Source organism: Coccinella septempunctata, chromosome 7 (genome assembly GCF_907165205.1).
Source record: "Coccinella septempunctata chromosome 7, icCocSept1.1, whole genome shotgun sequence".
NCBI lineage: Eukaryota > Metazoa > Arthropoda > Insecta > Coleoptera > Coccinellidae > Coccinella > Coccinella septempunctata.
Window position 1 is genome coordinate 33,325,676 of NC_058195.1, and position 112,266 is coordinate 33,437,941.

The 112,266-nt window shown below is 37.5% G+C and overlaps 6 protein-coding genes and 2 long non-coding RNA genes across 9 annotated transcripts; 6 read left to right on the forward strand and 2 right to left on the reverse strand.

The window, feature by feature from the left end:
• The first annotated feature begins 27,190 nt into the window (after positions 1 to 27,190).
• Positions 27,191 to 28,168, forward strand: LOC123317857. Its single transcript, XM_044904468.1, has one exon. It carries the CDS (start codon positions 27,338 to 27,340, stop codon positions 28,166 to 28,168), a length of 831 nt encoding a protein of 276 aa, XP_044760403.1. The 5' UTR covers positions 27,191 to 27,337.
• Positions 28,169 to 34,019: 5,851 nt separating this feature from the next.
• LOC123317605 lies at positions 34,020 to 37,609 on the forward strand. 2 transcript variants are annotated; one of them, XR_006538204.1, is made up of 10 exons: positions 34,020 to 34,162; positions 34,233 to 34,317; positions 34,404 to 34,765; positions 34,824 to 34,925; positions 34,980 to 35,303; positions 35,364 to 35,925; positions 35,982 to 36,122; positions 36,185 to 36,716; positions 36,773 to 37,008; positions 37,065 to 37,609. XR_006538204.1 is itself a non-coding variant. In XM_044904207.1 (9 exons), the coding sequence occupies exons 2-9, from the start codon at positions 34,295 to 34,297 to the stop codon at positions 36,938 to 36,940; spliced, it is 2,214 nt and encodes a 737-aa protein (XP_044760142.1). In that variant the 5' UTR covers positions 34,020 to 34,162; positions 34,233 to 34,294; the 3' UTR covers positions 36,941 to 37,609. The 2 variants fall into 2 exon arrangements, 1 of the variants encoding a protein (XP_044760142.1); XM_044904207.1 differs by having other exon boundaries at positions 36,773 to 37,609.
• Positions 37,610 to 43,559: 5,950 nt separating this feature from the next.
• LOC123317935 lies at positions 43,560 to 44,605 on the forward strand. The gene is made up of 3 exons (XR_006538224.1): positions 43,560 to 43,614; positions 43,688 to 43,925; positions 44,159 to 44,605. It is a non-coding gene; the product is annotated as an uncharacterized LOC123317935 (long non-coding RNA).
• Positions 44,606 to 74,098: 29,493 nt separating this feature from the next.
• Positions 74,099 to 75,918, forward strand: LOC123317858 (MFS-type transporter clz9-like). Its single transcript, XM_044904469.1, has 2 exons — positions 74,099 to 74,375; positions 74,576 to 75,918. Exon 2 carries the CDS (start codon positions 74,587 to 74,589, stop codon positions 75,916 to 75,918), a length of 1,332 nt encoding a protein of 443 aa, XP_044760404.1. The 5' UTR covers positions 74,099 to 74,375; positions 74,576 to 74,586.
• Positions 75,919 to 81,250: 5,332 nt separating this feature from the next.
• LOC123317859 lies at positions 81,251 to 84,517 on the forward strand. Its single transcript, XM_044904470.1, has 4 exons — positions 81,251 to 83,123; positions 83,501 to 83,770; positions 83,856 to 84,063; positions 84,429 to 84,517. The coding sequence occupies exons 1-4, from the start codon at positions 82,461 to 82,463 to the stop codon at positions 84,515 to 84,517; spliced, it is 1,230 nt and encodes a 409-aa protein (XP_044760405.1). The 5' UTR covers positions 81,251 to 82,460.
• A 3,586-nt stretch (positions 84,518 to 88,103) lies between these two features.
• On the reverse strand, positions 88,104 to 89,326 carry LOC123317931. The gene is made up of 2 exons (XR_006538223.1): positions 88,947 to 89,326; positions 88,104 to 88,630 (listed from the first exon to the last, which is right to left on the reverse strand). It is a non-coding gene; the product is annotated as an uncharacterized LOC123317931 (long non-coding RNA).
• Positions 89,327 to 91,425: 2,099 nt separating this feature from the next.
• Positions 91,426 to 92,729, forward strand: LOC123317860. Its single transcript, XM_044904471.1, has one exon. It carries the CDS (start codon positions 91,563 to 91,565, stop codon positions 92,727 to 92,729), a length of 1,167 nt encoding a protein of 388 aa, XP_044760406.1. The 5' UTR covers positions 91,426 to 91,562.
• A 17,858-nt stretch (positions 92,730 to 110,587) lies between these two features.
• Positions 110,588 to 111,493, reverse strand: LOC123317862 (craniofacial development protein 2-like). The gene has a single exon (XM_044904473.1). It carries the CDS (start codon positions 111,491 to 111,493, stop codon positions 110,588 to 110,590), a length of 906 nt encoding a protein of 301 aa, XP_044760408.1.
• Positions 111,494 to 112,266: the final 773 nt, after the last annotated feature.

Below are 112,266 nucleotides of genomic sequence, written 5' to 3' on the forward strand. Positions count from 1 at the left end.
TTCGTCTGATGAAGGAGTCTGATATAGACTCCGAAACGTTACAAAGAATTATAATTTCAACGTTATTTATTTTGAGTTCATTGTCAGGCAACAATTTTTATTTTTTTTCTAGTTAATTTGCTCCTGACAAATTATGCAACAATTTACGCAGGAGCAAATCGTTGATTTCATTTTTAATTGATTTTGTTTCAGAGATTGGGAGTGAAAACCCTAAAAAGTTCATGAAGAGATGCAAAATCCTCCCAGAATAAATTTCAATCGATATATGATGTACTTTGTCGAAAGCTTTGGACGAATCCGTGTAAACAGCGTCCACTTGCGACACCCCGATCCATATTTTCGGATATGTAATTGATGTATGGCGACCGATTAGTGAGAACCGATCTGCCCCTGAAAAAAACCATGCTGCATGGTGCTTATTTTCGATTTCAGTGAACGAAATAGGTAGTCAGTTATAATAGATTCGAGCAAATGTTTATATGAAACGCTTTCTGTTCCCCCTAATGACGCTTAGTCATTAGAGAAGGAAGTGAGAATTCGTCAGCAGTAGGCGAAGCTAACTTTAAAGTAAGTGGGCCAATTAAATATGAAGCGGTCCAGTTTATCGAATAATTCATCACCTGTAATAATCTCATTCCCGCACTGGGCGATTGCAGTCCTCTCCTTTCTCATGGCATTCCCTATTGTTCAAATACCTTCTCCGTTCCTATCGCAACGGAGGTTATCTCTGAGTGTTATGAGTGAAAAAAAAAAAAAGGATCAAGGGACGAATGTTTGGAATTATTAATTGTCATAAGTTCGAGTGTCAGAAAAGCCTAATCTATTTTTGAACCTCCTGAATTTGGTGTTTTAATCCAATACAATAAAATTATGTTTCCAACTTGCTCACTGGATGCATTTATGTCCGGCGTAAAATTTTCCTAATCTCTATTGATAGCCAAACGCCTCATCATCTAATTAGTGACGAGCATGAATGGATTAAACAGATTCTCACTGTCCCTATTCGACTCGCCAAACCCGAGGTACCCGAGGACCTGGTAGCTCGCTACCTTGCACACACCGACCTGACCTAGACATGTCTTAGGGTGGTCGGGGAGCTTGGCTTAATCGTCTGGCTCGATAGAGAAGATATACTCTATAAAATTCCCCAATCCCAAGGTGTGGAGGTTGCCGACGGGATGCATGGCCGAGGGGAGCTCGGTCCCTAGACTTCCTTACCACGCGGCACCTGGCGCACCGCGTGGGACATATAGCCTTCCCTGCCGTATGGGGTCACTGCGGTAGGGTGACCTTTATTTACGCCCGACTCGTGGGACCTAGTATGGATAATCTCGAAAAACTAAATCTAAGAAAGGGTGGGGAGAAAAAGAGGAGGAGGGTGGAACCTCCAGGAACGCCGGAGCGTCAGATCAGCTCTGGGAGCTCGCGCGCGGAAGAGGATGGTGCCGAGGGCGCTGCTAGTGGTGCTTGCACCGCCGGTGGTGTCGGAAGCACCACAGAAAGGATGAGGCTGATCACGGCGGGCCTGAGGGACTTCGTCCTTCAGGACTCCAACCGGGTCAGTAAAGTCGCGGCTGGGTTCATACTCGGTGCTCTCGCCGAGTATGAAAGCATAGTTGTAGAGCAGGCGAAGGAAATCGAGCGACTGAAAGGTCGCATCGAAGAGAGAGAGAGCTGGGCTCAGCGAGTTGCGGTTGGTGGAGCCGCGACGAGCCCAAAGAGCGTGAGAGGGGCGCCTGCGGCAAGCAGGCCCCAGAATGAAAGGAAGCAAGAACGAAGCTACGCCATTGTCGTCAAAGACGTCAGTGGCAAGCTTGATAGTGAAGGCGTAAAAAGGAAAGTTTTAGCTGAGGTGGGCACTCAGTCGGACGTGCGGGTAACCGCCGTCCGTAAGTGTAAGAATGAGGGCGGTATAGTCATTGAGACTAGAACCGCGAGTGAGTTGGAAAGTCTCTCCAAATGCGAGGGCTTTCAAAGGCTCAAGTTGTCTGTGGAGAGGCCTAGGAAACTAGGCCACAGGTTGATTGTGTTCGACGTTCCGTCGAACATGAGTGAGGCGGAGCTCATCAATGAGCTCCACAGAAAGAACGGTGCTGGTATGGATGCTGCCTCCTTCAGAGACAGCGTACGTGTCAAGAGCCGGGGTAAAAGTGGCGAGTTCGGTAACGCGGTGCTTGAAGTACCCGCGAGAGTGAAAGAGGAGTGGCTACGGGAGCGGAGGGTATACCTTCGCTTCCAAGCCCTCAGAGTAAGAGAGCTCAACATAGTTGAGCGCTGCCATCGGTGCCTGGATTTCGGGCACCTTGTCAGAGATTGTAAAGTAAAGAAGGATGTGTGCCGCAAGTGCGGCACCGAGGGGCACGTCATCAAGGACTGCAAGAAGACGGATGACTGCAGAATATGTAGGGCGAAAGGGAAACCTGGTGCGGGACACAGCACTTCTAGTGCCAAGTGTCCCGAATACCAGCTTCGGCTGAAAAGGCTGAAGGCACGAATGGAGGAGTAAATGGCGGGGACCATTAAACTCCTGCAGCTGAATGGGCAAAGATGCTACGGCGTCATGAGCGAAATAGGCGAATGCATGCAGCGTGAAAGGGTGAGCATATGTCTGCTGCAGGAGCCCTACTTGAGACATGGGTTGGTGCATGGGTTTCCCAGTGCCATGAGAATATTTGTATCGGGTTCCGGGGGCGCTGCCATTGTGGTCAATGACCCTGGTGGTGACGTCATACCGGTGCCTGGAATAGGTGACGAAGGAATATGTGTTTGGTTCAGGAACGCATGTTTCGAAGGATACTTGGTATCAGTCTATTGCCAATACAGTATGAGAGTTGAGCCATACTTAGGATATATAGAGAGAGTGCTGGAAACGACTGGGAACAATCCGGTCCTATTTGGACTGGATGCGAATGCGACATCCACCTTGTGGTACAGCAAGGGGATGAGTGTGTATGGGGAAAAAGTCGAAAGGGGACGGGCGATAGAAGAGTTTGTCAATGAAAAAGAGCTCCTGGTAGTGAACCAGTGGTCTGAATGGTACACCTATAGCGGTGCTACAGGGGAGTCAGATATTGATCTGACTCTGATGAATGACAAGCTGGATGAGCAGTACACGCACGACTGGTGCGTGGTGCCGAGCTGGAGCATCAGCGACCATAATGGTGTGCTGATAACTCTCGCAAGGAGGCTGCGGGTGCAAGATACGCATGAATTGGAGAATAAGTGGCGAATAAAAGGAACTGACTGGGGAAGATATAGACTTCTCATTAGGGCGGAGGCTGAAGGACTTGGTTTCGACCAGTTCGACGGTCTTTGCTCTGGTGAGAAAGTGCGATTAATAGAAGGCTGGATCACGAGTGTGAACGAAAGAATGTTGCAGAGACCTAGGCGAGCCACTGGCAGGAATGCCTGGTGGACGCCAGATCTCCAGAGGCGAAAGCAACAAGTGAGAAGGGCGAGAGTGGCATATCAGAAAGCTAGGAAGGGCGAAAGACCGAGCGATAGAGAGAAGGCGGAGTACATCCGCCTTCGGCGATTGTATAAGAGAGAGATTCTTGTAACCAAGAATCTCGATTGGCAGCAATTCGTTGAGAGAGAAGGAAACACCGACCCTTGGGGGAAGGTGTATAAGATATGCATGGGAAAGAGGCGAAAGACAGAGATATGCAGTGTGAAAGTGGGCACACTCGTGACAAAGACATGGAAAGAGACCGCGGAAGCCCTGCTTGACGGGTTCTTCCCCAGTCAGAGGGAGCATGGGGAAAGGAGCGAAAGACAGGAAAGAGTATATGAAACCCGGGAGCTCAGCATGGATGAAGTAGACAGGGCGGTGCGACTGCAAAGATCTGGGAAGTCCCCAGGTCTGGATGGCATATATCCTGAGATGGTAAAGAATGTTTGGGCGAGCATACCTGAGTTCGTGCTATCTATGTATAGCACGATAATGAAAGAGGGGGTCTTCCCGCGGGGCTGGAGGGTGGCGTCGGTCGTGGTCCTGCTGAAATCCCCGGATAAGCCGAGGATGGAGGTGGGGTCATATCGGCCGATTTGCTTGCTCTCTGTCCTGGGAAAGATCCTGGAAAGAATAATGGTAAATAGACTGAGAGAGAAAATGGGGAGCTTGTCTGGGAGGCAGTTTGGTTTTACCAGTGGTAAATCGACTGTCGACGCTTGGATGGAGCTCGAAAGGATAGTGAACGAGTCGCAAGACAAGTATGTACTGGGCGTATTTGTAGATTTCAAGGGGGCCTTTGACCACCTTGATTGGAAGTATATCCTGGACCGACTGAACGAAAAAGAATGCGAGGAAATGGCATTATGGGAAAGTTACTTCTCTGATAGAGAAGTAAGACTGATTGGCAAGCATGAAAGGGTTGTAAGGAAAGTCTCAAGAGGGTGTCCCCAGGGGTCGGTCGCCGGCCCCGAAATGTGGAACGTCAGTTTGGATGAACTCCTGGTGGAGTACGAAAGGGAAGAATGCGAGGTAGTCGCGTATGCGGACGACGTGCTCCTCGTGCTGAAAGGGAGTAGCCGCCTCCAATTGGAGGAGAGGGCAACTCATTTCTTGAGTCGGCTGAGTGCATGGGCTGACAAGGCAGGCGTAAGCGTGTCGGAGCGGAAGACAGTCTGTATGCTGTTGAAAGGTAGGTTGGCCCCTAGTAGGCCGCCTAACGTACGACTGAACGGAAAGAATGTCAGGTACGTGAGAGGTACTAAGTACCTCGGAATATATGTTGAGGAAGGGTTCAGATTTTCTGGCCATTTCTCAGAAGTGAGAGGGAAGCTAGTCAGTCTAACTGGCTGCTTAAGGCGTGTACTCAAGAGAGACTGGGGATTGCAAAGGCAGGCCTTGCGCGTGTTATATGGCGGCATGTTTCAGGCATGCGCCATGTATGGTGCGCAGGTCTGGTATAAATCTATGGCGAATGTGGTAGCCCGAGACGGGCTGAACAGATGACAGAGGGTAGTGGTGAGCGCATGCTTGCGAGTATGCAGAACGGTGTCCACCGAAGCCATGTGTGTCTTGATGGGTGTCCTTCCATGGGACCTAGTGGCTGTTAAGATGGGTGTCGAGTACAAGCTTAAGAAAAGCTTGGCTCTGAATGAGATCGACAGGAAGTATGTTGATGAAAGGGGCAATGGTCTCATGGAGAGAATAAATGTTCTAAGAACAATGCTGAGGAACGAATGGCAGAGCAGATGGGACCAAAGTACGAAAGGGAGGACTACATACAGGTTTATACCTGATGTGTCCTACGTTGAAAGCACAGAGTGGTTTGATCCGTCCTGGTGGTTGGGATACATCCTCACAGGACATGGGAGTTTGAATGAATTCCTCTACAAGAGGAATCTCAGCGAGAGCGACAGATGTACATGTGGGGAGGTTGAATCATGGTCGCATGTGCTATTCGACTGTGTCGAATATGCGGAAGAAAGGAGGGTAATTCTGGAGGGAATGACGAGGGGAATGAACGTGGGTAGTGATGTGGGCTGGTTAATCCAGACGAAAGAAAGGTACGAATGCATGGAGAGCTTCTCCAGGGCTGCATTCGACAAAAGGCGTTTCCTAAGAATAGACTCATTGAGGGGTTTCTCCCCCGGAAACATAGAGGGAGCCGATTGATTTATCCCCCTGAGGGGATATGTGGTGCAGGGCGGTAACTTATGGTAGAAAGGTATGATCCATCCGGCCGCTGGGGCGGTGGGTCGGAGCACTGGCCTGGTGGCTGGGGACGTACTGATTCCATGCTGTTACCGACGGGCTTGGTAAACCCGCACAGGCTGCCCTAACCTGCCTCAGCAAGGCATGGATTCTCAAGGTCCTAAATTGCAAGGGGATACGTCCCCGTAGCATGTCCCACGAGCGACGCGGTAGCTCGTACTACGGGGGGGCGGAGCCCGCGGGATGGTGCTCCTGGCGACAGGGGTCCACCCGTCCGCCCCATTGGGTCTGGACTCGTAGGGGCAGTGGTTGAAAGCCTGCATGCTGGGCTAGAGAAGGACTGTCTTTCTCGTCGTGTGAGTTGCGTCTCCAACTCGGGAACTAGCCTGGCATAGCTAGTAGAGGCTTGGATAGGGCCTCCCCCTGCCAGTGGGGGCGTAGGACTTGAGATCTGAAGCCGTACTGGCAGCATAGCGACTTCGATGATAACACCTTAGCCGCATGCGCGCTGATTTGGCGTATCCAAATCCCTCGCCCAAGGGGGCCGTGGCCATAAACCTTCGGGTCGGTGGGTCACGTAAAGCACTTTGTTGTTGTTGTCCCTATTCGATCCCCCCCCCTTGGTTAGTACCTTGTCGCGGTGGGGGGGCATGTGAAAGCATGAGGAATTCTAATCTTGATCAGTGTTCGGGCACGCGATGACTATGCCGAAGCCATCAAGGATCAGCTGGAGGCGGATGAATCCTAAGCTGGAACCACATACGCAAGTATGGTACGGTTAACCTGGAGGATGATGTAGACCAAGCTGATGCTAAGTGCCTTTGCACAACACGGTTGAGCCGGAGGATGCAATGGTGGATCACTAAAACTAACCAATTAAATGTCCATGATGAGTACAACACCAAAAAATCACCCCTCCACGACTCTCGGATGCGTGGAACCGGTCGGGACTGCGAGTGGTAAAGCAGGCCGCACCCGATCGTCATCCAATGACTGTGGGACACGCCCGGTAGAAATCCAGGCCGGCGTGTCTTGTGCTACTGGATCCAATACCCCAGAACATCTACCGCCCGTTTCTGTTCCTCCAGAAAAAAGGATACAAAACGTCGAGGGCCTCACAGCCTGCGACGTACGTGCCAGCCTGGAGGAATACCTCCATGACCCTAACCACAAGGTCAACAAATCGCAGGCAGCTTTCGTCCTCCGACGATTCGCTGAGCTGGAGGCGTTGTACCTTGAGGCTCTCCGTCAAAACTCCTTTCTGCAGGGCGCGCTTCACGAGCGCAGCCGACTAGAGAAGGCTCTCGCCAACTCTGGTCCACCTCGCGGTGCACTTCGAAAGAAATGTACTGCAGCCACTGCTCTGAGTCCGGGCACGACCACCGAAGCTGCCCCAACAAAACTTCAGCCCCATCCTGCATCAATTGTAAGCTGAAAAAGTTTACCGACATCGGCCACACGGCCAATAGCAACCTCTGTCAAGTTTACTTACGTCAAGTGGGGGACTTCAGGTCGAGGATAGACTCCTCGATTCCGAAGTAAATTCAATCTCCGCATTGTTCAGTTCAACGCGCAGCGATCTTCAACGGTCGCTGCCGAAATCTCAAATTTAGCCCGCTCGAAGAAAATCAACATATTCTGTATCCAAGAACCATACCACGCCTTCAGCGAGGTAAGAGGTCTTGGCTTATTCACCCGCACCATCAATTTTAATGTAAACACCCCCTCTTTTATCAGCACCTTTAACCCCACACTAAACATCCTCCAGCTCAATCACTTTTGTGACCCTCACATCTCAGTTGCATGTATCAACTCCGATAACATGCAACTATACCTTATCAACGTCTACTGCCAGTTCAGCTCTAGCATCGAACCCTTCCTCACCCGCCTGGACGAAATCATAACCCAACTACACCCTTCCAGCAAGATCCTCGTCACCCTCGACGCCAACTCAAAGTCCCCGCTCTGGTTCCCCTCTTCAAGAGACCAGCGTGGTTTCCAGTTGGAAGACTTCATCGACCAACACAACCTCATCATCCTCAACGAACCCGACAACCCGCCCACCTTTTCCTCCTCGAACGGTGAATCAAACATAGATGTCACCCTCGCCCATGCATCCCTCATATCTTCCATCTCCGGATGGTCTGACAAGGACGATTGGTCTATCAGCGATCACCGTCCAATCCTAATCGAACTAACCAACCCTTCCATCCCAAACATCTCCCGCATCGACGCGAACCTGCCCAGATTCCTTCCGAGGAATGCCGACTGGGAGGTATTCGACGTCGAACTTGAATCCCGCCTACAAAACATCCCTCTCGATCCCCAAACCGAGCCAGACCTCAACTCCCTAGTTAACTCCATCACCAGAGCGATTTTCCAGACCGCTCGAACCTCCATCCCAACATCTATCCGTGCCACCTGTGGCATAGGATGGTGGACCCCGCAACTCTCCTTCCCCAAGTCTAGCTTGAACCGTAAAATGAAAAAGCTTAGGCAAACCCGTCGTCGAGGTGACGCTCAACCCATCCTTGACGCACTATCTTCAGACGTCAAATCTTCCTTGAACCACTACGTGTCATCCATCCGCCAAGCTAAGTACGAAAACTGGCAGCGGTTCGTCAGAACCGAAGCCGAGCGCACTCCGTGGTCGGCCGCCTATAAAATGGTGACCGATCGCATTTCTGCTCCCACTGTCCGTTCTTCTGTGAAGACTCCTCAAGGTCTACACACGAAGACTTGGCATGACTCCGTAGAGGTTCTTCTAAACCGTCTCATCCCTTCAGACGACTGCAGTGAAGACATTCCCGTCCAAGCTGCAGTTCGGTCACAAAGCCTTGAGGACTCTGGTCCTCCACCCTCCTCACCCAGTCCGTTCGAAATGGAAGAGCTGGAAACAGCTATCCGGGACACGAAATCCAACTGTGCCCCCGGTCCTGACTCCTTGTCAGGCTTCATTTTGAAAAGGGTCTGGCAAACCCACCCAGACTCCCTCCTTTCCATCTACAATTCCTGTCTCCGTCTGGGGGTGTTTCCGGAGGCTTGGAAGAGGGGCAGAATCTGCCTTCTCTTAAAGTCAAAGGATAAACCGCTGGACGACCCCAAATCATACCGACCCATCTGCCTCCTGAATGAGATGGGCAAAATCCTTGAACGTCTCATTCACAACCGCATCAAACCCATATACTCCTTCTCCGGCCAAGAATCCCCACACCAATATGGCTTCCGTCCCGGCAAATCCACCGAAGACGCAGTCAACCAGGTGGTGAGTTTCGTCAGGAACTCATCACAGCCATACGTGGCAGGACTGTTCGTCGACATCGAAGGAGCATTCGACAATATGTGGTGGCCGGCAGTTATCCGCAGACTTCGCTCTGCCCTGCCGGACTCTGCAAACTCTGGAATGGATGCTGCCTCCTTCAGAGGCAGCGTACGTGTCAGAAACCGGGGCAAGAGTGGCGAATGTGGGAACGCGGTACTTGAAGTACCCGCAAAGGTGAAAGAGGAGTGGCTGCGGGAGCGGAGGGTTTACCTTCGCTTCCAGGCCCTCAGAGTGAGAGAGCTCAACATAGTTGAGCGCTGCCATCGGTGCCTGGATTTCGGGCACCTTGTCAGAGATTGCAAGTTGAAGAAGGATGTGTGCCGCAAGTGCGGCACCGAGGGGGACGTTATCAAAGACTGCAAGAAGACGGATGATTGCAGAATATGTCGGGCGAAAGGAAAACCTGGTGCGGGACACAGCACTACTAGTGCCAAGTGTCCCGAATACCAGCTTCGGCTGAAAAGGCTGAAGGCGAGAATGGAGGAGTAAATGGCGGGGACCATTAAACTCCTGCAGCTGAGTGGGCAAAGATGCTACGGCGTCATGAGTGAAATAGGCGAATGCATGCAGCATTATTTGGGAGATTTAATTTTTTTCTTATAGGTTCTTGAAAAAAACTTGTTTTTTCGAAAATTTTTCCATCAGCAACTCGACCGTTACTTCCAACATCCACAGAAATAAATTCATATCTTGCATCTACTATTGCCATAAGAACAATGCTGCAGTACCCCTTATACTTAAAATGGTAAGATCCACTCTTCGCCACTCTTGCCATCTATGGCACCACTACAGTTTGGAATGTTCCAAAACGTTTCGAGATCTTCGGACACAGCCTTCCACTTCTCTTTGGTATGTGGTAACTGAATTTTATTTCTAGGATGAAATAGCTTTGAAAAATGAAAATTCAGAATTTACACAAGAGTCTTCATCTGTAGACAGAGAGTGAGATGTCAGGTTTGAGTACAAAATACAATTCGAAACGAGAAAAATCGAAGGAAAGGAAAAAAAAGATTTATATTGGAAGGCCATGGAAACCTTAACAACAGAGGAGGCAGAGTCCGATTATTTTGCTATGGCAATAGCTACCAAATTGAGAAAAATGAACAGTACCTACTCAAAGTATTTATTTTTTTGTGAAAATTTGATAAATTCGGCCTTTTATAATATAATAATATATAATAATTAGGCCAACTCAATGAAAATTTTGAGATTCGTGAAAAAAAAGCATCATCACAACCATATGCGGAGACGAAAACTGAAAAAACGACGACTTGCTCTAATAACGCCGTGGTTTCTCCGGCTTATGAGTTCCCAAGTTCTTCAAAGTGATTTATTGAACTTTATTAACGCGACACCATACTGAACGGACACGCGTTGGACAACGATTTGCGAATGCTGAAACTGGTCCATTCTAAAATTTGGACGTCTCTGATTTTCCCGCACGAACGCGGTATTCCCTTCAGGAACTCCCTGAAGCAGTTGATGTCAGTTCATCTGAACAAAGCAATTCTGACATCCAATCATGGACATAGTCCATATAAGGATGCTCTGAGTTGTTTGGAGCTGATAATGGTGAAATCACAACTGTACTACGCTCAGAGACGTCTCACAATTTAAGAAGAGACCAGTTCGCAACATCGTGTCCAACCAAAAAGTTTCGTGATCATCGATGAAGAATCTCATTCTGGATTATGTATATACAACACAACATGTGATATAAATCTACAATTTTTATGTATATATTTTAATATTTAATATGATCTCAGTATGGATCACCGTCCACTATTTGTATATAATTGTAAATATCTTCTCATTGAATTGTATAATTCTAAATATCTAAGTTCCAATTATGGCTGCGGTGTCAACGTATAAATTATTTCATGAATAATAATAGAAGTTCTTATCAATTTTTTTCTTTTATTACTCAATAGCATACGAAATAGCATGGAAGTCCATGCAGACTAGTTTTGAGATGAATGGCTTAAAAGTTGTATATCACTAAATAATTTAAAAGTGACTTCTTTATTTATTATTATTCTTATGTAAGCATATGCTTACATACAAACCTTTTAAAATCTAATGAAGTCACTTTTGAATTAATTGGTGATAAACAACTTCTGAGCCACTTATCTCAAAACTATGCTGAATGGACTTGGTTCACTTAAGCTATGAACCTCCCATTTGATGTTCAAAAATTATCAAACTACGAAAAGAAAACTTAGTGTATTTCAAGGAAGAAAAAAATGGAAACTACAAAAAAAGTTATATTTTGAATGATATCACTCTAGACTTATCATGAAGTTCCGTTGGTAAAGGACCAATATCCTTTTGCATCTACTTATTTACGGCAGGGCTATAAGTCTGGTGATTGTTATAGAATTCAGTAGATCAAAGATCTACACAACACTTTATCAAAATAGTTTCAGAATAAGTGATCTATTCACAAATGATGGTAGTAGTGATGAAGCTTATAGTTCTAAGGATTTATCCTTTCTGTAGTGGCCTATATGATTTTTTTTGTGGTGAAGACTTTTATTTATTCATTTATGACTGTTTTGAATATGTCGTTTCGTTTTAATTGTTCAGAATTTTAATTTTGTGTCTCTTTCACATAAATGGCTGCTATCAGGAAAGTATTATGTCATACGAGTATGTATAAAGCCCATTTTTCTATGCATAAATTTCTTTGGCCTTATTACTTACCAACATTTTTGAATATGCTCCTTTTTATTATATAAATTATTCATTTTTTTGTTGTTTTATCTGTTGAAGCAATTCTACAATTCATTGTTCATATTACACTGTGTGATGTGGCAGATTTTGCTCCGTCACAAAAGAAAATTTTTTCACCGATATTTGCTTAATGACGCCTGACAACCGAAATATTTTCGGAGAACAGCGTAATACTGTCATAGGAGGTGCACCGATAACTGTGTCTATATAATTATATTTTTTACGATGAAAATTCCGTTTTTGAAAACACAAACTTTATATTGGATGTTTACAACGATGACTAGAGACTACTCTATGTAATGAGACAAGTTAAGTAACTGATTGACTTCGGAATTAATCCTCCTCTTGCATCCTGAATGAATCGATATTCATAGCATTGGCTTATCTCAAAAGAGATAAGCACTATTGCGTAATATTAATATTCTATCGCTATATATGTAGATTCAAATAAGTAACAAACAAAAGTCTAATTCAAGTTGATACGAGTTAGGATTATGTAATTCCTCTCCACCTTGGGTAAAGGTATCTGCCAAATGAGTAGCTTTTCAATTAAAATGATTATTAAAATATTTAGAAACTGAAAATGCAATTATTATTAAAATTATCGATATTAATATAATTAGAAATGTATGATTATTATTTTGGAAACTTTTTGTGTTTAGGTACCATCTTGGGTAAAACGACGAATTTTTCTTCTTTGATAACTGCAGTTAGGGAAATTTCTTTTTGTCCATTACTGACGACACAATTTGTGAGTATAATAGCGATTGTAGGAACAAAATGCCATTTCGTTCGATGAGGGCATTCTTCCTTAATTTTTGTGTTTTCCACTGAGAGGACGTGGGAACCATTTTTCCTCTCGTACAATTTTCGAAGTGGGTTTTCAAGATATTTTCCATACATACTGGAAGCTTGGATAATGAGTCTTGATCGCAGAGGAAATCATCTTCGACTGGATGCCATTCACTTGTTGACCATTTCAATGTCTCTTCTTGTGAGAGCAAATAAGGATAGGTAAAGGAAAGGGTAAGATTGTTTTGAGGCAAATAGTAAAATTTATGTAAATCAAAACTACTTCATAAATCGTTGGAATTGATATCAGAAAAAAAAAAAGATCTTGTCTTTGAAAATATTTTTGTTATGACACAATTGATAATAATCTTTGATGTGATGCATTGAAATAATAGTGACATTTTCGACTAATTCTACGAATTTTGTATACGGTAGAATAGATTCATGTAAGAGATGTAATCTGACAAAACTAACTGCTGTTTGAATTTCATCTAATGTATTCTTAATGTCCTTGATTTCAAATGTCATGTGATGCATTTGTTGAACATCCCTCAATGCTGGTACAATTTGTAATAATTTATAATAAGATTATCATTCAATTTTTTAAATTTATCATTAAATTTATTTTTAAGGTCATTTACGATAGTTGCGATCTGTTTTTGATTCTTCATGAGTGTCTTCTCATTTTTCTCTATGCTATTAAAATAAGTTCTATAAAGTTCTTCATCATCAGAATCTAATGTTCCAAATAGTATTTTCGAAATCTTGCCACCAATGTTAATTAATCCTCGTAATTAATACTCGTAATTAGCTGTCGCTGCAAAACCAACTGTTGATGCTTCAATTTCTATTTGATATTTAAAAATTATGTATGTCGCCATAGTAAAATGGCGCCGAACTCGTGCTGTTCAAGAGCATGCAAAATCTATCTGTGCAAGAACTGTTATAAATTGTACCAGGATAGTTGTCTCAAAAAGGTGAAAAACATCATTTACCTCAACGAAACATGGGTGCTGTGCTGTCATGAAAACTGCACCGGGCAAACAGCCTATGCAGGAAACGATGGTGAGGTGATTTCTAAACTTGAAATGGAAGTTAAATACTTGAAGGAACTATTGGAGGAAAAGCTAATAAAAACAAAGTGTTAACCCTAAATAATTCATTACTGTTAGATAAAATCCAAACCATACAAAAAAATTCCAATAACAATGGTAACAAAATCGACAATATATTACCACAACAACAAATGCACCCCACAGAACATTATCAATCAACAGACGTTTGGAAGTAAACAGTTCTATGAACTACACGAAGAAGTATTTACATTTATTGGTAGATCATTTCACTCGATTTGCTTTCATACACACTTCAAAAAATCAGAATAGCTTAGATTTCATACGTTTATTGGAAAAAGTGTCAAAACATAAAATAGATCTATTGCTCACAGATCAATATAGCGGTATCAATTCGACAGAGTTTAAGAATTATCTCACGAAGAGGCGTATTGAAATCGTATTCACAGCGGTTAATTGTCCTTTCTCAAATGGCTTGAACGAAAGGTTAAATCAAACTCTGGTGGATCGTATTCGATGTAAAATGAATGAGGAAAAAAAAAAGAGAGCCTGGTCAACCATAGCTGAAGAATGTCTAGATGAATATAATAATACTGTACATACAGTAACCAGATTTTCTCCCGAGTATTCGTTATTTGGAATAGATAGTCCCAAAATACCTGAAGAATTACGAAAAGGAAGAAACTTGGAGACTGACAGATCTATAGCTTCACAGAATTTTATTAAATATCATAACAAAAATAAAACAAGAATTGATAAAAATAGAAAATTGGCTAGGTTTAAAGAAGGAGACTTTGTCTATATAGAAAATAGCAATAAATTGAACAGAAAAAAGTTGGATGAGATTCGTTGTGATCCTTATCGTATTCGAAGAATAATTTCTGATTCTGTTGTTGAAATAGACTGTTATCATAAAAAGCTAGAATCCAATTTGAATCATGTCACAAAATTATTACCTTGTAGCCTTGATGTTTTTTCAGAAACAATTTAAATTTCAAATCGTTACTTTAGGAGGGGATATGTAAAATAATTTGGAATTATTTTTCTGATGATTTTATTGATGTTCTATGATTAAAGATGTTGGGTTGATTGTTCTGTAATTTAGAACTCATGTGTCATAGTTAATGACAAGATATAGATTAGAAGATATTAAAATATATTGGCTTGTTGTTTCGATTCTTATAGGTAAGATTATTGTTTTATTACTGTATACTTCCAGAAAATTAATAAAACTCTTATAGAGCATCGATACAAGCCTTTATTATATAACAGAGGAAAGAAAATTATAAAAATAAAAGGATGAAAATCATTTGTTCTGAATTCTGAAAATAATGGTAGTAAAACTTTTTCATCAGAAGTTTGCTTTCTAAAACAAGCAGTTTATATAGTCGATTCTTCGAAAATATTCTTAGGGAAATGATTTTATGCAAATTTGGGATCTATTAAACAAACTGAACATCCGCTTTCAATTAATAATTTACACTTTGGATTTGAGAATTCAATATACGGTAATTGGTTAGAGTGATCTGAAGAATTATTTAGGTCAATGGCTCTTCTTGAGGCGTTTCGTGATAATTTTCATTACTAGTATAACAACCAGGATCTTTAGAAGTAGATTGTACATGCGTTAATTCTTCAAACGTAAAATTAGGTTTTGGATTTTCATTTACGAATTTTCTTTGAGGATTCATATCATATTGTGAGGAATAATTTGGACGTTTTTGAGGATGATTTCTGCTTTGAATAGACATTCTTTCTGGTGGATTATTATTTCGATAATTAGGATTTGGTCTGAAAACATTTTGATTATCATTTCTATTATATCGATTTCCAAATACTTGCTGATTAGTCGGATAATTAAATTTCACTGGACATTGATTGAAATGTATTGGTTGCGAAGGAAATTGCGTATTTCTTTGATTATTTGAATTAAAATGATTGAAATTATTTGCTGGACAATTAAAATGTGTATAATTCATTTTTCGATTATTTTGGTTGAAATTATAATATTAGAAAAGTTATTCTTATGAATTGGTTGAGGCTTATTCCGCCTGCTTCTATCAAGTAATTCTTATTGTTCTAAATTAGAAATATAATTTTTTGCAGCATTCACAGTATCATCAAAACTACAGTCGTAATTCATAAATAATTAAATACGTTCTCAATTCGGAGGGTGAATTTGAAATTAAGACTGTTTTGCAAATTTTTAGAATATTTGATTTATAAAGTAATTTTTCTTGATCAGTCATTGGATCTGCATCTATTCGATAATTAATTCGTATTTTTAAAGCAATTATGCGTTCTATAAAGTTCAATATTTATTGAACTTTATCGTGAGGCTTTTTATTCAAAAATTGTAACTGTTGGATTAATACGTCTAGGTTGATACGATCTCTGAATTAAGTATAGAGAAATTGTTTGAGAAGTTCCCAATTGTTAGGAATATCGGAAGTTAATACTTCAGCACGCGCTCTATCAAATAATTTCGATTTTAAAACAGCAAAGCGATAATTTTTAACAATTTGGTTCTCATTAGCGAACATCCTTGATTAATCTTCAGCATTTTGAATAAACGAATGCAACTCATTTTCTATACCTGAAAATTGAGGTAATAGCATGCCAAATTTTTCTCCGATAGACCAATCTATTCTTTCCGTAGCCATTTTAAATTTATTGACTTTTTTATTCTTTTTGTAGGAATAATGCTTGATTGAAGTATTCTTGAGATTTCGTTATTTTAAATAATTATTCAATATTAAAAATTCACGTTATTATCGGTTTTTTTGAAAGACACCTAGAAAAAACTCTTCGTAATCGGTTTCAATAAAGAAAAACCTAGGAAAAACTTTGAATATCGGTTTTTTATAAGAAACCTAGAAAAAACTTTGGTACCGGTTTTACGCTCAAAACTGGGAAAAAGAATGATAACTTTGGGCCAGGTTATTAGACTGGGGGAAAAAAATTCAGGACTTGCTCACCACGTTGTATTCCTCAAAGTTGTCCTTTGAAGTCGTCGAAGGGCGCTACTCGATCAATCGGACTTCTACGGGGTTTCACCTTGTTCTTTGGTTGTGCTGGACAGTTGAAACTGACAATTCGTGGATGCTCTGGATTCTTGTCTTTTCACAATGGCACAATTCCAGATTTTCTGCTTTTCACACAAATTGGCATAATCCCAAACCCAGGGCCGTCGCTAGGGGGTAGGCAGGCGCCTAGGGCGCTAGGATTCAGGGGCGGCATTTTGAGCTTAGTGAAGAAAAAATCAACTTATGAACCGAATGAAAATAAATGCAATTCAGTAAGCAACAAGAGGAATATACAGAAATTTATCTAGACAGGGACTCACTGGTGAACGCAATATGCAGGGGCAATAAAATATCCATCAAAGGTGCCGCATTCGCATTCTTTTCATGAATATCCCAGACAGCCTGTACGTTCCGCACTGTTTGTGTTGGCCACTTCCCTTTTTTAAGAGTTATTTATGTTGTAACTTATCAAAGTTTTCGGCTTCGCTTTGATAAATATTGCCGACTACTGTTGGGTTTTTGGGGCGGCTTCTTTCACATTTCGGACATTATTTTCATTTTTAATTCTCCAATCAGTATTCAGAAAGTTGATTTCGGGGTGGAGTGTGTAAAGTCGCGTCCACACTATGCCGAACGACATCATTCGACCCGAGTCGAGCGGAAAAGTCGAAAGAGTCTGGACGTGTGTCGAATCGAATCGAATCATCCAAAAGTCGAATCGAATCATGTCGCTTCCAACCCGAATCAGCGCGGTCCCGCTCAAAGGAAGTCGAATCGAATGAAGTCAAAATTCATAGTGTGGACGTGTCGGATGGGATTCAGATCAGTCGACACCTTGATGAAGACGATCTTTGAAGAATTAGTGGTCTAAATCCCAATGAATTAATAAACAACCAAGTACAACATCGCCCTGAAATAATTTTTCATAGTCAAAATCGTTCGATAACCCTCATCCGTGGTTATTTGAGAGTGATCTGCAATGTCCAGAACACCTATTTGGAAAAAAAAACCTTAATTTGGGGGGTTTGCTAACACCATTGTGAGCCGTTCCTATACTCTAAGTTGAGCTCGTTGACTTCATCAAGGAGAAGATCCTCCATGTTCCTCCATGATCCCCATATTCACCATTAACTGTGGTTTTTATCCAGATAGAAACCACAGTTATGAATCCCTTTTGAATGAGTTTGAGTTCGCTTCGCTTAGAAAGGTCCGTGAAATGATTATAAAATCGTACACGATTCAGATATAATCAATGGCTCTGCTCTCGTCACTGCAATTCAGTGTTCCTCGTTTAGCTTCTAGATCAAACACAACATTTCATATTGAGGTACCTAATTCCTAACATCACTTTTTCTGTCCATTAACAACAATGTTATAACAATCTAAGGACGAAGGCGAATTGGCTACTTCAATTCAGATCGTAACACTTGTCGATATTCATATCGTCGGGTGGTATGCATCTGAATTTATCCTTATTATTTTATTAATTGCCTCCCCGTTTAGGCGTGATCATTTTTCATTATTCTAAGGAATGTTGACATTTTTTCTTTCATTATCTTCATTTCAGGAAATCCTGGAACCACGCGTTGGTAATTTTTGTTTTGTTTTGTTTCTAAGACTTCCTTATTTTTTGTCTGCTTCATCATCGTCGATGTATTATTTGTAATTTTTTTGTATTATTGTATACACCTGTAATTGGGTCTCGGTCTGTTGGATGTATTTCTGTATAAATAAATAAATAAAACGAAGAAAAACTATTTCTCTCGACATTTCTTGATACTACATGGGTCTCGCCCAAAATCTACGAGGACATGGGCGTCGCTGACAACCTGCAACTGCGATTATTACTGCAATAGCTGCTGCCAAAAAAGGATAATCATTCATTTTGTTTTCCAAAATCCAACTCCTACACATTCAGTGCTCGAAAACACCTGAGTCGAACCGTTCTTCATCATTCGAGACGTCTACACTGCAAAACCAGTCTGGACGCCGTGTCGAATCGAACGTAGCGAACCGAATGTGTCGCCCCGTGTAGGTCGAATGATGTCGTTCGGCATAGTGTGGACGCGACTTAAGACTTGAGAAAGTATTTTATTTCCATATTCATATTAAGTATTAGTACGTTTGCAGAGCAAGAAGAAACATTTTTTTTAAGGTCTAGAGACGTTTGAGGTGCGCTTTAATAAATGCATCCCATTGAGAGGAGAATATGTTGAGTAGTAAAATATTTTGACATTGAAATTTTGTTTGGTTCCTATAGTAGGCTAAGAAGTTTTCAATAAATCCTCGTTTATATTCGGTGAAACATCTCAATATCGTTCTCACAAAAAATTTTAAGCTCACAAATTAATAAGAAGGAATCTGGAATTTCTAATAGTGAACTGATGTGAACCAGGTTTCTTTCTGAGGCAACATTTGGCAACAGAAACAGCATCACATAATGTTGACTTCTAATCAGAAAATAGATCATAAGATTTCATGTCACATAATAAAAAAATTGTTTTAACAAAAGAGGGACGATATTATGAAGGTGTGGCAATGTAACGACTGAAGTAAGACCGTGGCAATGGAACGTGTCAGCAGCTTAGACAATCTCTATGGTCAGCAGGAAATATGGCTGAAGGAGATTTGGGGTTTTTCTAGTTGTTATAGTGATGGTTTTTGAGATTCACATATCAGTGTGCTAAGACGTATTATTAACTCATATTTGGAGTATAGCACAGAAGGTATCAACATTTCTTGAAGATTTTTCGTCCACAAAGAAATGCCCACTATCTTCCAATGAGGAAACAATTTGTGCAGAATATATCGCCGAAATGGGAGGAGAAATCAGTGCGGATCACTCGAGAGCTACAACTTCAAATTCACAAATGGAACCTGATTGTGAACCATCTCCCTTCTAAAGCAGTTTTTCAGATCATGACCAAGATAGGCATTCTAGAAAACGACCACGTTAAAATCTACTGGGACTTCACCATCATAACTGATCAAAGAGTCGGCCACAACAGACGAGACAAAAAGAAAAAAACGGCCCTCATTATGGATTTTGCAGGACCATAAGATTACAACATGCAGAAAACATACGCTGAGAAGATCTCAAAATATGAAATGCTCTCAAGACAAATGAGGGACATGTGGCACCTCAGATAGGTTAAAATCATACATCTGATCATCAGCGCGAACGGTCTCGTCCACAAGAAAACAATACAACACCTGAAAGAACTGTATCTGCCACCCAGCACCACCATGTGGATGCAAAAAGCGGTGATACTGGGCCCCGTGAACATCGTAAGGCAGGTTGTCTTTCCAAATTGACACACGAGGGTTGATATATTACAGTAAGGGGTAAGGGATTTCGACCAATGAATAATTTAGTTTTCACTCTTTATTCATTTACCAAGCTTTCGGAAACAAATTTTCTTCTTCTTGAGGGCTCCTAAAATACAACAATTTCATCAAACGTACAATATACAATCTCACAAAGGCATACTGAATCTGAGATTTTCTCTTCTTCGTCAGTAAGACAATGACTCATATTAAATTCTACCACTAACACTATTATTACACATTTTAAAACGAAATAAATTTCAATTTTCGTCGAATCAAGAGTGACATGTGAGAAGGTTATATATTTATATCAGGGATGTCCAAGCAGTCATAAGAGAGATATGGAAGCATTTAAAAGGTCATGCGGTAATAACGTCAGGCGCTAAAAACGTTACGACGCATGCGTATTTCCATTTTCAGAAAAGCGGGCGGTATTAACGTTACCGTATGCCGTAATTTACGGGTGGATAACGTTGAACGTTATCGTAATTTACGTTGTTTTCTTGCCTTGCGCAGTCTTATTCAGCCATTACAAAATGGGTTGGAGCACAGAGCAGAAAAAAAATTTGAAGAAAACTTCAAAATTTTTCGTCAAAAAGGAGGGGGCGCCCGTGTTTGTATATTTAAATGCTCGCACGAATATTTTGAAGTCTATTTGAAGCGAGGTGTGATTTTGAAAGGTTGCCTTTTCCTTGAAATCTGAGTGTTTTTGTAAGTTTTGGTGTTTTGTTAAATTAGGTTTCCAAAAATGTCTAGTAACGAAGTGCCGCAACGATTTTCGTCTGACGACGATTTGGCTCTGCTAAGAGAGTTCTTAAATAACAATCCGCTCAAGGATGCTGAGAAGTGGGAAACCATTCAGAAAAACGTTTTTGAAATAACGGGAAAAAATTTCAAAGTAAGAACATTAAAAGACCATGTCTTTTTATTATTATGGATGTGGAAACAAAAAGTCAAAAGAGGTGAGTACTGTTGGATATTAGTAAAAACAGATCCTTTAAAAACCAAAATCATGGACAAATATAACGAGCTGATATCTATAACGCACCTATATCCACCTCACATAATATGAAAAATAACTGAAAAAGTCCACAATTACAAACTGCTTTCACCACGAAACAAAGAGCACTTAGCACGACATCTTATGGTATGTATCCTGATGTGCAACATAGAAATGATAGAGACCATAGAAAACATAGAGGAACTAGATAGCATGATGAGCGGAAAGAAAAGGCTTAGATCTGACTCACCTGAAGAGAAAGTGAAGAGGGTTCCAAAGAAAGATGAAGGTCCTGTCCCCTCAACATCTGGAGAACAGTCGACACCATCTTCAGGCTCTTCCGGGATCACTAGGCTGTCAGAAGATAAAATGGAGATGGAAACAGATATTGATCCCGATGATAGAAAGAGGTTCAGGTTCTCTGTTCTCAGGTACTTAATGTCACCCGAACTAGAAATTAACAAGTATTCGAGACAATGGAAAATAAACCCACCCAGCACCAAATGGGACTTACATAAATGAAGCGGTTGCCTTGTGGACAACAGATTACATGGAATCCTCCAATGAGAAATATACAATAGAGGAACTGTAGGAGCCTGAAAAGAAGCCTCCAAAACTGAAAACAATAACTCCAAAAGCACTAGAGGAACACCTGAGCACGCTGAGAGAGCCAGAAAGAGAGAAGGCCATAACATACAAAGGAAAGATTCTCCCAGAAAGGTGACTGAACAACTTTAAAAACACTGAAAGGACAGACATGGGAATGGTAGACATAGTAATGGAAGAAATAGCTTCACAGGTTTCCCTTATTACAGAGACATTCAACACGATGAACACTGATAAACCTCTCTGGCCCCAGATATTGAATGAAGTAGTGCGATACTGGGGCGAGAACAGAGACCTAACATCCTTTAATTTCTTAAGAAAAACCGAGAGATCAACACCCCTTATTTCGAGCGCATTAGGAGTCCATATGAAAATAATGTGTCATGACCCTGAAGCAGAGGACCTCAAGCAAAAGTAATTTCAAGAGATAGCCCCCCGATACTATCATATCTAGTTTGATGAGGTACTAAGAAGGCTCAACTCAGATAGTCGCTACTTACCGCATGTCCCATATGTAAACCTCCTAGATTCACCACAGCCAACACACGTGATCGCTCAAATAGCAGAGGAAGGAACCACACTAATGATAGAAAGAATTCTCGAATCTAACTCTGCCATCCACTCCCAAAAGCTAACAAACCTCTACTCTAGGATAGGCGGTGCTTATTCCCCAGGAATAACGGAGACAAACCGTGACCGATCAAACGTTGCCATATTCCCTATTTACGCACTACTGTCTGATACCAACAAAGAAGAGGAGTCAATCAGAATAATACATGGAATATGTTTGCGAGGGCCTATGCATGCCAAATCTCCAACAGAAAGAATAGCAATCCTCACCATTGAATTAATTGCAAAAAGCCCTGAGTCCAAAGAATTCCTAAATCCGACAAAATGGGGCGTAAGGATGAGTATTATAGCCTCTCCTCTCAAATGCCAACCTCACCTACTCGCGGTGCACCCTGTTCTTACGAACGAGGCTCTGGCGACCGAACATGAGCGGTATAACTCTGTTTCCCACAGTTACCTAGGCTAAACATCAGCTTGAGCAGGAAATGGCTCTATGCGTTGCTCAAGTTACGTCTCAGACCTTGTCGTCTCAGGATACCTGTGCCACAAGATATCCGGAGGTAAAATACCCTCCCATTCGGATCTCCGGGGGAGGGTGCCTGAGCGAGTGAATCATCGAACACACACCAATGAAAAGCACATAGCTTTTGGAACGTCAGAACCTTGCTAGACAACCCGAAGGCCGACCGACCAGAGAGGCGTACTACTCTAATCGATAGGGAACTGCAACGAACATCCATTGCAATAGTTGCCTTAAGCAAGACACGCTTCTCGGACGAAGGTAACTTGGTAGAACAAGCGTATACTTTTTTCTGGAAAGGCTTGCCGGAAGGCGAAATCAGACAACATGGCGTAGGCTTTGCCATTAGAAACGACCTGGCCGCCAAACTTACCGAAAATCCAGTTGGTATCTCAGAACGTTTAATGACCCTACGCTTTCCTGCAGCGAATAACACGTTTGTGAACATCATTGCAGTATACGCACCCACATTGAACTCCTCTGACAACTTAGAGGATACTTTCTACGAAACACTCGTTGCTACATTAAGTAAAATCCCCAAACGGGAACGAATTATTCTCCTTGGAGACTTCAACGCCAGAGTGGGCAGATGTCAAGACTCAGAAGTATGGCCAGGAATAATAGGGAAACACGGCACAGACAGCATTAATTTGAATGGAGAACGTCTGCTGTCTCTTTGTGAAGAACACAATCTGTGTATAACGAACACCTATTTTATTACGAGACCCAATTCAAGGGGGAACTGGCGCCACCCGCGCTCAGGGCATTGGCATACCCTCGTCTATGTGATCGTGAGAAGAAAAGATCTGAAAGAGGTGTTGGTCACTAAACCCAGAGCAGATCTGGAGTGCTGGACTGATCATAGGCTGGTAATCTCGAGAATGAAAATCTCAATGCTCCCAAAATATCAACGCAAGCCAAAGTATCTAAGAGAGCGCCTTCAAATCTCCAAACTACAAAACCCTTCTACAAAGGACAGATTCACAGCTGCCGTCAAAGTAATCCTAACACCACCGGATCATAACGACGACATTGAGACTCATTGGCTTCGCTTCAAGTCATTTCTTACAAATACAGCGAAAGAAATACTGGGCACAAAACGCTCTCGAAAATCCCCAGACTGGTTTGCCGACAGCGAAACTCATATCGCACCTCTTTTGGACGGAAACCACAAAGCGATGAAAACCGCAATTAACAAGCCTGGCGATGTAGCAGCCCAAAAGAGTTTTATAAACATAAAACGCGGGGTCCGTCAAGAAATAAAAAAAATCAAGGATAGCTGGTGGAAAGAAAAAGCAAGGGAAATACAAGCTTACGCCGATAACCAAGACGTTTTTTCGAAGCTATAAAAACTGTTAACGGTCCAAGCAGAAAAGCGAGCTTTCCTATAAGAGATGCTCATGGAGCTATTCTAACTGATGATAAAAAAATTCTCGAAAGATGGAAGGAGCATTATTCACAGGTCTTGAATCAAAATAACGACTCGGATTTATCCATCTTAGACCTGCTCCCCGCGTATAGCCCGATGACATCGCTTGATGACGAAATCTCAATGACGGAAATCATAAGTGCGATTAAAAATATGAAAAATGATAAGTCACCTGGTCTAGACAGCATTCCAGCGGAGATATTCAAAGCCTTGGATGAAGATATTGTCAATAGTCTCCTAACACTATTCCGCAAGATCTGGGAACAGGGAGATATGGCGCCAGACTTCAGAGACGCTTTAGTTATCAACCTCTATAAGAACAAAGGCGACACGTCGAATTGCAACAATTACAGGGGCATATCGTTGCTGAGTGTAGCCGGTAAAATTCTCTCGAAGATTATGGCTAATAGTCTGGTTCCACTCTTAGAAAAGCTATTACCTGAATCCCAGTGCCGCTTTCGACCAAATCGAGGTACGGTGGACCTAATTTTTACACTGCGACAGCTACAAGTGAAGGCCCGTGAAATACAATCAAGGATTTATACAGCCTTCATTTAAGTAAGGCATTCGACTCGGTGAATCGGAGAGCGCTATGGAAAATCATGGAACGTCTTGGAGTACCCGAAAAATTCCTAGCAGTGTGTAAAAGCCTTCATACCAACAAAACCGCTAGAATACAGCATAATGGCTCCACAACCGACCCTTTCTCAACCAACTCCGGAATAAAACAAGGCTGCGTATTAGCGCCTTCACTGTTCAATATTTTCGCCATAGCTGTATCGATAATTGCAGACATGAGTATGCCCGTAAGAGGTGTTGGGATAAGATTCAGATTTGACGGAGGCCTGTTTAAACTGAAGCGCCTCAGAGCAAAAACCTGTACCAAGTTTATCACTGAACTTCAATATGCAGACTTATCACTTATCGCTAGCAGCTCGGAGGATCTACAGATAATGTTGGACACCTATAAACATATATACGAAGCTTTAGGCCTTAGCCTCAATATCGACAAAACCAAAATCCTGGTTAGTCCGCCAGAAAGCCTTCCAACAGATATCAGCCTGGAGAATGAAACTCTAGAACAGGTCGAGCAGTTCAAATACTTGGGAAGCTTCATAAATACTAGAACTAATATAGACACAGAAATACAAAACCGTATCAATACGGCATCACGGGCATTTCGGAAGCTAAAGGACAGAGTGTTTCAAAATCACGACCTCAATCTGAAGACCAAGACAGCTGTTTACAAAGCAGTGGTCCTCCCAACGCTTCTTTACAGAAGCGAAAGCTGGACGCCCTACAGGCGACATATTAAACAGCTTGAACAAACGCAACAACGCCATCTAAGACAGATAATGCACATCAGATGGTTCCACAAAGTTTCGAATGCAGAAGTCTGGCAGCGCGCGAGTTGTACAACAATTGAGACTCAAGTAACGAGGGCCCGACTCAGATGGAGCGGCCACATTCTGAGGATGCAAGACACAAGACTCCCCAAAATAGCTCTATATGGCGAATTCACTGAGGGAGCCCGGAAACCAGTATAAGCGGTTTAAGGATACACTACATCAATCCCTAAAATTAGTTAATGCCAATCATAACTGGGAACAACTAGCGTTAGACAGGTCACAGTGGAGGTCTTTGGTACACAGTTACAATGGAGAATCGAGAAGGATACAGCGGCGGCCAGATCTGGTTGGTGACTATCCATGCCCTGAGTGTGGAAGGATCTGCAGGTCAAGGTTGGGTCTCTTTAGTCACAGGAGGGCACACAGTCGCAACTAGTCCTAAGAAATTACAAGTCTGTTCGCATTTTTTTTTTCGTCTTTTGACTTATTCCCGGTAACGGGATACAGCAATGGATGGATGGATTAGACTTTCACAAGTAGCCGTATCATTATTGTTTGAATGTTCAATTGATATCGTCGATGCAATGCCAAAACCGCGAATGTGCAAATTTGCCGTTTTTCACCTATATGCACAAACAGCGACGTTAGACTCGGGGGCATTCAATGCCAAAAGCGCGAATGTCCACTGAAATGCATAACCCTAATGTGACTTGATCGTACTTTCGCGAGAGTGAGGACTTAGTGTTCGTTCCAGTGCATAAACGACGAATGTGCCACATTCGCGATTTCAGAGTATCGAGTTAGTGCTTATTCTAGTGCATAATCAACGAATGTACCACATTCGCGATATCAGACTGTGGAGTTGGTGTCGTTCCATCGCAAAGACAACGAATGTGCCACATTCGCGAACTCAGAGTTTGGTTTTAGTGTTTGTTCCAGTGCATAAACAACGAATGTGCCACATTCGCGAACTCAGAGGTTGGTTTTAGTGTTTGTTCCAGTGCATAAACAACGAATGTGCCACATTCGCGTTTGCAGCTTATGATTGTTTGTTAGTACTGCTGAAACATTCGTGAAGGTAGTGAATTTATCTGAGCAATAAGCATGAACTCCCGAACTCTAAGAATGATGGAACTTGTCCGGAAAAATAGTGTTAAAGGTAAAACATAATATAATACAAAAACAATTATCTTACATTACATTTTTTCTTTCAGATAATTCTAATGAAAATGAGCTCGCAAAATGCACTATTGTCGAATCAGGATTACACCAAGAAGTTCCATTCGCTCTAATCGAATATACTAATTCGGAATTAGCGATTGAACCATCAATTTTGTCCGAAGTCCTAAATCCCGAAGTTCTTCCCTCAGTATCTGGTACTAATGTTTTAGAGGATCTAGACTACTCCAGTTCATCATCACTTGACTATGAACCCTCATCGTCTTATGACGACTCATCCTCAGAAGATATTGAGAACTATAATAATAATAATATGAAGCATTCCGATAAAAACCGCGAGCAACATAAAGAGGAATCCCTGAAGGAAGTAAAAGTTTCTAAGAAAAGGAAGAGAAATGAAAACCTCTGGAAGAAAAATATAAGGAAAGATAGAAGGCTTCGAGGTGAGTCCTACATTGCACATCGTGGTGTAGAGAAACCTGCACGTCCAATTCTACCAACCCCATGTCTCACAAAACCTAAGCATAAGTGCATAACTTTAGTGAATGAACAAAATAGACTTCAAAATCTATACGGATTTCCGTAAGATGAATAATATTGAGGATCAACGGGTATTTTTGCAGAGCCATATAGAGCAGAAGCAGAAAAATCGCACGACTCGAAATATTGAGAATTCTCGAAAAAAATACACATGCGTTTATACTTTAACCGTTGATGAGACAAAACGTGTAGTTTGTAGAGAATTCTTCATGGCTACTTTGAACGTGACAGATGCATTCATGCGATCTGCTTTGAAAAAGCGTTCCTCCATAGGAATACAAGAGAAAGATAAACGCGGAAAACACACCCCAGCGAATAAATTAACTGACAATATGGATGCATTAATACGCGAACATATTTTATCTTTTCCGTCAGTGGAGTCACATTATTGTAGGGCTTCAAGCACAAAAAAATACCTTGACTCATGTCTTAATGTGTCGATTATGTATAGGATGTACAAAGATATGTGCAGTACTAAGAAATTAAAGCCGGTTTCTTCAGAAAAATACCGACAAATATTCAATGAATACAATTTAGGTTTTTTCAAACCCAAAAAAGATCAGTGTAAAAAATGTCTTGCCCGGAACCAGATGACTGAGAATGAGAAGAATGCTAATCAAGATGAATTCAACAAGCATTTGGAAAGAAAAAATGCAGCCAGAAAAGCACGCGATGAAGATAAAATGGTAGCAAAAGGTGATTCCAAAATATTAGCCTTCAACTTTGATCTACAAGCTGTATTGACTACGCCAAAAGGATCAGCAGGTCAAATTTTCTATCTGAGGAAGCTAGCTGTCTATAACTTAACGGTCTACAATTTGGGTAATCAGAATGTAAAGTGTTATCTTTGGGATGAGACGCAAGGAAAAAGGGGAGCAAACGAAATCTCATCGTGCATGAACGATTTCGTTATGTCCCATACTGAGATCACGCATGTGCGTATGATGTCTGACGGATGCGGTGGGCAGCAGAAAAATTCTTTTTTTTTCTGCTACGTTAATGCAGCTTCTAGAGAACCATCCTTCCCTACAGATAATTGATCATCGCTTCTTTGAAACAGGACACACTGAAATGGAGTGCGACTCCATCCATTCCAAAATAGAGCAAAAATCCAAATTTGTGCCCGTTTATACTCCCGAAGGTTGGGCACAAGTTATCCGGGATGCTCGCATAAAACCAGAACCGTTTAATGTCAAGAACATGATGTTCGATGAATTTTATGACTTCAAAGAATTTGCGACCAATTCTCTGAGTTTCAGTGGAGTTCCTTGGAGAAAAGTTTGTTGTCTCAGATACTTGAAGGAGCAACCAACGAGTTTATTTTACAAGACTGACTTCGCTGAGGAGTTTCACGTCGTCGATTGTAATAAAACCGTGAAGAGTCGAGGACGTCACAAAAAACTACTTTTAAAAAGAGCCTATAATTCTCCTCTACACATTAGTGAAGCAAAATGGAATGATTTAAAGAAAATGTGCCAAGATCTTACTATCCCCAGAGTGTACCATAGTTTCTATAGCTCATTGAAAAAGAGTAATACTGAACGAGATAGATTACCACAACCAGATGCTGATGAAGATACAGATAATGACTCAAATTGAAGCAAGTGCAGTTATTTGGCATGTACCTAGTTATTTTTTCAGTATTTTTTCCAACAGAAATGTATAACTTTTATTTTAGAAGAGATATCTCCTTTTATTTTTGTAAAGAACTGTTTATATCAATATATTCATTTTCACGAAAAGTGATTATTGATTTTATTTCCAAAACTGAAACGAACGAATGTGCAATAAGAAAAAAAATCATCATTCATTTTGAATCTTAGTACTCAAATAATACAGTGTATCATCTGCTATTGCTATATGTATGAACGAAATTGGTTTAGAATTATTTGTGATTTTATAGTACTCCTCTGAATATTCAAACGCCTTTATCTCGTTACTATAATTTTTCACATTCGCGGTTTTGGCATTGCATCGACGATATTAGATTAATGAGAGAGATATTGGTTTTATAGATTTTCAATTATGTATAAGTTACTATATCAAACGATTTTTTTAGTTTTGATTATCAAAATAATGGTTTATTAGTAGACTACAAACAAAATATACTTGAAAATATGACCCTATTAATTCTCTTAATTTTGTTATTAAAATTGTATAATGAATGTAAAGAAAAGCGTTATAATCGCGAAGCTTTTCTTAAATATTATATTCGTGTTACCTGGAATGGCCAAACTGACACTTTAAAATAAATTTTGAAGTTTTTTCGAAGCGTCATAATAAATAGTTTCAGAAGGTTGAATTAGAGGCTTTAAATGTTGTTTCCCTTTATTGTTTCAGGTTTGTTATATTGTGAGTTTTGATATTGTTAATAAAGATACCCTTTATTGTTTCAGAGAAACGCAATTGAGTCTCTATTCATTATATGAATATTATAGTTCTGGCGTGGCAGAAGTATATTCTGAGAGAGACCAACTCCTGCAGGAGACTGCAGATATCTGCAAAGAAAGTGAAGCCACGTTGTTGGCGAAGAGAGAACAGCCTTTACCCAAGAAGAAGCAAATTGCTGAATTGGAAAAAAAGGCCAGAGATAGTTGCCTCAGTTCCTTACAAACAGGGGATAATTTAATTCATTGTGGTGAACGAAGTCAGCCTGACCATGATTATATTACCCTAACTGATGTTATGAGGGAACCATTTATGGATACATCAGGTATTTAATAATATTCAAATTTTTATTATAAGATTATTATACATAAATCGTCATTTCTAGTATTGCATTTGGAGGAGCCATTATTTGAAGTATGTGTGGATGCAAACTCCAAAGAAGGCCCTGAAATGTCTAAGGAACTGCCACTTCCTGCTCATGAAAGTGAAAAGGAGAATAAAGAAGCTGGAGGGAACACGGTCAAGAAAAGGATACTAGGTATGTATAAAAAGCACTAGAATTTTTTGCTTTGATAAAAATTAAGTTTAGCAAAATATTGATTCAACAAAGTTTAATGGGAATTTGGAATAATTTGTGTTTTAGGACCAGCAAGAAGAAGAAACAACCGAAGTTCTTCTCTTAGCAAAAAATGCCCTAGATTATTTGTCCCATAAAGAAGACAAAGACAGAGCGATACGGGTTAGAGAGCTGGAGCTACAGGAGAGGTAGCTGCAACTTTATGAGAGAAAACTTGCCCTGGATGAAAAGCGGTTTGAATTAGAGTCATTCGAGAGGAAGAATCTCATCGAAATGGCAAAAGAAAGAAACTCGCAAGATGTTTCAGATAGGGAGCATTACCTAAAAATTAGAGAATCCCAACAAAATTTTATAAAATCCTTAATGGAGAAACTCCAAAGGGATAAAGATGGAGATTAAATAGTGGTTTATACTTTCAATTAGAAGAATTAAAAGATTCAGTTGAAATAAATGAAGTGTTTAATGAATAATCATAATCCTATATATTCCTCAAGCACTGGTTGATTCACATTGAAATATTGAGCTGTTTGAGAACCGTAAATACATGTAGGACAGTTAATTAATACGGTTAACTAACGGTTACTGTGAATTTTGTATAAACCCCGTACATCCTTTATTGTCTCAGAAGGAATCAAAGTGACCGCTATTGATTATTTTCTTTCTTTAATGCCTGATAGTCTGACTGAATATAATTAATTTGAATATTCTTTAATTCATTAATTTCACTTTGTTGAGTTTGAATTACTGATCACCGTGACAAGTTAATTATTGCATTTCTGTTTTCCTCATTTTTGAACTGGGTCATCAGCTGTATATATTTTTTGACTTGGAAATAACTGTATGGTTCACTGTAATTTAGATTATTGTAATAAATGCGGTTTTAAAGAACTTGTTATCGCTACCACCTTAGATAACCCCCGAACTCTGTCTCCGACTAGTAGGTTCCTGGGTGGGTTTGCTATTTCTCCCTATTGAAAGAATAGCTGGCGCTCGAGATTGAACCCTTTTGCGAACTAAACCCGTTACAAAATTGGCCTTATTGTCACAAGAAGTTCTGATTGAGTTTTTCGGAAGACCGGTTATTCAATTTAACAGGTAATTTCACAAAATGAAGCAGAAAAACAGGTATAACATTAGCAGATTGAGAACACAAAAGAGGGATAAATACGTAACGCAGCAAAAATGGTTCAAGAACCTTACACCAATGACCATTCCTGATGAAGTCAAAACCATGTTATCGTTGGGTCCCAAATTCAATATCTCCACGAACACAAGGGAGATTTCTATAAATAGAGTTGCTGACATTGGGAATATATTGGATGGGACACCCTTAGAGAGAAAAGACTTACTACGAGCACAGGCAACTAGCATTGTGACCAACCATCTGCAGAAATTCAGAGACCAAACCAACATTGTAGACCTTATGTATAAAAGAACAAAAAATTCTCTAAAAACAAACAGCAATCTAAAAGTGCTGAACAGTGAAAAAGGCTCAGTGACTGTTGTTATGGAAAAAGAATACTACTTGGAAAAGATGAATAATCTTATAGCATCAAGCAGATTTAAACAGATAACACGTGATCCAACACAGACATTACAGAACAAGAGTAATAAAATTGTGACAGAACTGGAAAAGATGGGAAGTATTGATAACATTCAGGGCAAAGCGTTAAGAAGATATAACTCAGTGGCACCACGTATATATGGAAATCCAAAATTACACAAACCAGATATACCGTTAAGACCTATTGTGTCGAGCATCCAAGGACCAACATCAAATTTGTCTCCATTCATAGCTCAAATTTCGACAAATGCAAATGACCGAATCTGGATTGAGTCCGATATTGGCTGTATGTGATGGACTACCTGTTGGATTCATGCATACCAAAACTACCCTTCATGATACCTTTTATTAAAAAATTTGTGGATGACCTAGTGACAGCAATACCGGACACAGAAAGAGATACTATTCTTAGAATTTTCAATGGTTTCCATCAAAGTTTCGATTCAATGTATGTGTATTCTTCATGACATCAAAACTGCTGCTGACAAATGTCACTGCGCTTTTACATTTATGATGCAATGGAGCAATACAATAGGTACACACGTAAAGCTAGTGTCACATGTATCCGTTTGTACGAAAAAAAGTCGTACGAATTGACATTAAATTTCGTGAATATAAACGGTATGTCACATGCTTCGACGTACAGAGGGAAATACTACAAATCGAAGAAAACCTCAATATTTGGTTTAAACTGACTTTGAACATTCTGTCTTCTATCGATGACTAGATTTGATAAAATAATGGAATATGCCGTGGAAAACCTTACATTCTTAACAGGATCACTCCAACAGAATGAAAAATATACATTATATCGGACAAAAGTTAAAATTACTCAACTTTATACGGCATCGTATGAACCGGCCCATCCACCGGATGATTATTGGCGCCAAAAATGTGGACAAATAAGAGAGCCGTCCGTCATATCATTGTGCCGTCGGATAAACGGATACATATGACCTTAGCTTAAAGAGTAAACTTTCTTGCCTTTATCCGAAAACTACGTTCAGCTCCTCATCTAAGGCAAGTGTATCAAGATATCAACAACAAAAAAATAGTCTTCGAATAATCATTATGAAGTCTTTTTGTATATTTATTGTATATATGTTTAATCATAACAGGGAATTCCTTTCCCTATCGGTAACCGCTCTTCAATTTAAAATTCTATGTATAATTAATGTGAAAAAAAAGGGTGTATTATTATAATGTCTTGACAACATCCATTCATTGTAAACAATGGATGCTTGTTACCAACATAATAACTTAGAATTCGCATTCGAATATCCACAAATATGTCCTCTACATGAATTATTTCAACAGGTCCAGCATCGAAGAAGAAAAGTGGTAAAACTTCCTTTGATGGAGGATATCAGAAAACTGTATGATTATCTCTCCAAGAAGAGAAACCGTGCACTCACCTCTCTAAAAAACAAATTTTCTCGGGATCACTGGTTGGAACTTGCCTCTTCGACACTCATATCCACCCAGCTGTTCAATCGACAACGCGCAGGGGAGGTCGAGCGAATTTCAATTGAGGATTTTAAAGTTTATCAAGGACTTGACAGAAGTGATGAAGAACTTTTACACTCATTTTCTGAGGATAGGAGAGTAAGCAAACCAACGCATACTTAATAAATCAATGCTACCAAATGCATAGTAGCCATGATAACAACAAGGATGTTTATATCATGACCTTCTACTCTTAATAATCAAGAGTAACACTAACAGAAAATCATCATTATGAGATGTTTTAGTGTTTTTAAGCATTTTTGAAAAATTCCGCCTATATAGTATTATACATCATTTTGAAGGAAGAAATAACAGGGTGTTCCATTGAAAAAAATATAGGTGTCGTATGTTCAAAACCATACCCCGAAAAAAAAATTGAAAACTGTAGTGGACTGCTTTTTTTTTCACTATCGACATACCGACTGACTAGTGGACACTCTAGTGGACTCGACCAAAGACCACCAGTAAGAAATGAAATGTTAGAGAGGGTTTTCTGTACTAGCTGTTGAATTGAAAGGGGGATGGCGCAAGCGTTAAGAACCCCGGAAGACGCTCTTTTTCAAGTAGGTACTTGAAATTCCTAATGAAGAGGGGATTCATTAAGCGTCCTTTCTTGAAACGAGCTAAACCGGTTTTTCCTGATAGTTTTTCTCTAGAGTGAATTTTTGAGTAAGACAAATCTTATTTTTTTCTTTATTTTGTTCAGTGAATTCCATAGCATACATTAATTGTCTCCAGATGCCAAATCATATCGACCAATCAGAGTGCAGCGCATCTCCCGCCAAAACATTTCTCTGGTCTGGCCAACTTTTCCCCCGACCGGGTTATTCTCGATCTCGAACGAACTTCTTCATGTAATCGTACCATTAGATCCTCTTAATTTTGATGATACTCTGTTATCTGTGAATGTAATAAGTTCAAAATTTCGCATTTCAGTTTGTTCTTTCATTAAATTTCGAAAACAGCGATTATTATCGCTTATACAGATTGCGAAAGAAGGTAATTAATTAATAATTGCTTTTTGACTATATTAAAATATTTGAACGAGTTTCTGATATTTGCCTTTCAGCCGGTGGTAATATCTATATCAGTTTATCAGCTCTAAAAAGCAGTTTTTATTGCTACGTTTGAATGATCGATATGGATCAAGAAAGGTAAAGTTTATTCATATGGTTCATTCCGATCTGAGTTACAGAATAGGGGTGATTTGATTGTTGTCATCAGCTTGCTATTTTTGTAGTAAACAGCTTCTTTGTCACATATGTGGCAAAAGGTTATCCAGTGTGTCTACATTCAACCGCCATATAAAACAGGTGCACCTGCAAGAGCCACTTACAGGAAAGGACACGAAGAATATTAAATGTCCACTTTGTGAGGATAAACTTAAATTATCATTTGGAAGCCATGACCAGTTAGTGGATCATATAGAAAAAATTCATTTTTTGACTATTATACGATCAACTCTTTATTTTGGAAACAAAGAGGAATTTGAAGCTTGGAGAGCAGTTGACAATAGAAATATAGATTATGCCTTTCAAAGAGGTCAAAAGATCAAAGATGATGAGTACATATACTATAATTGCAATAGGAGTAATACAAGAGGTGAGTATATTTAAGCTGTCTATCTAAGTAACTCAATTATTCAATTACTTCTATTCAGGATATGACAGTAAAAGTAACCAAAGATGTTCAAAAGCAGGAGGAAGCATTAAAATATCAGGATTATGTCCATCTAGAATTTGTGCTAAAATAACTAATTCTGGTAACACTTTTAATAATATAGTTATTGTACTAGTGTTGATTCATTCTATTTAAGGAGTAACAGTGAACTATATTGAAACACATGCTGGCCATGATGATGAACTCCGAGCCAAACATTTATCGAAGGATCAACAGGAAATGCTCGCTGAAAAATTATGTGCTGGTGTTACAAAAGAGAGAATACTTGAGGATGCGAGAATATTAGAGGAAGGGAAGCTCACCAGAATGAATATTTTAACAAGAGGAGATCTCTCATATATCATTCGAAAATTCAATATAAACAAACAACGACATGCAGATGATATGACAGCAACAGCCTTAAAAGTGGAAGAATTGAACTGTCAAGATGAAAACACTGTTTTCTTATTCAAGCAGATAGGTATGTTTTTATACACTAATTTGATTCTGATTTAATACCTGCTTATCATATTTTTATCAGGAGAAAGTCACCCTCAGCTGCAAATTGAAGATTTTGCTATAGCTTTCATGAACAGGACTATGGAAAGAAAGCTGAGGGAATTCCCAAAAATTATTTGTATTGATGGCACTCATGGAACCAACATGAGGAATTTTGAATTGACTATTGTTTTAGTCAAAGATGAGAACAATGTTGGGTTCCCTGTATCCTTTTTGATTTCCAATCGTTTGGATCAGACGATCCAAAACATTTTTTTTAGGTCATTAAGGGAAAGACTTGGAGACTATATAAAATGTGAGTATATTATGACAGACGATGATGCCAAATATTTCAATGCATGGTGCCAAGAAATGGTGAAGGATGAGAAGCCAAGGCGTTTGCTTTGCACGTGGCATGTCATAAAAAACTGGAACATCCAAGGGAGAAATAAAATAAAGAAAATAGAAATCAGAAAAGGAATGAAATACAGAATGAGGCATATATTGAAAGAAACTGACCAAACCAAATTTCTAGAATTGAAAGAAGAGTACTTCAAATATTTGGAAGAAGAATGTGAATATGATTTTTTGAAATATTTACAGAAGTGAGTTGTGATATAAGCAATTTAGGCAACTTTATTCTAATTTCATATTCTTTCAGACACTATTTTCAGAGTATTGAAAGAATAATGATGTGGTCCCATTGCTACAGGATAAATGTTGGTATTAATACTAACATGGCTATTGAGAGCCTAAATAAAGTGATAAAATACAATAAAATGAAGGGAAAGCAGAACCTACGGTAAATATTTGTATATTGATACACTATAATTATGTATATTATTTGGAATATGTGGATTTCAGAATAGAAAAATTATTAGATTTATTAGAAGATCTAGTACAAGATAAAATGTGGAAAAAAATTATTGATTTGGAGAGACCTAACGCCAATTCCTACCAAAGCAGAGTAGGTAGAGAAGCTCATATAAAGGCTGAAAATGAAGTAAAGGACAAAGTGATAGTATTAGATTCTGGTGAGTTTAAAGTTTTCTCGACTTCGGTAAGTGGAAAATTTTATATAGTTAAATATAACGAGATGTGTGACGATGAATGCAGAACCTTGTATTGTGACCAATGCAAAGTATGCATTCATAAGTATCAATGTCAGTGTCCAGAATACACTATCAAAACTGCATTGTGTAAACATATTCATGCAGTTGCTTTGGCCGAAAAGAGGAGCGATTTTGTTGTAGGTCCAGAGAGTGATGAATCTCCATTATGTATAGATGAGCCTTCGACTAGCAGAGTTCGAAATCAAAATGAAGTTGACAATTTTATTGAAGAAATAACAGAATCTCAAAATACTGTTTCCATTGATCCTAGTACCAAGCGTGAGGTAAGTTGGGTAGAAAATTGGTGATGGGAATATCCTGTGCATTAAAATTTTTGTAGACTGTATTGAAAGATACATTCCTGAAATTAAAATCATTGGATGATGAAGAATTTTATAAGATGGTAGAGATTATCAATAAAACTTATAATAGTTCTCAAGCCAAAAAAACCCAAAGAGTAGAAAAAAGGAAAATAGAAAAGCAATTATATTATCCTAACAAAAAGTAGAATATTATGAATGTTGGTGATGGAATATTATTCACATTTATAACTTGCTTTTCGTTTGAATTTAGAAGGTTAATATTAATCCACTGCTGCTTTGTGTTGGTTTTCATTTTCGATTACTTTGTAGATATCACTTAGAGGGTGTGAAGGTGGGGAGGTGGTGGGTCAATATCTACATCTATCATGGATGTCTGATTTGTAGAATATGTGTGCTTCACTTTAGAAATGATAATGCATGAATTTGTCTTTTTAGTGATTGTGAAATATAATTTCATTCATGTAGGTAAATGTGGTTTTATTTTGATTTTGGATTATCTAATTATACTAAAGAAATGTATAAGATTGCTTAATTTATATCCATTCTGAATACATTTTGTTTGTTTGTAGTGTTCACTTGTGTTGCGCACTCAAACTTACTCCGAGTAAGCTCTGATTACTCAAATTTACAAATGTATGTATGTCTTCCTCAGAGTATGCTCTCTGAGCATGGTCATACTCTACTCTTGTAGTAAGTTTGTGAATGCAACCTTGGAGTATAATGCTATTGTACATGCACTGTTGCTTCCCATGAGTTATGCAGATTTCTTTTGTGAAACAAGTAAATGTAATTGACTCGTACTTCTTGGATATTCTATTGTTCATTGTAGAAAATAAAGAATGATAACTTTTTAACCTGGATGTTTCTGTTATTCCCTATGTCCTGCCAATTTCATTTTCAAGAGCATCTTTGAAAAGATTTGAGTGAGAAAATTTGTGTATCTCTTTTTGTAGGCCAATTCTTCAAAGTTTCTGATCAAAAAAATTTAAGAAGCAATTATGAAGTTATATTGCCTACGAGTTCTGTAGAAAAATATCCCTAGAAAGTTAATCCTTATTTTGAATAGACATCAAATTGTCTGATAACATTAGTGATTTTTTTCTAATCTATTTTGAATATGACTTAGATTTATAGTTACGTTTTAGTATTCAAAGCAAACCTTCCTTGAAGTGGATACAATTTTCAATATCTTTTTAATATTAACTAAAATGGCATAATAAATTTAGGTAATTATGAAGTTCCGTATTTTTATTACATTAACCAAATTTTATATCATATTCATCCACATGAGGAACTAACGGAGAAATTTGTACAATACTATACTTTCAATATTATTATTTTCAATCCATGTTTGAATAATATACTTCATATTAATCAGTGGATTACAAAACAGAACACTAATATCAGAGACTCTGACTATGACTTATCACAAGTTGAGCTTTGTAGCAAAGATCTTTCTTTGTAGGTTAAGCTATCAGCTGAAAGCTGTCAATTCATAACACAACATTCGTTTTTCGATTAACACACGTCAATATCGGGTGCATTGCGTAGGGAAAACGACAAACGAGATAGCTTTGCCCTGATTGGCTAGGATTTTGGGATTCTTTGAGAGAATTAACGTATGCTCAGAGAGCGAAGATAAAGTTTTGGCGGGAGATGCGCTGCACTCTGATTGGTCGATATGATTTGGCATCCTGGAGACAATTAATGTATGCTGAATTCCATACGTAAGTTACCACTCATTTCATTATTACCGTTTCTTGTTTTATTAATTTGAAGGTTTTATTGCGAATGTGCGGCTTTGGGTACTTGATGCATCTTATTAGTTTTCATCGTTAAAGTATTTCGTTAATTACTCAAGGGCCAATTCCGTCCGTTTCTATTTTATGTGCTTCACACACAATATAACTCATTTTCTTTAATCTAGATAATAACGTACTTTCTGAGTTTTTCTTTCTTTGAACACGTCATAGGGACGCCAGACGCCATTTTGGACGCTACCCCTTTTTGCTTCCAATTCTATTCCATTTATGATTTGAGCGCTAGTTATTATAATAAACTTGTTCTATGGTGGATGCGCTTATGTTATGTAATATTCATGGTAATGATTTCTTAATTTCTACATATTTTTTGTGCCTATCTTATGAATACTTGTAAATGTCACTGAAGCATTCGATTTCTCATCCTGGAAAAATTTACTCAGTGTGATATTAGTTTCTTTACAAATTTTCAACCAGTGAAATGGAAAGGGTTGAAATATCCGATCATTTAAACTATGGAAAGTTGAATAATGAAGAAAAGTGAAAGATTACGTGAGATTCCTAATTAGAGGTTAACTCTCCAGGGGTGTACCTGTAATAGTCAATAAAGAATGTTTGGCAGCATTACAATTGATTCTCAAATACAGAAATGGGGCTGGTATTCAAGAAAACAACAATTATTTATTTGGATTACCAGGTGGCAACCAGACTCATCTTTTGGCAACAAGGCTGAGCTAATGCTCAGAAATATGCGGCGCAAAAAATACGGAAACACTACGAGATACTATATTAAGGAAGAACATTGCTAAAAAATGTGCTACTATGAATTTGGGCGAAGTTGACTAAAATATATAGCTGATTATTTGGGACATCATGAAAAAATACATATGGACCATTACAGACTACCGAATGTTACGAAGGATATCGTAAGGATGTCCAACATTTTGGAAAAAGCTCAAGGGGGGTCGAGCAGTATGGACGTTCAGAATACCCTTCAATGGATCGAGGAAAACATAGAATATCCTACTGTACATAATATCTTTACCAGTAACAGGTGAGTTTCAAAAGCAAATGAATCTAGTGCAATTCAATCACAAAATATTTTTTAGATAACTATGGAAAAGAAAGTCCTAACATAAATGCAAGTAAGTCTTTCCTCGTTCAATCACATGGATTTCACCTATTGCATAAATGGCCTTATCCCCATTTTGGATATGTATAAACAATTCTTCATTTCTCAAATGGACGTACCCTGTTTTTGCTCATAGTTCATATCAATAAAATACTCTGTGATTTCATTAGGCTTATAAGAAATTTCAAATTCTTAATTATGAGGAAGAAAAAATTTATTGGGAATGGGACACTGATTTCTAATGATTATTTCGTGACAATGCCGACGTTTCGAAACAAATTCGTTTCTTTTTCAAGGCTAAAAATAAATACAAAAATATATTATAAGACATGCAATATGACATAACATGAAAATATATAGAATACTCGAAAAATACTGGCGAGTTATTTCTATAAAACCTCATAGTCTGACTAAAATGTCTAAAACTCTGTTATATTCACTGATTCGATTTTGTTTTTAATTTCGTGGGGATATGGGATCAGTTTCGTTTTTTCCACTGTAGGTAGCGCTGTTTAGAATTTGACAGAGCATTGTCATTTGATATTTGAAAATAATTTCCTACGACGTACGAATATGTTGTATTTATAAGCGATTATTGGTGTGTGAAAATGTATTAGTTTCGAGAAAGGGGTGTACAACATTCATTTATTCAACATGTCGTTCAGTAAGTTCAGTGTTCCATATGGACAATCAAGAGCTACAGCTAAGAATTCGGTGTTGTTGGAATTTGAAGCAGAACCAAATCAGATGAACGAACATTCGGGACCGAAATAGCTCTAAGTTTTATGGAAACTTCAGCAATATTTCAAAGAAACTGCATTGGAAATACGTAATGTGAATTGTGAGCATGTATTGAGAATCAGAAAAACATAAATCTAATCGAGTCTGTTACTTCAAATATTCTTCCTGAGTAGATATAGTGAAAATTTCCTTTCCGTCAACTGAATATATTGGATATTTAACCAATTAACTGTGTTTTATTAAAATCATATTGAATTACCCCCCTCACGAATTCAAGTTGTCCAAGGAAAATTATATTGAAGAAGAACAGTAAATCGTCATTCGAACCCTCATTCGATAGTGTTGAAATATTGACAGATTTGTTTTTACAACGAAAATTGAACTGTAAAGCACAAATATTCTTTAACAGCTAACAAAATGCACCAGTTCAAGTTCATATTTTGAACTCGTTGGACGTTGATCGACATTCGATATCAACGCAAAACAAAATAAAACGAGAGAGTATCATTGGACTTCCTTTGGTAGAACAAGGATAGAACGAAGCAAATGACATGGTGGCGCCGCCACGAAACTGATCCCATATCCCCGATTTTCTGAAATGTTGATGCTTGCAAAAAGTGACAAGTGCACACACCAGTGTTTTAGACATCTTAAGTCTGACATTTGTCAACATTGAGTTCCATGTCATTTTTAGAACACCATTCAACAATATTGTTCAGATCCCGCTGTAATAACAGACAATCCTGTGAGGATTTGATAACCCTAAACAACTTTAAATCATCAGCGAATAGTATAAAAAAACAGTATATTATGACATCTGTTATGTCATCAATAAAGCACAAAAATAAAAGCGGGGATATATAACCTAGAGACGATAAACAATATTGTACGCTTTTTAAAAACATTTAAACATTTTAAAGAAATCAAACATTTATAGAGCAGATACACAATGCAAACATCTTATCAGATATTATTTCCACATTTATGACAATGACACCAACAATTAACATAAGCTTACAAAATATTGTTCACGAATGGAGTTAACACTATTGACGAGGCCAGCCATTACTTAGTATGTACTAAGTACATCGTGCTTAGGTGTTGCACATCTTCTCTATGATTAACGGAGTAATTTCTTTTTATATGAATCATCTCGCTCATTACTTATTATATGACTATGCTTATTATGTTACAATACTTATTATATATGATGCTTCTGACACGAATAAATAAATCTCGCTCATATTACGTCTATAATAACCAACCTCTGCTCTATCAAGAATTTGCTCATTCTCAGAGTCAAATTTGTGGCCCATAGTCATTTAATGTAAAGCCGTTTTGTTATAATTGGCAATATTTTTATTGTAATATTTATGTTGTTTTATTCTATCGCGTAAATACTGTTTTGTTTGGCCAATATAACACTTGTTACAATTGGCACAGGGTATCTTGTATATCACTCCCGATTCTAAATTATAAGGTGTTTTAAATTTTAAATTTGTTGCAGTTGATGGACTTTCGCAATTGATTCAAGCAAGAGATCCTTCAGGAACTATACGAAATGTGATGAGAGTTTCCAAGTTTGTAGCGATGATTTCAGAGTTGAATTTTGGCAAACTATCAAATCAGATTCTATGTTGAATTGAATAGTGGTGTACCCAGTTTCAAATTGTTCAAACTGCTTTGCAAACTTGTTGATGAACATTATACACGAAAAAGGCATACTTTACTTGCACCACCTCAGATTTTGAGGATTATTTTCTCATAGATAGAATTTCTTATGAGGAATCGAGAATCGAGAATACTACCATTAGTAATCTCAATCTGCGGAAACTCATAGATTAGTAGCTATGATTTTCTGAAATGTTCGCCAAATGCACTCAATTATCGACATTTGAATGTTTGTTCACTGTGATTCTCAATTAATTCGAGTGTTTTTCTAAACAGAATTCAAACTATTGGGGTTTTGAGGTAATTAATTGGGAGAAATGTGAATAATTGATCAATTTTGGCTAAAAATTGAACTAACCTCATTTTGAGATTAGGTTAGGTTGTTAGTTAGGTTAGGACAGTGAAAAAACAATTTCATACATGAAAATATCAGTTTATTTAAATTTAAGTTTGAAAGACGGAGGAGTGGTAATATAATATTTCATGATAATATAATGAAATAGCACGTTTTTTAATGAAATTTTCGCAAAATTGTTTCTCTCAAATTAAAAGTTTGCCGAGATTGATAGTTCTACGAATAGATTTTTTCATCTTCTCCTGCATCCAGGAAAAAATCGGCAAAAAAATCTGACGTAGGCACTCAGTCGAATTCGAGATAACGCACTTTACAAAAATTTCAAAAAATAAATCTGCCGAACTATGATAATCCGCAGATTGAGACTAATACCATTCGAATCCTTATGAAGAATTTTATCTATAAGGAATAATCAGTAAAATCTGAGGTGGGGCTTAAATCGATATGTAAAATGCACTAAAACATTTGGATGTTTCCTCGCAGTAATTTTTGATTAATTCCTAACCTCATTTTGAGGTTAGATTAGGCTGTTAGTTTGGGTTGGGACAGTGAAAAACCATTTTATACAAGAAAATATAAATTTTATCGATTAATTCGGGTTTAAAGTAACGAAAAGTGAAAATATAACTCAGTCACAATGTCGAATTCGAGATAACGCCGGATAACGTACTCTACAAAAATTTGAAAAAATCATAACTGCCGAACTATAAATTTCCGCAGGTTGAGACTAATACCATTGGCTCCTTTATGAAAAATTCTATCTATAAAAATTAATCATTAATCATCGAAGTTTTACCTGTGGTAAATCTATCTATCAAATCACACTATGTAATTCACCCGAATATAATAAATTCTTGTTAGTGCGATCAATTTACTCCACTCTCTGTAATTATTGCTGCTTGTTTCAGCCAAAGATGCATTCTGTACGAGGAGTTGTTGGTTCATTCATCGTCAAACCGTTCAGCAGATACCAGCATATACACGAGCATTGTAAAAAAACATATGCAAACCCATTTTCATAAAGAAGTTATACATATATAATAAGTATCTCACCTCGATTATATAAGTATGTATATGAAATGAAAGAACTTATCCTTTTTTTATGTTCAGATGAGCATTTGGTCGATCACTATACTTCTCCACCGAAGGACTCATAGTCTGATGATAAAAATTGTACTTCCTATGGGAAAAAGAGATGTGGTAAATATATTTTGAATTCTGATTTCAATGCTCACCATGAGATATACTCTTTTTTTTCATGATTTATGTTGAGTTTCTCCACATGGTAAGATGAATAGAAGATCATGGAATACTCCCGAAAGAGTAATAGTCACAAATATGTTCAAAGAACACATTTCCCATAATGAAATAATCTCCCTGGTTGAATGTAAAATGGTTATAAGTTCGAATTCAACTCTACAAAATAAGACTCCTACGCAGCTGAAAGCATGAGCAGCGAATCAAATAAATAAGAAGAAAATCGGGGTCTGGAGTGATCGTTCAGAAGAGAGGTAATTTCTTTCAACTCCAAGAAATATTTCAATTTGCATGACTCATAACGAATAACAATTGTTTTGTAATATTATGTAGTCAATGCAAAAATTCACTGAAGTGGGTAATTCAGTAGCTTCATTATTCATGGCAGGATGTGAAGACGAAATGTACCTGGATATTGTGTGAAATACTTTATGCTCTCGATGAAATTTTTGGATTATTTTAGCCAATGATTATTATGATGTTTCAGTTTATTGGCCCCGTGAAGAGAAGCGAATCATGGAGATGGAATTTCATAGACATTTACGTGATGGTATATTACCTGGGCTAGAATTATGCAAAGAAATTCAGAATAAATATTCAGAATTGAAGAACAGAACTCCCGAAATGATGAAGGCCTGGGTCAACAATTCCATCCGGAAGAGACTGAGAGAGTGAAATACCTATTATGATTAAGATTAAGATTTTGTACATTGAATGGCAAAATAGAAGATATATGAATTGAAAAATATATATTTTGATCCAGATGCAAATAAGAATAATAATAATAATTAATAAAAATAAGACTTCCTTACCACGTGGCACCTGGCGCACCACGTGGGACATTTAGCCTTCCCTGCCGTATGGGGTCACTGCGGTGGGGTGACTTTTATTTACGCCCGACTCGTAGGATTCAACATGAACATTGAAACTTGAAAATAAATGAAAAGGGGGGGGGGGAAGAAACGCAAGCGTTATAGTCGATGGCGCCGCTGGTGGTGTTGGTGGCGCCGCTGGTGGTGTTGATAGCGCCGCCGGAGGTGCCGGCAGCACCACAGAGAAAATGCGGCTGATCTCGGCTGGCCTCAGGTACTTTGTCCTCCAGGACTCCAACCGGGTCAGCAAGGTAGCAGCATGACATGGGTTGGTGCTGTTGGATTGATCTCCAACAATTGGTTATGTAACTCCATCTATGTATCTATGAGTAACTGAAATGATATGTTTTTCTCAGTGGGTCGATACAACAATCTGTATTATCGATCCACCCCTTGTTCTCTGTACAGTAGTCAGTCAGTAATAAATTGTTCAACGAATAAAAGCTGTTCGCAGGTGTAGTTAACTGAAACAATATTCTCCTTTTCAACCTGAAATTCCACTACAAAAAGCCCAATTATAACAGGTGCATGGGTTTCCCAGTTTCATGAGAATTTTTGTATCAGGTTCCGGGGGCGCTGCCATTGTGGTCGACGACCCCAGTGGTGACGTCATACCGGTGCCTGGAATGGGTGATGAAGCGCAGAAGGGTAGAACATCCAGAAACGCCGGAGCGTCAGAACAGCTCTGAGGGCTCGAGAGCGGAAGAAGATGGTGCCGAAGGCGCTGCTGGTGGTGCTTGCGCCGCCGGTGGTGTCGGAAGCACCACAGAGAAAATGAGGTCGATCACGGCGGGCCTGAGGGACTTTGTCCTTCAGGACTCTAACCGGGTCAACAAGGTTGCGGCTGGGTTCATACTCGGTGCTCTCGCCGAGTATGAGAGCATAATTGTAGAGCAGGCGAAAGAAATCGAACGACTGAAAGGTCGTTTCGAAGAGCGCGAGAGCTGGGCTCAGCGAGTTGCGGTTGGTGGAGCCGCAACGAGCCCAAAGAGCGCAAGGGGGGCGCCTGCGGCAAGCAGGCCCCAGAATGAAAGAAGGGTTGAGCGGAGCTACGCCATCGTCGTCAAAGTCGTCAGTGGCAAACTTGATAGCGAAGGTGTGAAGAAGGTTTTGGCTGAGGTGGGCACTCAGTCGGACGTGCAGGTAACCGCCGTCCGAAAGTGCAAGAATGAGGGCGGTATAGTCATCGAGACTAGAACCGAGCGAGAGTTGGAAAGTCTCTCCAAATGTGAGGCTTAGGCTAACTGTGGAGAGGCCTAGGAAACTAGGCCATAAGTTGATAGTGTTCGACGTTGAGCGCTGCCATCGGTGCCTGGATTTCGGGCACCTTGTCAGAGACTGTAAGTTGAAGAAGGATGTGTGCCGCAAGTGCGGCACCGAGGGGCACGTCGTTAAGGACTGCAAGAAGACGGACGATTGCAGAGTCTGTCGGGCGAAAGGAAAACCTGGTGCGGGACACAGCAGCATTACTAGTGCCAATTGCCCCGAATATCAGCTTCGGCTGAAAAGGCTGAAGGCACGAATGGAGGAGTAAATGGCGGGGACCATTAAACTCCTGCAGCTGAATGGGCAAAGATGCTACGGCGTCATGAGTGAAATAGGCGAATGCATGCAGCGTGAAAGGGTGAGCATATGTCTGCTGCAGGAGCCCTACTTGAGACATGGGTTGGTGCATGGGTTTCCCAGTGCCATGAGAATATTTGTATCAGGTTCCGGGGGCGCTGCCATTGTGGTCAATGACCCTGGTGGTGACGTCATACCGGTGCCTGGAATAGGTGACGAAGGAATATGTGTTAGGTTCAGAAACGCATATTTCGAAGGATATTTGGTATCAGTCTATTGCCAATACAGTAGAGGAAGTGGTCCGAATATGGGCCATGCATTTAATATGGGCCCCCAAACTATCTATGAAGCGTCATCTATTAGACAATATCGAAATATCATACAGGACACCTCTTCTACACTATATTTACAAATACCGCGGTCAGTACACGTGTTGATGTTGAATTGTGCGGTGCTTTTGTTTTTGACATCTGACAGAAAAGTATTGGGTAAGTTTATACTGCGTGATATTGGTGTTTTTTGATATAGATTGTACGAAAGACAGATCATCGCCAGCAAAGTGCGTGAATTGCAAAGGCGACCATCCCGCGAACAGAAAAAGCTGTCCAACATACCAGAGAGCACTGGAAAATAAACAAATCGCCCAAATCAGCAGGACACAACTGCAAAAAGCAACATACGAAGCAGCGCCATCACCAGCGACAAATATTGTTATCTAGATTGGATGAGAATGGGTTAGTGCAAGATCCGTTGATATGGTGGCATCAACGGAAACAAATATATCCCCGGCTGTTTCAACTCGTTAAAAGAAGGCACTACGAAAGAATTTTTTCGCATAGTGGACAGATAGCCAATGAAAGAAGAGAGAGACTGAAGCCAGATAAAATATCCCAAGTTGTCTTTTTGAACTATAATTTAAATAATAAGGATTGATTGCTATTTATACTGTTCAACTTTTTTTTGTATGATCTGTTTCTATATTGTTAATAAATAATTAAGCATTTTCTTCTCGAAATGAAAAACTTTTGAAATATTTTGCACAATTATTATGAATAATTGTAAAGTTTATGAATTGATTATTTTCAGTGTTAATAAATTATTCGAATTGTGTCATTTCGTGTTCACCGCTCTTTCAGAACAACGAAATTTTTTAAATTTTTATGGTCTTTGGTTATCGGGCAACAGAGGAGACCAGTCCAGCACATCTCACATCTGTACTCCCGACTCCGACTCCGTCCGTAATCTACACTATCCACCGCCGGCGCTGCCTGATGCATCAACACAAATCCCGGTGCTAGGACTGCATTGTATTGTGGTGTTAACACTTTTGTTATTCCGGTGCCAGCACCGGCAGCACCGGTTCGGGTTTCAGCACAATAGCGCAACACCGCACTGTCTTACCCATGCTTAGATAAAGACAAAACAAGCCGAAGTTTCAAGAGATCCAGAGCCAGTGACTCGGAAGACCCCACATTCACACATCCGACTACGAAACGAACAATAAAAAAAAAGGCACCACACCAGATAACGATTAAAAATAGATACCAAAACTTGAATCAAGATGGAGAGGAAACGAACACAAATACTCAAAATATTGTACAGCCGAACAAACAGAGGAAACCACCACCAATAGGTGATCCTAGGAGTCTTCACAAAACTTAACAAAATCACTGAAAAACTAAAAAATAGAACCACCGGACCTTTTTACATAAAATATGGATATACGACATCAACGATCTACTGCGAAAAAATCGAAGATAACAAAAAGATCATGGACTACTTCCAAGAAATTGGACAGCAATTCCACACTTACACACCCAAAACGGGGCATTTACTTGGCAACGCACCCGGAACCTAATGAATTACAAGAAGAGCTGAGGAACGTGCACAAAATACCAGTAAAAAACATCTACAAAATGAAAGGGACCAAATCACCGGTATTCCTAGTAATCACAGACAACACAGTGTACCTGAAAAATCTCATAACAAGGCAAAAGTTATTAATCTAACGGCAATCAGATGGGACCGTTACAATTCAAGGCGAGAAATAATTCAATGCCACAGGTGCCAGGATTATGGACACGCCACCTCAAACTGCTTTAGAAATGCACAGTGTTTGAAATGCGCAAAAAATCACCTGACAAGCGAATGTACAAAAGAAGCAAACACACCGGCCACATGCGCTAATTGCAAGGGAAATCACCCAGCCAACAGCAAATCATGCCCCGTTTACCACGAAGTAATCGAAAGAAGAAAAAAGGGCAAATCTTATCAATCAAACGAACCAGAATTCGGAGAAATCCACCGAGGCGCCCATCCCAACCACGAACATATGGGAAGAAAGAAAAAAAGCACGAGACAGGCAAGAGAAACCTAGAAAAAACCCCAAAAAGAAACTGAACGAAGGACACACGAACCCTCTCAATTTCATTAGTGAAGAGTTCGAAAAAATATTCGAGAACTTCGACCTCCACAAATTCCTGGAAACGATGATGAAGAAACTCATTCAAACGATGTTTGGAACGTTCACGAACACAAATAGTTGCAATGGAATGTGAACTCAAACTTGATACCTCTGGGATACAGAGAAAGCACCTGGAACTCTGGCATTTTCTAAATTCCAACAAGATAGACATTGCAATTCTAAACGAAACGTGGCTTAAAAGCACTGACAAATTCTATTTGAACGGTTTCCATGTCGCAAGAGGGGACTGCTCGGACGACTCGGGGTACGGAGGAGTTTTCATCCTGGACAGAAACCACATTAAATTCGGAAAACTTCGCAAGGTCATCGGCTCCATCGAAAACGTTGGCATCCAACTCGAAAACGGAACAATGGTTACGGCGGCGTACAACAAACCGACAAATAAATTCTCGACGAACTGCATTAGAAACCTCCTCAGGGGAAATTCTTGCCTTCTTATCGGAGACCTTAATGCTAGACACGAAAACTGGAACTGCGAAACTCGAAACACAAACGGTAACAGATTAAATCAATTCCTTGAAACCAATATTGATTATACATTGCATGTCCCAAATAATCCTACGCACTATCCCAGAAATTACACCACCCCCTCAACCATAGATTAAGTTATAATCAAAAACATTAGCAACATATCGGATTTAGATTCGAGGAGCGAACTGTGCTCGGATCATAATCCAGTAGTATTTACCATCACCGTAGGAAACATCGAAAATGTACCCGAAAAATTAGTGTTTGACTACTCAAACACTGACTGGCGTACATTTCGTAAAATTTTAGATTCTAAAATAAAAATGAATAATAACACAAACAATGCCCACACCCTCGAGTTGGAAGTAGAGAATTTCACGAAAGCCACTATTGATTTGCATAATTATATAGAATTACAGAAATATGTAATGACTTCAATTTAAGTTTTTAATAGAAGGAGAGCAGAGGAGGTTCAGAGAATAGAGCTAACAGATTTAAGCAATTTGCGAACCCTGGAGGACCAAATTGATCAGGACATAGTTGTACATGGTGAGGTCGCATTCAATGGAAAAACATACTGGGGATTCACAGTAAGAGGAAAATTAGGGAGAGACCTTCCCGTACTTCCATACAATGAGCTGGTGGATTGCATTGAATTATTAATTTAACTGAGGAAAAAGGCTAATTTGGAGAGAAATCCATTTATATTTGGGGTCACAGGAACAGTGAACTGCTCTAAGGATGCCTGTTCTTTGATGAGAGAGTTCTCAAGAGCATGTGGGGCGAAAAAACATTGAGGGTACAACTCTGAGAAAACAGGTAGCAACCCAGTCTATTTTGTTTAATTTGAATGAGTTTCAGAATTGGCCAATTTCATGGGACGCGCTGATAAAATTCATAGAGAACATTACAGAATTCCTATAGCCACAAGAAAAATAACCAGAATGTAAGATTACTTGAAATTGCTGAGGGAGGTAATTATGAAGTTCAATATTTTTTATTAATAAATTATTAAATTTTTAAAGGAAAATTTAAATCGATTCAACTGGCCCAAAGAAGATGACATAGATCCAGTAGATAAAAATAACAGAGAAAAATTATACTTTTCATGGTTCTATAAACCTAATTGGATCAATTCAATTCGCTATAAGTGAAAGTGATAGAAAAAATATTAAGTCAAAATTCAAAAGTTTCAAGAGGCATAATTAATCATCCCATTGATCTTTCTTTTTTATTTTGTTATATCTTGGACTTATTCGTTGAATTACATTGTTCATATTGCATCTTTATCTTGTCCTCTTAATCCTCGACTATTACAAAACCTATTTTCATCAAACATTTTTCAATTTCCCGCAGAATTTCTTTAATAGTACCGGAGCTATTCGACCAAAGACAGCTTCATAATCCTAGAAGTCTTTCGGAATTCCTAGAAATCCTTTGGAAACCTCGGAAGTCTTTTCTGAATTGAACTAGCCAATTTGCTATCGTTAAAGCCCCAAATGGAGTACGACCCATCGAAGAAAAGCAGATGCTGACCATGGTTTCGGTCTCCTTTGACCTCATCAGAGCAACATAGCTTTTTTCTACGATGGAGAACGTTTGGAATTGATGGATCCTTATTCAATACTGGCAAGCGCTACTGAGTAATATCCAGTAACACAGCTACTACTAACTGTGTACTTTACCCCCCAGTATGAAACGGTGTCCGATTCAATCCCCTCCAGGTAGAAACCAAGACGAAGACAATAGCATATGTCCCATTGTCCCATTGTCCCATATTTCCCCTAATTCAGTACCTACGCCGATTCGCTTTGCGAGCAATAGACGTGTGATATATTGAGAAGTACGGGAACACGTTCAGATCACGGCAGAAATGATGCCAGGCAGCGGTACAATAATAAGAAGAAGGATCACGCCTAAACGGTGAGGCAAATTGGCTAGTTCAATTCAGATCGTAACACTTGTTGATATTCATATCAGCGGGTGGTATTCATTTGAATTTATCCTTTTTAATAATCGATAACGTTAGTGAGTGTATAAACTAAAAGTGCAGAGAAGACTTTTGAGAGTTGGTTGTACTATATAAATGAATTTGTCAATGAAGAAATTTGAATGTTCTGTATACATTCAATGTTTTTTGCAGATCTTTATTCGAAATTCGCTCGATGGAATTCAAGATGATGTGCAATATTTTTCAGGTATACACTACAAAATTATGTCAGAATTCAAAGGTTGATTTAGATATTTTGAACGAAAAATTCCTACTGACAGATATAGACAAGGCGAAAAATATCAAAAAAGGCCTGGTGACAAATAATTATTATTATTATTTTTTCAAAAGATGCAGAGTTGAGTCTAATACTATATATGAAAATGAAAATAAAATTGATTGTCCGAAATATTTACTGTTGTTTTCTGAATTTGATGATCTCGAACATTAACGAAAACGTTAAAATATCTCAATCATTGATCGCTGTCAATAATAACCTAGTTGATTAAATAACTATTAAGAAGCAATAATTGTATCAGATGGAAAATTCGATTCACAGAAAATTCAGCAACTCTAGGCAACGTTAGATATACCGATGTGGTATATGTATATCTATAATGAAAACATAGGAGTTTCAGAGTTAAATTCGAATATGCTCGGAGTCTAGTGTAACAGTGGAAAATACGAACTCAGCGATATCGAATAAACGGCTGGTCTAGTTTAAATGCCGTTTGTAGTGGCCATTGGTGGAGATGCGGAGCCAGAGCGCAACGATCTACCATCCACAAAAGATTATAGAGTTAGGAAGATAGGAAACGAAGCGTCTACACTCGACAATTTGACTTTTGTACATTGAACTCTATGGGAACTGGAATGGTTTCGTAGGTAGCAAAATTCGACGAAAAGTATGTTCGACTGAGAGGGAAGATGTAGAGCAACCCTTCTCTCTCTAGCGTGTTTTTGTTACCACCTAACCTAACCTAAATTTGAATGTCATTTTCGTAGTTAATTTTTAAATTACATTGTTTAATGTCTTTTTGTCAGTGTTTTCGTAAAAATCGTGGTGAAAAATTGTTTAGAAGCCATATACTTCCGATTTACATTCCTAAGAAAATCGAAAAATGTCTATAAATCAAGTCAAGTTAGCTGTTGAACAGAATTTCTTGAGCCTTTTCAAAGCTTAAATATAGTTTTTTGATGAGTGTTTTTAAAGTCTATGTGTTTCCTAGAGTGACAAAAGTGGTTCTTGCAGTAAAAAAAAATATTTTGAATAAGAAGAATTTCATAACAACAATGGTCCAGTATTGTGTTGGAAACGGATGCCATAATGCAGGGGACATAAATATAATATCATATAATATAATATTTTTTCTGTGAAGTGTTGGTATCACATAAACTAAGTCAGTCTGATCAGTTTTACGGAACTGAGAATCCACAAAAGGAGAGAAGCAGTAAATAATAAGGAATTATTGCCTCATGTTTTTCATTGTTTTAGGATCCCTCTCCGAAAACCTTTTACTTTACAACTTCGGACCAAAGCTAGAGGAAGGAAAAATTGGTATCCGTAAAAATACGTTTGCGGAAAAAAATTTGCAGTCCCCACAGGAAACATTTCTTGGAAAGGAATCAGAAAAAGTTCAAAGGGAGGAAGGTCTAAGGATGGCTAATTCCCTCTCATCTCATCTCAGCATATCAATAATAAAAATAGAATTATGAATGTCAGATTGGCTACTCAAACAATGGGTAATGGGGTAGCGGATGCTATTGAATTTATTGATAAAAAATGTGAGAACTTTCCACAACAACAATTCAAAGATAGTGCAGCTACCGTTGAATTCATTACAAAAATTGATAGTGTTTGACATTCTTAATTCTAGAAATCCGTTCCAGAGAGTGTTTAAGCTCCAATTAGATCTTCTTCCCTGAGGTATGTTGAGGAAATTTTCAGTGAAACTATAGAATATTTAGTATCATTCGAAATTGATGATACCAACATTCTTTTTCACTGTCGAAAAACGTTCGCTTTAGGATTTATTTTGACCATGAAGAGTGCACTAGGGCTAGCCAGGGACCTTTTATTATCAGATGATCCTTTGAAATACATCCTCACATATAAGTTTTCACAGGATCATCTGGAATTGTATTTCTGCTGCATCAGGTCAAGGGGGGGCTGGAATAATAATACAAATTCACAGCAGTTAAAATGGTCACTTACACAATTATTATTTAGAAATTCAATAAAGGCGTCTGTTGAAGCCAATTGCTGTGAATTTGGAGAGTATTGCAGCCCTGAATTTGAATTTAAAAATCAAAAGAGTGGTCAAAATAACTTCGAAATGGAAAGTATTGAATGTTTCTCCAGATACTTCGAGCAGAAAAATGTGTCTGAGTATCAGGAAAATGTTGTATATTATATTTCCGGCTACATAGTGCGCATTCTGTCAAAAAAAACAGAATGCACCCACTGTGTAGATATTCTACAAGATAGGAGCTCTAATGATGGTGACCATACTTACAGTGCACTTCCTGACAGATTCAAAAGCTTTACAAGTTTTGTTAGTAGAGGTGAATTGGTTCTTGCTTCAAACATTGTATTTTTAATTGTATCATTTTTGGAAAAGGAAATGAGAAAACTGTTTGATGATAAAAAAATTTCAATAAAAGAGGTGAATATTAAAAAAATTTTGGTGAATAGAAGTATTCAGTATTTCTCCCAAAAGATTCATCTGTTTCAACCATCTCACCCAGTCACTAATGAATTCATTTCAGAGGAACTCCATGAAATTCAAATAATTCGAAAAAATTTCAAATATATTTATAAAGTGTAGAATGTTTCATCAATCAAAATTAATGAATGATTCTCCGAATTCAAGTTCTTTTAATTTACCGTAAAAATGGAAACGTAAGTATTGACAACTAGTACAATGTGACTCTGATATTGATTGATTTCAATTTTCAACACTATGAAGTGAATAGTAAGTATGTCAGTATGTCAATACTCTGATTTGGTGAACTGCAGTGAAAAAAATTTTCCTGGAATAGAATCTTTGAGGTTGCATCTCTCAAATACTGAGCAGAAAAAAGAAATTTGTTCTCAGATGTTCGATGGAATTAGTCTATGTGAAGAGTTGCACTTTGACGATCACCACGTTGTCTATGAGTAAGTGGTGGGACAAGCTGAGGATGGTATGAAAGAGTAAGTCCAAAACTTCAAGTGAAAAAGATGAAGCAATGCAAAGCACTTGAGAAACCAACAGGTCGAATATGGGAATAATTTTCAACTTTAAATTTGATTTTCTCGAAACCAAATAAAATGCACTCGTCCTAGGCATATACACACCGTTTTGTGAAAAATAAACCCTCTTTTATATTTTTTAATTCAGACTGCTGATTAATTGTGGTCATGAATATGCTGTAACTAATATGTAAAGGAATTCTTGAAATATGTTTTATAGAATATTTCTTCATATTAATTTCTGATACAAATTGTACAAATTCAACTGACTTTATTAATTGGAAAAAAATGTATTGTTTAGAAATAACACCTTTGATATATAACATTTCACCATGTTCTGTTGTGTCCTATATTCAAAGCTCTATTATTCGTGTACAGGGTGTTTACAAAGGTGCATTATTATCACCAGTTGTGCCTTTCGTTAAAAGAAAGCCTGACCTTTGAATACACCCTGTATAATCTTCAATTCTGTCAATTTTTTTTTAATATATTTCAAATAAAAAGTATAGCAAATCTAACACAGTGTTTTTCAATATTAATTGATTCACAACAATGTTACGATGAAAAAACATCCTGATCACAAACAAAGCCTTATTTTTGTTTTGTCGCTCAGGATGTTTTCTCTGGTTTCAACCAAGTCTACATTCGAATTCAATAAAAGGAATAGAATTCGATTTTCGCGCCCTTCAATCATGAAATAGAATACTGTTATTCAACAGTTTGTCAATACGATTTCAGTGCCATCTGATTGTCAATTGTGTGAAACAGACCAGAATGTAGTCGGTTTTTAGTACTAGCTATATGAGGGCGTTTCCTATTTCTATATCTCTGCTATAATCTGTGCTATAATCTTTGCAATTTACGATCATATCAGTCACAATCCAAACTTGGGATGTGGCAGAACATACTGGTTGGAAATAAAGTAGATTCCGCGTAAATCAAAATGTTCACCGTCGAAGAGAAAATTCAGATCATTAAATGGTACTTTGATGGTCAATCTATTGCGGAGACAATAAATCCATTTATTGTTGCCTAGGTAGGCCGATACTTTCAGCTTCAGCTATTTCCAAAATAGTCAAGAAATTCGAGCAATGTTGGATAGACCACCAAAGACCATCAGTGAAAATCGGCTAGCAAGAGAAGTGAATGTGGGTGCTGCTGTCGAAACCAGTGCACCTTGTTCTAGTAGAAAAATTGCTGAACAAGTCGATTTGGGCGATAGAACTGTTCGGAATATGTATGTTGAAAAGAAATGGTTACCGATGCTTTAAGGTGCAAATCTCTCAAGAGATTTTTTCAAAAGACCATTTTCAAAGAATGGAATTTTGTGAAAGGATAATGGAAAAAGAGGATGAGAGTAGTTCATTTCTGAGCAATATCTTATTCACTGATGAGTTCATCGTTTTCCTTGAATAGAAAACATAACCCATCCGTAGTAAGATATTGGTCTAGGAATAATAAGCACCTGAGTATTCCTGTGGGTACCCATTATCCTGAAAAAACTTAATGTTTGGACAGGAATACTGGGGAATTACATAATAGGGCCAGTTTACATCGATGGTAACCTGAACGCTCCAGAATATTTGGAGCTTTTACAGAACCAAATCATTCCGACAGTTCGACAGCTACCAATTAACTTCGATGTCCGGTTTCAACAGGATGGCTATCCGAGTCACACAGTATCTAAGGACGGCTTTTTCTGACCGTGTCATTTCTACAAATGGCAAGATCAAATGGCCTCCCGATCTCCAGATTTATCTCTCAATAATTTCTTTCTTTGGCGTTATCTGAAAAATATGGTGTATGGACAAGAAATTGAAAGAGCGACGAATGTTAGTGAATCAAAATAATTCAACTCTGTGCCAAAATAGCAAATACGTCGAATCTTCTCAGAGATTATCTATTTATAAATGATTTCGCTACTGTTTGGCACAGTAAGGTGGATTATTTGAACATTTAATATGAATTTGTCGTCTTCATTTTTCCATATTCAAGAATTTGTTTTTGTTTTCTCAGAATCATTTTTTTCCTTTTTCAATTTTTTTTCCGTAGGATTTATTTTATTTTTAAAGTATACATATATTATGATTTTCTTAGATCAGACTTGATATCATTTACTAGATAAGAAGAGACTTTTACCGATCTCGTCGAGCCTCGTATTGTCGTGAATATGATAGAGAATCATTAAATCTCAACTGAAATTATTTCGAAATGAATGTTAAACGATTAAAGGCAAATTTCACCAAGGATATAAACCAAGAATTACTGACATTAAGGAAAGTAAGTGGCCGATCTATGTCGATCACGCATTTTAACTTCAGTTAAAACGGAGTGTCAATGTGTTTTGTGGTTTCTGTACTCTCCTTACTTCACTGCATAGACAAAGCAGATATCAATGATAGAAAGAGTTTGTTTGAATTTTAATCTGAGTTTAAGTTGAGCGTAGTTAATCACCGTTTGGTGAAATTGGCCCTTAGTATTACATCTTATTGACTGATCAGTGGAATTATGTCATTGGTCTTAGTTCTTATTTAATTTTTTTTTTGATAAAAAACAGTTCGAAAGCAGATTCTGTTTTTCCTGAAATCTCTATAGTTTGGATTTGCACAGGTCAAGTGATAAATCCGTCTACAGACACTGACAGATATTAAATTAATTGGAAAAATTAGTCCCAGGTCCTTTAGGTCCGGTGCAAATAGAAACGCAGGTTGGTGAGGTGACGCAGGGTGACGCTGCTTTTTCCTGCGATACACGTACTATCTGACAAGTCACTGTCGCGCTTTATTTGCGCGGTCTTGGTCTTTTCTATGTTTTACAAAAACTCACGCTGCGTCACCTCACTAACCTGCGCTTCTATTTGCGCCGGGCCTTAACCTGAGCTATATTCATGAAGCCTGGGACAGCAGATACACTTTCACCCTATTATATTAATTACATTAACTATTTGATCAGGTCCACAAATAAAAAAATTCAAATTGTTCCTGCAACTTGCACTTTTTCAGTTTTGTAGAAGTGAATGTCGGATAACGATTAGACAAAATTTCTTCCATACGCAAACCAAGTTTTTTCTCAGAAACCATAGATATACTCGAAATTTAATGGAAATATCTAGTTAGACGGTTCAACCAACAATCGATTATCATCAACAGAATTGTTTTGAATCTATCCATTGTATGATGATGTATAAGGAATGAGTCGGGTTCGAGACTGGCTCGGATCTGAAATTTTTCATTAATCTTTGATTTGAAATGGTGGGATATGGAAATAATGATCTGTGTGAAATTTACAGCTTTTTTGTTCGGGGGCAATGAATGACCGAATATCGTATAACAGGATGCATAAGGAGAACTCACTTTTCAGAAGCAAAGATTCAGGCTCCCAAGAGTTATTTTTTTACGTGCATATGGCATATAAATTCGTCACTTGTCATGGGTCACGGAAACGACGCCGGTATTTCGCATTAATGGAAATGTGCACGCTTTTTTTATCGATGATTTGGTGGACAGCCTATGTGCTCAATCTTTGCGGAGAAAGGTGCAGGCAGGAATGTGACACATTCAGCACATGCGTGAAATACTACGGCGGTTTCTTGGAGACATTTCATAAATATCCGCAGTCTTTGACTGAAGAAACACAAAGAAACCAATACCAAAAATCAATCGGTGAGTGACACCTTCTTTGAGACGCCCTTTGTCGCCTTTCAATAAATAACTGAGTTTGCTCTCCTGAAAAGTAGAGTTTGTTTATTCTCTATTTATTGGAAAAAAAGCAGATTTATGTGAAGCTGTCCCAATAACGGCACAAGCAGTTAGTGGACACTCAATATCATACGGACATGAAAAAAAATCCTGCAAATTTCACACGTTAATCTATGAGCCACCCCTTCAAATTGTTTTCTTTTACCGCTACTTAAGACAAACAGTCATTTGTGCAACCAGTCGAAAAAAGCATTATTTTTCGTAATGAGCGCTTAACTCGTTGAGCAAAAAAATGATATGAAAAATAGTGTTTCTCAACGTGTTTCACACAATATTTTGTCCAAATTTGAATAGGATACGACCATTTGAATTGGAATTTGAAGTATCAGAAACTTTCAAACGAGCATCCTTCATAGATTCCTTTCAAATGGACCAGTGAATTTGGAGATTTGTTGCTATGGAAACAAGTATCGTTTCCTCAAAAGTTGCAAAATAATTCACTTTTCAGCTACAAACGAGTAAAGCGTTTCAAAACATCTTCAAGGTTTAAAAAGTGTCAAAATTGAAAAAAAAAATAATTATGATCCGAACCAAACCAGAACCTACTTGCTAGGAATATTCGTGATGAGGTTTATAAACACTTTAAAACGTGTTTCAAACCTACATATTCCGAATTAAAGCCAAACATATACAATGCAAAGAATTCAGTTGAGTTACAAATGAATAACTATTCAGTTATTTAACTAATATAATAATTCTAATTATACTCTGTCATTAAAATCACAAAATTTTTTGCTTGGTTCATATTCGGCATTTGAAATTAGACCAAAATCTTTGTTGGAAAGATCACTTTGTTTGCAAATTGAATAATTTGTATATCCATTTTTTTCCAAGAATGTGTATGAGCTGATTATGGTTAGTGTATGGACCTTTTTTCTTCCAATATTTTCTACATATCAACTAAAATTTATTTTTTTAGAATATCTGCATATACAATTTACATTATTGAAATCAGACAAGATCAAATGTTAACCGTCATAAAAAGGCGCCTAGGCGTGGGTCGAAACATTTAATAACAATCAATTCTATAGATATTTCAGGAGTGATTATAAATGTTCTGCCTTATTTCAATGTTATATCATTGGAAAAAATGGAACAAAATAGAAAATAGGTATTGAGTTGATATGAACAATGTGAAGTGGGGGTAAGTGTGTAGAAGGGTTGAACCACCTTGTTTCTAGTCATGGGGACAATTGAACTACATGTTCAATTACATACTTTATTCGAAATTGTGGAGTAAGTGTAATTTTAATCGCCATGTATGACGAGAAATGCTGAATAAGCTCCAAAGAACAACATGAAAAATTAAAATTTTCTCAGTTCTAACATTACCATAAATATGGTTTCTCACTAGATTTTACTGAGCACTTACCCCACTCCACATTACTACCTTCTCATGAAGATCATAAACGACGAGATCCGAGGCTAGACTTAATGAAAGGTATCGTAAGCTTATGTCGAAACTTAATCTTATTTATCTTTTACGTGAATATTTGAATCATATGCTGTAGATATGGATTTCTGAATTCTACGTAGACGCTATTATTTTTCTTCGCTTCGAGAACTGATTTTCATTATTGAAATTAAAGTAAGGAAAAAAAACTGAAAGTGTCAACCAAGTGGCTGTATTATCAAAAAACGAATTAATTCAGATGCATAACATCCGCACATAATTAAATCAACAAATGTTACGATCTCAATCGAACACACTGCCATCGCTCGAAATTTTCATTTCGTCCACAAAGAGTAGATGCTGACCATGGTCTCGGTCTTATTTGACCCATAGATGTATAATACTAACCTAGATGGCGAACCTGTCAAAATTTTTGAGGCAAACAGACGCCATTTGCAGTTTGGGATAGTTTCTGTTTTGATGTGGTAGCGTGGTATTATATTTACACATTGAACTCTATGTTCAATGTATTTACATATATTTACATTTTCAATATTTTTCACACAGATCGGAAATATTCTTCATTTGAGATTGGTCAATATTTCGATTTTCAGAATTCGTTTTTCATAACTTTTAAAATTCGACTGAATTGCGCATGTTCGTCCCGCATAATTCTATAATATCTTTATAGTTCATCCCAAACTACAAATGGCGGCCAAATGCCTCACATCGTTCTTCGTTAACGGATATGAAGTTCGACGTCCAGTTGGTATTATAGGTCCATGATTTGACCTCGTCAGGGCAACAGAGAGAGAGAGAGAGGGAGAGAGAAGCGGGAACCAACCCAATTCAATTTCCTAACTCTCAGAGCGCAGATAGCAGTATGCATCTATATGCTTAATGGTGGTATTCTGCTTTCATCTACAAGCCAATCTGTGACTTCTCATAAGCTTACAGGAAAATTGCAATTCTGGACGGTTTTTAGTGGACTGTAACTTACAGGAATCCGTAACTATTTAGGATAAGTAGTTCAAAAGTTACACTTTCAATGAGATAGTGACAGAAACATTTCCAGAATTGCATTATTCTGTGCTTCTGTCAATCAAAAACTTACAGATCGATCGTACGCTACAGATTCGTAACGTACGAATGAAAAGCAGAATACAACCATTAATCCCATATCGCAGATATCGTATATTACGATTATTAAGCAAAGGAAAAAGCGCGGAAAGGTTCGAATCATGGCAGTAACCGATCTGCCTCGGACATGGAAAATGATGAATGGATCACGCCTTCAGAGTAAGGTAGGTGAATAATAAACGGAAGAGGCATAACATCCGGAGATAATTGAATACCTGTTTTACTCAAATTAATTGTTATTCTTCTTTGCACTTGTTCATCCTACTGATGAGGGCCAAAAGCCCGGTTAATATTTTTTAGAGAGGACTTCGCATTGAACTCTGAACACGTTCAGGGGAGTTCAATGGGGCTACGACGAGGGCTACGATCGTTAACTGATGCAGGTGAAGAAGAATTCAATGATTGGCTTGAAAAACTTGGTAGGGGTACCATCAACGAGACAGGGACCGATCAATCTAATGATTTCGTTTGTCTACCAGATAGTTGTTCAACATCAAATATTGTAAGGGATATATACGGACGAATCGGCGACCTCACAACCGAACAATTAGTATCGCGAGTAATACTTTGTCCAAGGAATGAACATTGTAATTCGCTGAATGACAGAATTCTTGAAACGTTTCCACACTCATCATTATTTCAAGCAGTGATCCCGTTGCTTCGGAAGAAGAAGATGAGATAGCTAACTTCCAGGAAGAATATCTCAATAGCGCAACACCAAGTGAAATGCCCCGCCATAAACTTCACCTCAAAGTCGGCGTACTAATTATACTTCTTAGAAATTTATCTTTGGCTGACGGATTGATCAATGGTACCCGTCTGTTGGTGTTGGCTGTAACTTCTTTTGACAGATAAAATTATCACCGGTCGATTTTCAGGAAGATCAGTTCTCATGCCTAGAATGGATCTGACATCTTCCGACAAAAATATTCCGTATGTTCTGAAAAGAAGACAATTTCCGGTCAAGGTATGCTTTGCTCTCACTATCAATATGGCACAGGGGCAAACTTCCGATAAAGTAGGTATTTATCTTGCAACTCCAGTTTTTTTCTCACGGACAACTTTACGTCGCATTTTCAAGGGTTCGCAATTGAAGTGCCGTAAAAGTTGAACTGATAAGAACAGGACGAGAGGGTAAATCAGTAAAAAAAGCAGAGAAAAATGTAACCACGAATATAGTTTTAGCGCCATTCTAAATTCTTATCAGTATTTCATACAATCCTATTCAATTTGATTCCATCACACAAGAATAAATACAAATATTTCAAATCATTTTTAGCACTTCTTCCAGAATTGATTTCCAATTTTCGAGAATATCTATTTCAGCTCTTCATAGTGTTCCCTTTCGTACAAAACTCCTTTCTTCATCTCTTGCTATATCAGGTTGTTGTGTGAATTGAAATTTTTCGAATATATCTCTAGGAAAGGGGAACGTAGAGGCAGATTAGGACAAATCCTTATGTATGTGAATGTAATGTTATATATAATTATATATATATATATGTGAATCGGTCTTTTCGGGGACATTTCAGAGCATGAATTGGTCCATTCGGGGACATTTGGCCCATTTGAGGACGGTCCTCAAATTGCCGATGCAAGGATTGGCTCTTTTGGGGACGGTCCTCAAATGGAAAAAAACGAAAAAATGGAAAGATATAATTTGTTTTTCTATAATATGGACCTATGTTTTTCTGAATGATTCTTGACGAGTGTGAACTTAGCATACCTTTTCGAGGTTTCCAGTGGCTCACTGAAATTTGTTCATTATTAATGAGAACCAGCCTAGGTTCTCATTAATAATGAACAAAGAGTTCTCAGATTCGCTTGGATTTCTATTAAACAATGAAAACGAGGGTTAATTATAGGAATGATTTGGAAAAGTAATCACAATAACAAACTTTCTATGCAGAACATTTATATCAAATTGATTGATTGAAGAGAATTTCATTAACTTTCCCTAGAATGCGGGATAAGTTTCCAACCTTTAATTTTCAAAATTCAATATCTCTAGAACACTACAATGAGATTGGGCTAGTAAAAAAATTATATTGATGTGAACGTTCGCTGAATGTAATGGGATCCAGGGGATGAATTTCCATCGCCCAATTTTCAAAAATTGATATCTTCGAATTAATCAACTTCGCATAATGAGACTGGGCATGTAGAATTGTTATATGATTGTGAACATTCGCTGGAAATTTCTTTAACTTGAGGATCCAAGCGGTGCAGTTCCATCCCCTAATTTTCAAATTTCAATATGTCGGGAACGTTAGAAAAAAAATGATTTCAACTTTCGTTCATTGAATGCAGTGCCCAGTTTTTTCATTCATAATCAGATTACTCCTTGAATTCTACGCAAAGTTTCAAGGGCGCAAATCAGCGCAAACTAACCTATCAAAATTCAACACAATTTTTTTTCGAAAATCAAATTTTCAATTCCTCGAATCATTCATATCAGTTAGTTTGTAGAAAAGTACGTTAGTACGTTTTTCATTTTGGGCTTACTGCTGTTTTTAATTATAGTCCTATATATTTTAGACACATTGCAGTTTGAAAAAAATAAAGCAGAAAAATCAAAGACATTAGTAGTTCTATATGAATTAAGAAGCAACACTCGCATAATCATTTCATAAAATTATGTTACACAAATCTATTCAAACTTGGGTATGCATTCACAGTAAGCCTAAAAATGCGGTAATATTTTGTTCTGGCAACACTGAACAAAGCGCACCAGCAAAGGGATGAGTAATTGATGCAAGAAGGAACCGAGATCTGAATTCCAGTAGCAGGTAGAAAAAGCGAACGCTCGCTTCTTTGAAGTTGACCCGATACTTATTGGAACAATATTATTATGTTTCCTATTCGACGTCATGAACAAGACATTGGATTTATTCTTATCAGGTTGAAAATGAATTCTGAATTTATATAGGCATGAATGAAATGGAACTTGTCTAGATTTCAATCTCCTATCATGAAGTTATAAGAAATGGGTGTTTTTTGGGTGAATCATACCTATAACAGTCGATAAGACTAAGAAATTATTTTTCCACTAATGAACATTTTTTTATCAATCATATAAATTATCGTCATCCAAACTGCTAGTATCAAAATTCATTAAAAAACGACTCGAAGTCATGAAATGAACCACTTTAAGTTAATTGAAATTTCAACAATTTTGTATGTTTCAAGAGGAAAACCTTAGATAAACAATTGGAATTTTATAGTTAACCTTTGCTATAGATAGTCATGTTCAGATACATAAATCTTGTGCTTCAAGCAAAACGAAAAATGTTGAATTCATTGAAGATATTTTTTAGCATTTCAAAATACCCGTTTGAAGTTTCAAATGAACAGGAAATCTTATCTTATTCAAGAAATAAAACTAATGCCAGAATATTAGTTCCAGCCCAAATCTAGTCGTAATGGATATAATTGAAAATAAACAATTCCAATGTTGAATTGAAAAAATTTAGTTTCATTTTATGTAAATTGAATTTTTACTACCTCCTTAAACTATCAGGCATATACCTTAGGTTTAATTGGCAGTTTCTATGAAGAATATAATTTTTCTATATTATTTTGTATTTTCTAGAATAAATGAATTGAAAAAAAATTGTCCAATTTGGTTATCAAAAGCGGTAATTTTGGATATCAGAAAAATTTCAAATGGAACGAATTTAACTCTTGTTCCGATATTTTGGCATATTTTTCAATTGAACACCTAAAAAATGATTTGAAAATTTCAACCTCTTATACATGGTGTCCCAAGTTCGAGTGTCTATAAAACGTTTCTGGAGAACTGAACATATATTTTGAAATCTGAAAATTGGCATTATGATATTGTTCGAAATTCTTTACTAAGCTTAAATATTTTAAGAGACCACTTCAGGTTATACAGGGAGCGAAAATAAATTTGTTGAAATTTTTTTTTCGATATCTTCGTTTCTCATATGATTGAGTATTCAATTTTGAATAAAATTCCCTTAAAATCATTGTATCTTTTCGAATACTTTTCAAAATATCGAGAAAAAACTGAAAATAAAAGCCACATATTCGTAGTCAGTATTAGCTTCATTTTTCTTATTCTCAACAACCATAGCGTGAACCTTCCTCTTAACATCAAAGTTGTTTTTCTTCTCTGGGTGGTTTTTTGTTAATTAGTCCAGTAAAGGAAGGGATGAAATCACTTTTTTGCGGAAAGAGCTGCATTTTTGATATGTTGTTTGTTATGAAGAGAGAAACATATGGTCAAAAACGCAGGTGTCAAAATTTTCAGGATTATTGAAAAATTCGTGAAAATATAGAAAAAAATACGGTTTTCCTGAAATTTTCGCGAATGAGATTTTGTGGTCCCAGAACTACACAGGTGTCCCAATTTCGAGTGCCTATTAGACGTGGCTGTAGAACTGAATATAATTGAAATCTTAAAATTGGGATTATGATATTGTTCGAAATTCTCTAATGAGCTGAAATATTTTTGGAGCCCTAGCTAGTGAAAATAAATTTGTTCAAAAATATGTTTCAATTTTTTCCATTCTGATATGATTGAATATTATATTCAATTTTGAATACATTTATGTTAAAACCATTGTATTCATTCAAATAGTTTTCAAAATAACGAGAATAAACTGATAAAAAAGTCAAATATTCCTCGTCAGTATTAGGGTCAACATCCTGAGCGTAAACCGTTTTCATAACATTCAAGTAGAAGAATGTGGAAAGGTCATGCGTTTTTAGAATTTCAGAAATATCATCACAGGGTGTTTCAAATTTTGTGTCGAAAACTAAGATTTAAAATATGTCATAACTTCCCGTTTTTCAAATTAGAACCCTATTTTTTATGATTGCGTTGGATTCTGCAAAGAAGAATAATGATAATGATTTCTGATTTTTTTTCCATTTTTTTTATATTTTGTTCTTAATTCTTTTTTTAGAGTACGATCTTTATTTTTCTTTGCAGAATTCAACGTAATCATAAAAAATAGGATTCTAATTTGAAAAACAGAAATTATAACCAATATTCGATAACAGTTTTCGACACAAAATTTGAATCGCCGTGATGATATTCCTGGAATTCAAAAGATGCATGACCTTTCCACATTCTTCTACTCCGATGTTATGAGAATGGTTAACGCTCAGGATGTTGAAAATAGTAAGAATGAACATAATAGCGACTACGAATATTTGACTTATTCTCCAGTTTTTTCTCGATATTTTGAAAAGTCTTTGGAATGGATACAATAGCTCTAATAGAACTGTCCCTATTTAGAATTGAATACCCAATCATATCAGAAAGGAAAAAATAAAAAAAAATTTTTTTTGAACGAATTTATTTTCGCTCAGGCTTCAAAAAAATTCTAGCTCAGTAGAGAACTTTGAACAATATTTTCAAAGTTCGAATATGTCCAGTTCTCCAGAAATGTCTAATAGGCACTCGAACTTGGGACGCCCTGTATAGTTCTGGAATCAAAAAATTCCAAATGGATATTGCTCTCTGAATCGTGATGGGAAAACCTATAGATGAATCGCTACCAATAACTCATATAACTTAGGAATACGAATAGGAAAAAAATTGTATCCATCAATTCACCGGTGTGAACCTGGCGTACACGTTTCTTGGAGTTAGCGGCCAATTGGCCAGTTGCGTCGGATGTGAAATTAATAATATCGTAACTCCCGTTTCGCGAACAGCAGCTATTAGAAATTTATAGAGATTCTTCGGGAAGTCATTTCGGATGGTTTACCCTGATATCAATTGTTTTTTTCACCTGAAAGGGTCAAAACAAGGTGAAATCGAATATGAACAGCTCGCAGTGTTCCATATTTAACATCGAAATTCATCGAACACGACGGCCTCTATACATGAAATTTTCAGGGAACGTTTATTAGGTATCAATGAAGTACAGTTGTTAATTTTATGACCTATTCGCTATCAAAATGCATCGATGACGTTATCTTCTTCACATGAAACTCGCAAGGAACGTTGATTATGTGCTAATGAATTACTATTATTAATTTCGTGATCTTCGGAGGGGGCTGAGGGGTGGAAATCTCACCGCCTGCAACGCCGTATTCCTTTTCGCTATCAAAATTTATCGATGATGATGGCATCTACACAGATGGTTGTTCGTAAAAATGCTTTGTTAGAATTCCCAGCTTCCGACAAAGGTTCGATAAGGGCCTGAGCGGTCATAAACTCATCTGGTTTGTGCTTCATTCCAAATGCTACCGATTGCGAAAATGAGCAAATTGAGGTATTTCAGATAAAGCTGGTTCATGACCGTAACAAATTTTTACAATAATTTCACGACGTTTTTCTATGCTTAGGTTGATACCATATTGTAACTGTTTTTTATTACTCATCAAGTACCACCAACTCCTTGATAGCATAGGTAGTCCTTAAAACATTCGTTGACAATAGTTTGTAAGAATCGTTGCTTCGTACATAACTATGAGGTGAGATTCCACCCCTCAGCCTCTTCCGAAGATCATGAAATTAATAACTGTACTTCATAAGCACATAATAAACGTTCCCTGCGAGTTTCATGTGTAGAGGCCATCGTAATCGATGAATTTTGATAGCGAATAGAAATACGGCGTTGGGGACGGTGAGATTTCCACCCATCAGCCCCTTCCGAAGATTATGCAATTAATAACTGTACTTCATTGATACCTAATAAACGTTCCCTGAAAATTTCAAGTGTAGAGGTCATCGTCTTCGATGAATTTCGATGGGAAATATGGAATACTGCGAGCTGTTCATATTCGATTTTACCTTGTTTTGACCCTTTTAGGTGAAAAAACAATTGATATCGGGGTAAACCATCCGAAATGACTTCCCGAAGAATCTTGGGATGTAGAATAATATACAGCGATTGAGGTGCCTAAAAAATAAACTGTGTGAAGATTATGATTATGGTCAACTTGAGGAAAATAACTGTTTTTTTTTCAGATTGTACATTGTTAAAGCTTTGAATTCTCATATCCAACCTGAGGGGGGAGGGGGGATCATCATGAATTTTTGTCCAGGTCAGAAAAAATCGTAGATCCAGGCCTGCCAGAAACGTCTAATAGGATCTCGAACTTGGGACACCCTGTAGGTATAATCAACTTCCTCGAGAATAATCTCTGAATAATTGAACCAAAAAATGAAATTTCCCTGAGAAAAATATAACTTCCGATATAAGCGGACTTTCTAGAATGATCATTCTAGCTGAACAGAACTCATAATAAACAATTTTTCAATAGCCTAGATATGTCTAATAGACCCTTTTCGGTGGAACAACCTGTATACTCGATGAAACCAAAAATTTTATGGCTGTTATTATTGTGCAAGATGAGGAAGGTGAGCCGTGTCGACAAATAGGTTTTGCCCCATCTGGGTGACAACGAAAAACCAGATGTAAAATAATTTCTGGTAGCATATTTAAGAGCTGCACCAGCCTACACTTCCCCATTCTGTTTTTTGAACCTTTGAGTGCGCTTACACTGTGTTACAATTACTATTGAGTTTTTTCGGTTATTCAAATCATGTTTTGTTTAGTGAGATTTGAAGATGGTGTTCTATTCGTGGTGAAAAAAAAAATTAAGAATATCCAAAAATAAAATTTTTGCGAGATACGATGACGGGCATTTCTATCTATGCCATTTGCTGTATAGTCACGGTAAGTCTGCTCAGTCTTATTGAGAATTTTATATATTTCTTTATGATGATGTTATTTTATGTTTTGTAGATTATGAATCTTGAATTCGGAAGCATATAAAATGTAACCCTAATTTTTCGCCCACTCATTTGTTTTATTTTTTTGTCAACAGACAAAATAGCCGTTATCCAAGATATGCTTCAGCAATTATCATCTGATTGTCAAGTTTCCACGAGAACAGCTGAAAATCCCAACACCCTCGGTATGTAAAAAAAAATGTTTTGCATCAGAATCGTTTTCTTTTTTATGCTTTGCCACTTTTTAGTCATTATTGTTTTTATTGTAACCAACATTTATTCATTTCTCCTTTCACTTACTCATTCATAGATACGAGTACAGTTCAAAAAAATACCTCTGTTAGTCATATTTTAATATGATTTTATATTCAGGGAAAAATCTTTTGAAGTGTTATAATCTTTTTATTTGAATCCATTCAGATTCTTTCATTGCGAATTAATTATTCAAATCAATGTCACCGAGGAAGTGCTCATAATAAAATATTGGTCCGTGACTTTAAAACCATTATCGCAGAATAAACTGCAATTTTTTTTAATCCTTATAACTTTCTACTGAGTGCGCAACAATAATTGTATTTCATGTTTCTATAGAATTCAAATAACTTGTTCTGTTTTCAAAAGAATATTTGAGTCTGGGAAGAACTGAGGAAAAGTTATTTCGAAACTGTTATTAACTCACTCTTATTATTTTATCTTGAAGCCATATTCGCAACCCAAAGAAAGAGATATCTCTCGCGTAGAGTTAGTGAAAACTTAATGGAAAAAATTATGAAAGTTTATTGAATATTTAGTACTCAATTTCTTCTCATTTGTTCCGAAAATACTTTTTAAACTCCATCATAGTTTTTGGGTAATTAAGATTTCATGATTTGTTGCTGAGTGTGAAGTGAAAATTTTAATGCAAATTACTTTTTTGCTTTTCGTAAAGCTCGCCGAAGATTTTGAATTTTCAAACATTTTGCATATCTAACGTGGAAGTTATCGGGTTATTTGGTCAAATTTATAAGAATGATGTTAAAACCTCTTTATTGTCATATGACCTAGCTTACGGCGGATACTTCTGCCTTCTTCAGGGTTCTGAAAAACGGTAACAATAAGTAAAAAATTATTTTCACACAACCGAAATGAACTCACTACAATTTGTGAGTTAGCTCAATGTCAATACAATAATGGTGGCTCTCACAATATTGAGGATACATGAATGTAAGTCTCTTTCCAAAAGGTCGTTAATATAAGATTTTTTTTTCAAATTCAATTAAAATGTCTGCTGAAAAGTGACATACGGCAAACATGAACGAATCGCTACAATTTAAAATGACAATTGACTTGTAATGACAGATGGCCTGTCATTACGAATCTTTTTCTTCTCATTGTGATCTTTTATCAATTCAACCAGGAAACAATATAAATTGTTAATGCCGTTTTTTAGGACCCTGAAGAAGGTAGAATTATCCGCCGAAAGCTAGGTCATATGACAATAAAGAGGTTTTAACATTAGTGTTATAAATTTGAGCAAATAACCCGATAAATTTTGCATATCAATAACTGCAACGATCAATTTTACAGAACATCCAATAGGTAATGCTGATCGGGAGCAGGGTTCCGAAATTTCGTACGAGAATTTGTTCCCTGAAAATGTGGAACAGCCATTATCGAATGAATCTACGCATGATGGTCAGTCTTCTCTGATTAAATATTCTTCATCGATTGATAACAGTGATCTGTCAATACGGACGAAGATGAAGAATATCAACCCCCGATAGATAAAGAGGAAGATGAGGAGGATAAGACTTCAGACTTATCGAGTGACTTAAGTCATGAAATAACCGAAACCCTTCCTACTCAAAGAGATGATTCCTCAATGTTGGATATTTCAGTTGATGAAACTGTGGTCGGTGGAGCAATAAGGGATGCGAAAACAAAATTGGTGAAAGCCAGTGATTCCGGGACAAAAAAATACAGCTGTAAATATTGCAATAAGTTAGTAGCTAAATTAGTTCGTCATATCGAAACGGTGCATAAGGATGTAGAAGAGGTGAAAAAACTTTCTTTGATTAACAAAACCAAAAGAGAAAAGAATCTACCCTTGAGTGCAGCAGCACGCGAACGACTCGAGATGATAAAGAAAATAAGGGCGAAAGGAAACTTCGAGCACAATATGAAATGCTCAACCTACGACGAATTCATTCCTTGCAGACGACCCCGGCAAAATAAAGCACCTAAAACTGTGTCTGATTTTGCTGTATGTCCGCAGTGCAAAGAAACTTATTCAAAATCAACATTACACAAGCACTACAGAAGATGTACAGGACGATGCTCGAAGTATAATAAGAAAGTTCAAATGTTGAGTCGCCTAACAATGGGTGATATCCACGAAATGGCAGAGCCTCAGTTGAAAAAAATTATATGTCGAATGAGAGACGATGAAATTACGACTATAGTTCGATATGACGAATTAATAAGTCTGTTTGGGAATTTGGAAAGCTACAAATACCGACATTCCCAACATCACGGAAAGATGATAAGAGCTAAATTGCGTCGTCTTGGACGTTTGCTCCTGGAGTTGAGGAAGATGAATGAAAATATCAGAGATTTCTCCAATTTGTACGACCCCGCTAATTTCACCTGTTTCTTGAAGGCCGTCAACACACTTGGGAATTTCAATGAAGAAAGTGATCTCTTCGACTCTTCGATACTCCAGCGACAGCATCTGCATTGGGCATGCTCACCAAGGAACTGGGAGATATATGGATAGCACACTGCATCGAAAAAAAAAATCCAGATGCCAAACGAAATGCTGAAGAATTCCTGCATTTATATAATTTGGAATTTGGCAAGATTATAAATAAAACAGTTGCAGAGTCACAGACGGAATTGAGCATTAAGAAAAAAGTAATTCTTCCTTCGTTCAGTGACATTAAAATCTTACACAAATATCTGATGTGTAAGAGGAATAATGCATTGAACGAATTGAAAAAAAAATTTGATAAGATGGTTTGGAGGGACCTCTTGGAAGCCACTCTTATCTATACAACTTTTGAATAGAAGAAGGCCCGGAGAACTAGAGAGAATTAAATTAGTTCATTATAGTTCTTTAGAGAAGATCGACGAGAAAAGTAATTTGGATTTATACAAGAAGCTCAATCCACAATCAAAACAAATTGCGAATAAATATTCAAGAATATTATTGCGAGGGAAACTCAACAGAACTGTTCCAGTTTTGCTTGACAATGAAATGGTGGAATCTTTAAAAATGATTTTGAAGTATAGGAAAGAAGCGGGTGTGTCTGAATCAAATACATATTTATTTGGACTTCCGGGTGGAGCAGAAAAATGGCCTAGTGCATGCGACCTAATGAGAAAATTTTCGATTGCGTGCAAAGCAAATTTACCCTCCACATTTAGGGGTACTTTGTTGAGGAAGCATGTTGCTACGTGTTGCCTATCGCTTAATCTTACGGATGGAGAAATTGAGGATTTATCAAATTTCATGGGCCATGACAAAAATATTCATTTGAATATTTATCGACAGCCCGTAGCAACGAAAGATATTCTGCAAATATCCCAACTTCTGGAAAAGGCTCAAGGGGATGACGATCCGAATGCTCCAGATATAGATTTGAAGAAGTTGATGAGACCGGTGAGTGATTATAATATAAATACATAATAACATAATAACAAATCAATATTATTTTCAGAAAATTATGTTCCAGTGGTTCGGCCCCAAACGACTTCATTCCAAGAATGTGAGTAAAGTCAAAATATTCAATTGAAATGTCGCGCAGACAATTTTAGAAAATTTATTGCCATCATAGCACAAAAAATTCCTTTTGGGTTTTTTTAAACCTATACTTATCATGTTTCTATAATTTAATAATTGGACTATCGGAATGAATTCAAATCTATGAAGACCGGATTACTGTACAAGTTCTTTTGTTATCTTAACATAAATACAGGGTGTCAACGGAATATGGAAACATGCTCGCGTTTGCAAATCCTTAGAGTTATCGAGTTCGATTTTTTTAATGTGAAATACGTTCCGATGAGCATAATTCGACTGAGAAAAAATGGCAGAAGTACTTCGGGAAGACCGGAAATGAAAGAGATTTTTGATTTGTAAATGGCACACTGCGTATAGGTATTTTTTCATATTTTCATTTTACACGTCATTATGAACACAACGATATGTCTTTCGTCAATTTTTGATATATCATGTGAATTATTTTGAACATTTCATTTTTATACCTAGATGGCTGAACATGGATCCAATCGTTCAATTTTCAGTTCCGCTAATTGTATCAAATTTAGCGGAAAGAAAAAACTTTTTTATTGTACTTTGTTTCCAGCATACATGCATTTGAAAAAACATATTTTTCATTGAAAGTTCATTTCAGAAACTGAAAATTGAACGATTGAATCCATTCTCAGCCATCTAGGTATAAAAATGAAATATTCAAAATAATTGACCTGATATGTCAAAAATTGACAGTTGATTGGTAATGACGTGCACAATGAAAATATGAAAAAATTATCATTTCCGGTCTTCCCGGAAATACTTCTGACATTTTTTCTCAGTCGAATTATTCTCATCGAAATGTATTTTACATTAAAAAAATCGATAACTCTAAGGATATTCAAACCCGAGCATGTTTCCATATTCCGTTGACACCTTTTATAGGTATTCAATTTCATGGAACATGTAGGTACGGCTAAATGAGAATCCATTGAGTAATGGCATTGAGTTTAAATATATTTAAACTCAATGGTAATGGTGAATTGAACTTCTGTGAATACTTCAACTCAAATCATTTCAGATATGAATTGAAATAGGCGGAAAAAATTACAGATGCAGAATTCCATTTTTTTTCTCTTATGAAATTATTTTATGACTTGAGCAATATTTTTTAGTATTTTTATCATTCTCTTCTGTAATAATTCAACATTGAAACGTTCCTACATTGGTGGCTCGATTAGTCGAAAGAAATAAGATTTTCAATTAATCTTTACACGGTTTCCTCGCTGTTCAATCTGTCATGCATTATGAGTGTATATTCAGATACCATGTTAAATAAAATTACGACAAATGGAAATATTTCAGATTAATTGATTTTTATTAGAAAAAAATATTGAATTATTCAAGAAATCTATTTTTCTGAATATGTATATTCCCTGATTTGCAGTCATAACTCCGAAGAACCAAAAAGCCAAATGGGATCCAGATTCGAGAGCAGCAGTTATGAACGCATTTGGAAATACGTTGGGAGAAGGAAAATTGCCGTCATCCCACCAAATACAGCAACTCATCAACAGCACACCATGCTTGCGAAAAAAAACCAAAATTCTGTTGATAATTCTAAAATAATTGATATCAAAGGTGTAACTGAGGGATTGACAAAATCTTTGGGTGTTATTAATACTGAAATATGGGTGAAAAATAATCAAACTATCGGACATAATTTTCACGTGGTAAGCGACGACTTTCCAATTCCGGGAGATGGAATTCTAGGCGGGGATTTTCTTATCAAATATAGTGCTAATTTAGATTATGGTCGGTGGACGTTGAATCTTCGATATTTTAATAAGAACTTTGTGATTCCTATTCTAAGCGGAGTTGAGGAAAACCAAATTCATATACCACCACGTTGTGAAGTAATTAGGCAAATACCATCTCTTAAAAATATTTCGGAAAGTGTATTAGTGTTGAATAGAGAACCTTTACCAGGAGTTTTCATTGCACGAACGGTCGTGTCTCCAGGAGAAGGTTTGGTAAAAATCATGAACACTACTTTCGAAAGTGTTACCGTCAAATGGGGAAACATTGACCCTTTGCGGACAACTTTGGCCCAAATAAAGAAGAAAGAGTAATTTCAATATAGCGCCAACAAATGAAACAGCAACTCTAGGGTGTAAAATCTAGTAGATAGAGGGCATTTCTGTACTTCCACTGAAAGCATCCCGACAGCGACCGTTTGCTTTTCAGTCGAGTGGTGATCCTGAAGCCGACAGGTCGATTTTTAATCCATATATTACGCATTGAAACTTTTATCGGCACCTATTGTTAGTAAAGTTCTAGTAACTCGGTAAGTTTATTAGCGTTATAGTCGACTATGAAATAGAGGGTAACATATTTTTCAGCTATATTTTTTACTTTTTTTTGTATTTGGGCGGCAGAATGTGATTTAGGTTAACTTTGGCCCATATTTTGGGGCAACATTGGCCCGGGCCAATGTTACCCCAACAATAAGTAGCAACAAATATTTTACAACCATATTTTTTTTAGGGTAGTTAATAATGCCTCGACTCCCAAAAAAACACCTTGGGTCAAGACCCTATGCAAATTATACGTCTGAAAAACTTGAAGAATGCTTACAAGAAATTAGATCAGGTCGGATGTCGCAACGAAATGCTGCCGCAACTTATAGGATTCCTAGATCTACAATCAAAAATAAATTGAAGGGCAAACACTCAAAAAATATTGGCCGATCTCGAGTGTTTTCAGATGCGGAAGAAGCTGCTTTTGAACAACATCTTATCAAGTTGGCAGATTTCGGTTTTCCTGTAGTTGCAATGGATTTTCGGATGGCTGCTAAAGCTTACTTAGACAAAAAAGGATCCCGTATTTCATTATTCAAAGAGAATCTGCCTGGTTATGAGTGGACAAAATCTTACTTGATGCGTCATAAAAAATTAGCCCTGCGAATTAGTTCCAATATCAAGAGAGTTCGAGCAGAAGTTTCTGAAGCTGAATTGAATGACTATATGGAAAACTTAGGAGTCGCTGTGGAAAACATTCCACCCTCTCGAATATGGAATTACGATGAGACCAACTTAAGTGACGACCCAGGAAATAAAAAAGTCATTTGTAAAAGAGGAGCTAAGTATGTTGAAAAAATATGCAATTTTAGCAAAAGTGCCACTTCTGTTATGTTTTGTGGCAATGCAGAAGGAAAATGCCTTGCTCCTTATGTTGTATACAAAGCCGAGCATCTCTGGAATACTTGGACAGAAAATGGCCCCCAAAAATGTCGCTACAACCGCTCCAAGAGTGGGTGGTTTGACGGAACTACATTTGAAGATTGGTTTGAATATCATTTTCTTCCGGAAGTGAAAAACGAAGATGGACCTGTTATTTTAATAGGTGACAACCTCTCGTCGCATATCAGTGCTAGGGTTCTTCAACTATGTGAGCAGAATAATATAAGATTCGTATGTTTACCGCCAAATACAACCCACCTCACCCAACCATTGGATGTGGCATTTTTTGCTCCGTTAAAAAGAGCTTGGCGAAATATTCTAACCAAGTGGAAAGAGTCAAAAAGTGGTTCCAGATTTTCAACCATTCCCAAAGATTATTTTCCAACCTTACTTAAAGAACTTATTCGAAATCTAGAAATGGATAAAAGCCAGAATCTTATTTCTGGTTTCAGAAAATGTGGGATTTATCCTTTAAATAAGCAAATGTTACTGGATCGCCTACCAAAAAACTTGACTGAAGAGAATAAAGATATGATGAGTTCAGCTTTCTTAGAACAAATAGAGGCAAAACGTGCAGAATATTTGGGAATTGAGAATAGGACCAAGCAGAGAAGAAAAAAATTGCAGGTTCCTGCTGGGAAAGCATAAGTTCCAGTGACCTGATAAGTCCAGAGACCATGCCTAAATCTTCAAAACAAATATCTGCTAAGCGAAAACGAGATTTGTCCTCAAGCTTTTCTGAGAGCTCCTTAAATGAGATTGATTTAGAATCTGATAATCTAAGCGAATCATTTTCTGATATGCTTGAAGACGAGAATAATGAGGTTATTCAAAATCCTGAAATTGAGAGACCAGGTCATGCGAATTTAAACATAGGCGATTTCGTGTTGGTAACGTTTAATGCCAACCAATATCCTGGAAAAATCATCAAGATTTCAGAAGAAGGACCCACAGTAGACTGTATGGAAAAAGGGATTAAATTTTGGAGGTGGCCAGAAAAAAATGACACATTTTTGTACAGTTGGGAGGATGTCATTATGAAAATTAATGAGCCAAAAATGGTGTCTAAGAGAAATCAGTACAAAGTTCCAGAAATTGACAATTTTGTTGAAAAATAGGTGTATATTTTAGTATGCATGGAGGATATATATTTTTTGTTGTAAAATTTTGTATTTTTTCAGTTTATTATATATTTGAAATACCGCCAGTAGTTTTTTTTCAGCTTCTATTTACTAAAAATCCGTTTAACCCACTTTGTTTCAGTGTAACATTAACCCGAGACCTAATTAACATGCACGGGACAATGTTTCCCCGATTCAAGGTAACTTTGGCCCACTTGAAAAAAATTTTTTTTTTTGACAAATAATTTATTGTACAGATAAACTGAAGTACAAAATCTGTGGGACTATCCATTATGATGTATAAATTAAAATTACTCACCATAGAGATTAACAGGTGCTTTATTACAAGCCAAAAATGACCACAAAAATAAAAAAATTGGGTCAATGTTTCCCCATTTGACGGTATTTTGAAAAACATTCAGCTAGAAGTAATAAGTCTAGATAAGTTCAACATCTATAAAATTAATGCTGATCATAATGATAGGCATGAAAAACTAATGAATCAACTAAATAAGGAAATGCCGGATTTCATTCGATCAGAAGTTATTAGTTTATGTAAAGATTATTCAGATATTTTTGCATTGAAAGATGATATTTTGACAGTAAATAATTTTTACAACCAAAAAGTAAAATTATCGGATCCGAAACCAGTATACACAAAAAATTATAGGCTACCAATGGCACAAAAGGAAGACATTAAAAATCATGTGCAAAAGTTGCTTCAACACAAAATCATAGAACCTTCAGTGTCAGAATACAATAACCCCATTTTATTAGTACCAAAAAAAGGACCAAATGGCCAAAAATCCTCAAGGCTTGTTTTAGACTTTCGAAACGTAAATAAAAAAACTAATTGCTGATAAATTTCCTCTTCCACGTATAGACGACATTTTGGATCAGTTAGGTCGAGCAAAATGGTTTTCTGTTATTGATTTATATTCAGGATTTCATCAAATTGAACTGGACGTAGACTCCCGTGACATAACTTCATTCAGTACGGAATCAGGTTCCTATAGGTTTACACGCCTACCCTTTGGTTTATCTGTAAGTCCTAATAGTTTTCAAAGGATGATGACAATCGCTTTTGCAGGTCTAACCCCAGAAAAAGCTTTCCTCTACATGGACGATCTCATTGTAATAGGATGCTCTGAGAATCATCATTTGAAAAACTTGAAAGAAGTTTTTGAAACTTGTAGAAAATTCAATTTAAAGTTGAATCCAGAAAAATGCAATTTTTTCAGGAACGAAGTAACTTTTTTAGGCCACAAAATTACAGACAAAGGCTTTCTGCCGGACGACTCAAAGTTCGAGGTAATTAACAAATATCCAACTCCAACTAATGCAGATGAAGTTAAAAGATTTGTTGCGTTTTGCAATTATTATAGAAGGTTTATTCCTCGTTTTCGCGGAAATAACATCTCATCAACCCACAAATATTGAAATATCCAGATTTTTCCAAACAATTCATTTTGACCACAGATAGCTCAAATTTAGCATGCGGAGCCGTTCTTTCTCAAATTATTGGCGGACAAGAGTTTCCAATTTCTTACGGATCCAAAGCCTTTACTAAAGGAGAATCACATAAACCGACGATTCTGAAAGAGCTCACAGCAATTCATTGGGCTGTCAAACATTTTCGTTGCTATTTGTATGGACAAAAATTTTTGATAAAAACTGACCATAAACCGTTAGTCTATTTGTTTTCGATGAAAGACCCAAGTTCTAAATTAACACGCATGAGATTAGATTTGGAAGAGTTTAACTTTGAAATTGAATATATCAAAGGCAGGCAGAACGTTTGTGCAGACGCATTGTCTAGGATAAACATGGATGACCTTAAAAAAATTAATCATAACACTTCTCGATTTCTTGCGGTGACTAGGTCAAGGTCGAAGTCATCGAACAATACACCAAGCGAAAAAGATGCTGAAGCGGCTCAAATAACAAACCAAGTAAAAGTTTATAATTCAATAAATAATTATGATTCATTGAACTTGCCCTATTTAAGATTCAAGGTTGAAAATATAGGTAAAATCACTCTCGAAAATTATGAAATTGATATGTTAATATATGATAAGAGAGAAGTGAGTACTCATGTAAAAATTTCAATCACTAATGGCGATAACCTCGCTTTAGAGCAGGTATTGTCTAAGCTTGATCAGTTGGCTGGTGTAAGAGATTATAAAACATTAAGAATGAATGTGAATGATCCCATATTTACGAGATTTAACATAAATGAATTCAAGAGAGTGGGGCAAAACATTTTACGAAACATATGCATAGTTTTACTTGAACCACGAATAGTAATTGTTGATAAAGATGAAAGACTAAAATTAGTTGAAAAGTATCACAATGGTCCTATGTATGGTGGTCATTGTGGACAAAAGCGGTTGCTAAAGAAATTAAAATCGTTCTACTATTGGAAAGGAATGTCGAGGGATGTTGCTCAATACACTAGGCAATGTCATAAATGTCAAATTAATAAAATTAACAAAAGGCATAATCAACCCTTCGTGATAACTCTTCAGAATGCTTTCGATATAGTATGCATCGATACCGTTGGACCATTTCCTAAAACATCGCGAGGAAATCGATATGCGGTAACTATACAGTGCGAATTGTCAAAATATGTAGTCATATCGCCAATAACCAATAAAGAAGCTCCTACGGTAGCGAAAGCAATCCTAGAGGATTTCATTCTTATATATGGACCCATGAAAGAAATTAGAACGGATATGGGTACAGAATACAAGAATGAAGTTTTCTCGAATCTTGCGGAACTGCTCAAGATACAACACAAAATTTCAACAGCGTATCACAGTCAGACTATAGGAGGATGTGAAAGGAATCATAGGGTCTTAAATGATTTCATTAAAATGTATATCAATGAAAGTCAGTCTGACTGGGATACGTGGACTAAATATTTTACATTTTGTTACAATACAACCCCAATGACGTATCACAATTATACACCTTATGAGTTAGTTTTTGCAAGAAGGGCTAACCTTAGCTCGGATATATTCTGTGATAATCGAGTAGATCCTCTTTATAGTATTGAAGCATATGACCAAGAAATACGTTTTAGGTTACAATTCGCGCAGAACAGAGCTAGAAATTATCTTGAAAGTGCCAAAATAAAGCGTAAGGAGTTACATGATAGAGATGCTTCTCAATTGCACATTGAAGAAGGAGACCTTGTTCTCATAACGAATGAAACCAGACAAAAATTTGACCCTTGGTGGAAAGGTCCCTATACAGTTGTCTCTGCAAGTGGGCCTAATTGCATAATTGTCGACAAAGATGGAAGACGCAGTACTGTGCACAAAAATAGAATTAAGAGATATATGAGATAGTGTATCTGTATAGTAGTTTGTAATAATTTTCATTCATTTATACCTAGGATTATTACCAGTAGGATGGTAGCTACCTGTAGGTAAGAAAACATGTAACTTAGCAGTAAGACTTTTATATCTTCGCTTATTCTATCCCGATGTAAATTTATGGTAATTTTGGGTTCAAGTAGATATTTCGAATAAAAGTTTAAATTTCAGAATTGTTAAGAATCTTCTCATTCTTAGGGATCGATCTTCATAAGTGGCCATAGTGAAGATCGTTCCTCAGGAAGGGAAGGTGTAGAGATGTTTTGTATTATTGATCTGATTTCGGCAATCAACCTGATTACCTGAATACCAATCATTGTTATTGATTTCAAACACCTTGCATTAATAGTTATTATTACAAGACTTGCTGTAATCGCAAACTTACTCAATTGATATAAATTGTTATTGTTGTTATGAATACGGGGATTCAATTAAAGAAAGCTGAAGATTAAACATCTCATCATTTCCACCGGTTTCCCATTACACAGTTATTCAAAGATAATCAAAATCGGATTTTTATAAATAATAAGGTGATCTCGAAAGTTCATCCAATTTGGCAGGAGTTGGCTGAGAGGTTAAATTATAAATTATCCCCAAGGTCTCTATATTCTTTGGCATGTGCCGAAAAGGAAGGCTGTGAAGTTGCAATGTGGATTTCGGTTCAAATATCACTATTTGAATGAAAATTTAGTATCGGGAAAATTCAAAGGTAAGTAAGTCAATACCAATGAAATAATATATTATTGATTTTATAAGGACTTTCCAATTCTACATCTACCCTATGGTTTACTCGATATCAACTATATCTTCTATAAATGAGTGAATTCTGGCGATCTTGATTTCAACTTCACATTTCATTTGATCTTAATCTTGCACTCATTCGACAGAAGCGGTCAGTTATTCATCATTCGAATAATGGATTCAAATAATTCAGTTACATGTAAGGTTTTATATTATACTTATCATCAGAATTTTTTCAAGAAATCAATAATTACGTGTCTATGATGTCTCATAGAAATTTCTTCCGTCCGGTTAATTTGGCTGCCCAGTGTATATGTTACCGGCAATGTGTATAATACGGCATTCTATACAATGCCTAGGTATTGTATATAATTCAGATAAGATGATGAATTTACACCTGAATCATTTCATTTCGCACATTGCCGGCAGACCAGCAGACATTCTATATAAGGCCTAGGAATTGCATACAATGCCTTGGTAAAGTGTAAAATGGACAAACGCATTCGAATTATTTCATAAATTGCCTAGAAGACCCGCATTCTATACATTGCCTGAACTAAACAAATTGCCGGTAGCACTTAGAAAGATAATTAAATAACAAATAACAAACTCTACGATAATAAAATTCAAATGATTGACAGTGGTTCAAACTATATTTCAATTCATACATAATGAAAGGGACAAACTTTAACGATTACTAAGCAGGTACCCACTGCCAGACGTGACCTGCCGCAGACAATAGATCCAATTCATCCGCTCATAAAATCATCTTCGGCAGTGTTCCCGGTGCATTCGTAAAGAATGTAGAAATTTCATTTTAACAATTCATTTTGTCGAATCGGGAGATTTTAAGTGTCATTGTTTTCGTTTAAAAAATTCCGCGCATTCCACATTTCTTATGCCCCGTTTGCCTTATTGAAAATATAATTATTATATATCAATTTTTAGGTTATTGTACTTGTGGCAGCCAGATATCATGTCAAATAGTGAACGCAGATAATGGAAAAATACACATTGAATGTTCTCTTCATAGAGGAACAGAGAAAGGAAAATGCGGTAAACGGTACCTCAGAGAACCCCTCCGTTCACAGTTAGCAGAAAAGCTCAAATTCAAATCAGCAGTCCTGTTACGTTCCGAAGAAGCCGCAGTTTTAATGGATGTTGGGGATGACGAACCACCTCATCTTTATTCAGGCAATGTTCTCAAGGTGGCAAAGGATGAATTTATGGCTTCGAATTATATCCACCAAGATCCTTTGATAGCATTGGGCATTATGAAAAACAAGAACTTCAAGGACTCAATACACAATATTGGATACGACCCGTTTTTTGTTTTTTTTGGAATCAACAATCAGACGCATGTTTACCGCTCAAGTGTGAAGCGGGGGCATGTAACATTATGCATTGATGCAACCGGAAGTATAATTCAAAAATTAAAAAAATCGATGGATCTACATCCAAACATATTTTTTTATATAATGGAGTTATCCATACTGGAAGATTGCAATTTCCCATAATGCAGATGCTTAGTGAAGTCCACAATACAAACATAATCGAATACTGGTTGAATGAATGGGTGAGAATAAATTCACCCCCAATACCAAAAGAAGTGGTATGTGACTCTTCAAGAGCTCTGCTCACTGCGACTGTAAGATCTTTCACAGGCTACTTAACAATTGAGGATTACAGTCAAGCTTACTGGATGGAGAAACCTCAAAAATGTTATATCAGAATAGATGTAGCTCATTTCATTAAGATATACTCGAATTTTTTGAGTAAACTCAATAAGCCCATAAAAAAATTTTACCTGGCCTTGATTGGGCAACTGGTTCTGACCCAAAATAGAGAAGAAGCGGCGGATATCCTTTTTGCTTTATTTTTGATATGTCAGTGTACTACTGGGGGAAGTCTTCGGAATTGAAATTCGACATCTTGCAACATACATAAAATGAAAATGCGAAAACTTCTAGATCCGGCGGCTGAAGTTTCGGATGATGATGTGGTTGAGTTCCCCCCAGAAGATGAGGGCATTTTTTCTTCGAAAAATGAATTTTCGAATAAATGGACAGTTTGGGGGGAAAACATCAATTCTCAAGTACACGACATAATCCGAACTGAAGAGGGGGATGATGACAACGCGCATTATTTTCCAGAATTGGCGAAAAAACTTTTAAATGACCTCAAATGGATGCCCCTTTGGTCATGCGTTGCTAGACCAAAATTTGGCTATGGGCGTATACCAGCATCTAGCGCACCTGTGGAAGGGCACTTCAATATAGTCAAAAATCAAATTTTCAAATACTGTGCGAAGCCTGTACGAGCAGATAATTTCGTAGAAACATATTTGAAATATTTGGAAGGAAGTTTGAAAATTATATCTTCCGAACTCAGTAATCTCACAGAAGAAGAAACAAACGAAAAAGATGAAGAAACAGAGGGTGCGATATTGGCAACGCAGGAAGAGGAGAACTGGGGGGGTCTAGGCAATAAAAAAAAAATGCCAAAGTCCTTATACCTAACTAAAAATTATGAAGTTTTCGATGCGCTAGAGGATTTCAAAAAAGTTCAGAAAATCCCTCTAATAAAAAATGGAAACCATCCGTCTCTTCGGGTAAGTATTTACAATCAAATATCACCATTCAAAGGAAATATTCAGTACTAAACTGTAGAATAATTCAAAAGTACTTGGGAACTATATTCTATTATAACTTTGTCACCATTCAACCATTCGAAATATTTCACCTTGGATATGACTTTTGATTCGCTGAATTATTTCTCTTTTCTTTCTCACCCGAACTTACGAAATTTATTCATCTCTTTTTTTATATTTATATACATATATTTATGTACAAGATAAATTTGTATTTGAATCCAACCTAGATACCAATCCTCTTCAATATTTTTACTCATACATTGAGAAAGTTCAATAAGAATTTTAATGCAAAATTCATCAAATTTCCCTTTATTCAAAGATTTTTCACATTTCAGGCAACAAATCTTGAAGGAAGTTCTTATTCTTTAAGAAACACTTGTGCTTTCGACAGCCTGGTACAAATATTTCTTGTTGGATTTCGGGACAAAGAAGAAATCAGGATTTCCCTCGAAAAGTTAGCTTCAGAAGGAAACATGTTCCCAGATATAGTGAAGTATATCAGCTCCAAAGGAATAAACACCCACTCATATCGTATGCGAACTATGATACTGAAAAATCTATTCGATACAAACACAAGACACATAACAGAGAATAATTATTTGGTCGTACTGTAGAAACTTTTTTTCATAGTGAATAAATTATTATTATTATTATTATTGTGAATGTAATGTGGTTTCATTGATTTCTAAGATATTTGCAGATCTGCCAAGTATGAAGGAAGTCTCAGTCTGTGAGAATGGTTGTACTGCGAAACACAAGAACTTGAGAGTGCTTTCTGTCGACCACACAAAAATTGGAAAAAATTGTGAAAATATAATTGGGGAACATATCGTTCTCAGGGGGAAACAGAAGTGCTACAGCTGCAATGGGTACAGAGAATCTGAATTGACAGAGACAGGTGGGTGTCTTGTGAATTATTGTTATTACTTATTATGTACTGCTGACATTCTTTTGAATGAATGCATATATAAATATATATGCCACCATATAAACCACGACCATTACTGAACCTGAGTTACATAAATATATTGAATCAATAATTTTCCAAACGACTAGTATCCTATAACTTCTATATTATTTTTTTTTATATATATATATAAAGTGAAATAAGGGATTTCGAACCAATTGAGTGTTGCAAAAGTTTACTCTTTATTCATACACCAAGCTTTCGGAACAATTTGTTTCCTTCTTCAGGAATAACCTTATATATATATATATATATACCTACATATTAGCCCCTAAATGATTTTGCGTTTTTTTTAGGCCAATACTGTTTCATGGAACCGGTCAATTTGAGTGACCACACAACGAATTTGGACATCTCCGTGGAAGATATTCCAAAATGTTTTTAATTCAATCTGGTTGGAATCATTCATTTTATTCCTGGATCGACGACTCGAAGGGACTCTAATTTCAATATGGGCCATTATACAGGTATAGCACCAAGGTCGTCGTTCTGGTTTGAGTATAATAACCTTTCTGATAAGGAAATTAAAATAAACAAGTCAAAGAAAAAAGTGAATCCCCATCTTCTTGTTTATTTCAAGAATTGAATGGCATAAAAATTATATAAATTTAAATTTTGAGTTTTTCATCAAACTTTGGCGTCATTTCTGTATTCCTGTGGCTTTTTTCTCAGAGAAACTTCAATTTATTGTATATGCTTTTTCATGTTGAAATAATTTTATTTTGTAACGTATTTTGTTCCTTGTTTTTTTTTTGTAATCAACCTGGAGAGGAGCTGGGAGAAGCAATATCTCACCAACATGTACATACCTACGTATGTATGTATTTTTTTTGCATGTATAAAAGGGTTATAAATGATTAATGTAAATATGTATTATATAAATTTCATTATTTGTTTATGTCTCCAGTTCTATTAATATAAATATACCTATTCGACATTTGAGAAAGCTCCTCAACCATGTCACTTCACTTTCTCCATTTTTATGAAAAAAATAGTATGCACATGTATTCTCGGTAAATTTTGGTCCATGTAAAATCAATTCTATTCATCCAGTGTTTGAAATTCACAAGTCAATGTGTTTTGGGTGACAATTTATTATGATGAGGGAAGAACAAACTAGGGACTCCAATTCATATTCGGATTGGAATTCGGCGAATAAATGTCTTACAAAATATCCTAGATTGTTGTCCTTTTTTGAAACTAATGAATAGCCTGAATGGCGCAACCTGATTCAGGATAAAAAAATCCATGATTGATTTGCTCCGGCTAGCAAGGAGTGGTAACGGAATCCCCAATTTATCCGATAAATGGAGAGCAAAAAAATCCTCACTAACGTAATAAATTAGCCTAAAATTAGTCTTGAAATATGATATAATCAGATTCTGGATTAATAATGGATTATCGGTTTTGTCCGGCTAGCGACGGGTTGGGTTAACGAAACCCCCAATTTCTCCAATAAAATTGGAGAGCGAAAAATTTCGCACTAGGGTGATAAATTAGCCTAAAATTAGCCTTGAAATATGATATAATCAGATTCTGGATTAATAATGGATTATCGGTTTTGTCCGGCTAGCGACGGGTTGGGTTAACGAAACCCCCAATTTCTCCAATAATTGGAGAGCGGAAAAATTCGCACTAGGGTGATAAATTAGCCTAAAATCAGCCTTGAAATATGATATAATCAGATTCTGGATTGATAATGGATTATCGGTTTTGTCCGGCTAGCGACGGGTTGGGTTAACGGAACCCCCAATTTCTCCAATAATTGGAGAGCGAAAAAATTCGCACTAGGGTAATAAATAAGCCTAAAATTAGCCTTAAAATATGATATAATCAGATTCTGGATTAATAATGGATTATCGGTTTTGTCCGGCTAGCGACGGGTTGGGTTAACGAAACCCCCAATTTCTCCAAAAATTGGAGAGCGAAAAATTTGTCACTAGGGTAATAAATTAGCTTTAAAATATGATATAATCAGATTCTGGATCAATAATGGATTATCGGTTTTGTCCGGCTAGCGACGGGTTGGGTTAACGAAACCCCCAATTTCTCCAATAATTGGAGAGCAAAAAATTTGTCACTAGGGTAATAAATTAGCCTGAAAGGATGGTGTGGTCAGATTCTGGATAAATATTGTATTAGCGGTTTGGTTCTGCTAGCTTGACGGTAAAGCTAGCAGAACCTTTTTTTTTAAAAAAAAACTATTCTAGGGAAATCCGCAGTAGGTTCAAATGAGAGCCTAAAATTATGGTATTGTCAGATTTCTGCTAAATGTTTCATTAGCTTCTGGGTTCTGGTAGCTTAACGTTAAGCTAGCAGAACCCCCATTTTCTCCAAAAATTGGGGAGCAAAAAATTTTTAATTGGGGTAATAAATTAGCCTAAAATTATGGCCGCAAAAAAAATCCAAAATTCAAAAGTGGTTCTGCTAGCTTAATGGAGGTCAGTGATAGACCCCTCGGCTGAAACTCATACATATGCTATATTGTTTGATAATTAAAAATGTATTGCTGACATTCAAAAGAATATATAATATATATATATCTCTAAAAAAGCATCTCTAAAAATCAGCTGATTGCTGGCCACTTCTATGTAAAAAAAATTGAGGAAATTACATGCATCTTTTTCAACTTTTCTCAAATATTCATATTTATTTTCTTATGCTGCAGCACGTAGAAGATTTCAAGGGTAGATGAGCGAAGGTTATGACAAATTTTACTTTTCCTTAGAGAGTAAGCGTTATTTCGTAAGCCTGCGACTTTTATTTTAAAACGGGCTATTCGTAAGGATACGTTTTTATTATTGACGTCATCGATATGAGCGTGATGACGTCATCGCTAAAATCTTTGTGGGGGTTGTAATACATTATTTGAAAGGTCTTTCAAATACCTATTCAGCCATTTCATTTTTTGCGTATTGTCCCCAATATTATTGATGAAATTTCAACAGATATCTCAATTATTAGTATTGGTATGACGTATTAAGTATTGGTATGACGTTTCTATTGACACACAAAATTAAATTTTGTAAAGACCGTCACTGGTAATGAAATGTCTTATCTACCTACTTCTACCCTTTTTAACACGTTTAGCGTATTTAATGAGTATTACAACACCCACATTTCCATTTAAAAATTTTAGCGATGACGTCAGTGCGCTCACATAGATGACGTCAAAAACTAAAAGGTATCCTTACGAATAGCCCGTTTTAAAATATAAATCGACGGGTTTTAGGATTTTTTCCTAAGTCGCCGGTTTACGAAGTAACAAATTTATTCCTACCATTTGCATCATACTGTATATAAGGCATACAGAGTTAAAATTACATTATTCTTGAAAACTCCTCTACGAGACTCTCTGAATGACATATGATAATTCTTAAAGTTTTTTTTTTATTTTGAGAATAACATCTACCGCTGAACGACCAGAAAATTATTCCATACCTCATAATTAGCATTCGCAAAATAAACTATCCTTTGACAATGTTCTGCCAAAAACTGATTTTACTTAATTTAATTGATAAGAACTCAATGTGGTCGAACCATTTCAAAAATCTATCAACATATAGACTCAAAAACGTTATGAATTTTCCACTAGTAGAGGAAGCTTCCTCACCGTAAACTGAAAAACTATAAACTTCCAATAATATGTTTGTATCATTGTTTTTCTTTATTTCACCTTTAATATTCTTGTAATCAGGTTGTAAGTTCCTACTCACCACTAAATAAAAGTATTTGTCTGCTATAACTACTGTGATATTTATTAAATGAACTACCTACCTAAGGGTTTTATCAACATTTCAAAAAGGTATTTAGCGTTTGAGTTAGTCTCAATTGTGAGTATACTCGCATTTTAAATGCGATTACCAAACAAATTTCATTTAGCCGCATCGTAGGGCTACTTGAAAAAATGTCTTTCAAGTTTTTTCTCTTCAATATGGGGAGGGCTAGATGTTTTCTGAGTATTACACCTGATAGCCCTCACCCCAAATTAAGCTAAAATAATTTTAGTTTCGATTAACGTATCTTTGTTACAGCGAGGTAGGACCTAAAATTTGGAAAAGTGTATCAAGCAGCCCCGTTTTACGGTACATTTCCCTTATTATGAAAATGATTTCATATGATTGGTACTGGAGCAATGTGCACGAAATGATTCATTGTACATGGTCAACCCACTTGAAGATAATAAGGAGACATGAATCAATAGGTTCTTTGTTTTTCGGTTTAAACCTCGGTTTGAACTATTAGTTTGTCCTGGGATGAATTCATTCTCGGTTCAATCTACCATCGAGGGTAATTGATCTCCAGGAAACTTCAATTGTACTTCTTTTGAATTATTCAGTTTTTCTTGAAATTTAACTCTTCTCATTTCGCTAATTCCATTCAATTCAATCTATATCTATATCACGTTTACTGCAGTCCATCTTAGTAAAAAAAAATCTTTCAAACACTCACTGTTACAATTGGCGAATTTTGAACTTCTTTTCATTTAAGAAACCACCTGAAATGTGAATAATAAGTCATGTTTATAGTAACAGGCATACTATACTTATAGTAGATACCTATGGAAGAATACTACTTAGAAGACACGTTTTCTCATCAACTCGGTTTCATTTGATCAATGCTAAACTTATTAGGAGGCAATGGTAATCAAAATGAAATTGTTGATAAAATAAACCGACCCGAATGAATTGCGTTAGCAGTTCTGCCAATGAATAGATGCATAATTAAATTCATTACGCTGATATCCCAAATCAGAGTTCCAATTTGTGTTGGGAAAATAATAACATCTAACTAACGAAATACCGAGTACTTACAGTTTTGATGCTTCCCTAAATCATGTGGGAATCCAGCATGCTTCACTTCAACATATCCCTTTTATAACGTGTAAGCACAGGCGTTCACTACCACATCTTTCAAATTGAAATAACACAATTAACCTCAAAATTAGAACTCGGTAGTCGGTACACAGATAAGGCGTCACAGACATGGACACAAGGAAGAGACGACTCGGGCGGGGAGTCCGGGTTGTTCGGTTATTTTGACTAGCGATGCGCCCTCTGATGATAGAAATCTGAACATGTGCAAGCAGGTTGTTTGCCAGTGTGTGAAGAGTGCTTCATTTGCTTTCGTTTACGAGATTTCGTTTTCAGTCATGAAAGGTTTTGCGGGATTCATTTCTTGATTCATAGTTCGCTGCTTCCCAGTTGGTAGTACTGTTTCATCCCATTTCAAAATTGATTAAATTTCATTAAAAGGTTAAAATCTTTGATTCATTTGTGAACTCCACATCTTTTGAGACCCCAAATATGCTACGTTCCCAAAGTTTGACTCGCTGTATCAATGACGAAGCAACGAGGGCATGCAGGGAAATATGAAGGTGTTGAGAGATATGGGTCCACGGTCTAGACGAGGGGCAAGACGAAGAACCCTTTTGGGCGAGGAATGCCATTCTTTTAGTTTGTCTAGGATTTCATTCTATATCGAGCTTTCAAACTGTATAGTTATAAAATAAAATATTTCCTAAACCGAATATCGTTTACAGTTCAGGTGCGGGGTGAACTTAATACTTCCTGTATTATTTTCTATTACGAAAATTTTTCGGAATAGTTACGTACTTTTTCCGTTGTTTCGTTTGAACCAGTTAAGTGCTGAAGTTTAACAGTTAAGCAGAAGTGTCACGACAAAAAGTGTTCAGAGTTCTAGTTAAGTTCTAAATATGGGCAGATACCACCGTGATTCAGAAAGTAGCACGTCTAGTTCAGATAGCTCCAGTTCTAGTGGAAGAGTGAGAGCTAGAAGTATTAGAAAACAAGAGCCTGTTACGAAAAGGCATACGTCCAAGTCTCCCTTATACGAGGGATCTGCAAAAAGGAAACGGACTGTTACCCCTGCATTAGATGCACATCACACAAGGCCAAGAAGCAGAGTACAAACAGTAAGTTCCTCCCGAGATTCATTACGAGGTGAGGACACTGCTGATAATTCAACGTCCAAAAATTACGAGGATAGATTTGCTCGGTTGGAAAGTATGATAGCAGAGCCGGAACTAGGATTCTGGCGCTTGTGGCGAATTCTCATAATGCGCCCCTAAGAAATTCTCTTTCCTATGTTGATTTGTATTTATCTTTCATAATCGAATACCTAGCTTTTTTTTTTCGGAAAAATCTTTCATATTTTAAAGAAATTAATACAAATAAAATCAAAATAAAAGGGATACGAAATAACAATAACATGCATTCAAAATGAACTATAATTTGACTTTTGGTGCTTTGGTTTCTGCAAGAATATCAATGATGTCGTGATTCTTTTTCTTTTCTATTGATGGGACTGCTATGCTAAATAAGTCAGCTTTTCCTGTCCAGTTAAAGACCTTAAATAGGTTTTCACTAATTTCAATTTGTTGAAAGAACGTTAATATGTAGCTGTGGCAGCTGTAGTTACTGATAAAGTCAAGAATATTTTGAGTGGACACAAATTTGTATGGATCTGAATCGGGACTATACTTCAATGCTTTCTTGTTTAATTCGCCATGTAGAAAGCCTTGCAAACGTATTCCCTCGAGAAAGCTGTCTTCAGAAACTTCTGGCAAAACACTGAATCTTTCTTCGAGTTGCACTGAAATATAGTTCAATACTTGAATGAGGTCCTTTTTCAGCTTATTCTTCTAGTCAAAATTAGAATGTTTCATCATCAGCTTCTTCTCCAGGCTATTTTATTTTTCTTCTCTTTTCCTCTTCTGTAACCTCTATCTGTGATAATTTACCAGCTCTCCAGTTCTCCAGGAGCTATTGTTGTCTATGTTCTGAAGGAAATACCCCAATCGGCTAAGGTTTTGCGCCTCAATCGGTCTCCGATAGTTTTTTTGTAAGTAGATCTCGACATGGCCTTTGTTATCGCGTTGGTAGTTATGCGACGCCACAGCCGTCAATAGAGACGTTCTTTAGAAGGCTGTGGCGACGCATTCTGTTTTCAGACTGATGGTGTGGACTATATCTTAATAATTTATTATTATTAAGTATTTGATTATTATTCTCCAGTCCATGCTGTGGACTACGGACGTTTACAGTCCTACCTGTATAGTGTTCGTTTACTTTCAGATTAATTTAATTCACACACATATGTATAACGTGTTTGGCATATTTTTATAATATTATGTTTTGTGTTAAATATCAAATGAAAAATATTCAATTGGAGAGAATACTGTTTTTTTATTATTTTTATTTTGCGCCCCCAGATCGCTAGCGCCCGTGGCGACCGCCTCTCTCGCCACGCCCTCGCTCCGGCTCTGTATGATAGAACAACTGAGTAGATCTAAACAACCAATTGAAAATCGAAGATTTACTATTAGAACTGATTGCATCCCTGAATTCGATCCGGAGAATGAAAATATTTCGGCAGCTAAATGGTTGGAAAAGATTGATCAGCTGAGAATGATTAATGATTGGGATGATATGACAACTATGTATCATATGCAATCGAAACTGAGTGGAATGGCCAGAACATGGTATCATAATTTAAGTTCGGTTGATTACACTTGGGACGAGTGGAAGAGGCAAATAATGAAGACATTTCCAGATCATGTTGATTATTCTAAGTCATTGAGACGAATGCTCGAGAGACAGAAGAGGAAGAATGAAACGATGACTTCCTACTATTTCGGAAAGATGGAACTTCTCCGAACATGCCAGATAACAGGTAAAAATGCTGTTTCCTGTTTGATCGACGGGATACCCGATATCACCATTCAGAATGCCGCAAGAGCAGGACGTTACGTCGTACCAGAAGCATTATTTGAGGAATATTTGTCCATGTTACGGGATGAACATTCATACGAGGAGGAATGTGTTCGAGTTCTGAGTTTGGAGAATCTGCCTCAACGATCGGAGTTACGTAATTCGGTCAACCCTAAACGTTACTCATCTTCTCATAAAAAATTAGAATTGACCAACGTTACGTGCTTCAATTGCAAGAAGAAAGGGCATTTCCAATCAAAGTGTATTATGCCACGCAGGGAGTGTGCCAGATGCCATTTGCTGGAACACGATGCTGACAATTGCACTATTGGTTTTGGTAAGTCAAAAGATAGCAACAAGAAAGGTGAGCGAATGTTAGTATTAGACTCTGTAGCTGACCAAAATCTTACCACTTGTTATTTTATTGATTGTGTTATAAATGGTCATCCATTGCGAGGATACGTTGATTCTGGATGTTCTGTGGTAACTTTGAGACAGTCTGTAGTAGATAACCTCAAGTTGGAAACGTATACTACAAATGTAAGACTTTGTGGTTATGCAGGTGGCTCAGTAGTAGCTACTTCTAAAGTAACGTTGAAATTAGATGTAGACCTGGCGTCTGCTACTGTAGAAGCAATTGTTGTACCCGATTATGTTCAGAATGTGTCAGTTTTGGTGGGTCAACCTTTTATAAACAATGAAAACGTGACAATGGTTGTTAGGGGAAATCAGGTCCGCTTGTTCAATAAGAATATCTTTACGTTTGATAATATTATCGATTCACCTAAAAGGAAAATAAATCTCTATGTATCTGAAAAATCTGTTATATCTGCAAAATTACATAGGGCAAGTCGAGGTTTATAGTGATGAAGATTTCAATGACGTTTTCATAGATTTACGATATCGCAATTGGTCTGATAATTTTCACATTATTTTACCATGTGTTACGAATTCAGAAAAAGGTGCTATTGTGCCTGTTATGAATATGTCTGATAAAGACTTGTGTTTGGCAGCAGGTAAGGTTATAGCTCGAGGATTCACTTGTTATGAGGATCCATAAATTGATCTATAGCAAATACAGAAGAGCTAACACCTTTCTCACTTGACGAAGTGCAGAAGCAAATTAACACAAATCTGAGCCATGACGAATGCTCTCAATTGTTACGAGTACTTAACGAGTACAGAGATTGTTTTGCTACTTCTTTACGAGAAATAGGCAATACGTTTCGAAAATGTCAATCAAGCTCACAGATGACGAACCTGTGACTTACCGACATGATCGTTTGAGTTAAGTATCAAACTAGTGTTGTGTGCTACTGCTCCAAGAGCCAACGGTTAGTTTTAACGAATGAATAGGTCTGTTTTATCTGCTGTTATGGCCTCGATTGATGTCAAAGACGTTGGTACGAGACCATGACACAGGTGAAATTGGAATTTTATCCTTCAGTTAATCCTACCACCGTCAAGAGCACTTACAACTTGTTTTTGGGCTATAAACCCCTAGGTATTAACGATGCCTTTTTGACGACAGAAGTTTGTGACGATGAACGTCCAGACTTAGTGGCTATGAGTGATAACGTCTCTCAAAAAGTTACGGAAAAGCAAAGGTACCAAAAACGATGTTACGATAAGAAGCATGCTTCGACGAAGGTCTTCCACGTTGGACCGCATGTCCTAATACGAAACGTGAAGACGGCTAATAACGGTCAGAGCAGAAAGCTCGAGCCACGTTATAAGGGACCGTTTTTAGTTAAGAAAGTGCTTACAAACGACCGTTACGTGGTTGGTGAGCTGCCGGGATCGAAGCGATCCAAAACGGCATATACTGGGATTTGTCCCTCCGAACGAATGAAGTTATTCGTTACGAGAGTCTCGTCAAGCGAGACTCAATTGGAAAGCACTTAGCTTTCCAATATTTAGAATTAATTCTAATATTTCCAATATTGTTTGTTTCAGAAACCACTTCACGAGGTCGTGAATGACGTCAGGTTAGCCGACTGTGAACTCCACATCTTTTGAGACCCCAAATATGCTACGTTCCCAAAGTTTGACTCGCTGTATCAATGACGAAGCAACGAGGGCATGCAGGGAAATATGAAGGTGTTGAGAGATATGGGTCCACGGTCTAGACGAGGGGCAAGACGTAGAACCCTTTTGGGCGAGGAATGCCATTCTTTTAGTTTGTCTAGGATTTCATTCTATATCGAGCTTTCAAACTGTATAGTTATAAAATAAAATATTTCCTAAACCGAATATCGTTTACACATTCAACTTTATTTAGACAATCATTTCTAATTTTCAGTTCAAATTGAACAAGTTTTCTTAGCACCAATGTATCAATTTCAGCCATTGAGCCATTGTTGATGATGGAGAAGGTAAGATATCATAGTTGTGGTTATCATAATCATTTTCTTTCTATTATGATCATGTAAAAAGCCAAGAAGTTCGAATTCGAAACACATTACTCTGTTTTATCAGCTGATTCAAAACAATTCTATTCCATGAATACACTGCGCAAAAAAATTAACGCACATTCTGAAAATCTCAATTTTAATGAAAGTTAACTCTACATTGACTTCATAACTTATTTTTTATGTTCTCTCGGGAAGGTTTTGAACGAAACAAGACACATTAAATGGAAGAAAAATTCAGGATTTCACCGAATCTTATATGGAAGATGAGAAATGAACAATTTTCAAAATACTGAAATGCTGATAATTGATTTAATACTTGGTATTTCCACCCCTTGCGTTAATTACAGCTCGGCAACGACGGTTCATACTCAAAATGAGTGATCTTAAAATGTTCTGATCTAATCCTTCCCAGATTTCACCGAGTTGGATTCCTAAGTCATTAAGAGTAGCTGGATGATTTTCTGAACTTCTCAGCCTTCTATTGAGGTTGTCCCAAAACGGCTCAATCGGATTGAGATCTGGACTTCTTGCTGGCCATTCCATTCGAGAGACTTCAACCTCTTCAAGGTACTCCTGAACGATGCGCGCACGATGGGGTCTGGCATTATCGTCCATAAAAATGAAATTTTCAACAATGTATGGGGCAAATGGCACTACATGCTCTTCAAGAATGTTCCCTACATACTTATCAGCATTCATAGCTCCATTATCAACGACCACTAGGTCTGTGCGAGCAGTCAAAGATATTCCACCTCATATACCATAATCGATCCTCCCCCGAAACCAGTAGTATTCAGGAAATTGCACTGAGCATATCTTTCATGTGGACGTCTGTATACAAGGGAACGTCGATCACAATGGTAGAGGCAGAATCTAGACTCATCTGTGAAGAGAATTCTTTCCCAATCGGCCTCTTCCCAATGGATATGCTCTCTCGCAAAATCCAAACGCGCTCTTCGATGGGCTGGGGTAAGAGCTGGGCCTCTTGCCGCGACACGAGGCCTTTAATCATATTCTCTGAGGCGATTTCTTATTGTCTGAGTGGTGATTTGCACCTCATGAGTTCACTCAAGCTGAATTTGAAGGAGGCGAATGGTTGCAAACCGTTGTCTCAACGAAGAAACTCTCAAGTAACGTTCTTGAATGGCAGTTGTTACCCGTGGTCTACCCTGTCCTGGTCTTCGGACATTCATACCTGTCTCCCTGAATCGCTGCAACATTCTGGACACACTTGTATGGGAAACTTCAAACCTTTCTGCAATTCTTGTGTATGTCCACCCTTCTTCTTGCTTGGGCACATTCCTCTTGGGTCAAATTGCGTTGCATAGCGATCGAGTCTAGAAAATCAAACGAAAGAAAAACTATTGATCACTAGAATTGATTGAAAACAACTGATTTTAGAATGGAGTGGAATGAATCTCATAATATCATTTTTTATTCCTGCTGGAAAAAAACATCTGTATTGAAGAAAACCGTTGAAAGAGGATAACATATGCATGCATAATTCTGATAAAAATAATTATCATTGAGAACACCTTCAGTTGTAGAATAAATTTGAGATTTCCATAATGTGCGTTAATTTTTTGCGCAGTGTCAAATTGCGTGTTTCGCGTTGCATAGCGATCGAGTCTAGAAAATCAAACGAAAGAAAAACTATTGATCACTAGAATTGATTGAAAACAACTGATTTTAGAATGGAGCCAATACATTCAAAATCTGATAATATCATTTTTTATTCCTGCTGGAAAAAAACATCTGTATTGAAGAAAACCGTTGAAAGTGGATAACATATGCAAGCATAATTCTGATAAAAATAATTATCATTGAGAACACCTTCAGTTGTAGAATAAATTTGAGATTTCCATAATGTGCGTTAATTTTTTGCGCAGTGTACTAATACACGATATTTATCGATTTATTGAAAATAAATAACACCCAGTTTTTGAACCCAGTTTCCGCAGCCAATCTTCGAAATTAAGTGAAACAACTATCAACTGAAAAAAAAAGATTAATTCGACGAAAATCTCAAAATCCCCTTCAAAAATTAAAATGACTCTACTAACGATTTAGTTCGAACTATGTCACTGCAATCTACATTCGAATACAGTGACTCTAACGAGACATTGGCGACATTTTTTGTGGTCATCGTTTTTGCAAGAATATGATGGATTTGGTCACGTGACGTGATCCAATCCGCATTCCGAATTGCATATCTTAGCGTTGTAATTTGTAATCTGTGCTTCTGAGCCACCATATTCTTGCAAAATTTCCAATTGTCGCCGCTGTCTTGTTCACTTGTTAGAGTCAATGTACATTTGGATACAGCGACTCTAACAAGACAGTGGCGACCATATATCATAAAGCAAGTCAAGATAGAAGAGTAACTGAAATAGAAAAACTGGACCTTTAATTTAGTTCCATAAACCACCGCATGGGGTCGCTCCCATCGCTGATTTTACGTTTGTAAACATTTCCATAACCTCATTCTTTTCGTCTTAGTCTGCAGTGAGAAGTGCATAGTGATTCCTAAGTGTTTTTTCTGATAATTGAATAAGATGTCTGAAAATAGAAATATTAAAAGCACTCCATAGAAGGGGAGTTTCCCTTCTATATGGGTGTGTTCTGTGCCATATATCCATTATATTCTATATCGATAATGGGGCAGAGAAAACTGAAGCCAGCCCGTGGCAGAAATCGACTTCTGCGCATGTGCAGAAATATTAGGAATAAAAATGGCTGATTAGCTCTATCTCTTTCTGATACAGGGTTTTATGAACTGACAGGAATTAAATGATTATACTTCACAACCATTTGAATATTTCGACCTTAGCCTAGCAATATGTTGATATTGGTTTGAATCATATATCTATATTATACCAATATTGATAACACGCGTTCTAGGCTACGGTAACACGCATGCGCGAATTAGAAATTCGAAAATGACAATCAAGAGCTGTATTCGGGTTCGAATTTCGGACAGTCCGAGGATTGTTCTAGAACTGCGCAGAACTATTGCGCCCTAGTTTCGAATCCTAGAACTGTTCGAGGATGGTTCTCATTTCATGAAAACCCGAACGCGAAACAAACGTCATATATGAAAGAGGTTTAAATCTCAATCTCTGTTATAGGTATGTGTTCATTTTGAAAATCCTCAAGGTTCTTTTGCCATCCATTGTTCGAAATATTTCGTGAAAACCCTGCATAGTAAAAATTCTTTTGTCCAAATTATCTTGTTGAAATTCTTTTGGTAAAACTCTTTTGTTGAAAATATCTTATTGAAATGATCTTATTGAAGTCTTGTTTATTTGAATATAATAGTGGTAGCGTCTCCTCAACGTAACCATCATTTTTAGGCTACTATAAGTTCTAATAAAATTACAAGAATCAACATATTTGGTACGTATTTTTATCAAATTAGACAAGGAACTCTTCATCACTGTTCGAAGAGGACGATGAAGAACTATTACTATCAAACAAATGAATGAACTCCATAATTCGTAAAATAAATGAAAACAAGAATAAAAACAAATATAACACAATTCGAACTTTCAAAAATAAATCTTGGTTCATCTTCAGATTACCTGTTCAAAAATTAAGGTTAGGTTAGGTTGCTATCAACAAATTCTCTTTCATGGACATGCGTCGAAAATATCCCAGAGCAGTTCTCAGGTACCGAATTTGGACAGTTCTAGGATCGTCCCAGGATGATTCTGGCAAAACCCGAACACGAAGAAGTTAGTTCTAGAACAGTCCAAAAAAAAAAGCCGAACAAGAACATTCGAATGCGCCAACTCCTGAGCGTTCTAGAACGGCTCTTGTTCGAACCCGAATACAGCTAAGATATTGATCAGTTCGTTTTCATCTTTGACGTTGAATGATTGCATTCGAATAATGAATTATTTCAAATTCTTAAGTACAAATTTTGAGAAGATTTTCATATGAGGCGAAAGTTAATGAATATTAAATTCGCCAAGAATGTATCCGTCTTAATTAATTTCAGATTAATCAACGAAAATGGATGAAACCAAATAGGAACTATTCAATCAATATCATGATTTGTGAAATATCTAATACAGTGCCGAATAGGAATAGTATTGTCCATACCCAGTATACTCAAAAGTGATATAATACCAAGTTCGTTTTATATTACTGTTTCAATATTAAGTGTAACTACGTGTACACATCATACTTAACTCACCTCTAGAATTGCCCTTCTTGTGAATCTACTCAATAATCAATAAAATGGTTGTTTTCCTATCAAGTGCGGAAAATGATACTTGCCCGCACGAAACTGCCTTTGCCCGAAAGGTGCGAAGCAGAGTTCGGGTAAGCAGTTGTTTCCTATTGTCCTAATATTTACATCTATCAAAACATTCTTGGAGAGTGTTCTGTTCAAAATGACTTGAATACGATCGGTAGTGTCTAGAATCCAATTTGAAAGGTCTTTAGAGCTAGTTTTTCGACATGTTTTTTGTATAGGAGGTATTTCTTATCTTGAATATTGATGTTCAAGAACTGTAAGAGATCGTTCAGACTTTTGGTAATTCAACTGTAAAAATCAAAATAATTTTCGTTCTTTTTTTGTACACATTGACCTAGAGAAGAAATTAATAGATCTTCGTTTCTTTTATCACAGTATCTTTGTAAAAGTGATCCACGTATAGAGTCCCAATCTAAGGCGTTTTAAAAGGAGATGAAATCTTCTTCTCTTCTCCGTTTATTTTTGAACGAATAGTGAAATTCAAAGCCTAATTCAAATCCGGTGTCAATCTACCTGAAAGATGTGCTACTGAATTATCCATTTCATTGATAAAAATGAACAAATTTTGACGTGGGGAAAATTCGGGCATTGAACTTATAACTGGATGTCTTGTCTAGACATCGCGTCAACTATTATTCGCGGTGAGAAGAATAAAACAACTTCTTGGGGATAGAGAGGCACTACTCACTTACTACGCCCAGTTTCACAGTTCAGCAATATATGGCATCATACTATGGGGTTCGTCGTTGGAGGCTTGCAGAATTTATACATTGTATAAGAAGATGGCGACGATTTGTCGGATACTATTATTACGTATGTTGTCAACGAAGTAAGACGCGCTCAGAGTTACTCCCAGATAAAATTATACTAAGGGTTAAAATAACTGTTAGAAAGTAAGTTTTCGTGAGTGCCCTATTACTATTCAGACATCATGGGGAGAACAACACGAGCAAATAATGCCGGATCTTCCCAGGAGAACAATACTGTGGATTTCAGTGCAGAACTGCTGAGGTTGGAAGAAAATATGAAACAAAACGTACGTGAGTTGAAAGATCTAATCCTGTCCAACCCCAATAATGATATATCCAATGAAAAGCGAAATGACGAATCTTTCGGAAGTATTTTAGAAAAAATCACAGCATTTGAGATAAACACTCAAAATTCCATTGATAACTTACGAACAGAAATCGCTAAACTACAGTATCAATCTGAAATGTGCGTGAAGAAGATGGATGATCAAAAGCAGGTCGAACTCTTGAATGGTCTCGTTATCAGCGGTATCGCAGAAGAACCCGAAACAAACAATTTATGCGAGGTCGCGGCTAATGTTATTAATTCCCATATGCCGAACATTGGAATCACTGCAAATGACATTAATTACTGTTTTCGTCTGGGAAAGAAAGAAAATCGAAAATCAACGAGACCACGGCCTTTATCGATCATGTTTGTGAATAGATGGATGCGTAATAAAGTTTTCAACTCAAAAAAGGGCCTCAAGGGAACTCCTGTAGTTATAAACGAATGGTTAACTTCTGCTAGGATGGAAATCTTCAAGAAAACTTGTGAAAAAGCTGGCTTTAAGTCTACTTGGACAAGAAATGGACAAGTTTATGCTGTTATTTCTGACCAGAAACGTAAAATTAATTCTGAAAACGACCTTAAAATGTAGAGTTTCATGAACTCGCTGATAATATGGACTTGATTTGGGAGTCAACTTTGTATGTGATTTAGCTTATTTCCAGATTCAGTATTTCGGAATACTCATAAGTTTCACTTTGTTTTTCTTTAAGTTCTTATCTCTCTGTTTCACTTTTCATTTTTTTTAAGATTCTTCATTTTCAAGGTAGAGTTTGCCCTATAAATAATTTTACAATAAATAAATAAATAGAAAAATTCAGATAGGATAGCTTTGTTCATTGGGTCTTTCAAGTTCACTTCCGTTGTAGGTGATTTGATCACTTTTGATGCTCGTATGATTTTCCGCTGAAATGTAAACGTATCCCACAGAATGTTAACTTCCAGACTTAAATGTGCCCATCTCAATGTTAGATCTTTAATGGCTCACCTGACTGATTTCAAATGCATCTTATCATCTAATGATTTTGACATTGTGTGCGTCAGTGAAACTTGGTTGACTCCCAGCATATCAAATGATGATCTTGCTGTTATTGGATATAATTTTGTGCGCCAGGATAGAGCAAGCCGTGCGGGCGGAGTTGGTATTTTTGTGAGGAATCATTTGAATTTTACAGTTTTGCCAAGTGGTGCTGATATAGAGCAATTGTGGATTGAGCTGAGGTTACCTGGGAAGAAAATCGCTATCTGTTCAACTTATAAACCACCTGACTTCAACTACAAATATTTTTTTGATGCATTCGAAACTGAGTTATCGCAGATTATACCAATGGTGGATAATGTTATTTGTTTAGGAGATTTCAATGTTAATTTGCTAGATATCACCAAAGCTGATTCAGTTTTTGTTTTCAATCTGTTTGAGGGTCTTGGTCTAAAACAGCTGGTTGACGAGCCGACTAGAGTGACAGAAACGTCTGCCACTTTATTAGACTATATAGTTGTGGATTCTGTTGACATAATTTCGTCTATAAAGGTAGAGCCTGTTGATTTCGTAGATCACCGAATTACTTCTTGTAGTGTTAAGGTTAATGTGAGCAAACCAAACCCAAAGTTGGTTACATCACGGGATTTCAAAAATCTGAATTTCTCTCAGTTTGACTGTGACTTGCGATCTATTCCATGGCGCAATATCTATGACATTAGTGATATAGATGATAAACTTGATTTCTTCTGTAGCAACATCACTACTCTTTTGGACATACATGCGCCATATAAAACCTATCGCACAACCAAACCATACGCTCCTTGGTTCACGGAGACCCTTCGAGCTTTGAAGAAGGATAGAGATAAAGCTCTGTCTAAATATAAAAAGCACAGAACTGAATTTGACTGGAATCACTATAAAATGCTCCGCAATCTTTTCACTGTCACTGTGAGAAAGGAAAAGAAAGCATTTCATGAAAACAAACTGAAGGACATAAAAGGGAAGGAGTTGTGGAGGAATCTGAAATCTTTGGATATTAAAACGGGTAAAATATCTGCAGGTAATTTACCAGACCACTTGTCGGATGTTAATTTGATTAATTCACACTTCGTTGATTCAATTCCAAAATTGGGTACGAATAAAGATCAAATATCTTTTTATGAGAACAATCGACGTGGAGAAGCAGAATTCAATTTTCATACCGTTTCAGAAATAGAAATTTTGAAGATCATGACCGACATCAAAAGTAACGCAACAGGTCTAGATGGTATAAATATGATGACTTTGAACCTTTGCTTGCCATACTTGCTGCCTTACATAACTCATATAATTAATTATTCCATCTTGAACTCCGTATTTCCGGCGCAGTGGAAGAGAGCCCGTGTCATCCCGCTTCCTAAAAAGTCGAATCCTTCAAGTCTTAATGATTTAAGACCGATAAGTACCCTACCAACCCTCTCAAAGGTACTAGAGAAAGTTCTTGAGAGCCAACTTCGTGTTTATGTAGAAAACAATAAAATTTTACCGAATTGCCAGTCAGGCTTCAGACGAGGTTATGGATGTGGTTCAGCCCTTCTTTCGATAACTGATGATATTTTGACGGCGACTGATAAGGGAAAGCTGACAATATTAATGCTACTTGACTACTCTAGAGCATTTGACACGTTGAGTCACGATGTTTTAAAGGCTGTGTTACACTATATAGGTTTATCACAGTCGGCACTAAATATGATATCAGCCTTTTTAACGGGTAGGTCTCAAACCGTTGTATTTGACGGAAATCAGTCGTCGTTCTTGAGTGTGCTCACTGGTGTTCCACAAGGATCGGTTCTCTCTCCTCTTCTTTTTGCCATCTATATATCGCGGTTTCCAGCGGCCTTTCAATCTTGTACCCAACACTACTACGCCGACGATACTCAGCTCTATCTTTCATTTTTCTTGGAAGAAAGTCCACAAGCTGTGTCTGCTTTGAATTATGATTTGGGCAATCTGACACAGTTCTCTATCGATCACTCACTTAAACTGAACCCTCAGAAAACTAATGCCATTCTCTTTGGAAGGCAGAAGGATAGGGACATTTTTATGCAGAACTATAGTCAACTGCTGATGATGGAGAACTGTAATATAAACCTTGGCCTGTTTATTGATAGCGATTTGCGATTTTCACATCACGTCAGTCAGATTTTGAGAAGATCGTACACCAGTCTGAAATAAATTTTTCCCAGTAGACATTTTCTTGATGTTAAAACGAGGGCACTGCTCTGCGATAGTTTGGTCCTTTCACATCCCAACTATTGTGGCACAGTCTATGGGCCTTGTATCACAACTGCCGATGCTAATAGAATTCAAAAATTGCAGAATTCTTGTTTAAGATTAATATATGGCATCAGGAAATTCGATCGAATAAGTCATAAGTTGAAGGAGATATCTTGGCTAAACATGGCGCAGAGACGTCGACTTCATTCTGCTTGTCAATTCTTCTCAGTGGTGGCCCACAAGTCGCCACCATATCTGTATCGTAAAATAAGGTTCCGATCTGACGTGCACAATGTCAATGTCCGTTTCAGGGGAAGGCTCACAATACCATCTCACTCAAAAGAGCTCATTCTCTTATAACGTCGCAAAATGTTTGAACGGCTTCCCCCTGGATTACACGAGCATTGATTCATCTTATTCTAAGAGGAGATTCAGGGAGATGGTGCTGGAAATTCTGAGTGGATACGTAGGTTGATATAAAGACTGAAATCAGGATACTCATTCATAATTATAGTATATGGGTATAACTCCGCTCGAAAAGTTTTGTTTTAAGTTTTGTTTTTTGTTTCTTTTTATAATTAGTTCAAAATAATTCTTTTTTTTTTGTGGTAGTATATTGGCATAATTGTGATTAAATTATTGAGTTCATGTAGGGTTAGTTGAACAGACGTTCTGGGTATGTAATACTCGGAACGAACTGAACCTCGCCCTCTATAAATGTTGGAATAGATGTTGAAACTTATTTTGTTCAATAAAAGACCTTTATTATTATTATTTTTTTTTTTTTTTTTTTTTTTTTTTTTTTCTCCTTTTTTGAGGGTTTGTTTCATAACAGATGAATCACGGATCGAGAAAGACCAAGTGAAATCATCTGGAACTTCATCCTATCACGGACCGCACAATGGCTGCCGTCTGCAAAATTACAGCCTTCTGCATTTGAACGTAAGTATTCTCCGGTATGCTTAACTTCGACAAATTGCTTTTTAGTGTCTTGGGAATGATGCCAACGCCAGAGACAATCAGTGGTACGATATCTACACTCTGCATGCCCCATATTTGTCGAACTTCTTGTGCTAGTATTTCGTATTTGAGGAGTTTCTCTTCATACTTTTGTTGCAGATTGTGAGCACTGGGCACAGCAACATCTATGAGGTAAGTCTTCTTTTTCCTTCTGTCTACCAATGTTATATCCGGTCTGTTATGCTGTACGGTCCTGTTGGTAAGGATTGTCTTGTCCCAATAGATCTTAAACTGTACATTTTCTCTGACAGCATTTGGCTCGTATTTATAGTAAGGTGTATCATCGTGCTCCATGCCACACATTTTCAGTAGCTCTAAATATACTATTTTGGCAACTTGGTTATGCCTCTCGATGTACTTGGTTTTCGCCAGTTTTGTGCATCCTGATATGATGTGATCTATTGTCTCTGTTTTCTCTGCACACAGTCTACACTGGTCACTCTGTATATCCTCCTTTAAGATGAACTTACTATAATTCCTCGTTTTGACAACTTGATCTTGGATAGCTATCATTGATCCTTCTGTTTCTGGGTTTAAATACCCTTGTGTGAGCCATCTAACAGATGCCGGTTTATCTACATGTGGTTCGTCTAGAGCTCTGCAGAATCTACCGTGCAGTTGTTTGGATTTCCACTCACTCAGCAGCTTCTGTTGGTTGCATGCATAGGTATGTCCTCTTTCGTTCTTCAGGTCCAGTGGCGTCAACTTGTTGTCAGCTTGAATAATGGTATGGTGTAACAGACGGTCTCTCCTCGAATAAAAGTACCTTCTCATGTTTTCCACCTGTCCATTATGTAGATTCTCGATATCAACTATTCCTCTGCCCCCAGAACCTCTCGGAAGATTAACTCGCTCGCAGCTTGATTTGGGGTGGTGCATCCTTGCTCTAGTAAGAGCTGTTCGCACTCTTCTATTCAGATCCTCGAGATCTGTTTGGGACCATTTAATCACCCCAAACGAGTAGGACAAAGCTGGGATCACGTACGTATTTATGGCCTTAGTTAAATTCCTTGAGTTCAGCTTTGTCTTGAGGACAGTCTGTAGCCTTTTATTGAATTCTGTCCTCAGTTCCTCCTTGACGGTAGTATGGTTTATCTTATTTGTCTGAAGAATGCCCAGATATTTGTAGGGTTCTTCGCTCAGACATTCTATTTGGGTTGTAGGTGTGATCTGCAGGGGCTCTGTATGCTGCAAAGTTCCCCTGTGTACAGTTACGGTTTTGCATTTATTGAGGCCGAATTCCATACCAATATCGGTGCTCATTTTATGTATTTGTTCCAGGACAATTTCTAGCTTCCTCTTTGAGCTGGTATAGATTTTGAGGTCATCCATGAAAAACAGGTGGGTGAGATTGAAAGTGTTTTGCTCAGTTTTTATTTTTATTCCATGCCCCATCCGAACTATGGTGCTAGACAAGGGGTTCAGCGCCAAGCAAAACCAGGGTGCGCTCAGGGGATCCCCTTGGAAAATTCCTCTCCTGATAGGAATTTCTTTGCTCTGTATAATCTGCTCAGTGGTATGTAAAGTAAGCACTGTGGACCATTGTCTCATCGATGTCTCTAAGAAGTTAACGATATCCGGGCTGACCTTATGTATTTTTAGTGCATGTATCAACCATGAGTGGGGCACAGAATCGAAGGCCTTCTTATAGTCAATAAAGGCCATATAAGCATTCCTGTTTGATCTTCTGATGTGTTCAAGGACGACCTCATCCACAACAAGCTGCTCTTTACACCCCAGGACACCCTTCCTTGATCCTTTTTGCTCTTCTGTCATGAGATGGTTTACCTCCAGGTGATTGGTTATTTTTTCTGTTATAAGTGCGGTGAGGATCTTGAATAGTGTGGGAAGACAGGTTATTGGGCGGTACTGGGCTGGGTCTTGTTTGTTCTCACCTTTGGGCAGTAGATAAGTGACACCTTGCGTGAAAAACTTAGGACATCTCGATGGTTGTCTCAGAATATTATTGAACTCCTCGCTGATGTATGGATGCGTAGAGGAAAATTTTTTTATCCAGAAATTTTGAACCTTATCTCTACCCGGCGCCTTCCAATTGGGCAATCGACTCAATACTCTGCTAAGATCGGCAGATGTCATCTGTGGATTCGGCATTTCGTTGGTGTCCGCCATTCTCCGTTCTTCTTCATATATCCAAGGAGAATCCGCCCTATGTCTCGCTTCTTTGGACCATATTTCCTCCCAGAATCTTTCCAGTTCCAGCATTTTTGGACATGTGTTTTGTGTCTGGTGCTTTTTCTCGATGATGTCCCGATAGAATCTTCTCTCATCTTTCTCGAATAGAGCATTCTGTTTTTTTCTCTCATTACTTTCCTTATAAGATCTTAGTCTATGTGCATACACGGCCAGTTGCTGCTTCATTGTGTCCAGGCTGTCCAGTATCAATTGTTGATGTGCAGAAGCTGGAGTCTGAATCAATGTTTCGTACATCTTTTTCGGAAGCTTCTTCAGGATTCTACTTCTTTTATTCCCTAACTTTAGCTGTTGTAAGGCTGCTACAATCTTCCTTGTTTTCTCTATTTTCTGTTCCAATCTTATTTCCCACTTCGGCTTGCTTTCTCTTCTTCTGGCGTTGGAAGTGCTGTGGATCTTCTGGTTTTTCTCGAGTACTGTTCTAGCTGCACAATAGATCATCAGGTGAATTTCCTCCAAGTCGGCATCTGTGTTTAATTTAGATTGGATGATATTATTTAGGGTGTTGATAAGTGCACCTGTGTGGGCTCTGAATCGAAGTTTAGACAGGGGTGGTCGTGAGCATGGGTCGGATCCGCGATATTGCATGCAGAGCGTCTCGAAGTAGTTTTCTAGACCCAAGTCAACCCTGTCATGCTCTTCATATTGCACTTCTGGCAGATCATCGTTTCGGACCTGTACTAGGGGTGGCTGGACCATCTCATTTTGGCAACGGACATCATTTTTTATTTCATCTAATATCGGATCTGATAGAAGATCTCTTCGGATTATAGCTCTTTGTTGGTCCGATATTCTCTGTTCGGACAGATGGTCAAGTTGAGGGTAAAATCTCAGGAATTCCTCACGCATTCTTCTGCGATAGAAAGTACGGTCCGCTTCTAGGTTAGTAGCTCTATAGTACGCTGTCATTACTGCTTTTATTATTATTATTATGACTTTAGCCTTGCGGCTTTCACACTCCTCTCCAGAGGAAAATTCACTTATCCCAGATATCTCAGATATCAAAAGGATTAAGCTCTGTTGGAGCCCTTTCCAGGTTTTCGGGCTCGTGGTGGTGGTCGGGTCCGGGTCGCTCCTCGCCTCCCTGCTGTAGGTTGGATTCCTGCTCCACCCGCACTTCCTGTCGGAGCAGACGGTGTTCCTCTGCATTCCCCATGTACTTGCGTACAGTTCTCGCCGTTCCGAGCAGTACCGCCTTCTGCATGACTCTATAGATATTTTCGTCCAACTGAAGTTTCCTCAAGTTCTCTAGTAGTTTCTTCGGTATCAGGCCTGTAGATGAAATGACAATAGGGATGGTCTTGATATCTTTCAGCTTCCACTGTCTTCTGGTTTGTTCCTCGAGATCTCTGTATTTTGAAATTTTTTCAGTGTGTCTATCTAGAAGATTGTTATTATTTGGAATTGCCACGTCGATGAATAGTGCTGTGTCCTCATCCTTATTGAGCAATATGAGGTCTGGTCTATTGTGGGTTATTTTCCGGTCTGTGAGAACAGTGCGATCCCAGTAGAGCTTGTGATGTTCGTTTTCCAGCACAGCATCTGGATGGTAATTGTAATAAGGAACCCTTTTCGAAGTTAGAAGTTGGTATTTTAGTGCCAATTCTTGGTGAAGAATCTTGGCAACAGCATCATGTCTATTTTTGTATTCCGTGCCCGCGAACTTCTGACATCCCCCGGTGATGTGCTGGATAGTTTCATGTGTCGCACAGCCATAACGACAGCTATCGTCTGCTACTGAGGCATCCTTGGCGATGTATCTCATGTAATTTCTTGTTGGAATCACCTGATCCTGGATGGCGAGCATGAAGCCCTCTGTCTCAGGAAACAACCTTCCGGAAGTCAACCAGTAGTTCGACGCAGATATGTCGACGTAATCATGGTTGACCTCATTCTGGTGCCTCCCATGCAAAGGTTTGCCAATCAGTTTCTGCATTTTACTTTCTGCAGAGTGTTCGACGGTTTCCAAGTGATCCTGGTGTAGCTTTAACGGTGTTGAAGTATCAGCAACACAAACTACTCGATGGAGTTCTGACGAAGCTGCCTTGCTCAAGAAATAGTTTCGAAGTCCTTCAATTTCCTGGGACATACGGTTGGACAAATCAACAATTCCTCTACCCCCAAGATGTCGTGGCAGCTCTGTCCGTTCTATTGAGCTTTTGGGGTGATGTTTATTGTGTTTAGTCAGCATCGTCCTTATTTTTCTCTGTAAAGCTGCTATTATTATTATTATTATTATTATTATTATTATTATTATTATTATTATTATTATTATTATTATTATACTCTCAGCGAAAGTGTGGAAAACACTTCAAACAAAGCCAACTATACAACAAATTTCAAGTGCTGTGCAAAAAAAACATGCAAAACAGTAGTTTGCATCAACTGCATGGCAATGTACCACTCAAGTTGTGCCAAAGTTTCAAATAACCTAAAAATACTAGATGGCAACAAAATAATGTGCTGCAAAGAGACCAACTTAATGGAAAGAACCCGAGCAGAGATCAAGGCACTCAATGTGTTAAACACTACATTAATAAACAAGAACAAAAACCTAGAAAACAAAGTTGAGAATCTCGAGAAAGAGATCTCTCATCTCAAGAATCAATTGCTCAATAAAGCCGAACCAATCACAGCTGGAAGAATATCAATAGAAGACACGTACCTTCGTTCAGATATGGTCGAATTTCTACAAAAGTATTAAGACACAAATTTCCAATACTTGTCGAATGAAATTCAAAAATTATATATATATATTGAGCCAGAAAAAATACAATAAATATTTTATCTTATACAGCTAGTTGCCGTCTGCTCAATCCCTTCCTCCAAGCGTTTCTGTCCTGTGTGATTCCCTCATCTAGGCCTCGTTCCTCCATAGCTTTCCTGACGCCCTCATTCCATGATCTTCTCGATCTTCCTTGTTTTCTCTTTCCTGGTGGTTTCCAGTTGAAAAGTGTCTTAGGCCATCTCTCTTCAGGCATTCTCATAAGATGTCCAAACCAGCGTAGACTTCGTTCTTCGATCCTTTCCACAATTGTTTTTTCGGCATTCATTTGTCTTCGGATGACATCATTGGGAATATGCTGTAGCTTGGATATTCTGGCTCCACGTCTTATATAATCCATTTCTACCGCCAGCAACCTACGCCTCATTTCAGCATTGAGTGTCCACACTTCACTTCCATAACAGATAACAGATTCCACCATTGTTTCGCCAATTCTCTTTTTGACGCGTTTAGAGATGTTCTTATCCCACCATAACGAATTGAGGCATCCAATAATTCTCCTGCTTTTCTGGATTCTGTTCTTTATTTCCTTCTCTCCTATTCCACTCTCATTCACAATAACTCCAAGATATTTGAACTCTTTTACTTGATTAATTGTTATTTCTTCAGTGAGAAGCACTTCAAACTGTGCGTCAGTATTAACCGCTAGGTATTCAGTTTTCTGTAAACTTACTTGTAACCCCCATTTTTGATATTCTTTATATAGTCTTCTCAACATAAATTCTAGGTCGTACGAGTCTTGTGCCAACACTACTTGGTCATCTGCGAAGTTAAGTGTGATGAGGTGAGTTTCATTTACTGGTATGCCCATCCCGATACAGCTCCTTTTCCATTCCCGCAAAACTACTTCCAGATACAAATTGAATAAAATGGGCGACAAACTGCATCCCTGGCGAAGCCCTTTTGTTACCTTTATCGGTCTAGACATCTGTTCTCCATTCCTGACATAGGCCACATTTCCACTATATAGTTCCTTCAACATGTTCAGAAGATGCTCGCTTAAGCTGGTGTGTGTGACACAACTTCTTTTGTGGCACTGAATCGTAGGCCTTCTCAAGATCAATAAAAGCCAGATGCACTTCTTGGTCTGTTGCAATTCTCTTTTCCAAGTTCTACCCGAGAGAGAAAGGATTATCCACGCATGATCGACCTGGCATGAAACCACTCTGATCTTCGCTTATTAGAGTTCCAGTTTCCTGTCTCACCCTTTCTTGAAGTATCCTTCCGAACAGTCGGCTTATGCTACCAGTAACACTCAGCCCTCTGTAGCACGCTGGGTTCTTTCTATTCCCTTTCTTGAAAACTGATGTTATCCACGCTATCTTCCATTCCTTGGGCGTCTGTACCGATTTTAGACAGTTATTGAATAAATTTGTAATTCTGCGCATGATCTCCTTTCCCCCGTATTTTATAAGTTCTATAGAAATACCTCCCGGCCCAGGTGCTCTACCATTCTTCATCTTCTGTACATTTCTCATTATTTGCTCTTCCGTTATCATTGGGCCCTCATATTCTGTTCTCTGTTCTCTCTGTTCTCTCTGTTGATCGTCTTGTTTGTAATCAATACGATTTTCTGTGAGCAAACTTTCATAGTGCTTCTCCCAAGTTTCTAAACTCACCAGCTGAAATTTGTGGTAGTTGTTATCTGCCTTCATATTTCCTATTGTCCTCCATACTTCAGTTGTTCTTGCTCCTCCCAATTTACACTCTATTTCGCTACATTTCCGTTCCCAAAAAAAGGTTTTTTGTTTCTCTGATTTTTTTCCGTAGTTCTTTGTTCTTTTCCTTGTATTCTTCTCTTTTTTCCCTCCCTGGTGTCGCCAACCATTTACTATAATACAACCTCTTCTCCTCTATCAGATCTTCAATTTCTTCCGTCAACCAAAATGGTTTCCGCCTTCTGTTCTCTCTCTCTATCGTTCCTAGCGCCTGATTGGCTGCGCTATGTATTGCTTTCCTAATATTTAGGTATTCCTTGTCTAAGTCACCAGATTCTTCGATTTTTCCTATTTCGGCTGTCAATCTTCTTTCATATAATTCCCTTACACTGGGATCCGCCAACAGATACAATTTATATCTTTCTTGTTGTTCCTTATTTGTATTCGTCTGGGGACCATTTTGGGTAGTTCGTTTATTCTTTCCTGTGAAAGGCCATACCACTCTCATTTCTAGCATGTAGTGGTCGGATCCACAATTCGGTCCTCTTTTAACCCGACAGTCATTTACTTTCATCTGAGACTTTTGTTTTATTATGAAATAATCAATAATGGATCTTTGATTCAACGTAGGCCTCTCCCAAGTGTATTTATGTATCCACTTGTGCATGTAAAATCCGTTGAGTATTTTCAAGTGATGTTCACTGCAGTATTCAGTTAGTAGTTCCCCCGATTGATTTATCACATCTTCGCCATGTGGTCCTATTATTTCATCATCTTGCTTGGATCCCACGCTTCCGTTAAGATCTCCCGCAATAATAATTTCCTGATGATTTTTTACTTTCATTATCACATCTCTTAGGTCTTTATAGAAGTTGTCTTTTATTTGTCTATTGGAGTCATCTGTCGGTCCGTATACTCCAATCACCACAGTTTCGATCCCAAGGAACTTCACCGTCAGCGTCATTATTCTATCAGATATGCACTCAAAACCCGTTATGAAATTTCTATGTTTTTTGTTAACTAAAATGGATACCCCTGACGCGGCTCGAGCTGATTTATCAAAAATATTCATTCAAAAATTGAAGACAGAAATTAACACAGGAGGAATCTCAAGAGAATCCAAGCTAAGCAACAGGGGAACCAGTGAAATACCACTAAACCGAGTTCAGTACAGGAAAGCATAATCAAAGGGAATCAAAACGAACGTTACTCAAAATGAAGACAACAGAAAAAATGAGATCAACAACTTAACCGTATCAAATGTCACACAAAAACTTACAAAACAAATCACAAATGCAGATAGAAATTTCCTTGATAAGGAAACAGCTGACAAGGAATCAACAAGTGTGAATAATACAATAAACATTCACCATTCACCCCATAAAGATGTTAACAATGTGGACATTACAGATAATGATACTTTTCAGACGGTGCAGAAGAGAAAGCAAAAGCGCCAGAATCGCAAGAAAACAATCGGACAAGGAGAGATAAACAGTCACGGTTTCCGAGGAAGCAGTATGGATGTATGTATACAGGGTATTACCCGATGTAGAACATACACACATAAAAAACTACCTAGAGGAGAAACTAAACAAGGAAGAAGAATATACGGTGAAAGAACTACCCTCCAAAACCCCCCACAAGAAATGTTTTATGGTGGGAGCACCTTCCTCCTTTAAAGATCAATTATATCAACCAAATTTCTGGCCTAAAGGAGTAGGCTTTCGACGTTTTGAC

Bases quoted from the DNA above. Each gene is read 5' to 3' on its own strand.
- LOC123317857 (XM_044904468.1), top strand. From the start codon at position 27,338: ATGGCTACTTTGAACGTGACAGATGCATTCATGCGATCTGCTTTGAAA.
- LOC123317605 (XM_044904207.1), top strand. From the start codon at position 34,295: ATGATCGATATGGATCAAGAAAG. The intron at 35,304-35,363 runs GTATGTTTTTAT...TATTTTTATCAG, and splicing joins TTTCTTATTCAAGCAGATAG to GAGAAAGTCACCCTCAGCTG. The intron at 35,926-35,981 runs GTGAGTTGTGAT...ATATTCTTTCAG, and splicing joins TTTTTGAAATATTTACAGAA to ACACTATTTTCAGAGTATTG.
- LOC123317859 (XM_044904470.1), top strand. From the start codon at position 82,461: ATGAAAATGCGAAAACTTCTAGATCCGGCGGCTGAAGTTTCGGATGAT. The intron at 83,771-83,855 runs GTACTGTAGAAA...TTGATTTCTAAG, and splicing joins CAGAGAATAATTATTTGGTC to ATATTTGCAGATCTGCCAAG. The intron at 84,064-84,428 runs GTGGGTGTCTTG...CGTTTTTTTTAG, and splicing joins ATCTGAATTGACAGAGACAG to GCCAATACTGTTTCATGGAA.
- LOC123317860 (XM_044904471.1), top strand. From the start codon at position 91,563: ATGATTAATGATTGGGATGATATGACAACTATGTATCATATGCAATCG.
- LOC123317862 (XM_044904473.1), bottom strand. From the start codon at position 111,493: ATGACGCTGACGGTGAAGTTCCTTGGGATCGAAACTGTGGTGATTGGA.
- LOC123317858 (XM_044904469.1), top strand. From the start codon at position 74,587: ATGCCTCGACTCCCAAAAAAACACCTTGGGTCAAGACCCTATGCAAAT.